This window comes from Pseudopipra pipra, chromosome 12, assembly GCF_036250125.1.
Source record: "Pseudopipra pipra isolate bDixPip1 chromosome 12, bDixPip1.hap1, whole genome shotgun sequence".
Classification (NCBI taxonomy): Eukaryota; Metazoa; Chordata; class Aves; order Passeriformes; family Pipridae; genus Pseudopipra; species Pseudopipra pipra.
In genome coordinates, this window is record NC_087560.1 from 11,466,331 (window position 1) to 11,588,226 (window position 121,896).

At 41.4% G+C, this 121,896-nt stretch overlaps 4 protein-coding genes across 13 annotated transcripts; 2 read left to right on the forward strand and 2 right to left on the reverse strand.

Annotated features, from left to right (window-relative positions):
- Nucleotides 1-2,959: 2,959 nt before the first annotated feature.
- RAMAC (RNA guanine-7 methyltransferase activating subunit) lies at nt 2,960-7,324 on the forward strand. Of its 8 annotated transcripts, none has more exons than XM_064668918.1 (4): nt 3,035-3,095; nt 3,814-3,931; nt 4,469-4,643; nt 6,233-7,324. In XM_064668918.1, exons 3-4 carry the CDS (start codon nt 4,477-4,479, stop codon nt 6,420-6,422), a joined length of 357 nt encoding a protein of 118 aa, XP_064524988.1. In that variant the 5' UTR covers nt 3,035-3,095; nt 3,814-3,931; nt 4,469-4,476; the 3' UTR covers nt 6,423-7,324. The 8 variants fall into 8 exon arrangements, with proteins under 8 accessions (XP_064524992.1, XP_064524988.1, XP_064524985.1 ...); XM_064668915.1 differs by having other exon boundaries at nt 3,036-3,095; nt 3,814-4,088; XM_064668919.1 differs by having other exon boundaries at nt 3,080-3,095; nt 3,814-3,887.
- Nucleotides 7,325-24,598: 17,274 nt separating this feature from the next.
- On the reverse strand, nt 24,599-41,162 carry BTBD1 (BTB domain containing 1). Its single transcript, XM_064668924.1, has 10 exons — nt 40,661-41,162; nt 35,512-35,668; nt 35,164-35,269; nt 33,586-33,783; nt 33,129-33,321; nt 32,499-32,586; nt 29,840-29,986; nt 28,866-28,962; nt 27,248-27,374; nt 24,599-25,445 (listed from the first exon to the last, which is right to left on the reverse strand). The coding sequence occupies exons 1-10, from the start codon at nt 41,056-41,058 to the stop codon at nt 25,418-25,420; spliced, it is 1,539 nt and encodes a 512-aa protein (XP_064524994.1). The 5' UTR covers nt 41,059-41,162; the 3' UTR covers nt 24,599-25,417.
- Nucleotides 41,163-48,427: 7,265 nt separating this feature from the next.
- On the forward strand, nt 48,428-67,706 carry TM6SF1 (transmembrane 6 superfamily member 1). 3 transcript variants are annotated; one of them, XM_064668911.1, is made up of 10 exons: nt 48,428-48,505; nt 51,179-51,282; nt 51,786-51,883; nt 52,863-52,966; nt 53,812-53,894; nt 55,079-55,200; nt 59,708-59,812; nt 60,660-60,752; nt 61,712-61,831; nt 67,328-67,706. In XM_064668911.1, the coding sequence occupies exons 3-10, from the start codon at nt 51,863-51,865 to the stop codon at nt 67,517-67,519; spliced, it is 840 nt and encodes a 279-aa protein (XP_064524981.1). In that variant the 5' UTR covers nt 48,428-48,505; nt 51,179-51,282; nt 51,786-51,862; the 3' UTR covers nt 67,520-67,706. The 3 variants fall into 3 exon arrangements, with proteins under 3 accessions (XP_064524981.1, XP_064524980.1, XP_064524982.1); XM_064668910.1 differs by lacking the exon at nt 48,428-48,505 and adding an exon at nt 49,000-49,254; XM_064668912.1 differs by lacking the exons at nt 48,428-48,505; nt 55,079-55,200; nt 59,708-59,812; nt 60,660-60,752; nt 67,328-67,706 and adding an exon at nt 49,088-49,254 and having other exon boundaries at nt 61,712-63,056.
- A 1,164-nt stretch (nt 67,707-68,870) lies between these two features.
- Nucleotides 68,871-106,762, reverse strand: HDGFL3 (HDGF like 3). Its single transcript, XM_064668914.1, has 6 exons — nt 106,317-106,762; nt 83,964-84,040; nt 80,669-80,807; nt 79,203-79,361; nt 77,543-77,689; nt 68,871-70,265 (listed from the first exon to the last, which is right to left on the reverse strand). The coding sequence occupies exons 1-6, from the start codon at nt 106,398-106,400 to the stop codon at nt 70,260-70,262; spliced, it is 612 nt and encodes a 203-aa protein (XP_064524984.1). The 5' UTR covers nt 106,401-106,762; the 3' UTR covers nt 68,871-70,259.
- Between the last annotated feature and the right edge of the window lie 15,134 nt (nt 106,763-121,896).

Genomic DNA, 121,896 nt, shown 5'->3' on the forward strand with positions numbered 1-121,896 from the left:
GAGCTCGACCTTTCAAGTATTTGGGCACTTATTCTGTAGGTATGTGCTATGTGATGCATTTATGGGGTGTTGAAAGTTCTACTCCATGACAATATTAATTTTTGAGTGTCTTTATTCCCTAAAAAAATCATCTGTCACTTTGGTTTTTTTACATGCAGTTTGAATTTCGGTACATCTACGAGAAAGCTTAGGATATTGGATCATGACCTCCTTCTTGATGTTATAACCCATATAAGGCATAAAGACACATAATGAAAAAAGAAACAAAGCACAAGCATCATGTATATGTATATTATTTAGATAATTATGTGCCATTCTGATTTAGCCATTCCCTGCAAGTGTTTTTCTATGTAGAATATGCTGATGAGAGCATCTCAGCAAAACTGCAATTTGTGAAATACACTGCTCACAGCATTACAGCAGGCCTGTGCCTTCAACAGAACTTATATATATGCTTAGATTATGTACATGATTAACTGTATGGATGACTTGAGTCTGTAATTAAAAGTTTAATATTAAGTTTGGTCTTTTAATGAAAAATGTCACCCATGAAATAGCAGACTAGAGCCTCAAAAACAAAAAAGTGTCTCCTTTTATTAAGGATCATCTCATTAATTTTATGCATGAAATCCTCAGTAGACACACCCAAAACTACAATATCCACTGATCAAAATGAAACATGTCTGGAGAAGAAATAAAATCCTACTTAATTCTGCCCATTTCAAAAGGGCAGTTGGTAGAACAGGGATTATACGGGGAAAACTTAAGCTAAAATATAATATTTCCCAGCCTCTATGACAATTGGTTTGGTTTAGAACTAGCTATCTAGGCTAAGATATTTGCATTAGGCTGTTTGGATTGAGGTCATCATATCTATTCTGCAAGTGACAATACACTCCTGCTGTAGGTCACACAGGAGAGCAGATTGTAATTATTGCTGTTTATATCAAACAAAGGGCAGTCATTTTGGTCTAATATTTTTTGAGAATTGGATGCCTTTATTGCTGTTGCTGGGGTATTTTGTTTCAAGTGATCTACTTGATTATCAGTTTCTATGCTTTGCTAGTGCCTGCAAGTGATAGAGTCTCTAGCAGAGCTTGTAAAAAACCATTGCTTTCTGAAAGGGTCCTATAAAAAATCCATTTCTCATATATAGCACAAGAGACCATTTAAAAATCATTGGCTTAAGTGTTGTGGAAATTAGCCAGCACTGAAGAGACATCAGCGCTGTGGAAACAAGGCAAACAAGCAACAGGGACACTGACACCATTTCTGCTACAGGAAGGTCTTGATGCCACCAGTTGTTCCGAGGGGGGGGTCACACGGCCCCCCAGTATCACAGATTCTTTAGGCTGTGAGCTGTTCTTAACCACTGTGGCACTTCACAGATGAGCAGTAACAGCCCGGGTGGCAGCAGTACAGGGGAAGGCACAGCTTGGTTGATGGCAAGTTGAATATGAGTCAGAAGTGGCCTGGCAGCCAGGAGGGCCAACTGTGTCCTGGGGAGCATCAGGCAAAGCATTGCCAGCTGGGCAAGGGAGGGGATTGTCCCACTCTGCTCTCCACCTGGAATATTGGGGCAGTTTTGGGCACTGCAATATATTAAGCCATTAGAGAATGTCCAAAGGAGGGCAACGAAGATGGTGAAGGGCTTTGAGGGGAAGCTGTTTGAGGAGCAGCTGAGGGCACTTGGTCTGTTCAGCCCAGAGAAGAGGAGGCTAAGGGGAGACTTCATTGCAGTTACAACTTCCTCAGGAGGAGAAGAGGGGCAGATACTGATCTCTTCCCTGTGGTGACCAGTGACAGGACCCGAAGGAATGTCCTGAAGTTGTGTCAGGGGAGGTTTAGGTCGGTTATTAGAAAGAGGTTCTTCACCCAGAGGGTGGTTGGAACAGGCTCCTCAGGGAAGTGGTCACAGTGCCAACCCTGACAGAGTTCAAGAAGCGATTGGACTATGCTCTCAGGCACATGGTGTGACTCTTGGGAATGGTCTCATGCAGGGCTGAGTTGGACTTGATGATCTTTGTGGGTCCCTTCCAACTCGGCATATTCTGTGATTCCCCACATTTTGCCATTCACCTGCACAGGGCCTTGCTTAGCAACCGAGTTTTGAGGCTCACACATAACTTCACCTGTATTAAAGGTGACAGGAATGACCACTATCTGCAGTACCAGGTGGGAGCGTAAACCTGTTGCTGAAGCAGTGCCAACACAGAATTATTTTGGTTTATGCGGAACTATCTGGCTGCCAAAAGGCTTCATGTCATCTTTCTTTCCCCTCGAAGCAGTCAACACATCCCTAAGGTGTTTTTTATACCAGAAACACACTTAAATCCCATTATTGACAGCCACAGGGTTACAGCTGCGGGTGCCATGCGACTCTTTTCAGTCGCACCTTTTGGTTAAAATCCAAACATTCAGGTGCTGGAGAGTTTCCAAAGAAAGGTGACAAGGCTGGTGAAAGGTCTGGAGCACAAGTCCTGTGAGGAGGGGCTGAGGGAGCTGGGGTTGTTCAGCCTGGAGAAATGGAGGCTCAGGGGAGACCTCATCACTCTACAACTCCCTGAAAGGACACTGTAGCCACTGCGGGTCGGGCTTTTCTCCCTGGCAACCCACACAGCAGGACGAGAGCACAGTGTTAAGCTACACCAGGGAAGGTTTAGGTTGGACGTTAGGAAGAACTTCTTTACAGAGAGAGTGATTGGGCATTGGAATGTGGAATGGGCTGCCCAGGGAGGTGGTGGAGCCGCCGTACCTGGAAGTGTTTAAGAAGAGACTGGATGTGGCACTTGGTGCCATGGTCTGGTAGACAAGGTGGTGTGGGGTCAAAGGTTGGACTCGATGATCTCAGAGGTCTTTTCCAAACCAGTTAATTTTGTGATTTCAAGTGTCGCGTCCTTAAAACGTTGCGTGGCAGCGAAGAGCAGTGCCGCAGAAACCTCAACACTATTTACGCCAACGCGCTTTGTATCAAACCCTCACTTGGCGGACTGGCCCGTCCCATCCCCGGGCACGGCGGGGCCCGGCCGGGGGAAGCGGCGGGGCCCGGCCCGGAAGAGGCGGGATCTGTGAGCGGCTCCGGCGGCTGAGGCGCGGTGAGGGGCGATGGCGGGGGCGGCCGTGGGGGACGAGGGAAGGAGGGGGCGGCAGCCGGCACTCACTGCCCCCCTCAGCTCTGCCCGGCCTGCCGTGAGGGGAAGGGGCTCCGGCGGGAGCCCCCCTGAGGGAGCCAGTCCGCTCCGTTGCTCGGTGCTTGGCCTGAGGGGGAGGAAGGTGACGGGTGTCCCCGTTAGCGGCCCCCGCGGGATGGGTGTGATGTCAACAGCACGAACCGTGCGGGGAGCAGCGCCCGCTGCTCGGGAGAAGCTGCAGCGGGGGGTCCCCAGGGCAGCGCTACCCCCGCACCCCGAGCCGGGATAGACTCGAGGAGCGAAATTCCTTGGAGATGACAAGTAATAAAAACTAACGAGGTTAGCTCATGGCAGAAGAGAGGATGAAGTCACTGGGCATCCTGCAGGAATAACTCCTACACCTGGTGCAGGGAGGGGTGCGCTGCGTCATTGGTGGAGGGGGGGCTGCAGATGGGTTTGGAGGCAGCAGCCCCTGCACTGTCCTGGCGAGAGGGCAGTTCGGTCCGCAGGACTACGGTGCTGATTCCCTGTAAACCCCTCACTTACCTTATACTCGAGCTGCTCGTGGGTACAGTGGAAAGAAGCCCAAAACGGGGCTTGGTCAGTGAGGGTACATATTTTACCTCTTGGGGTCTAGGAGAAAAGAGTTTCATCCTTCCTTCCTTCTTTCCTTTCCTTCCAGTTTGCAAAGTGAATAGCGGTCCTGTCAGCAAATCTTTGGGAGACAGCAGAAGAGCTTAATCAGGAAGTCTACAGGCAAAGGCTTTAAATACTCTAAATTACCTGGGGTCATTAAAACAGTGGGCGTAGAGCTCATTCTGTGTCTGCTATTAGGGCCAGATTTCTTCTGATGGCCAGTACCAGATAGCACCAATGTCCGAAGAGCAAATGCACATATATAAAAATAGGGAAACTAAGGCCTTAAACACAAATTGCATTAGAGAGGCATATTATGAGGTAATTTCACATCCTCTTAGGTGCTGTCCTTTCCCTGAATCAAGTTATTAACACATAAATTATTGCAAACCTAATTATTTTGCTTACCTTCTATGTGTATTTGTAGGCTTTCCAAGATACCTTACCTTAGCAAACTTTTCAAGCTGATCGTAGTAATGTTTTTCCTGTCAAAAGTGGATTAGGAGTAGTTGTGGAGTGTGTTCTGAAGAAATACTTTTTGCTATTAATCATATCTGGTGTTTGCCCAAAAATCAGCAGCTGCATTAATCTAAATGTAACTTTTCATTGTGCTTTGTTTTCATTAAGTGGATTTTGGTAGCTATTACAATGAGAGTCATCATACATTGCTAAAGCCACTTCTGTTGTGTTCACATTTAAAGTTTTCAGAATGACTTCCTTGGCTGACATGCCCCCGAATTATGAAACGATGTTTGCTCATCGATTCACATCAGAAGATAAAGAATACCAAGAATACCTGAAACGCCCTGCAGACCCCCCTCCCATAGTTGAAGAATGGAGAAACAGATCTGGTGGCAACCAGAGAAACAGAGATCGGTACTGATTTTTTTTTTTAAAATCTTGGTAGTTTCACGAGTATATAGTTAAATGATTATTTATTTCAGAAGAAATCTAGGAATCTGTCCTGTTAATAGAAGTATCTTGTTACTTCACGGGCAACTATGCTTAAGAGAAATAATCTTCTCTGAAAAGTGTGGAGGTATTATATTTTCTGTGTACTGATAGACAAAATTTTTGCATTGTGTATTAAAGTACTAAATAATTTGATTTTCAGTAAAAAATGAACTGGAACCACTGAACCCATTGCCCTGGGGTTTGTTACTGCTCAGCCAGGAACATTTTTCCAGGAAAGATGGGAGTTCTGCAAAACTAAGCAGACTATCTTCTCTTGGATGATAACTGGAAGTAAAATGTGCAAAGGAACAAGCTAATAGTGTGAATTCTGGACAGCTAGCAACAGATAAACATTTAATTTATAACCTAAATATTTGCTGTACTTTGTAAGATTAGCCTGTGGTTCTTTTATCTAGTAAAAACGACTGTAAAATCAATCATCCAATCTGTCTAGCAAGTACAATGTTACCTGCCAAAGCAAAATACTTTGAATTATTTATTCAGGATGTAGTCACAGCTTTTTATTGAATTTTGCACAGTTACATCTGACGTTTGAGCGACTGAAAAACAACAATTACAGCATATAGTACATGTGGTAATATTAACACCAGCCTTTAATATAAAGTAGTTAAACTCAGCCCATCTAACAATTGGGAAGACTTCTTAGCTCAATATCTAAAAAGGATTTGTGCCTTATCTGAAGAAAAGGAGGACAACATTTTAACTTTTTCTCACCTTAGAAGCTTCTAATTAAGTTAAACACAGAATCAGATTCTATTAAAAAGAAGGTGATTAGAAAAAGGTGATTGTTTCAGGAAATATTCTTAGAAAACTCTGTGGCTCTTTGAACTCTTACATCTACACTGTGGCCATAAAGTTGTCCTTATGCAAATGTTGTTTGTGTACATCACACCATTTGCAAACAAAACAACTGTGGGCCAGCTCAAGTGTTAATAGGAATTGAGATACAGTTGAAAAGCCAAAATTTAGACTGAACAATGGCTAAGTACCACTGAGAAGGTACAGTGTCTTGAGTATGGAAATCTGCAGGAGACTGTGCTGGTGGTATTTTAGCGGTCGCACGCATCTTAGGGAATGTGCAGATCTCTGTGCTTGTTGTACTTAAGCCTGCTTTGGTAAAGCTTTCAACCATGAAGGTACTGGATGGAACGTGGCTTTGATACATCTACAGATGGACCTCCTGGTTGAGTTTACATATATGGTCTGTTTGAGTCTCTGTTCAAACTTGCAGCAGTTCACCTAATGCCTGTGAGTACTTTGTATTAGGAAAGAGACTGTCCTTAGCAAACAGGGTATTAAGTAAGAAATTCATGACTGATCTCAGATGAATGTAGATGTGTTTTCATGAATTTGTCATAGATAAGTATTTGAGTGTATTACCATTTACATGACAGTTTCAATGAAAACTGTAAAATATAAGAGTTCATTATCATTCATCTCTTTAAAACTTCACAGTTTATGTCAGAACTCTATATTTCTTTTCATTGCAGGTTTCAAGATGGCAGATATTTCAGAGGGGACAGGTACAACTGGCACGGTGACTACAGATCTAATCAGAGGCCAGAAAGAGGTTGGGGTAATAACTACCAGCAGCACAGACAAGGACAATACGGCTCATCCCACTACGGACAATATGGCTACAACTCCTACAACCCAGGACCTCGCTACCATCCCTACTGATGGACCTGGGGATTGAAAGTCCAGTAATGCTATGTAATAAATTCAGTTAGCTTTCAGTTTTTTTATTTTTCCACAGTTTTACAGATAACTGAAGAATCAGTCCGTTGCTGTTTCTCTGTAGTGTGAAATGAAAAAGGGAATGCCTGTTACGAATAATAAAAGCGTATTATACAGAGTTTGTTTAGAGTCTGTAGATTTTAGATTAAATTTCTATCTTGTCCTTTTGTCTGAATATGTACTAGTACACACCTTTTGTTCCACCACTGAGATTTCTGTCAGATTTTAGAAAACAAAACAGGGGAGGATAGCTGTGGTTTGTGTGCAGCCTGTAGTAGTGGCACATTGCCTTAAGATAGTTCTTTTTGAAAATAACTTTTGTCTTTCTGTGGAGAGAAATTCTTAGTTTGGCTTTTGATGGTGAGAAAAGTTTAGTTTGGTTTCACATGCCTTAAAACTGAGAAGAGAGATCCTATTACAGATATATTTTCTGGGGTCAGCATAGTGTCTGTTTACTCAATGGCTTCAATTCATTTGCAGAATTCCTCTTAAATGTGGTCTGAAAGTTGGAATAAAAATAAGTAGTTAAATATGGATCTTCTTGTTGTAGCAGTTCAGTGATATATAAGTTTACCTCAGAAGTGGTATCAGATTAATCTGTGTGATCTTAAATAAGTTTGGTATGTACGTGACACATTTTGGAATTCCCATTTTAGTAAACCTGTAAAAATTGACAATATTGTAGTTTGTATAAAATACTTTGTGCATGTTATAGTACTGCTCTGTACTTTTACCTGCATGAGAAAATAGCATAAGCAGAGCAGAGTGTTATTCACTTCCTAGAATTTAAGATTTATGGGGGTTTTTTTAAGTATTCACACAATAAAGGTATAGTTCACATGTAAGGATGTTTCTGAATATTTCTGAAGCCTATTTTTCAACCATTGTCACCTTGGCCAACAGCTGCACAAGGCGCTGTACTGACAGATAAGTGTTAATACTGGGCAGCTGTGGGTTTAACGTAGAAGAATGGCCTACTCAGCTGCAATCAGGAGGATGAGACACACTGTGATTAATTAGAAGTCTGGAGTGTTAATCCACTATCTTACATGCTGCTATAATAGGGTCAGAGTTCTCTATTTCCCCATTTACGTGATAAGCTAATTTGTATCAGGAGAGCAGTGCATGTCTTTCTACTTGACATTTTCTTCAGCTGCTGTACAGAAACAGACTCATCCCTGCTGACTGCTGTAAAAGTCATGGCATTATGTGATAAGGAGCACAAATTAGTGCATCTTGATTTAAAGACAAAGTATAGAAGTCAAAAGCACAGTCCCCCAGCTCATCAGATGCTTTTAAGAGCTAAAGAGTGTTTACTCTTGATCTTAGAAACACTCACTGTATGTAGCTTCTACATGGTGTGTGATACAAAAGCTGACACAAGTGTCTTCACCTAAGTAGGTGCTTTTTGATATAACACTGTTTTAATATGCTACTCCCTGAAGTACTTGCCTCGAATTCAGTTAGAAATCTTTTCATGAGAGGTTTGTTTTTCCTTTAAGGAGTTCTACTGGATGAAATGCACTTTTTTTAACCCTCATTAATATAGCAGAGCCTTTACAAAGGGAGATACAAAATCATGCTAAGTTCTTACCTGTGCACTGTGGAGAACCTGCAAGTTGGTACAGTGGAATTCCCCTTTTAATGCAGAATCACACGAAGTGCCAAATCCTCCTGACTTCAAGAAGGGAGTGCATGTCTTTCTGCAAAGAGCCTGACACTGCCAGCTATGCCACGGAAGTCAGGCTGTGCCAGGATGTTCTTCCTTACCATCTGGAGTAGCATCTCAGGTTGAAATAAAACCTAGCAGAAGGAACACATTCTGTTTCATCTGTTGCCTTTCCTCAAGCCCAACAACTATTTTATATTATTTTTATTATTTTTCAGCTAGTGAATGAAGAGTCCTAGAATGGTTTGTGTTGGAAGGGACCTTAAAGATCAACTAGTTCCAGCCCTCTGCCATGGGCAGGGACACCTTCCACTATCCCAGGTTGCTCAAAGCCCCATCCAACCTGGCCTTGAACACTTCCAGGGATGGGGAACCCACAACTTCTCTGAGCAACTTGTGCCAGTGTCTCACCACCCTCACAGTAAAGAATTTCTTCCTAATACTGTCTAAAGCTGCCCTCTTTCAGTGTGAAGCCATTACTCCTTGTCCTGTCACTACATGTCATTGTTAAAGTCCCTCTCCAGCTCTCCTGTAGCCCCCTTAGGTACTGGAAGGTGCTATAAGGTCTCCCCTGCTTCTCGTCCTGGCTGAACATCCCCAGCTCAGCCCATGTTCATGATGGCATGGTGAAGCACTCCTCCAGGGATGTGCACCTAAGCATTCCAAAAAATGGAAGGTGGTGTAGTATTCCAGAAAATGGCAAATCCTATCTACAATGTTGTGGCTGAGCTGTAGAAGCAGATAGATCAGGATGGTCTAGGTGGAAGTTATGAATTACAATCACACATTTTACAGTCTCAGCCATCTTATTTTGAGTTTCTTGACTATGAGACTAGGAGAGAGACAGGCCAGTGCAGCTTCCCAGCTTGCATTTTTACATTCTTGACTCCATCTGCCTTACCAGTAGAGCTCTCAATTCAACTTTAAGGGCCTGTATTATTTACAAAACTTTTCCTTGGAACAATTATGGCAAGAGTCTAATTTCAGGGGATGTAGGGAGGGAAAAAGAGTACATTGCTAAATAAAGGCATGTCTTGCACCAGACAGAAAGGTAAACAGAATTCAAGATATATTACCTCGGTTTCCACTTCAATGAATTAGTATTTATGATGAAGTCCAAGCTAAATAAAACCAGTTAAGTGTTGCCTGCAGTTATGGTTTGTGCATCACAGTGTGTTACAGATGACAAAACTGCAGCTGAGTAACTTTAACATTTGCAATTTCGAACACTACAGAAACTGTTTGCTTTAACTATGCTGGAGATTGCAGGGTAAACATTAAATGTGGAATCTGACTTTAAGAGATCTCTTCCATCTGACATTTGCTCAGACATCATTATTATCATGAATAAAACAAAGATAAGGGTTATGTACTAAAAAATGACTGCCACATTACCAAGAGTGTTAACATAAAGTTATGAATAAGGCTTTGCAGCAGTTCTAAATCCATTCCTGAACACATATAGCAATTTTGCATGGATTGTTAATTGATACTGAAGAATAATCATGATAAATTACAGGTGCTGTGGCAAACAACTAAGAAAATTCAATACCTTCCATACAATTTCTTAACTAGCATTTGAAAAAATGCTAAAGGCTTTCAAATCACAGCTAAGCCTCTAGATACTTGAATGCAAAAGAAAGTGCACAGTAAAAAAAAAAAAAAAATCTTAGTGTGATTTGTGAGATCCAGTTTTACAGGTTTTCAATGCTATTCAATCTTTATTTTATCCAGTCTCTGCAGCTGGGAATAGAAATGTGCAGATGTGCTTCGAAAGATTAGTTAGAACTGAACTACTTTCAAGAAGCTCTCTAGTAGAGATTCCAGACTGGGAAGACAAACGATTCTGATCCACAGGCACTCAACCTTATCATTACTGACTTTAAGTTCTACAGTCAAGAGACTCTCTAACATATAGAGCCACCTCTCCTACCTTGCCTATCCCTTCTGAAGAGCTTGTAGCCATCCATGGCAGCACTCCATGTCATTACATGACAAATGTAATTTGCAATATAAATATAATCAACATTCAACTCCTAGAACAAGAAAGATATTTAATCTATGTTTAAATATATTTTAATATATTGCAGGAGTTATTTATTTGAATATATTTAAACTCATACAATTTGCTAATAAATATTCTGCTTAACCAAGAAACATGTCCACATTTGCTTCTTATACTGAGATGCAAGGAAAAAGCTTTTTGTATTAAATTAAATGGAAGATTTTACCTGCCACCAGCCCTATTCCTTAGGGAAAACAAAAATCTCTGAATTACGCAACTCTGGGGAATTTTGCTGGCTGGCCCAATTGTGCAGTCATATCTTCTCTAACTCTGAAAAACAAAAGGGTAGGTAGGAACATGAAGCACGAAGGAAGGGAAAACAGGACTGCTCCCTACAGCAGTTACTGACTGCCTTGGGAGCAATTTAACAAAACTGCATCTCCCTTGCCTTTCATTTGCCAATCAGGAGAAATTACTGTAATCTGTCCCCTTGTCCCTGTATGTTAGAAGAGAGCTGCATAACCCTGCTTGAATTATGCACAGTGCTGATACTCTAATGCCCAGGAGCTAAGCAAGATTATAGGGCAGATCAGGTTTCCCTGAAAGCACCTAGGAAAAATGCAGCTTGATTCGAGACACACGGAGGCAAATCAGGAGATCAAAACTGAATCCAGCGGCTCCAGCACTGCCAGGAGAGCTGATGGCAACCGTACTGTGGTGGTGCACAATGATTTTGCCTCTCAAGAGGCTTATTTTTTTATTAGGCCCTGCAGGCTGGAATGTATTTTTGTGTTTACCATGGCCTATATTTTTCTTCAGAAAGCCTGGATTGCACTTAGTGGTTGTCAGTCCTCATTTGCTTGTGTGAAACAGCAATGCCAAAGTTACTTCTACAGAGCTCACCCCTGACTTTCCAAGTACTGTGCCCTGTTAAAATGCAAATCTATTACAAAAGACGGTGGAAGTTGCTAATAACTATGTTTTACTCCAACTCTAATAAAACACACAACAGGGTAAATCATATCAATGCTTACCTTCTGTGTTATCTGTGACTAGCACAAAAGCAAATTACTGTTGTCTTTATCCTAACACAGAGACCTTTTTTTTTTTCAAATCATATTTCAACAGCTGGATGACTCCACCAGTATGGTCTGCCTTCTATTGTCTTTTTTTTTTGTTGTTGCATATTGTATAATTCAAACTTTGCTTCATTAATAAAAGATGTCTCAATAACAAGGATCAAAGCTGCTCCTGTTCATTGTTTGAAGAAAAAAACCTTATCTATTCAAGAGATGAGTTCAAGTCAGGAAAATAATGTAGTTATTTTTTATACAACTACAAAAATAATGAAGGCTCAACCTCATCCATGAAAAAAATATTCTTCAAGGATTTAAGCAGAATCTTCAAACTGAGACATGTTACATGTTAAAAAGTGATTAAGAGACTAAGCTTTTCCAATGCTCTTGTTCCATGTAAGGAAAGACAATTTGGTATTTATATATCCACATAAATTACTTAAGATTATAATCAGTACTGTCAAGATAAAGGTTAAAAGCCCAAGCACACTGTAAGATGTTTCATACAGCTTTTGGCCAGGTTTAGCATGATCAGAAAGTGGATGCTTTTTGTCCAAAGTCATGTCTGAAGTTTATTTCTGAACAAATGCTTGAAATGATACATTTTTCTATTGAAAATGTGCTCAAGAAAAATAAACAGTAATAACTGCCAAAAACAACCAGCCCCAAATAACTACATATTCTTTTTACACAACAAGAAAATTATTTTTCCATAACAAAGCCCTGGTTTTCAGTCATCATGTCCTCTTGATTTAAAAGTCCCACTGAGATCTAAACCAAAGTATGTTCCAGAATATTGCTTCAGTGGTTTTAATGGTATGAGCATTTAAATACAGCATAGCAAACCTCTGGAGCTTAGATCAGTTTAGTGCAAGAGCTCTGTGGGGACACACATTCTTCTCAGGTCAAGCTCATATTACTCAGTTACAAGCCACACACTTGGAACACCCACTCTGAAGGGAGCTGATGGAGCATCAAGGCTGGGGTACCCATCTGCTCCTCTAAACCCCAGCTACAGCTAAACTCCTGTAAGAATGTAAAGGAGCTTTACCTTAAATTGCCAACATAGGCAAATCCTATTTTTCCATCCCTGCAGCTCAGAGGATGCTTCCATCAGAAGAATTAATTTTATTTTTCTTACGTTCTAAGAGAAGATGGGAGTGGAAGGGTACATTGTACAGCCCAGGCAGTGAAGGGAAGGAGCATGGCTGAGCTAAAGGAGTGTTTCATGGCTACTTCCTCATGTATTCTGCTACTCCTCATGCAGAGGAGAGTGTTAAGATTTGACTGTTGGTCATCAATTGACTTTATGGCCACAGCACAGCCTGGGGGGAGGGAAACAAAACAAAAACAAAAAAATAAAAATAAAAAAGACAAATTCCTTCCTCCACAGACTCCAGGGACCTCCCATCACAGAACGAGCCTGCAGAATACAGAATCTGGAAGCAGTTAAGCAGCTGGCTCATTACACTGGCAGAGTTTAAGTCCTTAAGTAAGGTGGACAGATGCAAGGGACAATAAACAAATCGCTATTTATCACATATCCTGCAGTCTGGGTAAATCCAATTGAAGAACCTCTTTAGACCTCACCCGTAGGATTTTAGTTTCTAGAGACAAAATGGATTTAGTGCCAGGTAACAAAAGGTCAGCCTAATCTTACTTCACACCTGCATTAGACATATTCTTACTACTGACCTAAAAATTTTTTTTTAATCTGATACTGCTTTTACTCTCTCCTTCCTATCCAGGCACCAGGCTGCTTATGTCAGATATATCTGTTTTACTAGTTCGTCATAGTCTTGAGCACTTCTGAAGACAAGACCTTTTAAAGCTACTTTAAAATTCTAAAAAGACAATTTTGCCACGGTTCCAGTCATGCTTTCTGAACTAAAAAGAAAGTGAAAAGGATGTTTTCAAAAATAGAACCAGACATGTGTGTTACATGCTCAGCTACAAATCACATTTAATGCTTTTGTGTCTCAGTTTCCATCTGTAAAACTGTGGTTGTCTGCCCTGTTTTCCTCCTCTGTGCTCTGCATTTTGGCTACAAAACCTACCAGGCAGGGGCTACTCCATATAAAGCATAGGTATGGTTTATAAATCTCAGCTGGGGTCTGATGCCCCAGCACAATGCATTAGAAACATTCTGGTGAGCAAATTAAATTGTTTGCTGATTTTTAAATATTTTTTTTACTAAACCCAAAGATACCATGAAGGCAGTGACTTGATTTAAACACTGTCTTTACGTCACTCCATAGTTATATATAGCATATATGTATGGGATTCTGTGGCCTAGGAAGCTCTCAAAGCAAGACCTACACTAAAAAAGAAGTGATTCTAATGCTACAGGTGTAGTAGAAAAGACCTTAAAAAATTTAAGTGGCATAAAGACAGTCTCATCACAGCTAAGACGTATGTGTAATCCAATTTGATAGTTAACACTGAATTTTATAGAGGTGAATTAAAAATGAGAGGGCAATCTATGCAGACTGGATTCCACATCAATAAAACTTGTGACAGTTACTGTATTGAATGTGCTATTCATGTATATTTAATTGATTTTATAAACATTCTCGCACACACCATACAATCACTGCAAGGGTGAGCAAAATTCCAGTCTTGTAAGTATTACAGTGCTTGCTTTTTTAAAAAAAGAAAGAAGTTGATGCAAAAATGTTAATGCAAACAACTAGAATTACATAGCTAAACATCTGAGTTTCAAAAAACAAAAAAGGTAAAGTTGTTCTTTGCATCTACAGCAAAAGAAAAGAAAATACAGTGCTGAGGGGAGGAGTGGATGGGTCAGCTGTCATGGAAGATGGGATACAGGAAAAGGGAAGAGTGATAGAGCAGCCATTGCAACAAATATGCCTTATCAGGAATAAAAAATCTTGTTCTAGAGGAGTCTACTGAAAGTTCAGTGTCCTTAGTAGCTGAGAGGATGAAATCATCTGACTGAAGATAAAATACAAATCTATTTAAAAGCCATTTGTAATTGATGAGAACTGGAAGACAAAGATGGCATCACAGACCGTTGGCAAGAGAATTCCTCCATATGGCATCTATTTCTCATTAATGCTCTGGGGGAGGATCCTAGACATCCCAGTAGGTCCCGTTGTGACTTTGGATTCAAAGCTGTCCACATACTCAGCTGTTCTCTGGCTCAACTCCACTTTTGCTGCACATGCATAGGGCACACAGCAGTGCTACAGGACATGGGCTGGTCAATGGCTTCTGACTGTTACTTTCTGTCTCTTTAGATCACACCTCCCATACAATGGTTTAAAAGGCAGAAACACATCTGTAACCAAGACATGGCTCAGAAAACCTTCTCAGGCTCTTCACATTTTCTGCTACTGGTATAGCAACTTTAAGGATTGCTACAAAACACTAAGAATTGTAACAGACAGAAAAAGGAAAGGTAATCTTAACAAGTGAAGGTCAACAAATTTTTGATTATTCCCAAAGTGAGCATCAAGACAACCAAAATGTCAATCCTGAGGCAAAACCACATCAAATATCTGCATCTTGCTCAAAAATTGAGCATGGCTTTAAAAGAGTGTCTTATCAAAATGAAAAATTCTTTAGTCCCTGTCCATCACCATCCTCTTTCACTCTACCTGTTGGGATGCCTCCATACACAGAACATTTGTAGTTGGGCTTGTGGTCATTTGCCCAGTCCAATTTTAGGTGAATTGAGGGACAGATTTTCCACACTTCCCTCTGAAAGCTATTCTCTGAACCTCTAGAGCTCATTGCCAATTCCTTTTTTCTTAATGGGAAGCTTTTCTTCCTCTACACTGTTTAGCATCAGGTATGGATTGGTTATTTTGGGACAGCTTTATTGTGGAACAGCATGTGGCAGTGACCTTATAGTATTTTTGTCTGCACCACTTGGAATAAAAGCAGCCTATTCAGAGATCCCAGCTGAGCTCAGGAGAGTCCAGGATCCTTACAGCATCTACCAAAATCTCCACTGAACACTCCTACTGTCGTTTGCAGGAGGCAAGTGGAGTTTAATATGGCAGTCTCAGGGAACCACACAAGAGTGTCTCAGCTTCAACAGCTGAGAGGAGCTTATTAAAAATAGAAAATTACTGTAGGTATTAAAAATCATTGCCACCTCACTAGGCATTGTCTGGGTTAACATAGATGGGGTAGAGAACACTACAGACTTGAAAACCAGGAAAACAAAGCATAGAATTTACTTGAATTCCTATGGAATAAGCTGCTAAATAAACCACATTTTTTTCGTGAGCACAACAGATGTAAATATATAGGAGCAGTCAGTCCACTGCACGTGCTGAGAATCTAAACAAATGTTACAATGCATGAAGGATTTCGTGCATGTAACATCTGCATCACAACCGGGGTGGGGAAGGGCCACGCTGGGTCTGCTGCTGCCAAGGCTGGCAGTGCCCTGTGTGTCCCCGTGACATTGGCGGCCCGCAGGCAAAGCTGGAGAGTGCACAATTTGGGAACAGGGCTGATTATCTGCCAGCAGCTGATAAACTGCAGCTTCCCATGCAGTAACAGCAAGGCCTTCTGTTTTAGGTAGCAAAACGCTATAGAGGAATCACTGATCTGTAGTTATGATTTTATTTAATTCAGACAATTGTTTACTTTGTGTCCACATCTTACTCCATTTCCAAGTCAAATTAGCACATCACTTCAGGTTAAGATAAGCAATACATCCTGAATACTGATACAGGCCAGAATGTGATTATAGTAAACTCAGTTTATAAATCTTCTTCATTGGCTCTTTGTCAGGAAACTTCACTATACACAAAAGGAAACAAAGGAATAAACCAAAGACAGTATACTTAAGGAACAATTTAAATGGGTATTTTAATTCACATTTGTAGCCTTCTAAGAGCTTTCAAATTTATATGGCTTTAAATGATAATGATTTTGACAAAAACATTTTTTCCTCTGTGAAAGGTATTAACAGGAAATTGAGAAGCTGAAGGAAAATGAAATTGCATTTTTCACACTTGTGATGAGCCTATTCTAACAGCAGTGGGAGAGGTATTTATCATGCATAGCCTATCCTCCTCTTTGGATGCTGTCTTTCAATTTGGACTGCAAGCACTGCATGTTAGAGGATCATTAACCAGGGTCATGTATATCATCTCTCCCTCACAAATGAACACTGTAAACACTGCAACAGCCACAGAGACACTGTATAATCAGGGCCCAATGTAGACTTTGTGGCTCACATAAGACAAAGTAGACAGACTAAACTACACAAATGAAAACTATTTTTCCCTAAGACATACCCATCCCAAAGCAAGGGCAAGGCAAGGGTCTCACAGCTGCTGCAAGGCTCCTTGGAGCTGGTCTATCTCATGTGCAAAACACAGAACCTACAAAGACACCTCCGGCCCTGGGGAACCCTGCCACCAAGTCTTAGCACAACCAATACTATTACCTGGCTTCCAGATGGACAGTGTTCTTATCCCTTGGATTACACAAAGTTTCAAGCACATGACAGGAGCTTTACCCTGTGAACACATATGAAAGAAGACGGGAGGTAAATACCACCTTACACAAACCATGACGTAGGGACTGAGTATTGTTTCATGGAACAAAGGTCTGGGCCATAGAGCTGTATCACATACTGCTTTCTCATCTGCACACCACAAAAAAGTTTGAAATAGTGTCATAACACTGGTTGCATAGATTTATAAAGCAATCAGATCCCATGGTGAGAGGTATAGAGGTATACAGAAGCATTGCTTTCTTCAAAGTTATATTCCTGTCTCTGGGCACTAAATGCAGTATCTCTGACTACTAAATGCACTACTAAAATGACAAGGAAACTAATTTTTGAAACTGAATTAGTTCCTAGTTAGTTTCTCCCACATAAACCTGTCCTTCAAACGGTGCTCTTGACCCCTGGCATTTTGGAAAACACTTTAGGTTCCTCTTTTTGCCATAAAAGAGGGGAATGCAATGCCTGCAGCAGTGAAGAAAAGGGAGCAAGATTTTCGCTTCCTTCCAGGAGTCTCATGATCTACTTTTAAATCTTTTTCCATTACTATTTAATGGTATTATAATTACTGTTAGTCTCTAGTGTTCAGAATAATCACAAAACAAATACAACCTTGATTATGCTCTTATTATTATTTGTATTACAGTGACAACAAGAGACTTTGAGCTTTATCAGAGGAACAGAGGAATGTGCATCTCCAAGAAACCACATCTAATCTAGAATGAGAATTTGTAGGTTATTACAAACAGAAAAAAATGGGGGAAGGGATAAAACAAAGAGGTTGCTACACCTAGTTTATCTGCTCTTATTTGCTTACTTTAGAAGTCTGACATTTTTCTTTCAAAAAGGTTCTGTCCTTCAGAAAACTGGACACATACATAGATATAAGATAATATAAGATAACCAGCAGTCCTATTCTCTACAGTTGGCTCAAACCTTATTATTTAGGACAAGTTCTCTAAAATCCTTAAATGCAGCCATCTCCCTGCTGCCACTCCAACATTCACAACAGTCTTGGTAGCTTATTCTCTTGTGCCAACCCTCTCTCCAGTCACACTTTTTTGTTGCAAATAAGAAGTCACAGATTTATTTATCCTCTAAAACTGTGGGCTGTATTTATCCTCTAAAACTGAACAGGCATGTAGCAGTAGACCAAAGGCTCCTTTGTGAAGAAAGCATATAATTTGGAAGACAGATAGATGGTTGTCTCTTCTGCTCAATGCTGTTCACAGACAGCAAAGCAAAGGAAAATAAGTGCTTGATTTACTCTCTCACATACTACACTATCCAGTGAGGCAGCTAATCAGAAGACCTAATTTAAAGCATTTCCAAGTGATTTCATTTAAACCATGAAGTGTCACCCTCTTTTGGTATTTGTACTTTTGCAGCAGTGAAAATTCATATAGCAGAGGGGCTAGCTCTGAAATTCAGAGACGAAAGGTGCCAATGATGGGTATGAATTTCTCCAAGTTCAAATTTGTCTTTAATTAGAGTCTTAACGCTTTTTTTTCTGACACAGAAATAGAAGAACATGTCTCATATTTTGGCACAATTTTTAATACAGTCCACAGTTCTCTTCCCCTTCAGAGCCAACGCACCGTATCCACCAACCTGAATGAGCATTTCTGGCAGCAGCTCCTCCTGCTGCCAAAGGCTGGAGGTTGGGCTCCCAGGGCTGCCAATTCAGCATAATGGAAACCTGTGGGAGATCTCACAATACTTTGGACAAAGCTCTGCAGATAAGACAAGACCCTGGGAGCTGCAGTTGGCTGACTCTGGCGTTAAAGAGATGTGCCAGCCTCTCACAGCAATTACAAAGTGTTAGTCCTGCCCTGCTGTGAGAGGTAATAGTTCAGTCACCAAAACGAAAAAATACTGGCAAGATGTGGCTGCCTTTGTAGAATCAATTTACTTAAATGAGACAGGAAGGCAGAATAGATGAAATACTTAGAAGCGGCTCACCAACCATTCCATCTGAATTTGTATTTTAACCCAACACCAAGCACATCAATTGATGCTCTTTCCATATTATGCATTTATGACCCTCACATGAACCTATAATTTCAGAAGATCAATCTTTCCTTCCAGAAAATTTCAGATTGGCATTTAAGAGCTCAGGAGTCACACCAAGAGGGCCACAGGTAATATAATTTTCCCACCTAGATTCACAGATTGCAAGTAAAAAATAACTGTGAAAGTTATATTGCAAATTATTAGATTTACAGTCTGTGAAAACCTAACAGTTTTTTCCCCCATTCTGACTTGAGTGCTAAACAGCAGAGCAGGTGCCATAAAACATCTAGAGTCTATCACACCCTCTATTCTGTGCATCGTCCTTCCCAGCAGAGCTTAGAAGGACATGCAGCAAATACTTCCAAGAAGCCAAGCAAATCTGCTCCTAGTCCAATAAATTAACCTTTGATTAACAAAATTGTTCCCTTTCTCTCCCGTCCTGCTCCCCATGTTTTATTTTCTTTATTTTTGGATTTGAGTAGTTCCCTTATTATGCAAAACCAGGAATCAAACAAACGAGGTCTGTTTCTTCTGAGAATTTAATCAAGGTACCTCACACTGGATAACCATAGGGTAAAGCCTAAAACCCAGCCTGAAAACAGCTAAGGCCTGAAAATAAATTAACAGGAATTGCTTATTTAAGTTTATAAGTCCTAGTGTGTAAAACTTGGAGCACTTCACTAAATTCCTCTCCAGGTAAAAAGACCAAAAGACTGAAGTGAGTAGAAATTATACACAGCTCAGAAATCAAAGGTTTTCTATAGAAAAGGTTGTTAAACACCATTTTTCATAAAACATGCTCTAGTGGAACTTTTCTTCACAGCCTTGTGACATGAAGAGTGGCACAGAAAATCTTCTGTTTCTTGTGGAGGCCTCCCTTACAGCAAAATCAAGAGGAAAAAAAAAGTACATTCAGCTTTGCAATGGCAACCTCATTAAACTGGCAGAAAGGCTTGTGGCAAGCTCTGGTATTACACATTCGTTTTGTCTTTAAGTGTGTAATGTGCACCAACACCTCTTCTGACAGACTGTCATTACTTATTTTTGCATATTTAGGATTCATATATTTTTCAGACTACTGAAAGTTGTCTTTAATTAGATCTTACACCCTCTCTGCTTTTACATATACTGGTATTTGGCTTCTGAAAGACAGGCCTTGCCTTGCATCCACAATTTAACAACAGATATGGTCAAATTAGTGTTTTCACATGTTCTCTTTTCACATGTATCTTCTGCCAGAAATATTGCCTGGCATGGTATTAAATAAAGAAAAAATTTTATTCTAGCTGGTATGTGACATCAATCACAGCAAACAGAAGTCACACACTTTGAAAACATCATTATAAGCTGATCATCTTTTAAAAATATTTAACAAAAAGCTCCTGGGTCTGCTTTAGCAGCTGAATTTGAACTCAGCAAGAAAGCGACTGAGCAGAATCAGACATTCTCATTAAGTGAAATTAGCCAAGTGCAATTTGGCTGGCTGGTTCCCTCTATGTATTAGCATTTATATTCAGCCAGTGATGAGCTTAATCGAGTTTTTCGAACAAAAAGAAAAAATCTCCCCCAAACCCATAACCTATCAGGTTTATTAGTAACAGTTTGCACTTCCATTGTAAAAAGGCAGTTAAGAAACTGAAGAAAATTGTCTGTTCAGAAGTGTATCCCAGTAGCTAACAGCAATCTTTCCTCATAGCAGGAACATGACCTCACATATGTGCTGCCTGATTGCTATCAGATTTACTGAAGACAAAAGGAGACGTTCCATTAAAGGGCACATGGCAGGAGGCTACACAGAGCTGCTACAGGGCCTCACTGGAAGGGACAGGTTTGCCCTCTGATTGCAGAGATTGTATCACAAGGTCTTTGCCCTCCTTGCACAATGAATGCATCTCAAAGAGCTGTCAGGCCTGAAACACAGAAAAAGAAATGCAGTGGCATCTGAGGAGATAAGAGTCAGCATCAACGCTGACGTGACAAATAAAGAGTAGAAACAACCCCAGGGAGCCTGATCCTGCTGGAGGGCACTTCCCTGAAACAACAGCAGCAGAACTGAACATGAGAGGCAGCAAAAGGGCACAGGAACCCAGGACCCAAATGTGGCAGGAAGGTGTGTGCTGATATCACTATAAAATGTAACCCCACAGACCTGAACATCAGAAGAGAAGCAAAAAACTTTGTAGATTTTTTAAGACAAGATATGGAAAGTAGCACTGCTAAAAACCAAAAATGGTTCCATAGAAATAGCTTGTTTTATAAAATTCAACATAGCAATGCCCCTGTCAGACAGCTGGGCACCATGTATGTTCTCAGATGCATTGGGAGCTCTGAAATTTGTTATAAATTATGCCTCAATGCATCCTGGTTTGCAAAGCATTACAGCAACAAAACTTGGCCAAAGGAACAGCATGCTGCAGCCCCTCCCATGTGCACTGCACACCTACTACGTGTTAGAAAAAAGGCAACTTACTGACAATCACACCAGAATTACAGTTTGTAACTCCAGTTATTCTCTTAAGGGAAACAACTGCTTTATCTGAGCAGCATGACATGAGGCTTTGAGCCTCTGTTGTTTTTTTCCTTGGGTCTATAGTTAACTGCTCTCTTTACAGCACATTTCTGTACTAACCAACTGCTAAATTGATACTCAATATATTTTCCTTTCCACCTGCCATGCTTCATATTTGAAAACTCAAAATGTTATTTAAACAACATTTCAAAAACTTACCCTCAGGCTGTAGTAAGATGGTATGGTGGACTACTTTATCACTCCAACTTCCTCAGCTCTTGAAACAATGCAGGATCAAATAAATGCTGCATTTATAAATGAAAGTAAATTCTTCTGGCTCAGTAACAATTACTTGAAAAGCTTATAAAGGACCAGGAAGAAATTAATTCCCAGTACCTCAGAGAAGTATCACTCTCCTCCTTTCAGGCAAGTATTTAATTTCTTCAGCAGTTGTTTGACTGTTTATTGTGCCTCAGTTATATTAACAGCACCTTGCCCCAAGTGCAGCCCCTTCCTAGAGAATAATAACCAGGACAGGTTTTACATGTGGGTAAAGCACTGTGTTGCCCAAAGGAAACAGGGGAGCTTATTTTTATAATAGTCAATATGGCAATGAATCATCCTCCCTAGATAAAGACTAAACACATTAGGAGGAGAATACAGTAGGGTGAAGCAAAAAAAAAAAAAAAATTAAACTCAGCTGATTCAAGTTTTATACATGCAAATAAACATAGTGAGACAGGAAACAGTGAGATGTGAAGTGCTGAGCAGGAACATCAGGTGTATCTGTCTTCCTGGAAGCTGAAAGAAGGAAGATATTACAACTGTGCTTTCTGCTAAATTGCTGCTGCCAGTTATTGACAAAGTTGTCAATTATCCAGGATTATTTAGACAGATGATACCTGAAGAAATGGGGATTTAGAAACACTTGGGACTAAAAGGAGGGATAGGAACGTGCTGCAGATGGTAAATGGAGTGGATTGTAAGTAAAAGAGCAAAGAGGCCAGTTTCAGAGGGTATAATTAAATATCCTTAATTAGCATATTAAAGTACTGCAGTAAAGCCATATACTTTCAAAGCTGGATTTTAGAAAATAAATGTGATGTGGATGAAAGACTAAGAACCTTCTGCCATAAGACTGGCATGGAATTTATTCAGATAACTTCTATTTTGCTAATTTAAACAACTTAATTATATTTTAAAAAATCCACTGACTGCCTAGGTCTGCAAGCAGCAAGATATTAAATCACCATTAGATAGATTTTACTGAAATTGGTCAGACCATGCATTAGGGAAAGAGGACAGTGCTTGAGTCAATAGTAGAATTTCAAATAGTTGAGTAATCATGCAGCTTAATGCACATGGATAAAGCAGGGACCAAGAAGTAAAAGGAGGGTAGCAACTGGCACCACAATGTTTTTAAATTGGTCTAGGAATAAGAGTTTATTTTGAGCCAGGGTTTGAGAAGTGTTTTGAAATTCTTGGACAAAGCTTCTTACAATATCACATAGCTCTGCTCTCTTAAAAACATACTCTGCTGGAGTAAGGGATATTTGTTACCACAATTTTCTCAACAGAATGAAAGACATTTCACTGTGTTCATGAAGAGTCAGTTGACAGGGAAGGATTTCAAGGCAAGATTTGAAGGAGGCATAAATAACAGATTTGGCTTTGACCTGTTCACACAAGTTTCTTAACTCTTCTCTACCTCACTGTTGATATACCATGGACCAGCAGTTCCTGCCTCCCAGGCATTTCAACAGGATACATATATCCACAGTTAAGATACTAGGGATATAACTGGAAGACTGCATGAAACACATTGATAGAAGAGGCTCTCAGATATTATATATGGCAACACCCCAGTGTTATTTATACTACCCTTCTAAAATACTTTTGGTTACTCTTATTTAAAAAAATTCTCCGTTCCCAGCACGTAAAGGCTTTATTTGTCACACTACTACTTTTCAAGCTTTCACTTATTAGGAGACACAGACACAGAATTCCAGCTGAAGGTGTTTAGGAAAGGTGAAGCCTCCAAAGCAAAAGTTAGCAAAGGCTAGGCAGAACGTGTTGACAATACAGAGAGGGAACTGAAAGATTAAACTGGCTACTGTAGATAATCATAATTGAAGACTAAGGTACTTCAGAGACTGCACCTGCCCATCCAGCTCCTCCCTCAATCTGTGTCTAAAGCCATGGGCAACTGTAATACATTATTTCAATAGAGTATACAATACATGTAATGTAACACATGGTATTAACTTCCAAAGAAATCTGTATAATGGCTGTTGTAGCATCCAACTCCAAATATAATAAACACAGAATTCCTCAGTCTTTTTATTGCTGTTTTTTAAGTGAGGAAGTTAGAAAAAAACAACAGCAACAAACCAGGAACACTTCGTTTTGGTTTGCTTTGCCTTAATTTTTCTGCAAGACACGGTTCCCCTCTGCTGGACAAGAGCAGGTGTAACAGCAAAGAGCTGTGAACCAAAACTGATGGAACAGCAAAATGAAATCAGCAGATGGAAAAGATGAGTAAGGAAAGAGGACTGAGGCAATGTATGGCTGCCCAAATGCCTGAGAAAATAAGGAGCCCAGGTGCAAAACATTAAGCAAAAAACATTCAGAATTTAGACTCAGTTCTCCAAACAAGAAAGTAACATTTTTCATTACATCTCTAAAATAAGTCGCCTTGAAGGAGCTGTCATCTTGACAAACACCAGATCTCTAACTCCAAAAACAACTGTTGCCATATTTAGGATAACAGGAAGCAGAAAGAATTTCCTAAAGCAAAAGATTTTTGCCTGTGAAAAGCTAAATTACGAGCGATGAAGTCTGCACTGCGTGCAGCTGGTAAAGAAATTTAGTTGTAACTTGTGCATTGACAGCACAAGTTTTTCCAGGAGAAACCTTAAGCAGACCTTAAAAATTGTTTGTATTTTTTACTTTAGGCATTACATTTATATACATTTTTTTAATATGGCCACCACAGGATAAAGACAGGACAATTTCAGACATCAGCAATGATGCAGATGAAAAAGAAAACTCCTATCAGAGACATGTGTGATATCACATACATTTTGGAAAATACCAGTTAAATCTTACTCTGACTTCTGAAGCATGATAAAGAGAGAAGTCCAGCCTTCTTCTCACTAGCCTTGAGATTGAAGTATAGTTGCCCATTTTGTTTCAGGCTTCTTGTTCCACTCTACAGATGACTCCACTCAGTCCTCTAGGGGTTGGAATACTACTTGTTTTTAAACCAAGGAAAAATTCTAAAAAAGCCACATTTAAGAGTATGACTTCCAGGAAACAATTTTTTTTGTTAAAAATACAAACACAAAACAAAGTTTAATAATATTTTCCCTCCTTTTATTAAAAAGTCATTATACTTGACATACAACTGGCAAATATACATATATATATGATCGTATCTCTACTTTTAAGATAACTAATTACAGACTATTGCAAAGTGACACCAGGTGTGCCATTACTGGGTTCTGCATTGGTTTTTCATACTGAAAACTTCTAGGTTTGTTTCAGTTGTTCAGGTGATTCTGCTTTTAGCTTGCCTGTGTGATCAACAGCAGTGCATTGGCTTCAAATATATTTATTTTAGATGCCCATAAGTGCCCACAGTGCAAAGCTGCACACAGTACCCGCCACGAGATACCAAACAGGACATTCTTCTAAGGTCTTTACCATCCAGACTCATCCTTTTGTACCACTTTTCACATGGAAGCCTGTCACTCCAAGCCTTTCGCTTTGTTAACCAAAGTTTGTTTCACTAAGAAACAAGTTTTCTAAACCACTTGTTTAGAGACCAGGAAAGAGGACAAATCTTACCAACAGGAAACTCTCCAGAGCAGAAGAAAGTTTGTAGTGACAGAAGTGGATACTGAGCCTCAGGAAAGACAAGTTTTTCTAATCAAACCTACACAAAAAACTTCAACTATACAGGAGCTATATGTACAAAGGAGGAAGGGAGGAAGAAGTATTTTTCTGTAGTCATTACCCACACTCTCAACAGCACTACATTACGTAAGAAAGAGTATCAGTCCATTTACCAAGATGCATTGTCCCATTTCCTCCTCTTGTTTTAGGTCAACTGGAAGCTTCTTTTTTCAGTTTTTCTAAAATCTCATCTGGTGTCATTGATACCGAAATCTTCACCACTTTGTCACGTGATTTACCACCCTGGTTTAGACAAACACACAAAAAAACATCTTTCAGAGAACCACCCTTGAAGGTAGGAAAAGGGTGATATTTATAAAATGTTGATAAACAACTGAAGCAGTTTGCCCATGATTCAAGAAAAAGAAGACTCAAGTCTTTGCATCTCTACCTTCTGGCAACACAGTGCTCAATTCATTGATCACATTGCCATTTACCACTATCCATTAAAAGACTTCTACGACTGCCAACATTAAACTACCAGATAAAAAATGGTGTTTTTTATTTTTATTGTGCCCTTATGCTCATAAACGATAAATGAAAATGGCTGGAAAGACTGACTTTAAGTACAATGAATTAATAAAAGAAATTATTTATTCAGTGCAATAAATAAAACAAAATTTCCACTTGCCAAAGTCAAGACATGTAAATTCTAAAGAGACAAACTTTTGCGGCCCAGCTGTAACCCAAGTGCTTATATATGCTCTTGCTGACAGTTAAATGTCAGAAAATTTTAACTCAAATAACTTTCACAGAAGCTATTTTTTAAAAAAGAGTGAAAAGTTGTTAATAAAATCCAAATTCTCTCCGAAGCAGAAATTTTGTGAACTGCATTTCACATGAAAACAAGAGAATCTTTGAAGAATGCAGAAACAACTCTTTCTATGCTAGGTTTGTTCTCAATGAATCATGCCATTAAGTCAACTAAAAACCTTTATAAAGTGTCTTTCAGACTGAACTTGGAGACACTTTATAAAGTGTCTTTCAGACTGTACCTAAATGTGTAAGTTTCAAAATCCTGAATTTCAACTGCAGTAGGAAAAACTGAAACGAAGAAAAGGAAGTACCTTCTCTAAAACAACGTCACTCTTCTTCACTTCTAGCACCTTAGAGAGGTAGCGACACAGCTCTGCATTTGCCTCCCCTTCCGACGGGGGTGCAGCAATAGCTACACCTACTGCCTCAGCTGTCACATCTACAACAAATATTTCAAGCATTTTACGTGTGAGATATTCAAAACATCTTTTGTTTCCTAAAAATGAGCGGTTATGCCTTCCAACGCATTTTAATTCAAAACCAAATAAACGTATAGATTAGCAGGGAATGACATCTTCACACTGCATAAATTCCTTAAAGTGTTGGCCAGAACAATCAAAGATAAACTTCTGACACTAAAAGCAGTCAATCCTTCAGACCGTACCGCAGTGCAGCCATAAGTATTAAGTTTTCTCTCAATGGGGGCACCGTTCTGAGCTCCTCTCAGTCGCCCATCCTGATGCAGGTGTTGTTCCTGCTAGGCATCGCGTAATACAACAAAAAGCAGGTTACCCCACCAAAAACCGCGTGTTAAATCAGCCTGCTCAGAGAGCCGTGCTATCAGTAACTTCCCCGCGTTGCCACCCGAGCCTGGACACCGATACGGCCCCCGCCAGTCACACACAGAGTGTATGAAAGCGGTTCCAATGTGCGCACGGGCAATCCCGGGCAGTAGAGGGAGAACGCGCTTTATTAGACCTTTGCTTTCATGGTTCTAATAAACCCGCACAGACTCTCGCGACACTAAACCACAGATGCCAAAATGAAGGTCCGATCAACTGCGTTTGCCGTTACTCCTTTAATTAAAAAAAAAACCAAACCAAACAAACCAGAATTCACCCCGTGCTCACCGCGCCACCCAGCGCTGCCCACGGAGTCCGCGAACGAGCGACCCCGGGAGCGCGGAACTTCCCGCTTCAGTTTCCTCGTGGGCTTTTGCGTGTTCCCCCCAAGACCGTCTCATGGGACGGCGGCAAACCCCAGACCCTCGGCGGGGCTCCCAGACCCACCTGTGACGGCGCTGCAGCGGGCGCCGGGCTTGGCGCGCACCGCCACCCTCACGGAGCCGCCGCCCGCCGCCACCACCGGTCCCGCCGCGCCGTCCGCGCCCGCGGAGCCCTTGGCGGCTCCTTTGCCCTGAAACAGAGGAACAAGCGCGGTCACCACCCGCCCCTTCCCCTTCTCCTTCCCCTGCCCCTTCCCGCCCGCACCTTCCCGGGCATGGCCCCGCCGCTCCGCACCGGCGCCGCCAACACCCGGCGGAACCCGGCGAGGGCCGGCATAGCCCTTCCGGCAGCTCCGGCTGGGCCCGCCCCGCGGAGCCTGCGCGCTCCGGCACGGCCGCTCCGGGTGTCCGGATCCGGGTAACCGTGTGATCCACAGGGACCCGTGTCACCCACAGGGACCCGTGTCACCCACAGGGACCCGTGCCCGGCTCAGCCCAGCCCCGGCTGCCGGCCCCCCTCCCCGCGGTACCGCAGTGCTTCCAAGGAACAGCCCTTTGACGTTGTTCTACACACGGCCTTTTTGAGACACAAAACCTGCGTGACCTTCCCCATTTACACAGAGGAAAAAAAAGAAGGAAGTTTTCTTATTATTCTCCTGCATTCTCAAATTACTACTTTAGTATAATCTGGGGAAGGGTACACGAAGACATTCTAGTACTACACAGTACATACTGCAAGACACTGAGTACTATATACATAAAGCAATGGCAGCAAAGTATTGTGTGCAATCTGTAAAACTAGTTGCACACAAGTAATCCTTAGGTTTATACTAATTTTTTTTAGTGCTAGAATATCCGATGATAAAATAACATCATTACAAGTCTTGTATTCTCATTTTCACATTATACATTTTTTATAGGCACATATGTATATGCAGTGGCTATTTCCATAACCAGTTCTATATTCCAAAACAGCCCTTCTGAATTAAGAGAGATTCTGGAAAGATCTGTTTGTTGCTGAAGTTGACTTAGTGTTTCTTCACTGCAGCTGCAGATGCTCTCTGCAGTGCTAATGTCCATTAATTCTCAATGGCTCATCCAAAAAGTCAAGGTGATGGCAATATAAATCCAGCTTTGCTGATGTACTTCAAAAAAATATAGTAGCAATCCATGTCCATAGGGTCATTCCAAGGTCATTTTGGAAAGAAGTGCAAGATGGGACTACAACAGCAGCTTTATGGTCTTTTTAGAACAGATTGGGGAAAACGTACGCAAGTTGTTCATAACAAGTAAGGATTTTCCAGTTCAAAAAATGAATTTTACTACAAGAGAAACGAAGGGGTGAAAAGACAAAGCAATTAATCACATGATACTGTTTAAAACAAATAAAACAAACTTTTCAATATACAGAGTACTTTCTCCACTTGACATTTTGTTAAGAGGAAAAGCTAAATTACGTTCTGCCAATAATGATGCAGAAAAAAAAATAGTTTTTCTGGTACCCCTCAAACAAGATAGATTTGTTTTCACACAGTGATGTAATTTCAGAGAATTTTTTAACTGCCAATAGTGAGCTGAAGTCCACTGAGACACTGACACATTCCAGATCATCATGTGAAACTAAGTATAAAATATTATTTCTGGTATCTGTCCATCTTCTATTGATGTACCGTTGTTGTTACCTGGTGAACTATAAAAGACAAAGCATGTTTTGCTAGCAGTAGGAGATTCATGGATCACTTTCTTCAAACCTTTTGTTCCATAGTGGGAATCAGGACCCTGAAAAATATCACAAGAGATTAGCAACTGAGTGGAAGTAGGCAAGACCCATAAATTGCTAAGATTCAAACACTGCTGAGTTAGGTTATTTTAGTAGTATAAAATTTCTGTACCCACATCATATAAATTATATACAAAAGCACAGACAACAGAAGCAAGTGCTTGTAAGTCTAACTAGCAAAAAAACATTTCTCTGACAGCAGACTTAAACCAGCTGATTTTATCCAACTCGTAATGAATACTTTCTAGTATTTCTCCTTATCACACAGGTTGTCTATATTCTCACTTAGTTCCCTGCCTCAGCTTCTTTTAATGTGCAGTATTTTTCCCAACCCATTCAATTTTGATTTCTGTAACAGAGAATTATATTTAGAAGAATATTAAAAAAATCTTGAGAAATACATTTGTCCACAATATCAAGGAGAGACTTTCCCAGAACAAGTAATTCTTGTCTATTGTTTCAGCACTAGTATCTAAAAAGTGATGAAAAAAAATCTTTCTGTTTCCTTGACTCCAGCTAGAGCAGTCAAGAATCAAACTTCAATCAGTGAATCAAACTTCAATTTTGATAGACAGCTGCCAGATTAAATATTTTAGATAGTGCTTTTTCCCACACAGAACCAGTAACTTGCATTAGGACTCATTCTAACACCTACATCACACCACAAAGTGAGAAGGCACAAAGGATCCACTTACTAAGTCCATGCTGTGGCACAGAAGAGATATAGCAGTCTTACAAGTTACTGTGGAGTTTAACTACGTCCTTCTTTAGTCCTAAACCAAAAATCAAGATCTAGAAGACACTTTCCCATCAGAAGACTGATAAAAGAACAACTCTTGCATCAAAGTAACACTTTCTACTGTTAGACATTCTTACTTTTAACGTTGCACAAGCTGTGTAGCAAACCGTGGGCAGAATCTCGATGGGCTCTTTGAACATAACTCTGAAGGTACTGGCTGTTCCATCACAGCTAAACCCAGTATCGTTCTGTCCTAGTGTCTGATTCTTCTCATAATCAATTATCTGTGCAAAAACATGAAAACAGTATTCTTAGGGTTACAAGCATGAGAAAGATTCTCATTGTATGCATATGAGAAGATGACAAGCAAACACTTGCCTACTCCACCCAGTGTAATTGCTGATCTTTACACACCTACACAGCCCACATGAGGGAAGAGCATTCTCTGGCTGTGGCTGATATAGAAAAGTTTTTACAGATAATGTAAGCAGTCAATGATACATTCATAAAAGAAAAAAAAGAACTTGTCCTGCTATGCTTTATACAATTTATTTCTAATCTAGGTTCAGAATAAAAACTACACTCAGACTACACAATATTTATTGTGCCTTCAAGTTTAGTGGCGAATAGGAATGACCAGCTACAATGTAGTAATTGCAGATACTTCACTTCTTATTTTGGATTGCCAGACTGATCCATGCTGCCCAACACCTCTTGCAGGAGTTGGATATCAGAGCTTTAGAGTAGAACACTTCTCATGATTACTGCACTAAGAAGAATCCTATCAGTTTTAGTATTTTATTTTTAAATTGCCATATAATTTTTTGTATTACGTGAGATGAAGCTTTATTCTAGGCAAAATATGCTCTATTTTTTTTCCCAGCCACAATCAATAGAAATATTAACAATTATAATGCTGAAGTCATAAGCCCTTTTCATATAAAAGATTTATTTGCAATATACATTATCACTCATTTAAGACAAGTTTTAAATGTTTAACTCTCTAAAGCTTTGCTAGTACTGATGCAGATTCAAGAAGAAAGGTAGAGGCACAGAACTTAAATACATGTCTGAAAAGATTGGGACAAGGAAGTTAATTGCAGGATAAAGAGAACCCATATAAGATGGATGGTCTTAATCTGAACCATAAGGGTATATCTAGCCTTTCAGTTTGGATCGGAGGATCTTTTTCAAGTGAATCTTCTGATCATTCCCACTAAATATACATTGGTTTGCCTTGAAAAAAACCTAAATTCTTTTCAGATTAAATAAATCCAGCAAACATCCTGAGGGAACACACTAAATGCTTGCATCTGCTAACAGGAATTCAGCAGAAAGGTTAAAAATTAAGAGATAACATGAAGTAAAAATCCTCAAATATACACAGTATAGCTGATAGATTCTCAGGACCAACTCTTTTGTTCTAAAGATCCAACCCAGTGGCACTGTACTACTCATTCACATGGATGTAGAGTTTAAGAAAACCAAATTGATGGTACTTCAAGAAATTTGCAACTGAGCTTTTAAATTTAGGAATGTGGAAAAGCCAAATTCCTTCAAAACCTCATTCCAGAAACACTCTGTTTGAAACATCATAACAGGAAAGGCACAACATTTTTTTTTCTTAAGAGACAGACACAAAATCCATATCCTTAAGTACAAAATAGTCAGATAATAATAATCATCAAATAGGAAACAGAAGATAAACTGTCATTTAAATAGAATGCTCAGAAATTACCTGAAACAGCAGTTCCAGAACATGCTAGAAATCTACAAAATCAGGTAGGGACAACAGAATTTCTGCCTCTAAATGAAGTCACAGACTATTTCTTTCATGTACCTAATTTCCCATGCACCTAATAAATCAATGTGATGTGACAGTACCAGCTTATGAAATATACACCACAGGGTAAAATGGTGCCAGTCATGGAATGCTAATACCTCGTTAGAAAGCTTAGAACCAAAACTAACCTCACCAAGAAAAAGAATTCAAAAGGACTGAAATTCCACATTTAAAAAGGAAAATACAGTGCTGTATCAATACTACTAGAAGACAATCCTGACCACGATGTGCTAAAAGAGATCAAACAGGCTACAAGAGAAGGAAATACGATTTTAGTGGTGCCTTCAATTACCCACTCAGAGCAGGCAAGGTTCACCCCAGGACAAAGCAGGGGTGACATTTTTAGATGCTATCACTGGCCTTTCCCTGAGCTTGCTAACCAATTGCTCAGTAGGAAGAAACACAACCCTTGATTTGGTACTGAGCGATGAGCAGGATCAGATTCAAAATTTCATAATGGAAACACTATGTAACAGTGTCCATAATATTCTTAGTCAACACTCCCATGTGAACAACAAAAGCAAATCCTCCACAGCTGTGCTAAATTTCAAAAAGACAAAAATGAGGAAGCCTGTTCAAAAGAAACTAAAAAGCAGCAATTAGGAAAATCAAATCATTATAAGAAGCATGCAGACTACTGAAGGACATCACATGCCCAAATACAGTATCAGTACATACATCTCCTATTAGGAAAGGCTTGAGAAAATGGGGAAAAAGCTGGATGTTGGAAAACACCTGTACTGAAAATGATTAAGGACAGGAGAATACAGCAGAAAGGGAAGAAGAGTTTCATACTGTTCTTATTGTTGCCTAATCATCCACTTATGCCCACTGTTGAGGACAAAACACAGCTTTTAGATTCTTGGCCTATCAATTGCTCCCATCCAAATATAGACCAAACCTTTAGGAAGTGTAGTTCCTGCACAAGCCTATTTGAACATTATATACTGTACCTGTATATTAACTTGATAGTCTGTGGGTCCATGAATAGATCCATATAATCCAAATCCCACTATGGAAATTCTTCTGTTAACTGTGAACCTTGTAAGACACAAGCCAAGAAAGGAATTTAAACAGCTCTGGTGGATGTGTAACCTTACTCCCAGTCAAGCAGGAAAAAAACTCTCACTGAAGAGCAGTGAAGTAAACTGACAGTGGTGTTGCATTTTTTTTGATAACACTTTTTATATAGATTTCAATGCTAAGAAAAATGCTTTGTCAGCTTTATAGGTTAAAGCTTTGCTAATCCCCTGAGATATTCAGCATCACTAAACAAAACATAATAAGATTCATTTCAATATCTCTAAAATAAAAACAGATCAAGACTTGGTATTTCAGAAAGGAATATACAGACAATGCCCAATCATTCTAGAATGCACCCAATCCTCCCAAACCTCATTCTTTGCCCTTTGTATTTCATGTATGCAACAGCCTGTTATTTAAAAAAGAGAAAAAGATCAAACGTGCAACAGAACCTGCATGTTTGCCACTGTATCTTATGCCAAAAAGTCAAAGTTGAGTGATTTGTTCCCTTTCTACCCACACTTCTCTGTCTCTCCTTCAAATAATCTCAAAAGTCATACCTAATCCGATCACTTGTTCCACTGTAGCCCCAGCGACTCTCCACTTGCTGGAACCTGTTAATGCTGCATTCTTTTCCTCTAAGGCAACATCTTGGTCGGTCAATATAATCTACTTTAGGTTTAGGATTTACAGTAAAATGAAGAAAGAGATTTACTACTTCCCGATCTGACAAGATTCCAGATTGAGCAGGGCCTGTGGAAAAAAGAAAAAAATTCTAAGATGATTTGAAGGATTACTCCAGCTGTGGTATTTAAACCACACATATTCACAAACTGAAGACAACAACAGTATTTTCCAATGGCCAGAGTGTAATCTGCAGAATGTTTTGCTTTCATTTGTGCATCACAACCCTTATTAGTATAATATTAATAACAGAATCAAGTGTTAAGCATCTAAACACAGGTGAACAGCACAGAGATATGGTCTAACAGTAAGATAAAGAACTCCAAAACTCACCTGCTGCAAACTCTTCAATAGTCATTAATGGAAAACGGATCAAGGAAAGAGCTCTTCCAAGGACTTTTTGTTTGTTCCCGAATGTTGGAGGCAATTGTTGTCTTTGACATTCCGCTTCTGCCCAGCGAACAACAGCTCCAAAGAGCCGACTTTCTCGAATACTAAGGGTATCCCTTTCCAGAACTGCACATAACGTGTCTAAAGAATAAAAAGGTAGCAGATTTAGATCAGTTTTCATTCAAATCAATGTGTAGCTATAAAGCGCTACACATTATGTAACCTTAAAATACTAAGTACACATTAAGAACATTCACAATAAGACAAAGATTACTATCTTTGTCTTATTATCATACATTATATGTATATATATTATACATCATTTATCTTATGGAAAAAGAAATCTCTCAATGATGCACAGACTTCAAACTAAAAATTAATTTTCCTGCTATGAAGACAGCATATGATCTATCTTCTTGATTCCTAGAGAGTGTAACCTATACCTCTATATAACCTATGTTGTGATAACCAATATTCTGAAGAATTTCCATTGCTAGGGCAAGATCAAAACTGGAAGTGACCAAGTAGTGAGTGCATACTACTCAAAAATCAAGTTATTCATGATGACACTGTCATATTCTCATCTGCATAGCCATCTGCCCATCTGGATCAACCCTGGACACCAAAAGCAGTGCACACAAAACCAGTTGAAAGGTATATGAAAGTGATCTTAAGCATTGATGTATTTGCCATCCACAATGCTTGAACGTGAACACAGGATCTGAGGCAAGGTACTCTCACGTGTTTTACAGAAGCAACTTCTCCTGTGTGTATTACTCATTCTGGCCTTTTATGAATAACATGTATGCACAAGTTATCGTGGAACACAAGTCCAAAAAAAAAAGTGTTTTCATATCTGTCTTTGGGAATGTTTGTCTGCCTTAATTTAAGCAGGGCATGTTTGCAGTCATACAAAATATCATATTAGAAAGTCAAAACAGATAGAGAATTATCAAGAGTAGAGATGAACACTCACAGTTTAGGCACAAATTTTACTGAACATGAGTTAACAATGATTTTAAAATTTCTTTAAACAGCTGGAACACCTTCCTTCAGTCTGAATTTTTCCCACAATGTAGCTGAGTTGGAGTAAAATCTTAAGACACATATAGTAGCAATGAAATTAAGTAAGCAAATTTAACAACTGCTAGCTTTTCATAGGATATTAAACATAGAAATCAGCAGTTTATGTACTTATTTTTTAAAGCAGATTTCATCGATTGTACCTAATCTGTACAACTCTAAATAGAGAAATAAATGCAGGTGTGGATCCCTCAGGGATGAGGCACAACACTCAGCAAGTGAAAGCTTTGTCTGTAATGAAAAGTGTGGTGTTACCACTGTGGGAGCCTTGAGACACCAACACTAATCAAATGGATATCCAGTGCAGTGGAACCCTGCTCAGGAGTGAAGCTCAAAGGAAAGCACTGCAGGGGTGGATAGCCAAGAAGGGAAGAAGTGCCTGGGACTCTGCACACTCAGATGGGGGAGGGAACTGGGGTGCTGTAATTTCACACTTACCTATATCGATGTCAGTAAAGCCTTCTGCACTTATGGCATCCATAGTACTTTTGTCTATTGTGTCAAGACACAGACTAGCAAGCTGAGGTTCATCAAACAAACGAGCCTAAAACGGTAAAGAAATACATTTTAAGCATAAAGTTGACAAAGCACTCATCTTAAAAATCAGGCATTTTTACTCTAGTACAGACCTAAATCAAAATAGCTGGATTTGTCTAAGTACTCTTTGTGTTTATACCTTAAAGAGGACTTAAATTTTCTAGGGAGTACATACTTAAGGAGAATTAGTCATTTCCCTTCACAAACTGATTTTCCTAGCAAATCAAAACTAAGCTTAAATGTACCTACTTGAGTAAGCAGCATAAAGGCATTGTCTGCTCGGAGATGCTTTGTTAGAAAATCCACACAGTGTGCTTCCAGCGCTGGGACCGCATACTTTTTAGCAGTGTATAAAGTAGTCATGACTGTTTCTGGACCAATTTGAACTTCATCCGAATAAAGAAACCTACAAATCAATACACAAATACAGATCATAAAAACGTATCTTGAGAGGGGCTGTCAAAGACAAGTCTCTTTGCATTTACAAAACAGGCCAAAGATTTGCACTGTGAACATGCAAATGAACATGCACTGTGAACATACAAATGAAAAAGGTAAGTTAAAGGGTTGAAGGAAGAATATTAAGTTAACCTAATGGCATACATTTGTTTTAAATATGTATTACTCCCTGAGGCTGATCCGGCTGTACTAGTTATACATAGCTATCCAACTGTAAACAACAGCTGAGCTGCAGAATTACTTAACACACGAATGCAGCTCTCTGGATTCATCAGGAGGAGCTGTATTTCTAAATATCAATGCACAACCCTCTATGGCTGTATTACTGAACCTAATTTACTGACAGTGCACACTGGCTTCCCCCCGTGAGGGGAACAGTGTCAAGGGCTTATACTGTGAGAACATCCTATATTGAAGTTACTGCTCTGTCACATTCAGAGGAGAGCAGAGCAGATGACCTTGACTCTTCTATTCCTGCCACAGCAAAACTCTCTGGCTTGTCTCCACTGCTTGAGGCTAGAGGATTGGTTATGATTTTAGCATAAGCTGTCAACCAAAAGATAGAAGTCTCCACCAATATCAGGAAAAAAATGCTGTTTCCTGAGCAGTTGTTACTTGAGACTAGACAAGATAAGATTTATTTTTAGGTTCTGTATGGAAAATATGACTTTTTAAAAATAACTTTTCCTACAGGTGACATTTAAAGATAATTTTAGCAGTATTTCATCAGCTTTTCAGATAACAATCAAGAATAGTCTGCGATTTACAAAAATACATTTGTCCCCAACACATAGATGATTAAACATAATAAAGCAGAGCACATTAGCAAATGCAGGAATTCCAGAACAAAGACCAAGCCTTTCTTTAGTATTTCTTAGTATTTGTTGTTCAGAACCTCCCAGAAATGAAAGGCACACAGAGACAGAAGGTGTGTTTAGAAGAGGTTTTAAATGTAACAATAAGCAGTTTGTATTCAACAGAAACTTGTGAAAGTAAGACTCATTAAACTTGCTTGCAACATGGAGAGATCGAGATAATTGAAACCTGGAATTTAAGTTTAAACTGAAGTTCTTCACTGTTTATATTTCTTATATTCCAAGAAAACTAATTCTTGGTAGTTGCTAACACACAAGTAAATACGGTATTCAGCACTAAATTTTCTGCCACATACAGGTACACATCTAGCATTACAATACTCCAATCTACTTAAACAGCCAGCTTGCACATCATTTTGGAGATGTGAATGATGCTCTAGATTAACTTTTTAAACTGGATTTACATCAAACAGTTTTTAGGAAAAATGAATTTAATTAAATGCTAACTTTTTTTTTAAGCAAAAGTTTCATACAGTTCCTTTAGAATCAAATTATGAAAGCTATGAACTATTTATTACGTGTTGATGAAAATGATGGGCTGACTTGCTAGGCTTAATTGCTGACAAATTTACTTCTATGAAACTGAGATCTCATAGGTACAGTTTTGCATACCAAATTGACAAGTTGTGCATTAATGCACTGGAACAGTACATTTAGATTTTGGATTTAAGATTCTAAAAAATCAGTTTAAAATGCCCTAAGCTTCCTTGTATGACTTCATAGGAGCTTGGAGTCCAAAGCCCATACGAGTTGAATATTAACCGGCTGTAAAAACAAACAAACAAACAAAAACCAACCAAACAAAACAACAAACCAATATTGCCATGCAACCTACAGTATAACTTTTATCTAATTAAAAAAATATCCCAATTTGGTTTGGGAACATGATTTTGATTTTATTTCTTAAGTGAATCCAATCTGAAGCCAACGAAGTGACACATCAGAGGAGCTTTTCTGGCTTGTGTTTCACTTTCTGCTATAGCTTGCAGAGAATCAGGGTGCAGTTCTAGGTGTGTCTTCCCTCTCAAAATCCCCCTGCTCATGTGTGCCAAGAGCTCTGTCTCTGTGCTAACTCTCCCATTTGTGGCACGCCTGGACTAGCACACCTTTGTGTTTAGATCAGTGTTCCTCCTACACTTGACTCGGTGGGACCCAAGTTCACTTTTCTTCCCCCTTCCCTTCTCTCCTCTCCTTCCCTTCCAGAGAGTCACAGAAACAACCTGCTCTTTAGATACTAATCTTATTGTCATCCAGCATGGAGGGACGGGGAGGTGGGGGTTTGTATGTGCAGAGTGAAAGAATGTTTTTAGCGACAAGTAACCAGAACAAACAATTTCTCCAAGTGACAACCCAATCATTCCCTTCACAGCCTCTCATACATTTTATGGTACTTTCCTTTACTCTCAGGTTAGCACTTCCTTCTCCCCTAGTCTAAACATCCTCCCAACAGCTGAAATGTTTTCACCATTATAAAAGCACACAGGAATCTTTTTTTCCAGTTAGTCATGATTATCCCTCTATTTACTGATTGCCAAAGTCCTCTACAAAGACGTTTAGAAGACAGAGTGCTAATTTGTGCCATGTCATCACTTTCCTTTATACTGTGATGAAAGGACAAGTTAACTTACTGTAAAATGTGAATGAAATTTAAAAATAATCTTATTAAAAACAACAAAATGAAATCCTAAAGCAGAATCCTACTGAGACAACTCTAATTTTCTTGATCATTGCTATTCAATTTGTAGTTAGAAACATTAAAAAAAAAAGCTGTTTCATTGGGAAACAGATTCAAACTTCATGACTTTGATACTATTTCAGCTCCTAAGGATTCAGCTGTCAAACTACTGAAGTTTTTCCATCAAAAAAATATTTTCCTTTAATTTACAAGTAGCATTTGTCAGTAGATCTTTATGAAACACATCAGCTACAGACAAGACCTAACAAATTACATGAGTAAATAAAATAGAAATGAGCTGTGGAACATTAAATAATTAGTAAATTATCCCTAAGAAGTTTTGACTTATTTAAATGCTTCCTTTACCTGCTGTTCATTTGCTATGTGTATTCAAAGATCCTGACTTAATTTCTAGCCTCAAATTGGTCTTTGCAAACATTAAAGAAATGTCCTATAAAAGGTAACCATCATTATCTGACAAATTTACTAATGATAGATACAACAGGCCAACAGTCCAAGGTATCAATCTTGCCTCTTTCAGTCAACACCAGGGAAAAAAAATTCAGGTTGTCATATAGTTGGTACACTTCAGAAACAGTGTTTAGGAGCATGGAAAAAGTCCAGTCCTCGTGTGTATTGAAGTTCTCCTTAGGTATGTTTTTAACAAGGTATTGCAATGGGTATTTATGTTGATATAACCTCAAAAACTATACATAACTTGGAAGAACTTCCTAAAGAGCTGTCACAGACACTAAACCTGAGATGTTTCAACAGTTTATCAGTCTGGTGATATTTAGACAAGATACAAGCATAATCAGTTTACTGACGTAAATCCCCTGGCCATCACATACTAGCAGCTCTACCAACACAAGCTTTTGTTTGCTTCTAACAACATATCTTCATTCACTTCTACAGTTTTTAAATACCATCCTTCTTATCTTTACTTAGAAATCTCCCGTTTCTGTGTTTCTATTTATATCCAGATAAACTACTCTCATATTCGCTTTTCACTGTCCAGCATTTTTTTCTACATATATATAAAGGCTATGTGTGCTTTTCATGACACTTTGTGTGATTTACTTTTAACCTTTGAAACCAACTCGCTTGAAAGACACTTCCCACTACCTCTCACTCCTCTGCACAAACTCTCCACCTCGTCACCCTCCTAAAAATCCACAAAATACAGTTCATTTGCTAATGACAAAAGAGACACTGCTGCTGCAAGGGGGTTTGTTGGGTTTTATTTAAATCAGTTGCTTCAACTCCTATGCCCACAATTACCAAAAGGACTAGGTGACTCTTCTTCTCACTTTTCTTATCTGCTAGGCCTCAAAACAAAAGGAAAGTTGCCAAGACTTTGGAGTTTTTCCCATTACAGAAAGTTTTGAGACACTACATATTTATTTCCAGGCAATAACATTACTTGTTTCCCAGATGCTTATTCCGGAGAATTGTTTCATACATTTTAGAGGTTTTGCCTAGAAGAGTGGTTTCTTTGATAAAAACTTTCAGGTTAAGCAGTTCAGTCATACTACCATGCCACAGCCTAAGGTACAAAGAAACTATCAGTAATTCTATGAACACCATAAATTTTATTTACCACTACACTGAGTGAAAAGAAAGGGTAAGATAAACTCATCAGCTTTGTGAGCATGACAAGTAGCAGATCCTACTCTGCCCAAATTAGAAATCACTAACCCATTTTACATATTTTTTGCCATCACTGCACTCACAGTCTCACACTTGGGTGGTTTGTGGCTAAAAATCAGCTAGTTACTGCCTTCTGCTGCATGTTCCCTCTCCACTGAGGAGTAACTGAAATAAGTATGATTACAATGGGTGTTACTATGGTAAAAAGATATAACAATGTATTACCATCACAGACAAAGAAAAGTGAACAATAAGATGAGAAAGATTTCAAATAAGTATCAAATGAAATTAAATGCTTGTTACCTCAGCCTCTGTCCCTTATTACCTATTATTAGAAGATGGATGGATAGTTACAACATCAAGGGGACCCACTAATTCCCACCATTTTACTTTAAAAACCAAAACACGGAACCCAAAAGCCCAGCCAGACACCCACCAAACGTTTCCCTAAAGGGACAGCCAGCTGCCATAGAATTAGGGCACTTCTCTTGGGAAAAGGAGAAAGAGCAAGAAGGAACCAAAACACTTTGGTTTTGGTGGGGCGGTGTGACCTTGCGTGCCAGCCCACAAGGTGGTTCCGCGCCTTCCCAGCATCTCCCTCCACGGACGGGCACCGGGAAAAGGATGGGAACAGGATCCGGGAGAGGCCGCGGAGCGAGGAAATGACACCAGCGGCCGAGCGGGGCCGCCGGGCAGAGCCGGCCCGGAGCGCCCTCGGTGCCCGCCCGCCCCCGCTGACCTGAGCAGCGCCAGGAAGGCGGCGGGCTCCACGTCGGGCAGCTCGATCTCGGCCGAGGTGGTGGCCATGCCGCCGTTGAACATCGCGTCGAACACGGCGCTCCCGGCCGCCAGCACGAACCGGTGGGCGGGGATGCGCTGCTGGCCGGGCCCGGGGGGCGCCGCCCCGCCGCCGCCGCCGCGGGCGCTGCCCTTGCCCACCACGAAGTGCACGTCGCTGAGCAGCTCGTTGGAGAAGAGGAAGGCGAAGCGCTCCCGCAGCGAGCCCTTGGTGGCCTGCCAGTTGTAGAGCGGCTCCCGCTGCAGCACCGCGCCGGCCTCGGCGGCGGCGGCAACAGCGGCGGTGGTGGCGGGGGGCGTCTCCGCGGGCGCCCCGGGGCCGCCACCCGCGGCCGCCATCGCCGCCCTCGGGGCCGCGCCGCGCCGGGCCGGGCCGGGCGCTCCCTCCGCGCCCCGCCCCCGCGTCCCCGCCCCGCCCCGCGCACGCGCCGCGGGCCGCGCAGGCCCCCTGGGCCCGGGCCGGAGGGAGCAGGCGGTGTCCCGGGGGGTGTGTTAGCCGGGATGTGTCACCCGGGATGTGTCACCCGGGATGTGTCACCCGGGATGTGTCACCCGACGGGTCCGTCAGGGCGGCCGGTGCCGCGCGAATGCGCGTCCGGTGCGGCGGGGAGGGGACAGCGCGCAGGGCGCTGCGGCAGCCGCGGGGGTTGATAGCGTTACCTGGGGGAGCGGGTAAATGTTGCGGCGATTGCACGTGAAATGCAAATCCATTTCTTATAATGCCCTATTCCTTGCCGTAACGGAGTTAGCCTGTTGTAACTACTTCTGAAGCAATGCTGAAACAGCGGTTGGCACATACGCGTTACAGTCCTTACACAAGTACAGTGTGTCTCGACATTCAGTGTTTTGAACTTCTGAAGAGAAAAACCGAAGCAGAAGAGGCATCAGGGGGCCAGTGTGGGCTTGTGCCTCACGCAGCAGTCACCCCGTGTCACGTCCTTGGAACAGGCGATGTAGTGTGGTTAATTCGCTTGAATTACCGAGCGAAATGGGATTGGGTTTAGTGTGCTATCGTGGTGGCTTTTAGGAAAGAAAGGGGAAAGGAATAAAAAGTGTTGGAGTTTTCCCAGTCCTGTCAAACCGCTGTCAGTCGAGCACCGAGGCGGACCCTTTTGCCATCTGCTGGGGCTGTGCTGTAAGGACAGCGGCGATTTCCATCGCGGGGCTGAGGGCTGTTTGTCATAGCTCCTGAGTTGTCAGCATTTATGGAAGCGTGTGGCTAAAAGAGGAATAGAACATGTCACCGCTCTGCATTCAGGTTTATAATTAGGACAAAACTGAGACCAAGCAAATGCGGTCTGTTTCGCAGAACAAGTTTTAGAGAACCTTAAGCGAGGTGGAAGCAATTCCAGCAGGGTAAACTATAGTGGGAAAGGGCACAAGAAGATACAGTGTACCAACCAGAAAGCAGCAACTAGCTTTGCACAGAGGCTATATTTAAAAATAAAATCATGCTGCTGACTGAGAAGAATGAAGGTGTCATCTTTGCGCTTTTCTTGTCCCAAGGTGGGCAAAGAAGGGAAAGCAGGAGAGCCCCACATTGCCTTGATAGCTTAGGGACAGAGATTTGAAACAGTGATGTGATGCCATGGACGCAAATTGATAATTTTCTGAGGGCATTTTTTGCAGTCATGGGGTGATCTGGATAATAATGAGAATTTCTGTGATTGCTGTCTTTTTGCTTTTACCTTTCTGTGCTTGCTCACAAGTTAATCTGTCAGCTGAGAGCCAACAGCCATGACTGCTCCGCCTAGATTGAACCCCATTTGCAAAAAGTCAACCTATTGCCAGTAACACACTAGAGAAAGTTAACAAGAATTGTAAAGGATTAAGGAAAAAGGGAAATGTACACCAAAGAACTAAAAGGAGGATGCCTGGGGCAGACAAAGTATGTAGGACAGCGTCAGGGATGATAAGAAGGCAATGATAATAAGGGATCATAAGAAGGCAAAGCTATGCAAAATAGGGAAAAATGGAAAGGCCTGTGAGATGGGCTGAGACAGAAAGCTGAGAGAGAAAATGAGGGGAAAGAAGGAGAAATAAAATGAAAGAAACCAAAAGTCTAAAAAAAACCCCCAAAAAACCAAAAAAACAAGAAGGGAGACAAAGGAAAGGAGACAAAGGAGAAATGTGACCTGGATGCCCATCAGTGCTGTTCAGCTAAGTGCCAAATGCACAAATTTAAACAGTTTTGAAAGAGAACATACTTCCTTTTGAACATATTTCTTTTTGAAACTGGGTTTTTCTGTGTGTAGACAACAACCCTCAGACATCTGTTTCACCTTGTAATCTTTGTGCTAGCTTCCTTTAAAAAAAAAAAAATCAGCCAGCTTTTCTTTGGCATTCTCAGTGGGTGGATCATAGCCATTTTTAAATGTGATGTCATTGTATTTGCCAGTCCAGATCAGAAATAATATACAATGCTTTTCCCAAAAGGGCTACACATGAATGTCACTAAATTGCCATCCCCTGTGTGTTCAGGTTTTGTCCAGGAAATATAGCAGAAGTTAGTATAGAGAAAAATATTTATATAACATAAGCAGTTCAAGAAGAACTTTTTTTTTTATCTCATGTGTCACAATGGTTACAAATAAAGGGCTGTAGACAAAAGTTCAACAGTATTATATTATATAGCTGTGAAGGTTGTCCTGATCTCTAGCCAGCAAAACAGAAGGTTAGGGTGTGTCTGCAGTTTTGAGCAGCTAATTTTCAAGATCTGCATAAAGGCCTGAGCAAGCCTGTGCTGACCTGGTGCCTTTTTTTCTGTGGAAATCCATGAAGAAAGTACTCTCCAAGTTTTGAGGTTCCTTTACCTGTCAGCAGGGAGACAGAGGGTGGGTTTACATGTACTGAAGAAGAACTAGAGAATGCTGTAATCAAACTGCAGGGATTTCTGAGATACCTATGATGCCAGGGATGTCCCGGAGACACAGGAGTGCCTGCCCAGTGGCCCTGGCCTTCCCTGCCCCTGAAACGGGGCCAGTTCTGTCAGAGCCATCAGAAGGGTTTAGGTTACTAAGGGTATTGTTTTCAATCATTTGTTCCTGAAATGATTTGAATTCTCCTCCCTTTCCTTCTTTTCCCTGCATGAACTCAGCTTTGTGTATGTTCTAGGGAGCTGTTTGTTGTTATGATCAGAGGTTTTGAGTTGGCACATATTTTTACAGTGATTAGCAATTGTTCTCATAAGTGGTTAGCATCCTTTCTCTGCTTCAGGAGGGAAGAGAATAATTCAGAGTAAGTCACAGATTTGTTTCTGATTAAGCTTCCTGGTTGGGGCCATTTGATGACATCTTTTCCTTTCTATGCTGAATTAGATTCTTAAAATCTCCTACATCTGATCCATGCCATTGCTGTGAATGACAGACATGCATATTACTGTTCCCATCACTGAATTATAGTTGCCCAAATGTGTAATTTTTAATAACTATGGTTAATAACAACTACAATAACAATGTTATTTCTTTGGGATTTTTCTTGTGATTATTATTGTTTTCTTCTGTCTGGTTTGCATTTGCCTGTACTGTCGTGATGTGGGGTCTGCAGGTAACAGACCCAGTTTTGGAGCATTGAATCCATGTATACACAGAAAACAGTCTTAGATCTGAGGAACACTAAGGGCGGGGATTAAGTCTTATGTCTTGTAAAGTGATAATATAATTCTTAAAAAAAGCCATAATAAGAGCAATTGTTTTTTCTCTGTTATAAATTCACTTGTATTCTAAAACTGACTATAAGGAGCATGCAACTTTCTCCGAATTTTTTTTAATTCATAATTCTTTGCCCTATCATTTCTGCAAGTAATTCTTGTATCTGAGCATTTTATTGCTCATTTTCAGCTGTGCTGGTTAGTTGTCCTGGAGTATGAAGGTCATGTTTCTTGTGCCCTCAATTATATTGATATACTTTTCTGATTTTTAGCAATAATACTAATAATTTCAAATTTAATTTCTCCTAATACATTGTAATTATTTGTAGTTAACAGTTCAATTTCCACACAATTAACAAGATTCTTAATGGAAGTCACACTTACCATTTGCAGTTTAAGACAAATAGTATGATTGACATGCTCTCTTTCACTATCATGCCTGTTAATTTTACTCTGACACGTCTTTTTTCCTCCTAAGATTATTGGTTGGTGAATACAGGCTGTAGCACAAAAGTCAGCTCTGTTTTTAAAGTAGTGATATCCAATTTGTAAATGATATGAACACTAATCACTAAAATTCCCCTTTGAGTGCTTCTTTGGTGCTGTGACTGCTGCTGGCGAATCCCCCCAGATCCGCAGCAGATCATTAGTACGTGGCCTCCTGACCCCCAGTGCATACCACATGAGCTCCATTATGTTGCCTCTGGTGCACCAGGCAGTCTGAGATGTACAATACACCATCATTTATTACATCTTGTATCCTCGACTAACAAGAAATTCAGAAATAAAATGGATTGGCTTTAAAGCTGTTAGAGGATTGCAGTTATCTATGATCTAAGCTGCTCCCTCAGCAAATTAACACATTAACAGAAGTCTCAAATATGAAGCTTTTAATTCATTATTTAATTCACATTTTAATCCATCTTTGTCTGATCTATTGGTTTTACTGACTCCCCTTGCCTTAAGAAGTCACTTGCAGATACAGGAAGTACACTCTGCAGAATGTATCAGCTTAGTTCCATAAAAATTGAATGACACAAGTTGTTTTGTACCAGGATGGTATTTTGTAGCTGGCATCATAAAGCAATGAAAGCTTGCTGCTTGGCAGAGCCCTGTGTGAACACATGAGCAGTACTTCCAAGAGATATAAATAGTGTCTCTTAATCCTTGCATTGATCTTCATGTGCTTGCTTAAGGTTCAGCTCCCTACATTTGTTTAGATTAATGTAATTTTTGTTTAAAATAAAGTCAAGTGTGTCTTGATATAATGTTAAACCTTACAATTTGTCATGATTTAACAGGCAGTTATTAAAGATAAGAGCTGTTTCCCAAACTAAAAGTAGACACAAAGACCTAATGGCCAGTTAGTCTCCTACTTTGTAGCTGACCATTAATAAATAAGTATTTTTATATCCTCCACAATATTCTTTTGCTGGCACACTTACAAATGCCTTCTCAGTCCTGACATCAAAACTGAACTGCCACCATTTAGTACAGAGACTGGAGAGAAACATCTTCCATAATATAAATACTGATTAATGGTCTAATCGAGAAGCTGACAAACATCAGCCCAAGCGTATTGTCTGTGAGTTGAGCAGTGCCAGCTGAGGGGCCACACAAGTGGAACTGGCTGGTTTCTGTGGTCAGGATTCCCAGTGAGGAATCTGACATGTGGCATAAGGCTGATACTTGTGATTTGACAGAGAGTTGGGTTACCTATTCTAAAATGACCAATTAGACAGAAATGATGTAGCTTCTGACATAGGAATGTTACAGTGAGGTAAAGGATCACTGGTTTTGGCACTGTGCTGCTGAAGGGACTATTTTTCAGGTGAAATATAAGATCAGAACTCTAGGAATCTCATGTCAATAAATATGGTCCTCTGACAATTTCTGCGTGGGAAGGAGTCTTAATTTTCATGTTTCCATTACTCCATTTTGCTCTCCTAAACTTCATTGCAGTTTGTGTAGGATATACATTTGTTTCAATCTTATCCTGACATCTAATATTGCTAAATAGTTAAATAGTGTTTGATTTTCTACAAATGATGACATCCACATGTCTCATGATGATGTTACCATTTATAAAATTCGGGGGGAGAAAAAAAAAAAGAAAAAAAAAGACTTTACAACATCAAGAAATGAACATAATTATGTGACAGGAAGCTGAGAGGTTACACTTATTCTGGTGACAGCAGCTTATCAACACTGCTTTCATATAACACTTTGATTAGTAATTATGTTGTTAGAGACACCCTATTCCTACCTTCCTTTTTGTATCACTGTTCTGGTACTTGTGAATAGAGGGTGGTGTTACAAGCAGTTGAAGTTTAAGTTCTTCTTTCCCCTTCCTCCCCCACAAGAACACTTAAAGTTGTCAAGAAACGCATGTGTTAGTTTTTGAGGACTCGTGGTTTTCAAGTGTTTGATCACTAAGATTGTTTGCTGTTTTATTTAATTTCTGACTGAAGCCCAATTTTGAACTATGTGCCATTGGGGAAGTTGGTCAGTGGTTTCAGACTGTGCCAACCGAGCAAGTTTTCCTTTTTCTCTAGAATTGGTTTCAACTGTAAAAATAAAGTCAACAAGAATGCTGGGGAATTTTATTTTCTTCCTAAAGCCTGAAATAGAAGCCAGGATATTTTGGCACAGAGAAGAAAGGCCAGAGTTAAAAGGCTCTGTAGCTACTAGAAGAAAAATTCTTCTGATATGGAAAGTGTGGCATACCAGAGTCTACATGTTCAGCATTATCATGGGTGGACTTGGGGGCCTCCTCTGTCAGGACATGGAAAGGAATGATGGAGCTGGAAGGCTGACTAGTTCTTCTTTCACACAGTAAGAGATGAAAATGAAAGGGAAAAACATGCCCTTTTGGAAAAAAACACTTCAAACATCACATTTCATGGGTCTTTTCTGCTACTAGATGCTCATAATTATATTTCTAATCAAAAGTTGATAGATTTCAACACAAAAGACTCGAACAATGCACCTGTACAATTGAGTTGCTATGTGATTACCACAGGATGTGCCTTGGCATTTTCTACTCAGAAGTTGAAATAGGACTTGATGAACAAGCTGGGTGCAAATCAGAGCTGGAATATGCTGGCAGAGGGGTAAGAAAGAAAGTGTTTGACTTTACAGACACGGGAACTGAGAAGCAAAGCTTGAGACATGAATCTTGAGACCGCACTGTGGCAGCTGCATACAAATAAGCAGCCTATACATTTGAAAGCTTGAGAAGTAAACCGGCTGTGCATTGAAAGGTAGGCATTTGGAGGTGGTAAATTTAGCCCTGACTCATCCAATGGCAATTCTGACACTTGGGTGGACTAAATTACTTCTGGGAGTTGCATCATGTTTTTACTGGATAGTTGATTGGGCATGGTTTAACCCATTTGTATACCCATGACCAGATTCTAGACCTCTCTCACTTGAAAAACTTAACAAAAATTTGTTTGTATAATATACAGGCCATAGATATAATCTGGGTCATCAAGTTCCTTTCAGAAGGAGGTATTATATCAATTAGTCTATTGCTTAAACTTACCAAATTTAGGGTAAAACACTTGGAAGATCTTTTGTCGCTCATGGCTGTTTCTGAAAACTAGCCAAAGTTTCTTCACAGCTTCATCCTTCAAATTAAATAGTTTTTTCCTCTCACTGGTGTTAACTCCTCAAGTATTTACAGAGAGCACTTATATCCCAATCTCTTCAGCCTCTTCCTGACAGGCAGGTGCCCTATTTCCTCAGCCACCTTAGCAGTCCTCCATTGTCTCATTTCAACACGAGGGAATCAGAATTGTGCCCACTATTGCAGAGGGGTGCTTTTACAACAGCGTTAATTCTTCCAGAAAGAGCTTTCCTGGTGCGCTAGAAATGCATTTGCTGTTTTCTCCAAGCAACACTGGATGATCAATCTCACTTGCCAATGTCCTGGAATTAAATGCTCAGTAACTTCTAGGAACAGCGGTTTTCATTTCTGTTTGCCTTGTGCACAAGGCTCATTCCACCACTGACACTTTAGTGTTGATACCCATATATAAACAAAGTTTGAAGCCAGGAAAAAAAAAGCTGATGGACAAGGTCAGACATATGCTTAACTTCTGCTAGTTATTTTTGACATTTAAAACGGAAAAGGTGAGTTCGCAATTTTTTTCCCATCATTTTAAAAACGCTAATGCCCTTGTTCTTATTAACTGTTCATGTTCTTATTAACCCAGCTAAATACTGATGCAAAAGAGATGCATAATATTTTTACGGGTTTCTCAGGGAGACCAAGGGGACCCTCTCTCCATCTACCACCTCTCATGAGCCCAGATCGGTTCCGCGGACCCCGCGCTCCGGCTGCCTCCGCCCCGGTACCTCGCCGCGCCGTCACCCGCAGTTAACCCGTGACGCCTCTTTGACGGCGCTCAGCCCCTCGGCTCAGCCCGGCTGTCACGGCAGCCCCTCGGCCACTGCCGGGCCGCGGAGGAGCGCCCGTCCCCGCGGGGCTGGACCCGCGCCCCCGGTCCCGCAGCATCGCCCGTCGAGCAATCTCCGACCGCGGGGCAGGGGCGAGGGGAGCGGGGCGAGCCCCGGGGGCGGGCAGAGCTCCGCGGCGCTCTCCGGGCGGCTCCGGTTTCCGAGGCGGATTTAACCTTCCCCGCGCGGGGCGGGGGGGCGGCCGCCGGCGATGGGGCGGGCGGCGGGCCGGGGCCGCGGGGCGTGCGGGGCTGGGGCGAGGCGGTGCCTCGGGCCCGGCGCGGCGCTCGGCTGGGGCGAGCAGGGCGGCCGCCGCCTCCCGCCGCGGCGATGAGCGCCTCGGCGGCCACCGGCGTGTTCGTGCTCTCGCTCACCGCCATCCCCGTCACGTACCTCTTCAACTGCCTGGCGGCCACCGGCAGGTGAGCTGGGCGCGGCCGGGGAGCTGCGGGGCGGGGGGTCCCCGCGGCTGTTTTTGTCGGCGGCGCGGGGCTGAGCGGGACGGGGCGGGCGGCGGAGCCGGACAGCGGGGCGGACCTCGCCTCGCCGCTCCCGGGTCCTGCCCGCGTCCTCTGGGATGCAGAGGGGGAGCTCAGCCTGACCGCTCACCCTGGGACCCTCCACGCTGCCGGTGCCCATCACCTGGAGCGTGTCCCGGAGCTCCGGTCACCCCGGGCTGGCGGTACCGCCGAGGGGACGGAGCAGCCCGGACGGTACCGCCCGTGCCGGGACCGGGGGCAGCCTCCCTCCGGCTCCCTGTCCGGGCATTCACAAACAAAATCCAACGAGTAGAAGAACTCGCCAGCCTCGGAGAGCTCCCGCAGGCTTCCTGCAGGCACCCCCTGAGCCTGCGAGTTTAACTAATAATGACCGTATGCCCTCGCTCTGCCAAAACCCGCGGTCTCAGGATAAACGGCAGGTCTAGAAAAGAAAAGTCTTTCTTCACGGCAAGAAACGGTTCACTCAAAGGTCTGTGTGGTATTTTGTGATCCCAACAGCCTGGGGTGTTTTGCAACTACTGCACAAATATTTGCTTCATGTTTTAAAGGCTTTGCTACATCTGTTCCTTCCTCATTTTCCTCCTTCTGGCTGATAACAAAATTTTTGGTTTCTCACTACTGGAGTAATGTCGAATAACACATGCTGACTTACTTGATTCATTGCCAATATTTATTTCAAAATGATAGACTGCAGTGAAAAGTCACTGCAATATTAACAGCTGTAACAGTACCAAGAAATTCATCCCTGGGAAAACAGACTATCAGAAGATTCAAACCATGAAACAAATCAACAAGCTAGTACTGCTCATCCTGACTCAGAAAGTATGTGTATATATATTCTGAAATATTTGGTCTTGCAGATTTTTTGCAATAATTTTAAGTCAAGTTTCACTAAGGCTGAAATTGTCGTAATATAAATTGTTTGTACACAATTTGTTTTCTTGACACAGAGTGGTACTATGTATAAGTACCATATGTATAAAATGATGTATCAGATACTTTTAGCTTATGCACCTGTACTTTACCTAATTTTCCCCTTCATTTTTTTTCTTACACAAGCACAAAATTGAACACTGAGGAGGACAGTCTAGAGAGCTAAGTATAATTTACATACTTAGAGCTTTAAAACAATTTTAAACTGCTTTGTGCCAAAGATTTTTTGTGCTTTCCCCTGTCATCACTTTACATGCACTAACATTATGGCTCCATCTCCAAGGAAAAGATGTTTCCACTGAGCCTACCTGCATTGATTACTGAACCCCCTCAAATGGTCCTGCCTTGTAGGGCCAGAGAGACCCCTGGTAGCACTTCAAAACTGAACATTAAAGCTAGATCCATCATAGGTGCTCCACACTGCCACTCCTATGCCATGGAACTGATGTGTTTTAGTTTTGAATATGTCATTTCCTGGGTAGATAATTTATTGCTGAGGTTAGATAAAATGGCCCCAATGATCCTTTTTGGCCTTGAAATCTCTATGGGTTTGATCTTCACCTCTCATTGGCCTTTAATTTTCCCATGATTTTTGTTTATTTTTGTAGATACCAGTATGAAAACTGATTTTAGGCTGACAAATCTAGACTCCTGGATATGTTGTTTATCTAGCTATTTTTGTATTTTCTTTTTTTAGCTGATCACATGTGAAAATAGAGGCACATAAATTCTGCAGAATTATAAAATAAGTACTATGATGGACTATGAAAGGGACTTTAAAATCCGCCTTTTAAAGTATTAGAAGTTACTTTAAGAGTATGTGTGTTTGAGGATAGCTGGTAAGAAAAGCTGAAGAAGCAAAATTCTGTCTTTGTCTTTCTTTTAAACTTGTTTTTTTTAAATACTGTTGCAGTTCCTGGGTAATCGTTGCAGTTGGATTGCTGGTTCTGGTTCTTATTGCTCTGTTGGCTCGTGTTCTTGTCAAAAGAAAACCACCAAAAGACCCGCTGTTTTATGGTATGTCCTGGTTATGATGAAGCTAAATTTCCTGTCCTGAAGGAGGGACTGGCTAATTTGCCAGCAAGGTCTGCTACAGACTGCCATGGGTCATGTATTTGCCTTGCTCACCTGCAAAAATGACAACTCCCTCTCCACCTCCTTTTTGTTGTCCTTTCTCCTTTCCAAGTGATGACTACAGTCAAGGCTGTACACTTCGTGTATCCAAGATTTTTGAAAGGCTACACAGTCCTTTCTGCAGACACTGACTTTCCATGGAGGCTGTGCCTACAGCTTTACAGAATTTCTCATTCCTCAGAAAAGCTTCCTAAGAACTGTGTTGACTAACCACTAATTAAAAAATACTGAGCTATGTGGGAAAGTCATATTGTGTGTTAAGTATCTGTGACCTCAAAGTAGATGCAACTAGTTCAATAGATCTCTGTCTGACTGAATTTATCAGACTGTGAAGCAACTGTGTGATTCCAAGTCTTTATTAATTTCTTTTCCTTATCTTATTACAGTTTATGCTGTATTTGCCTTTACCAGTGTAGTGAACCTAATAATTGGGTTGGAACAGGATGGAATTATCGATGGATTCATGACTCATTACTTGAGAGAGGTAAATAATAGTTTGGCTTACAAATGTAAATAAAATCTTCACTGTAAATAACTTGGTGTAGTATTTGTCACAGAGAAATAGCCATTCATACAAATACACATTCAATGGGTCTTCTTGAATTTTGTCATTGACCCGCTTTGTTATTGTTATGGACAAAACCTTCTCTGGCTTGAAACCACTGACTCATTTGGGAAAAAGAATGTACCTTTCATACTCCAACATTATTTCACTTAGTTTAAGTAACACTGTTCTGTATTAACTTCTGGGAAATGGATGGACTGCACGTGTTTGCAGAAAGCCATAGACAGCACCCAGGAGTGGAGTCTGGCAGCACCTAAATGTGTTACCAAGAAGAAAACAAAATTGCTGTTTTATTTTTGCCTAATCACTTTACTAAAAGGAATTAAAGTAGAGTTAAAAAATGATGATGCCAGGTACCTAGTCAGCAGAATGTGTTGGCTCCTGAATATCAACATCCACCAAAAATAGCTCAGTAAGAGCTTGATATGAAAGTCACTGAAGTCATTGAAAAGATTCCATGAACCTAAGCGAGAAATGAGTTGGACCTTACAAGGTTATACATTGGCATCAATATATTCAATACTGTTGTAGATCTCTAGGTTGCTAAATATATCTGGATTTGTTCCATGCTATATGTATCTTTATTTTGTAGCTTTTATCACTAAAATATGGAAAAGTCATATTTCCATAATGTAGCAGAGTAATGCTGACAGTCACACATAGGAGTTTTCCCTCCCATCTTGCCCCCTGTTTTGCAACTCTAGGACTCATTTAATTATAGCTGATCCTGCATACATCAGGTCTGTGCTTGGAAATATGTATTGTCAGTCAAAAACTGTACCACTGGATTGCAAGAACACCAGTTACTTTTCTGAACTTATCTCTTGCTGTTCTTTATTAATTATTTGTTATTCTTCCTCTAATCACTGAATCTCTTCTAAAATACATGTTTCCCCAGGGTGAGCCATATCTGAACACTGCCTATGGCCATGTGATCTGCTACTGGGATGGCTCTGCTCACTATCTGATGTACCTGTTGATGGTGGCAGCTATTGCATGGGAGTAAGTCAGTTTGATTTGTGTACTGTTTGCTTTGCTCCCGTTCTCACATAACCCACAAAGGGCTTTCTTTTCTATGCAGTGTTCAGATTTTTCTTTCAGGGTGGTTCCATGTCTTAGGCCAAAGCAATGCTGTTAAAATTTCATTACATTCAGGAGTTGTACCCTCGCCAAGTTACCCTCTCTCTCAGCTGCCTAAGCCCAGCAAATGCATGGGGATGTATCTGTCTTCATTCTGTAGCAGAGAGCAGCACATCTGCACCCTTAGTGTTAGCTAAAAGCTTAAAGATGATGCACATTAAAAGCACGTGTGAGAAAAACAATTCGTTTTTCAAATAACAAATTTAGAATAGGAATAATGCATTGCTTAGCACAACATTCAGTCTCTCATCCATGTTAGAGAGTGTCATGAAGTTTAAGAGAAAATGGCTATTTCTAGAGATTCTTATGTTTCTTGCAGTTGAATAGCAAGTTTGAGAAAGTAAGTACTTCAGTTCCAGAGGCTAATGTACCTGCTGGTAATAGAAGCATTAACAGTATGGATTTAATTATTAATTCTTTTATAGTCTGGTACAACCTGTGATGTGCAGACTCAGCCTTGAGGAGTGAAACATGACAGTAAATAACTGAGTATGCCCAGAGCCTGTACGGTTCATGGGATAACCTTTAATCTCCTCACACGTGAATGTAGGATTTTTCCATATCAGAGGCAAGAATCCACTGTTGACTTGTGGTACAGATTTTTAAATCTTACATACTGAAATACAACCATGGCAATGAGTATAATATTTGGGGTAGGGGATTTTTAGAAAAGGTGCAATAATTATTCTGTTCTCTTTTTTAAACAGACAAAGCTATAGAACCATTGGTCTCTACTGGCTAGGTTCCATTATCATGAGCATCATTGTCTTTTTGCCTGGAAATATTGTGGGTAAGGAAGTAATTTATATGACTAACTTTTTCCTGTGAAGCATTTTCTAAATTCAGCATTAGGCTATCTATATTTTACTGCAGTCTTGGTTCATTTCTGTAACAATATGAAAGAGGAATTTTAGGAATATCAGTAGAGAGATACAAGATATTTTGAAATCTAAATATGAGGAAGGGAAGATGGAGACCAGGGGAGAAAAAAAAAAAAACAAACCCTTTCAACTTACATTACTCTCAAGGGGAAAAAAAAATATTGTATTTTGTTATACCTGTAAGGCTTTCATCTAAACTAGGTTTAAATAATTAGGCAAAAAGTGTGTCTTAGTATCATAACAATATAAATCTTATTTTACATAAAATTTCCAATTTACTTAAAAGTCTGACTTCCCAGCAGCTTAAACTGATGCAAAGTTGACAAATGTTCAACTGAGAAAAATGTTCATATGTCCAAATAATTTGTAAGTTTTAGGAAAACTCACTTTGGCCCTGCTTTTTATGACAGAGGAGGAATATTCACGGTGCAGGCTGGGGCCAGCCCAGTGCTCTCCTTTGTAGATCCACCACAGAGAAAAAGAGCAGATTTAGTGCAACAGTATCCCTTTCTCCTCCCTCTAGGGAAGGCCAAGAAACTTGCTCCCAGGAGCATTCCTCCTGCCTTCCTTTCTGACACAGAGAGTGGCCCGTGTGAAAGACACAGATTTTCCTGGTTTACCTGGGCTGAGGATAGCTCTTGGAATGTTTTGTCCTCAGTACAGGCCTGTAGAAGGAATCAGGACTTTGGAAAGCAAGTGCAATATCAGATCTTGCAAAATGGATACACTTTTTTATTTCCATTTTTTAAAGAACAAGCTCTCTCTTTGAATCAGGTTCCATTGAGAGATTTCAAAGCTGTCCCATCCTGCAGGATTACCTGGTGCAGAGTGACAGGTGGTTTCCCATCTCCCTAAAAAATCCCTGATTTCTGAAATGGCTTCCTGTAAAATAGGCCCTCCGTTACCTGTGACTCTACCAGTAATGAGCATGTGATTTTCAACAAGACTCGTGTGTTTCTTTAACAGTGATTTCTAATGTTTTATCTTTACATTACTATAGCTGCTTCAGATTTGATATTACATAGGATATTTTTAAATTCTTCTGTAACACAGCTTACAAATTCTCATAAATCTTATAATAATTCTTTAACAGGCAAATATGGAACAAAAGTGTTTCCTGCTTTTTTCCTAAGTGTACCATATATCTGCCTCCCCATATGGGCTGGATTCAGAATTTATAACCAACCTTCAGTGACTCAAGACACTCCAGTCAAGGTAATTTTATTGTGTTTCAGTGCTGGCTACTGTTAGGAAAGCTGAAATATGCTGGCTGCTTCTGGTGGGTTTTATAGGTCCCTCAGAGAACACGGGATGTACTGTGACTGTTATGACAATTGCTGTTGTGACAATTGCTGTTGGGCTGAGTAGACACTGCAAAAATGTCTGTACTGGAGGACTATTTCATCATGGTGGAATAAAGAAAAATAATCTTATGTTTAGAGTAAAGAACCCATTTGTAGGTGTAATTGTGTTTCTATCTATTCAGTTTCTGACCGGTTTAGTTTTTTTAGCTGATGAAAATACTGACCTATACCAGCTTCATAAAGCACCACAGGATCCCACAGAAACACTACAGGAAAGTATTCTTCTGAAGATGACCTACAGATTTCATGCATTTAATAATTATTTGTATATGCTTTCTTCAATATTAGATTTTACAGGTGAGATGTACGTAAGCAGATAAGAAGATTATTTACACACTTATTAAAAAAAAATCTGTAAAAACATTTTACTTAAAACTCCTTAGACTCTTGCCTTTGAATTTACTAGTTGGATTGTAAGATCAACTGAGCAATCAAAACAATGCATTAATAGTTCATGCACTGTTTTATTAAAAAAAAAAATAAAAATCCCTGCAGTACAAAGCACAGAACAGATCTTTTAACTGTTGATTGCTATAAGCAAGTTTATTGCCACAGCACTCTGTATCAGTTGTAAGCAACAGAATCGACTAATATTTTTGCATCACAAGGGCTCCTGAGTCTCAATCAGGTTCATTCTGTAGCTGGAAACATAGACAGAGGTGAAGGATTAGTTCCCATTCCAGAGCCAGGGGGCTGTCAGTGTGCACAGGCAGAGCCAATGGCAAAGAGTAACAGCAGGTGATGCACGGACAGATTTTCCCAGAGATGTATGAAAAATAACATCCATCCATCCAACCATGATTCTTCAGTAGGAAAGGCAGGCACAGACAGATTTTCATAACTCCTGAAGTTTGAAGAACCACTACAGAAACACAACTTTTAGGGCAAATCCCCATGAAAGGCAAATTAGGGGAGTCTTCAGGTGCCAAAACTTCTTCCACTCTCCTGCACAGGCTTACAGGAAACCATATGCCCCATCCCAAAGCAACCTGAGCTGATTGATTTAAAGGAATCAATAATTCTGGCCAGAAACACATTCTTTAGGGTCATCAAGGTAGAGAAGTGTAGTTAAAGGTAGCGATGGCAATTTTTGCTGTATGTATTAGTGAGAACAGCCTTTGCACAGAGGATGGACAAAGGTTTCAGTTTGTTTTGCTAGTACTGAGAACACCCCAGAAATGGACATTATAGGAATTGCTGCTTATTTGCTGAAATACACCTATGTCTCCTGTGCTTATCAGGAGCTAAACTGCTTACCTAGGTTTCATATCTTAATTTGGTATATACTGCAGAGAAACTTAGTTTTAAAATTCTCTATAAAAAAAAAAATAAAAGTGCATGAAATGCTGGTGATCTGAAAACTTAATATTATGCTTCTTTGTGAATCCTTTGTTGTAAACATAAACTTCCTTGCTCAGAAGGTCATAGAAAAAGCCTTGATTCCTGTCACTGGGACTTCCTACCCTTCCCAAGTTATTTGTTTTTCAGAAGTTGAGTTTTATCTTCACTGGTAACTTGTGCTCCATATCCGAGCATGCCTGTAAATCTTAACATGACTACTCATGAATTTTTCATAAAAGTCTCTCAGTCCTAAATTAAGTATTGTTGCCAGGAAATAATTGTGTTTAATGCTATTAATCAGTGAGCTAATAATTGTGAGTCCTGAACATACTTAATTCTCTTTCAGCAGATCATTGACAATTAGCTGTAAAACTTTTTGAAGCTATCGTTATTCAGAGTTGGTATCAAAAGATTTAGGAAGAAAATGTAGCAATGGTTTTAAACATGATAGTGTTAGTACATAGAAAAATGCTTCCATGAAAGCAGTAGAAGCAAGGCATATTCTATTGGCCAGGGTATACATCGCTATAATATTATTACAAATCAGTTAGTTAAAAAAAAATAATCAATGTGGGAACAGAGAGAGGTAATCAAGTTTTGGGAGTTTCCTAGTAGAGGTGGATGCATGGGAGCAGAATGGAGTTATGCCCTCATCTGCAACCAAACCAAGCTGTGCCGCAGTATTTACAAAGCCCAACAGATTTATCTACAAGCATATTAGCTCAGAAAAGTTTAATATAATTTAAAATTCACTAACAATTAAAACAGAAATTCAGATTCGCACATGAATTCTGAAGGGACTTTTGCAGACAGCACACAAAATTATTCTGATGCCTTAAAACTGATCACGTGAGAACCCCCTCAGAAGTTATGGAAATAGCTTTTTCCTGGACGTGAGAGAAATTACAAAGCATGCCTACCCACTTCCTTGCTACACAAAAGAAACTCTGCATGAGATCTGTGCAGAGTTCAATGTCGTTTGCCATAAATGGGAAACCCGTGGCCAGCCTGCTTTGCTTGGCCAGTGTACTTAACATGTAATTCATTTTAGCATTTATTGATATGGCTTTGCTGTGTAAAAGAAAGGCAAGGAAAAATTACCTTGTAGCTGAATTCTGCCAGCAAAGTGCATTCTGTCTTTCGAATTCTTGCTTCTGCTTTTATTTTTTTTTTAAGCTTTGTATTTTTATTTTGTTTGCACACATGCACAGAGGAAAAAAAGGTGTGAGTTTCCTGTACCCTGGCAATTTCACAAACTCAAACTACACCAAAGGTTGTCTCCACTTATATTGGCTTTGTCTCCAAATTCTATAAGTACAAGGTTCTATTGTAGCTTTTTAATTAGAGTAAATATGCATATTCATTTAATATTAATTTTGAAAGGAGGAGTGATACATATCTGTCTATATTGATATAGATAGATAGATAAGCCTCATACTTAGTCAAAAATAGAAAGAAAATATATCAGCTTTCTATTATCCTAGGTAGTTACATTTGAAAATTATTTGTAACTCAGCAGCCTTGGGAGACCTTTGCCTTTCATAGGAATAAATATTAGAATATAGACATCCTTTCCAGTAATATTAAAAGCATTCCTACACTGATACTGTGAAGTGACACCATACTGCCAAAACAAACCTGTTATTTGTGTTTGAAAGGAAAACAAAGGTGTCACTTTTTTTTTTCTTGAAAAAGATCCTTTGAAAGAAAAACAGAAAAAGTATTATGATGGCCTGTGTGTTTACAGTAGCCTTGTTTTTGTTAGCCTAGAATTCAGAGCTAGTAGATTTTACTCAGGAATTGTGCTTGCAAGATTGTTTCTCCTGTTTCAATAACTTCATTGTGAATATCTTGATCCCGAGTGCTTTTAACTGTGCCCTTGCATCCTAATTATTGTTTTGCGCTTTGGAGACAATTCCACAAGTGTATAACAGGAAGGAAATCAGGTTTTTCTTTAGCTGTCTGCATGCCAACACAGAGCTAATAAAAAGGAAGAGGAAATGAGTAACACATATACATGGGGAAGTTTTCCCTCTGAACTACAGAAAGATACACTGATGTGCTTACAACTTTGTGACTGCACAGTGCAGAAAGTGCACCTCGAATTATTTCCACGGGTTTTGTAGTTTTTACCATGTAGGCAAAGGGATGACTTTGGTTTCTCCAAGCCACCTTGTTAGATATGGATATGGCCTTTATTACCATGGGGTGTGAACCCCTCACATCTGCCCCTGCAGAGCACTGGGGGGATTCCTGTCCTGAGCTGAGGAAAGGAGGCACAGATCAGACCCAGAAAGAAGTGTTTTCAGTGCCTGCCAGAGGAATCCACAGCACAAAGTGATGAAAGAATGAAAGGAAGGTTTTTCCACATACTCCACACACACACATACATACAAGCACATTTCATTCTCTAGTTAGGCATTACATATTAATATGTAATATTTGCTTACTGAACTCAGCAGGGGACCCAACCAGCCACAGAAAAGCTTTTATTTTATGCCAGTGATAGTCCATTGATTTCAATAGTGTCACAAGCTGCTGAAAACCAGCATTCACTGTCAGTAATGAGATGGACCCAGTCTTTTTACAAAGCATATCAGATTCAACGTCAGATGTTTGAGACAAACTTATGTTTCCAAGGCTTTTCTACATGGGGACATTCAGGAAAATTAATGAATTCCAATTAACAAAACACACAATTTTGAAAAAGTTAGTTTTAAAGCTGTTTTAAAGCCTTAGGTGATTGCAGAGTTAGTGTTCATTTGATTTAGGTTGCTCTGAAATGGCACTAATCTGTATTGAAATGGCTTTAGTTGGATCCATCCATTTCTAGAGTTTATTCAGATTAATCTTCCTCACTACATTGTATCAAGCCTGAAGTCACCTTTTTAGGTGTGGAAATATTTCTGTCTCTGAAATCAGTGGATAGAAATGATGTTTCACCACTTCACCCTCCTTGTAGTTAAAAAAGCCACATGGAACTGGGATGTACTTACTAAACATGTTCTGTGTTGCAGGTGGTTCAGGAAGTCCAGAAGAAAGGGCTCTTAAGACGACCAATAGATTTAATGTTAGCTGCATACCTCATCCTAGCAACGGGGTTTTGCATATTTAGGGGCATGGTAAGTTGAATATGTTTTAATACTCTGGCCTCTAATGTTCAGTCCAACTTTTAAATTTGAGTCTGTATGAAAAACCATGTACATTGTGGTCAAGGGAAATCCTGTAATGTTTAGGGTTCAAATATGCCTTAGATAAAAAAGGACAAATTATTCATGCTAACTCTTGGTGCTTTTGCTTCTCATAAACACACAGTGACAGCTGCTGATCCAGATTGCTAACTCATTTCAGAACAGTATCTTTTGTAGTAGTTTTAAGGGCTACTATGAAAAGGAACTACTTTTGCAACTGCATCTCTCCATGTTTATTTGGAACTTGTTTCTATAGGAATGTAAAATCCAATAATCTTTCCTTTGCTACTCTCTTAAAAACTATTATTACTGTAAGTAACACCTGTCTCACTGCATTGCTCTCTGTTGCTACCTTGCCCCAGTGCAGCTCTTCTTAGACTACATTAATAGTTTACTATCCTAAAACTGGGTGCCTAACCTGAAGTTTCCACTCTTAGAGCAATTTTCCATTGGAAAGTACATTTGCTGGGATCAAAGGTTGTTTATCAGAGCAAATCAATAGCAATTATACTTTTACTACAGCATAGCCAACTGACCAAATTCTCTCCAGTCAAAGTCTTTAAAGCAGGCTGCCAGCATTTCCTCCCAGCCCCCCTGAGCAGGAGCCGAGAGGGGGCTGCATTTCACCTTTTAATTGGTGATCCCATGGATCACCTTTGCAAGCCTCCAGGGTGGCAGTGCTGCAGACCACTAGTGCATCTTTAGGGCTGGTAATGGATGTCAGGTTGGCTGGTTTTAGAACAAATTGTTCACAGGAAGTTTTGAAAATTCTCCTCAGATTGCCCTGGACTGCCCTGCTGAACTCTGCCGGCTGTATATTCAACTGCATGAGCCCTACATAAAAGATCCTGCTGCCTACCCTAAGCTTCAGGTAAAGCATTGACCATGGAGCAGAGTGTGTTAAGGAGTGATTTGTAAACTGGTGCAAAGATGAAGCCATGGGTTTCACAGATGAAGTTCATGGCAAGTTAAGCAGTATTTCCTATTTTCTAGTATAGCCATTACAGGGCATCAACTCATCATTGTGATAAACTTAGATTCAAATTAGTTACCTAGAGTAACACATCCTGATTACTCAAGGTTCTTGTAATACAGTCCATGAAACAGATCTGCATACTTCTTATAAAATGTTCATTCTCCTTCCTTAGAAGGGCAAAGCAGACTTTCAGTCTGGAATAACACAGTAAGAAGGGGTGTAGTAGATAAGATTCCTTAAGCTGACATTCACTTCTGTCTCCAGTGACACACTCCTTGAAACAGGACACTATACAAAAAGCATTGCAGATGAGGGAATGTTGTGCTTTACTTTTGTAATATTGGAGGTTGCCATTCTCCTGCAAGCCTGGCTGCTGCATGTGGACAGGGCCTGAAGCAGTCAGAGGATGCAGGGGTGTGGCAATGAGCAGAAACCAAGTAACTGCTGGACCAGTTCTGTCTGGGAAAGGGGAGGTGTGGGTGTATCTCCTACCTCCCAACTGAGAGTGCAATGGAGCCTGAAAAATGGACACCCATGTTATGTTGGACAAGGAGTTAGGTCAAGCCATGCTTACTGGCACGGTCTCAAGATGGCAAGGGGTAGGGAAACATGTCCTGGGCAAGGAGAAAACAGCCATCAATATTAGAGGAGGCCTTAGGGTAGCTGGATCCAGTCAATAGTATCCAGGTATGAAATTCTTTCTTAAAGAAGTTAGAGCTGCAAAAAGGCCTCGGAATAACTGCTGCCAGGAGTGTAGTTTTGAGTAGTCTCAATCCCTCAGTAAGCAGCTGGCTGATTTTCAAATGCATCTCCCTCACACTGCAAAGCAACTAATATTTGTGTTTACAATGCAGATGCTGGCATACATGTTCTACTCTGTGCCATACTATGTGATTGCTCTGTATGGCCTCCTGGTGCCTGGCTGTTCCTGGATGCCTGATTTAACCCTCATACATGCTGGAGGACTAGCTCAGGTATTTCTTTGCAAAATGTTCACTTTTGAATTACAAGTTAATAAGCAGACACCTATGGAGTAAATAAGGGGCCCAGGGCTTGATCTTCCCATGCAGGTTTTATGCTAATGTAACTCAGATCAGATCAGTTTTTGTATGTGTAAAAAAACCGTTAATTTAAGGGAGTGGAGAATCAAATCCATTACATGTCTCTAATGACCACACTCTTGCTTTAGCAGACTTCTCTCCTTCTGCACAATGTTTTTATTGTGCTCATTTAAACCTTATTAAGCACCATGCACTCTTTAGCTGGGACCATGAAGGAAGCCTGTCTTAAAGCTGTGACAGTCAACCATGTAAAAAAATCCCAAACACAACAAAGCAGCACAATACATTGTTTCCATAATATGTGTTGGCTAACTAGGTAGTTTGAAACATATAAATGGAAAAAAGTATCTACTGGTCACACAAAATATACAGTATCAGTTGATGACATGGATACAACACTGGGAACCTCCTGGGCCACAAACCACAGTAACACCCCGACATGCTTGTGCTGCCAAAGGCAGACCAATGATCATACTTCCTTAACTCATTCCCTTCTGATTCTCCCAAATAAACAACAGTGGCTAATTACTAGATGGTGCTGATGCTTATGAGGAGACTGACCAAAACAAAACAATCCAACAGGAAGTGATAAATGACTTCTCATAACGTCCAGATGACCATTAAACAGTTGAGACACAGGGACAATTGATTTGTACTGTATGTAGGAAATTAAATGTGCTCTGAGCATCCAGATAATGCAGAAAATGTGCACGTAATCCTGCCACAACAGTGAGAACACAGGGACATAGCAATAAGTGTAATTCAAATACCACTACTAGACAAACACAGACCAACACTTCGTTCCTCAGGCCTGAGATAACAATCATGGATACAAACTACAGTCCACTTTAACTGCCCAGTAAGGATGGTGGAATGGCATTTTCTATTTGTGAGCAATTATCAGAGAGAATAGACTTCTTTTCTTTTTTCTCTCCAAACAGTTTACAGAGAATCTTGAATTATTAAGTGATATCAAAACAGAATCTGGCAAACATTAACGAGGAGGTTTAGATGCTTAAAAGGCATTATAAATATTATAAATCTGTGTTTAGCCTAAATGTAATTTAGGAAAAAAAAAAAAGGCAAAAACTAGCTAAAGTAGGTAAAGTCATACTGGGAACTTTTCTTTACCAACAGATTACTCAGGTCTCATAAATTCCCCAGACAATCAGGAAAGAAACTACCCCTTCAAAGATTTTTTTACCACAAGGAAAAGTAAAACAGAAGTCAAAGTGTGCTGACTATCACAACCTTGCAAACTTACCAGAAAACTCAGCCTCCCCACCTGGAGGTGATTTTTGTTTGTTGGTTTTTTTGTTTGTTTGTTTTTTAATGTTTCCTGTAACAAACACTTGCCTTTTTTTTTTTTAATGATGTTTTATCCTTTTAGATGTGTGATGCAACATTTTGTTGCTGAAGTCTAAAACCCCTCTGTTGTTCTTTGTGGTTTGGCCGCAGGATGTCAATTTGCAGATTAGATTAACACTCAAAATTTCCCATTTCACTCTTTAAAGCTTGTCCTGGCAGCAGCAAACACTGTGGGCTGAGAAAAACTGTTTAAGAGAGCTGTATGTTGCTGTGTACTCCCTATATTTTATCTTGCTTCAAAAAAACCATTCCTTGACATTTAGGAGGGTTTTGGGGTTTTTTTTTTGGTAGTTTTTACCTTAATGCACTGCAGGATGAACTTCAGTCATCCTACAACTGACTATGATTGAATTGATTTGACTCGGTGAACTGTGAGCAGGCTGGGATGTAAAATGCATGTGACAATGAATTGAGGACTCTTTCTATATTATTTTGGGGTTTTGCTATTTTGAGGCAAAAAACCCACATTTCCAGGTTCATCTGCTGTTTTCTCAAGTTAAAACACTGTAATTTATCATTAAAACATATGTAGTTACTGGAACACAACTTGCTTCCTATTATGCACAAAGGTCCAATAAAGGTAAATATCCATTGGTGGAAGGAGTGGGCACTGCTCCCTGGGAATGAACACTGCTCCTACAGATGGGGAACGTAGAGACTTCAATTTTTATTTCTATCATTATGATGTACTTTTTACAAAAACAAGTCACAAAATACCATATGATGCATCTAAACTAAGAATCTCTAAAAGTGCCTACTAGCCTTTCACACACAGAGACATACTTACTGTTTTTCAGAATTACATGTAACTGTTACTAACATTTAGACTCCAAATCCAGTTATGACCCAGTAATTATCAGACTTTCTGAAGCTCCAGGAGGAGCTCTTTAAATTTCACGTAAGTAAAGTACCATGAGCTCTGATTATACAAAAAGGTTGGAACAGTCTATGACTTTGATGAAATTGGTATTTCTGTATATAAGTGAGCCATGGGAGAAGGGATGAACAGCCACAGCCTTGCTATCCAAAAGCATTCTGTCTCACCAGCTCTCTGTAGCCAATTTCTCTGTTTTCTGAAACATAGAAAGTTTTCCTCTACTTCCTCTCATAGTGGTTTAATTCTGCAGTTTTTGGTGGCTAGTTTCTGCAGTGCCTACTTATCTACCTTTGGGACCCAAAACCCAAGGAATATATTTCTCTAAGTTACTCTCTCCCCACTCTATTGGATGGCTTTCCTTAGGCTCAGGAGAACTGGTCCAAACCCTTGAAAGCTACAGTCTGCCTGATTTTAGTCAGTCTTAAAGAGAAGGCACAGAGTAAAGAAGGACTCCTAACCTTTTTCCAGGCCCTTCTCTGTCCCCAGCTGGAGGGCTTTCTTGGCTGCAGGGTAAGAAATAGTTGAACTATTGCCTATGATTAGGCAACAAAGCAAAAAATACTGTAAAATAATGCAAATCCAAACTACTTCCTATGGACAGGAAGCTTAATGAGTAGGAGGCATACACGAATTGCAGTTGTCAAGCTGAGCAGTGCCATATCCAGCACCCAGCAGCTTCCAACTGCTGTGGGAAGGTGGGATCAGCAGATTGGCCGAGGCTCCAAGGGTAACAAAGGCTGGATGTTAGACATGTAAGGCTGCCTTAGAAAGTTACCTGCAGCATCTCATTTGGTTGATTTCTCAGCCAAGGTTTAGGGATTGGTTTGAGCCTCAAAATTCCCTGCTTGGAGAGGGTTCAATAACAGAAAGCACCAAGGAATGGCTTGTTCGCCGAGAGGCCCCGATCACAGCGAGGTAACACAACAGACATGTGGTTTCTCTCACTTAGCACAGCACCAGCCTGTTGCACACAGAGCTCTGTCTTACAGCTCTTGTCTTGCTGTTCAAAATTATTGACTTGGTGTAAGTCTGCCTGGTACTTGAAGGAAGAGCAGGACTGGGCTATTGGTGAGTGAGAGATCTGCTTTTAAGACACAGAACAGTCATGGAAATGAAACACACAAGATTAAAGACATAACACAATTTCTACAGAGGCAAATCAAATAAATTAAGGAAAAAAAGTGACTTTAACAGATCTAAATATCCTCCCTGGTAATGAAAGGAAGAAGCAATGTGTTACATTGAAAAACAAGTCTAATAAACAATAACTTCATTATATATGGTGCATCATTAGCTAGTAAAAATCTTCATGGGCTACAGACAGGACACGTTACTGCTTTTTGGTTTTACTATGCTCAAAGCTCACTAATGTGCCACAACTCTTGCAAGAGACAAGACCACACAATAAGGCTTAGATACTCAAAGGCATCTTGGAGTCTCTGAGTGTTCTGGGTCTCTCAGAAGCATCCCCTTACAGTTCTTTCTGACAAGGTTTACTATGAATTATTAGGAATTTACTGTCAACTTACTGCGATGCATGGCTGGCCACCCTCAGAGACAGGCGGACCTCACAGTCCTCCACAGCAAGTAGGTAGCTTAGCATCTTGTTCACCCCAGAAGAGGCTCTAAAATGCTTTCAGGAGGTTGTCAGTGTCTAGATAAACACCAGACAGACCAAACTTCCTCTGCAGCCTGATGGTGGCTGGTTCTCTGCCTGGGAACCTGCTGCTTCATGTAACAAGTGGGCTTTGGTGCTGAGAATTAGTGCTCTGGCTGCCTGGGCCAGGAGAGGTAGCAGGGATCTGAGCCCACCCAGGAGCCAAAGGCAAGTCCTGCCTGAGACAGGTGAGAACAAACGGGCTGCAAGAGGCAGACTGAATTACAAGGCCGATGTAAACAGGCTGCTGACAGTGTGCCCCTGAACATCTGTTTGCTGTGTAATAGCTATTTACAGAAAGATGCTAAGTGGCACTCTGCTGAAGTGTGTTTGTATTTGATTTCGTTGATTATTTTGTTTCCTGGCTCAGGTTTGCTTGATAAGCTCTCCCCATTCAGTGGAGGTGGTTGGAATCACCTGAAAACCAATTTCCTGTTCTGTTTTGATGGATGGTCTCAGCCTAACCTTTTGCTGGGATGGTGTATTGAAACACCTGCACTGTATTTTCCCTTCTACTTTGCTGTGACCAGAACTGTGTTCTTTGTGAGTTTAAAATGACTCCTGCTGAAGCCAGAACAGAGGAAGTGATTTGGCCTTAGTGTACTCCTCTGTGTTCCTAAAATTCTGGTGTCTCAGTGTTTTGCTTATGTTTATCTTCTCATATCTCCTCCACTGCTAACTAAATAATAATAAAAAACCTCGACACATAATAGTTAATGTGAATGAGCTGCAGCTTGAAATAGCAGGTAACAGATGGAAACAAAAGACAGCGACTATCCTGACACTTCTATCTTTAAATGTTTGTTTATGCTAAAAATATGCTTCAGGCCAGCAAGCTTGTCTGTGCCTATAACCTTCACTGCACGCTCAACCCATACTTCAGAACCACCCCAACCCAAAAGCCGAATATTGCAGACATTTTCTGAAATCATCAGGAGTTCTGGGATCAGAATCTGGAACACTCTGGGTTTAAGATTAAAAAACAAAACCTAAATTCAAACCAGAACTAACACAGCTTCCAAGATTTTACTCTCTAACTTTATTCAGACTGTCTGCTCCTACTGAAGCCTAATGCAACATTCCCAGGCAGGTGGGTGCCAGTCCTACTCCCTGACTGGGCTGAGCAGGAGCACAGGGCTCTGCGGGGATGCCACTTCCGTGGCCATTTGCCTGGGGAAGGATCGTGGAATCTCTAGCACAAAGTATGATGCAGAAGCCAAGGGTGCAATCCTATACCTGATGTATCAGTGCCACCATGTGCATAAAACAAACCTCCAACCATGCCATTCATGGCTCCAGTTATGCCTCTTATACCAAGATATTAATGATTTTAGTTTAAACTGCATTTTTATACCAGTGAGCAAAAGGATGATGGATAATTCTGGAATAAAAGGGCTGGCTTGGAAAATGTCACTGGAGATGCAGTCTTGCATGCAGATTATGCCATCTTTCCAAAATATACATCAACTTCACCTTTTTTAATATAAACGTTATATACACACCACAGGCTCAATTTTCCCATATTGGTGCTTCTCTTCATGCTCGAACTCCTTACATCTACAGAGTCCCTGAAGAAGCAAAAGAGTTTTTCCTGATATTGAACGTAATGTATGGGATTCTTCCTCAGCTGTTCGCTTACAGGTGTGTCAACAAGCCAGAGTTTTTTATGAAACCAAAACAAGAAGATAAAACAGAATAGCACGACTGTTTTCAGCTCCTCTCCTTGGCTATGTATATAATTGGGTTGGGATGTAACTGAACTGCTCAGATGGAACCCAAACGAAGCGTGTAAGATGTGTAAAATTGCACAACTGTGTAAAGTTGCACGGTCTGTTTTGTTTATCCTACTCAAAAAGGGAAAATAAAGACGACTGCCTTTAGCACCATTTCTCAACATTGTGACTTTGCGTGGCAGTGGATTGCCAGTTCCCACAGCTATTTTTAAGTAAGCTGCTTTGACAGTTTTAGAAATACTGCATGAAGTTAAATAATAATAATGATGTCAGTGTTTAGCCTCCGCACGCAGAAGAACAGCAGTGCCAGCAGTCCCTGCACAGCTACTGTGGAACATGAAGGTCAGCATTGTGAAGCGTGAAAAATTAACATACATAACTCTGTCACATGCACACGTTTTATTTGTCAAAAAGTATGTCTTGTGGGTCAGCCTTGTTAAAAATCCCAAGAAATCTTTTAAGAAGCAATCAACTGTTATGGTAGGACTCCATATATGATAAGCAAATCATATGGTTTTGTTAATTCTCTTAAGGATTCACCTCTGCAAGGACTGCTCACCAGCACCTGTGGGCTGGGCATGGAGGGCTCAGGCCCGTGAACCCCTGGGCTCACACAGTATGTGCATTTTCAGAGAGGAGGGGTTTTGGCTGTGTTCTCTGCAGCTACTTTTGCTACTGCTGCTGGGTCATAAACAAGCAGCAGCAAACACAGTGACCTTGGCTTGGGCAGCTTATGTTTCTGTTTGCAATTACCAGCTATTTCTATGCCTCCTATGTGTGTTTATATTAAAAGCAGTACACCTAGTGCCTTTCTCAGAGATGAAATTAGCTGACCCACTTTAACTGGAAACACTTTATTTTAGGATGTTGACTTCTGGGTTTTTTGACTGAAAGAATTTTAGTTTTCTTTCTAAACCTAATCAGTAACAAGAAAGCATCAGTTCATGTGCCTGTGTGCTGCCCCCTGCAAGAGGGGACCTTCAGAGCACTGAGAAATCCAGGCTGTGACAGCCTCCTGCTGAAGGCTGTGATGCAGTTCCCAGCAGTGCTCAGAGGAGAGGCTTTACAGGTTTTACACCTCCAGCCAAAGGGACAGGTCCAAAACAACCACAGCACATCTCAGGCAAGGCTTGTAGGCACCCAGCATCCCTGCTGCGGGCTCCTTCCATGTGCACTAGACTTTGGGATGGCTCCATCCCAGTCCATCCTCCCAGGGAAACAAACCCAGAGCTGTCAGGCTGTCACAGGACATGCTGCCTCACGAACAGGTATTTGAACCTCCGATGTTACTTCTGATGATTTTAAAGAAACTTTGAATACATTCAAGGTGAATTTAATGACCTCCCGTTATCCAGAAAAGGCAAAGTACAGAAAAAATAAAAGATCTCACCTGCACTTGTATCTATTATGGTCAACTCATGTTAACAGAATGTTTTGCTTTAATACTTGACTTACATTAATACCTCACATTATTACACGTATGAAGCCAAATATGACGCTAACTTAGTTGCTTACAACCTCAAACCTTACTCCCAATACACATTCCAATAAATTTATTCTGTAAAAACAATACATTTTTTTGTTTCCTTTTTGTTTTGTGTTTTTTTTTTGTTGTTTTTTTTTCCCCTGTGGTTTTTTTTTTTTTTTTTTTTTTTTAGTTTTTTACAGTAAACTCATCAACTACAAACCTTGAATACGCAAAAGATGTTCCAAGGACAAGCATAACAAGGATTGATAAAACCAGACTAAATATGTTTTCACAATAAAAGCTGGCATAAAAATAAATAAAAATCTCTATTATCACAATAGCAACAATAATGTACACAGAGTAATGGATTTGGAATGCTTACTTACTAGTCTAGTTCTATTTCCAAAAGGAAAAAAAAAGCCAGAATGACAGCATCCTTTTTTAAGCCTTTCGTTATTTAAAATTGATGTTTTGTTTTGGTTTCCCATAGGGTTCTATATCACAGTAAGCTTAAAAATGGAAAGCATCCAAATGAATGATTTCAAATTGTGTTGGCATTGGAAAAAATCCTTGTATTAATCTAAAGAAACACAAAAAGACTTTCACTAACTCCACATATAGGAACTAAGTCAGATAGTGTACATTACATCATGGTTTGGAGAAGTATTAAGAGTATAACTAGCTAGGTACTTCTAATAAGGAAAGGTATTTTATTACATTATTGAACTTGGCGGTGACCTCAACTGAAGAATTTTTCTTTTATGTTGTAAACTGATCAGAACTCAAGAAAGAATGGATATAGGGGAATCTAAAATTATGTTTGTACGTGGAAGATATTGTAGCATCGTATGGAGGGGACTAATTTCTAAGATTTAGTCGTGTTTAAAAAACACCGATTTAGAATGATATAATTTGGAATTACGCCTTTTCTGTCTAGAAAAGGAATGTAAAATGTGTTCAAGTATGCGATATCTTCATAAACCTCAGCCACTGGTAAAGGGCAACTTCATGCAACCAAATAATATGAAAATCAAAAAGTAACCCTTAGAAAAAAGGGTAAAAATGTCATTTCTGCAAACACAACAGATAGGAATGTGAATAATGTGCATACAAACTGGGATGCTGTTGATGGTACTAATGAACAAATGTGGTGACTCATATCAAATCCAAGAATATTAGACAACCAAACATGTAACCTTCTTGTGTTTTCCCTTAATATTCAGCAGTCATTATGTTGGTTAAGTCTGAAAGAGAGAGAGAGGAAAAAAAAATCACATTTAATGTAAGAAATAACATGCTGCAACAAACTTGATACAATTCACATCTTATTCACACACTTGAAAGTCACAGGTACAAGTAACCACCTGGTCTGTTCATACAGATTTTTTCCTAGAAAGCTGCTTATGCTACATCAACTACCACTACAAAATATTAAAGAACACAGTTTAAAAGTAAACATTTAGGGCTTTACTCAAATAAGCAGCTCCAGTGATGTATGTGGGCGGGTTTTTGTTTCCCCAATGACTCCATTACAAATCTTGTAGCACACTTCAGGCACAACCAAATTTTGCTTTTTTCCACTGCACTAAATCACCGATGGACTTCGTGCAGCAGCTCAGGCACTGCTGCATTCCTGGATGCCCAGCCATGAGAACACCCTCTTGTTCCAATACATGAAAACTTAGCAAGCATGAGGAAAGGTAAAAGGTTTTGATCGCTAAGGGATCCAAATGTTGCTTCTGAAAAGGAAATAGTTTGGCTTGAGTTCACTGCAAGGTGATGACAGAAAAGGAAGAAACTCCCACTTCCATGGTTGAGTCAAGGTCAGCTCTTGCTTTCCCTGACATTAATGGGATCAGGATCAGAATGTCCTCATGTGATCATGGCAAGTGTCTACAAGTCTTGGCTTCCTCATATTAAACAGAGAGGGCAAAGCTCACCTGCTGGCACTGGGATACACTACTTTAGCCCAGCAACATGACACCATGCAGTGTGCCATGACTACCCAGCCCTGGCCAAAGCATCCCTTCTCCTTTGTAAAGAATTCAGAGCGTGAATGCTCGTCCACCCACACTCTGATGCATGGAAAGAAACACCACACATGAGCAGCATGAAGGGATTGGTACTGTATTTGGTGTGATCAACCAAGGAAAAAAATCAGCATCAAGGAATAAGTGTGTGTGTGGGAGTACAGGTTAAATCCACTGGGGATGATGGAATTTTCATTTTGCACAGGATCCCGAGGAGGATATGAAAATAAGGCATTTTAACATCCCTCCACTAGCTGTTTGCTGCCTAAGCTCTCTCCTGCTCTAGTCCATCATACCTGCTGTGTGTGATGCCACGGTGATAGCAGACTTGTCTATCTTGCTTCTCTTGTCTAAGAGGATGAGAACATTCAAGTGCCATGTTGGCACTCTGGGATCCTGATCTGGTTGCTGTACCTCTGAGCTCAGGGCTGTGTTTGCTCAGTCCAGTCCTTCCCTCCCATAAGTTGTTTGTGAACAGTAAGTAGTGGAAATCTGCCCTTTCCGTGTGGGAGGTCCCGGTACATCCTGACTAATGACACATGATCAGGGGTTATTATAAAATGCTCAGGCATGGAGTGATGATTTACAGGAACTGCCTGAGACCTGCCTCCCCCAAAAGGTGTAATCACATGCTGCTCATCCAGTGCACTGCACTCCACTAACCTCTCTCCTGTTTCACAGTCAGTGAGATCATACTTACAGGTGCTTTGGAGATGTGGCTTGGAGGGGTTCATTGCAGCTTCTTTGCCTTCAGATGTGGACACCCATTAAAACAGCTACACATGAGTTGTCAATCAAACCCTGCCTTCTGCTAAAGTTCTCAATGACAGCTGCTGCCCAGCACTGACAAGCAGGATGGGTGGTATAACAGTCCATCCCTACAGTATCACTCTCAGATCCAGAACAGAATGCCATCCTTTTGGAGTATGAAACCTTTGCACTTATTAACAACAATTCCCCTCTCGGCTAAGGCCAGAAGTTTGGGTAGGCATCACTCTAACGCGGGGTTGCTGGGAATATGAATACTTCCCCTCCACACTGTCTCACAGATGTGGCTGTTGGGGCACAGGAGGGACAACAAAGAGCCAGGTATGTAAATCACTTTCTACAAAAGCTTTCACAGTTTCCAGTGCCATCTTCCAGCATAACACACATTTTGTGTCCCAGGCACACTGGCAGGTGCCCCAGAAGTCAGCAGGTCTCCCGTCCCCAGATGCAGAGCCCCCAGGGCAGTGCTCAGGCCCTCGCTCCTTCCCCTCCCCTGCAGCACTGCCGGGCTCTGCCGCAGCCGCTGAGCGAGGATGCGGCAGAGCTGAGCAGTTTCCATGGTCTCCATGGTTTCACTTCTCTTCAGAAACAGATCAGCTCTCATCATCTTTGTTTGAACAAGTCTCTCAGCTTAACTCTGAGCTACGGTACAACGTGTGCCGTGCTGACCAGTGCTACTGCACACAAAGGAAACAGCACAGGGAAGGACTGAGTGGAGTGAGAAATTTCTGTCATCAATAAAATGGTAGGACAGAGAACACAGTGCAGGGAATAAAAGAAAATCCACAAACTGCCGTGTTTTTTTTCTGGCACTGAAAATTCCTTCCTCAACAGTGACTGGCAACTAATTCAGCCATCCTGTACTTTAAAACACTCTCATTGGATGGGCAGAAGGATAATTATTTACTTGCTCTGTACAATTGTCATTATTCTATGTTGTTTTGAGGTTAAAATGGTTACAAAATTCAGTGTATGCAGAGCTGCAAATATTTCATCTATACTGGCTACTTTAATCTCAACTTGCATTCAGACATTTATGTTTCTCCTGAGTTATGTCCCATGGCCTTACCCAGCAGTGTTGTTATCCTGACCTACTGGAAGGCAACAGTTGACATAACTCTTTACACAAGAGACTATGCCACTATTTGATTTTTACATAGATATTTTACCGTACTATAGTCAGACATTTTTACAAATGTTATCTTTTTTGGAGGGGTAGATTTTAAATGGCCTCATCTTGCAGAAAAAAAAAAAAGACAGAAATACATACTCTGTTTCCATGTCTTAAAAAAATGCCCACAGAAATGCTTTTACATTGAATGGAGCCCTAAATCCTATGCTTTCAATGCTGATGAACCCCCCAACCTGTTATGCAGCCTGACCAATGTTATTTTTGACAAGTAAGGAGAAGAGTGAAGGAACCAAACATCTCAAAACCACATCAGAAGGACACAGTGAACCTGTGCTTCTCTGGCCTGTTTGACCATTACACTTGTCCTTCACAGCAGTAACTGGGACTGTTGCTGCCCCACAAGAACATCACAACAAAAAAGCCTGGACACAGGCTGTTTTAAATGTGTTCTCCCAATTGCAATAGTATCAGATGGTAGTAATTTTGGACCAGATTTTGATCCCCTTATTCATGCTGGCAGTCACCTCCACAAATAGATCCACTGACTCAGTAATGATTGTCAGTGTGAGTAAAAGGATCACAGTCCTTTACCCCACTTTAATATTTAGGTTGTACCAGGAGCAAAAAAACGTATTTAATTTTGCACAAATCTATTATTTCTCAAAGACTCAGCAAAAGCATTCACCTCCTGACAGACAACCACATGCATCTGTACGCCATGAGAACTCCCCCTTTACCAACACGCTGTCCGGGCTGTAACTAAAATAGTGAATACCACAAGGAAAACGTGCCACATGCCCTGTGTGCTGACTCCAGCGTTCAAACACTCTCTAATAAGGCCAGAACCACAGCCAGCTTTCAAACATCAGTGTGTGGGCATCCAGAGAGTAAAAGTAAAAAGGAACTTAGGTGTTCATTTGGAAAGATTCAGAGCTATGCCAGCCAAAAACCAAAGACACAAGTCACCAGAGATTTAAATGTGGAATGTAAGTCTACTGCCATGAATTCACTCATTTATGAGCAATTTTATGCCACAGAAAGTAAACAACACAGAGCCATGAACAGCTTTCCACCAGAAAATTCTGTTTATGTGGTATCCTGAAAAAGCCAAACCAATTTATATTTAACAGCAGAGGATGGCTATGGGGAGATTCTGGGACTCAAGACTTCAGCAAACTCTGAGGTGGGCTGTCTTAGCTAATATACTATCAGTTAATTAATATTTGATGATTAGCCCTGTGGTTCAGGCTCTGCATCTTTCTCAGGAAGGAGTCAGCCAAAGAGCAGAAGTGAGGGAAAGAGCTCCAGGGAATGAGCTTGAGAAACAGGTAGTGAAAGGACCAAGGAAAGTAATGTCTCTTTTTAGAGGGTACCTGTAGCACTAAAGAATAGTTGGGAAACTAAAGGATGGAGATAAGAAAGCACCTTTGTCAACCCAAGGGAGAAAAAACCCCACAAGTCGAGCCCTTGAACAGTATGAAATTGGCTGAAAAAATATAATAGCTTTGAAAGTACTTTTATTTGCTCTGGGTTTGAGTCTTTAGGAAGCCATCACTTCACATTTTCAAGCTCACCTCTACCACCTGGAGGTCAGAAATTTCATTAAAAAATATAGGTGAAGATGCTTCTGCAATCATTTGACTTCAGCCGTTAGCCCTTCAAGAAGATCCCTATAATGCTGAGGGTAAGAGTGTGATTAAAAGGCAAGATTCTGTCTGATCTAAGGAGAGATGTGTCTTCAGCCTGCAGTCCAGGCACAAAAAAAGATAATTACTACCTCATTATTAGTAGTATTATTAAGAGAAAAGCTGCTTGTCTCCTTGCAGCAATTCTTGCATGGTCTGAGGGCTGGGAGCCAAAGGCAGTCACAGCTCAGGGGCAGCACTTCAGGGCCCCGAACTCTTGCTTTGCTTGTCTCTTTGCCTTCATGGTGCCTTTCTACAATTTACTTTGAACAGGCTCTTAGTGTGTTGGGCAGCCCCCAGCCCCTTCCCGGGGGGAGCAGGTTTGCACCCCTGTGCCCATTCCAGCAGGTTCCTGGCGCCATCTCATGGCCACAGACACGTCCCTGGCATGGCTGGATTTGGGAAGAGCAGAGTGGTGGGTACACAGCTCCTGTGCTGATCACTGCAGGGGAGGAGGTCCATCTTCCTCACACTGTGTGCTCTTGGTCCAGCTTTATAACAAGCTAAATGGTTCTAAAGAGACCATTATCTTGTCTATGATGGTGCCTTTTAGCAGGCCAGACATTCTTCAGAATTCATATGTGTGAACAAAAGCACCAAATGCCAACTCTGCAGGCACGTGTTTGTCTCTTTCAACCTTCCTTTCTACAGAAGAGAAGTGCAAGTGTGGTGGGCTGGAGGAGCTCAATGCCCTGCAGAGCCCTAGTCTGGGTGTCCCTCAGGCTGTGGCTGCAGGACAGCTGGCCCTGTACCCCACCAATCCAGACACACTGTTCAACACTGTCTGTTTAACACCAATTGAAAAATAAATCTGATTACTCTTTCCCTGAGTGCCTCGTGTCCTATAAAAGCACACCTCCTAAAAGATACCTGGTCTGGCTCTGAGGAGCAGGAGGAGATGGAGTGTCCCCTCCTGGTCCTGAAAGAGAACTGCACTACTGACAAAAGCTCAATGAAATGCTGAAGATTCTCGTGTGAAATGCTGATTCTGCAGCAGAAATGCCCAAGGTAAAATATATGGATCAGGATGTGAATCCTTTGCAACTTAGTGCTTTTATCTCAAGCTGCCCTTAAAACCATCTCCCCATGTCTCTTTAATCCATACTACTGAAACTCCCCCTTTCCCATAATGTTAAAAGCACCCAACCCCTAGTTACAGACTGATTGTTCAAGGGTGAGGTCAAGGCCGAGTGCTGGGGTTGCAGAAGTCAGAGCAGAGCCCTTCCCCACATGGGTATGACAATGGTGACTGGGAGTATTTCTGCGGGTTGGTGCTGGCAGGAAGGACACAGACTGTTGATGATTTTCAGCACAGAGGCCAAAATATCTGCAATCCTGAAAACCCTGAGAAGCACCACGATGTTCTAGCAGGCTGGACTCAACCTCCCCATGGTTAAAAACATGTCACATACGGAAAGAAGAGCTATATGAATGTCACCAGCCACAAAGCCAACATCCTATGTGACTTTTTAGCCACTTAGTCTGTGACTGACCTAACTCAGTAAGGATTTTATCCTTGCATGGAGAACATGCCTGAAGTTCACTGCTGTCACTGCTACAGATACAGGAAACACAGCAGGCCCTCCCAAACCTCTTGTAACCTCAGACAGATTTTACTAACAGTTTTCTCACCCAAATGAGTGCGACATGAAGTGTCAGAGTTCACAGAATGTGGGCTACACATGCACTATGTGCTCACCACACTCCCCAGCCCCAGCCTCTGACAGTCTGTGGGTGAGGGGCTGAGAGGGCACAGCCGGGCAGTGTCTCCTTGTGCCACTCTCTGGCTCAAGCCAGTGGCTTCTTCATAGGGAATGGGACAGGCTCAGGGAACACTATCCTCCTGATCCCCTGAGCCACCTATCAAAGTCTTTATAAAGCAAAGAGCCACAAAACACATACACTGCACTGCAGAGAGACATGGGGAAAGGAAGCTCTGGGAGGAGTCTTTTAGTGGGAGACAACAGCAACTCCCCAGAGGCTGTGCTTTGTGAGAAAGGGCTGAGGCTGAGCACGCAGCTGGGTGCTGAGGCACCTCAGCAGTGTCAGAGGAGAGCCTGTGCTGGCTGGCCTCCTCTCACACCTGGGGATTCATGTCACTCAGCTCCTGTGACAGCCCAGCCTGGCTGCTCGGCCACGTGGCAGAGCCTTGGCATGGGAACTGCACAAGGACTGGTTCTGAGCTGGAGCTGTGAGTGCTGGAGCAGGGAGGCTTGTGCTGCTTCAAAGGCTCAGAAATAGCAGGGGTTGTTAAAGGTGGCTGACAATTAACCACTCACCATACCAATCCCCCTGCTCAGCAGCCTTCCTTTCTGTTGTTGTGGTCACAGCAAAATAATATTGATAAGAACACACAACTGATACAAACACACAAGGAGATTGTATGAAGCTGCTCTGGAACAGACTGTATATCCTCTCCTTGGAAGGTCAGAGCTCGGGGCAGGATCTGCCCTGAAACTTGCAGTGTGCAGAGCCTGTAATGTGCACATGAACCCTCCTGAATTCCGAAGAACACAGTGGGACTGCACAAATTTTAAACAACTGGGAAAGGGTAAGCAGGTTCCCCCTGCTAGTGAGCCAACATGCATTATGCAAACAGTTTGATTCTGCTCTCACATCAATTTTACATCATTCCAGATCATGTTTTTCAGTAGCTCCTCTCAGCTGACATCAGTGCAAATGTTGGAACAAAAATAATGCTTATAGTACCTTTTCTCATTCAGTCATATCTCTAGAGAAAAATTTGTACCAGGGCAGGGACCAGGCCCATGTTTCTGTTCTGGACACATTCTGAGCACTGAAATGCAACCCAAGAAGGTGGTACATGGTATGCACAGGTCAGCCTGGCTCCAAAGCCCCCCGGGAGCAAACTGCATGGGAAGTGAATGACATTAACAGAAGATTACCCCTTCACTGGTTTTCTGCAAATCTGAAGAAGTGTTTCTTGTGTCATTGCCTGCATCCCCAGCATCAGAGCTGCTCTTATTTTCTTCCTCTTTGCAGTCCTTATCATCTTCATCTCCAGGAGATTTCCGTGACTGCTTGGAGGATTTCTAAAATGATCAACAAGAAAGTTAAAATTAAAAACTTACCTTCAGACATAGAAAGACACTTCTGAACTGTATGTGAAATGCTGTCTGATCATGCAGTTCCCTGTTCAAGGTGAATACTGGGGAAGATAAGCAGGGTGAAAAGCATTTTTCAGGTGAAGTAGCTGGAGTTACTGCCGTCAATAAAGTAAAAGGAGAAATTCAGCACAGGTTGGCAGCTCAACTGACTGAAAGACAGACACAGTAATAGGAGCTGGGTATTAGTGTTGGGTCACCTGTAGGTTTTATTAGTTAATGAAACAGATGGTGCCAGCCTGACAAAAGTTTTGATTAAACACAGAGATGTAAAATGAGAATAACATTAGCAGAGCTGCTTTCCATACTTTTTTTAGTGCTGTCAGCTTTAATATATTAACATTAAAGCCATGTGGAGCCAATACATCTTTTCTGCTCCCTTTATGTTATGCAATTCTACAGTACAAAAGGATAAATTGTGGCATTAAGCCACCATTTTCCTAATCCTCTGTTTGCCCAGAGTCTTCTGGAAAGAAGATGGTAGACCAGACCTGAATTTCTAATGTAAAACATACAAAGGGGGTGAAATTACTTAATACATTTTGTTCAGTGGATGAACCACAAAAATTCACGCTCTCCCCCAAATTGAGCCTGGATCAGATTGTTTGCTTGATTCTTCTCATTTTAATTAGTTTTCACTTTCAGAAAAGAATAACACGAGCCACACTTCCCACAATTTTTTAAGTCAAGTACAGACCTGGAGGCACACATAGAACCAGAGGAAGTAACTATAATGTTGCTCCCTTTCACCCAGGTGACATGTAAGAAGTCTGTCTGAACCCAAAGGTGTCACTACTCAGGTGAATACCTTCACTACACTCGTAGCTTCCTGATCTGCGTTGCTATTTGGACACTAACTGTGCTGGCAGGTACTACAATGCATGTCTTTTACCTACAAATTGAGCACCTTACTCCCTGCTCCCTCCTTCCCATTCTGTATCCTGTACTGATGTATTTTACACTCAGCTACAAGAGGATCAGTTTAGCACATCTGACCCTACCAGATCTTTCAGCAGCTGGGGAGCTCACACTGGAGATGGGAGAAAGAAGCTTGAATTTTCCTAGACAGGAACTAGACCTGAACTCATGACTCCCAGAGGGCACACTCCTAAGGCTTTTTTTTTTCTTCGTGGGGAAAGACCTATCTAAGATGTCTAAACCTACCAATCCATCTTTGCATGGGCTTTCTTTCCAGCCCTTCTGAACTCCTTTCCATACTTTCACCTCCTCAGAGTGTGGGCATTAGAACAGGGCAGAGTATTTAAACTGCTCTCTCACCAAGGTTGTCTACAAAAGCAAGAGCATTTTGCCCATTGGAACACCACTGTTATGGTACTGGAATCAAAAGGCTGAAGTAGAACAAATTGCCATGAGGTGGACAGTAGTACAACTCTATGTATATATGTTACATGGGTAACAATAGGAAAACTCAGAAGATAACCTTTGAAGTGTAGGATTTTTTCCGTTTTGAGCCGGCTTTTTCATTCTTTCTTTTTCCTTTTCCATCCTCTTCTACCCGATCACCTTCCTCCTCACTGCTGGCATCTGCTGTATTTCCACCTTCTCCTTCAGTTTCTGATGAGCTCTGTTGCTGAATTGCCTTTAAAATAACAATAACAATTACAATAATAACATAAACAACAAAAATATTGCTAAAATCTATTACTTAATTTTTGTTCTGTATGGAAGACAGAAATACCGGAAATGGACAGTTTAAACTTCAATCAGTATAGTCTGGAAGAGCTCAGGTTATTCTTGCAATTATCAAGAAAATGGGCTGCAAAGGCAATTTTCTCAGCCACCACTTGAACACAGTTATCAGATGCAGATTCTGGGATAGCATGTTCTGAAGGGTTTACACGGAAACACAAGATCCGATAACAAAAATGTGTTTGCTGGAGAACTAAGGGCTGCTCAGAGGAGAGACCTGGCATGTTTAACTTTGGGCAAAACTATGGAAACTTTTAGACTTTGTCTGCAATAGGAGAGACTTACTCAGGAGAGAAGATGTTTGTTACATCCCCTAAAGGGCAAGATCTTTGTACTTTGAAAAAGCAAACACTGACCAGAAAGCTGAGCACTCTCTGACAGTCCATCTTCCACAGACTATTCACTAGATTTTTTTTCAAATACCCAAGTGTATGCAAAACATCTGTAGGGCTGAAAATATGAAACAGGAACTGAGAGGGGCAGCAGCTTTTCTGCAGGTGGTCTGTATCTCTGGCTTGTAAGGTTTTGTGATAATAATGTAATAGGTGTTTGCCTTCTTTTGGAGGTGATTTCTGCCTTCAAAGTACCACATTTTTTTAATGAGAAAAGTTCTTTGGTTTTATACAGCCCACTAACTACTCTTCTCCCCCTCCAGCTTCACTGGCTTTCTGCTCTGGACACCCAACAGGGAGAGCTGTTGTACAGCAGCAACTGTCTCCTAACAGCAGCTTAACCCTCCACCTCCTCACTCCTCAGCTTTGGCAGCTGTGTCCTACGTGTTATACATTACCAATGTAAAAATCAAAAGTGCAGTGACCTTAAGGGCTGTGTAAAATACACCAAGCCTGATACAAAAATAAACAACAGAAAGAAGAAGTCAGAAATTATTCATGTTTATACTGGAGTAAATAAAACCTCTTGTTTTTAATTCAACTAAATCTTCTGCAGAATTTTCCACTTCACCAGCCCAGAATATCACATAAAGCAAAGGGCTCTGCAGTATGATTAAAGTTCCATTTGTCACAGCATGTGAGACCGTAGTTGTCCTTACATTACATGATTACCAAAGCTGTAAAACTTTCTTGCTCCACCAAAACCAGGACCTTCCACATCACTCATACAATGTTCACGCTGACAAGAAGTCTTCAAAGAGGAAAACAAGAAAGATAAGGAGGAGCAGATGTGAAAGTCATTTACCTGATATCCAGTAAACTTTACTCCAGGGTTGTTTTCTATTTCCCACAGGCCTTCATTAAATCCTTTTCGCTTGTTCGACTTCCCAAACTTATCTTTATATTCTTTGTATGGGAAAAGGTCTTTGGGGCCCAGGAACGCACTGCATTTTAACAAAGGTAACATTCAGAAAAGGATTGAAAACCCTCCTCCTCAAAAAAAATCAAAATATTAACAGTGCAAATGTTTTCTCCATTCTTCTGCTCATTCCATAATTACTTTTCCAGTTTTATGTATTTGTTTGTTTGTTTAATTATTTATTTATTTATCACACTGGCTTTGAGCTACTGCTGTGAGTCTGATTTAATGGATTGGCTCACCATCCTGATGTTTGCTGTAGCAAAATCATCTCTAGAAACAACTAAAACATGTCTCCTTTATTATACTAACTACTGCTGGGAACTGGCACTTGAACAGTTTATGAAAGGGATTATATGACGTAATTGCCTGCGATAGCAATGGACCAAACTTCCAATCTTAGTGTTACAAATCCACAAAGGCCTAAAAATGCCATGTGAGCAGTTAAAGCATGTAAGGTGTGCCTAGGATCCATGGACCAAAATTTATCCCTGGTACTCCAAAACAGAAAAAGCAGTGGCATTTATTATTATCTATACTGCCAGTAAGCCTGGGATCTTCTTTTTTGGAATAAGCCCCCCACATACTAAATCCTGTGAAAACACAATAAAAATGTTCTTTTCCAAAAATCTTATGATTTCCTATAAGACAAAAAACAATGGATGAATATAGACAGATGAGTAATAGAAGGAAACAATGAGACACACAGGGTGCTTGTGGCCAAATAGTTTTTTAGACAGCACAGCAAAGGAGGGATTTTGTGCTCTGCTGCTGCCTAAGTCAGCTATGCACTGGGCCAACTAATTTCAGGCAAAGGCACCACAATGCAGGGAAAAATAATTACCAAGGAAAAAAAAAAAGCAGCAAAGTGATGACTTATCCTGCTTTTTCTACATATGTTACAGTAAAATTCTAACTTCTATAAAACTGAAGAAAGCATGACTTTCTTTTTGATGGATATCTGCATCTACTGTATTCTGTATCACGGTATTGAGGTGGGTAATCACAAGTTAAATTAAAACAGTGATGGCAAAAAGACCCCTTTATTCCCACGTGGAAGATTCTGTGTCATCAATGACTGGAGCTGAGCAAGTCCCAGTGTCCTTCACTATAATCACTGTCCTACTTTCCTGATGATCTTTGCAATTAACATTAACTCTCTGGTCTCCATTACCACGGGATTGCAGAGCTCCACCACGTACAACACATTTATTGTTGTAGCCTCACCACAAAGTTGGGAAGTTGCCCTTTTTTGCAGATGGACTTCTGAGGTACAGGGATTTGCCCAAGGTCAAACTCAAACTGAGATCAGAGTACAGAAGAAAAACCAGCTATCTTTAGTCTCAGTCTAATATCTTATTCACAGGGTCATATTTCTCCTTGCTGTAAACATTATTTCTGATTAATGCCTGATTTATGCCCAGCATTTATGAATGTGTAAAGTTCCACTCACTTAAATCATCCCACTGGCCAAGAAGTTTGCCAGTGCAGAGACAACTGGTTGCTAAAGGCATCAGATGATAAGTCCCTGAGGAAAGAACTTTCTTCTAACTCCACATGAGCATGGGATCCACACTTATTTGGCTCATTGAGAAATATCTCAATTTTATAACTACAAAGCCAAGAATACATTTCTACCTGAAAGCCAAACAGTGATTTCCAAACTACAGTAGAGCAAGGGATCTGAATAAATTATCTATGTTTTTTCTAATACTAGGAGATGTCTCCTTGTCATCAAAAATACATACAAACTGTTCTAACACAAATAACAAAGGAAAACTGTATGAAACTTACCATGAGCTACCTTAATTTAGCTCAAAAGTAATGTATGGAAATGTTTCCACTGCCTTTTATGTACAGTAAACACTGAAAAACTGTCTACATCTTTGTTTGAAATACATTCATTGCCACTGGGAGAGTATAAGTTTCCACTGCTCTGCTATAAAACTAAGGAGCTGCAATCTACAGTTCATTTTTAACAGTTAGGCTTTTTAAATTATTAAGGTAGTAACTGCAAACTGCTTTTCTGCTTCAGAACAAAAGTGGTCAGAATTTTTCTCTTAAAATGTTTCTCAAGAATGATGTTTCCATTCAAAAAATAATTACATTTTGGTTTCTGATTTGAAAGCATCATAAGTTTATTTGAACTGCATTCTTTTCAGATTATTTTGTGACAGTAGTAGTAGACCACAATATATCAAAATATCAATTTGTTTCATTTCAGCAATAGGAAGAAATATTTTAAGTAAAGAGAGGCTAATATGAGCTTTATTAAGCAGAAACGGTCTTTAAAGATCTTTTTAAATAAAATGTGATCTATGAGATATGGGGCTTATCATGTTCTGGAAATATTAAAATTCAAAAATAAACAATGAATTTTTAACACAGCTTCAAGCCTCTCAAACTAAAATATCAGAACTTCATTTTTTCCAGTTTTAAAGGAATTCTAGAAAAAATGTTCCCTGCAGATGGGGAAGGAAAAGTTTTAAAATTAAAGTATTCCATGCAAAATGGAAACTGTGATAATTTTTTTACCTACCTCAGATATAGTGTAGAGACATGTACATTATAATCTTGAAACTCTGTACTTCATAGCAATTACTACAAGACCTAACTTACCTCCTGTGTTCTGATTCCTTTTGTTCCCTATGAGCTCAGCCAGCTCAGTTCTTCTATCACTCCTGTGAGCTCCATCCTACAATATCCCCAGCACAAGCCTCCCAGGAATGCACATATTTTAAAGCTCTGGGAGGACTGCGTAAGACTCCAGGGTCTGCTTCCTTTCATATCACAAACCACCAAGCGAGTTCTCACACAGGACACGAACTCAAACATGTCCAAATACAACAGCTTGATTTCTGCTATCATGGACATCCAAGTAAAAAACTTTTGCCCCTGGCTCTGAGCTCAGATGACCCTTTAATAAATTCATGCCACTACATTTCTTTACAGGCAATACAGGCTTTTATGCCTACACCATGGTACACCACACAGGCAGCAGCATTCCCATCTACTTTCAGGTTTCACTTCCATTTAACACAAATGTGTTGGGCTCAGAGGACCTATCTCTAGGCTCCCAATGGCTTCTGTCAGGATTTGTTCCAATAAAATCAGTAGAGATGATGTTATCTGCAGCGGAAGAAGACATTTTCAAAGGAAAAGATCATGTTCATTCACTTACGTTTCATGAGTCCCAAAAAAGAAGATGGGGTATTTATTTGCTGGAGGTTTCACAGCTCCTTCAGGGAGTTCATCAATCTGTAAGACAGGAAGCAGTGGAAAAAGGATTATTCCCAAAAGTGATGTCCTTCATCCAAGAATCCCTACCAAGCCATGGAAGTGCTGGCCCAGGTATCCTGCAGCCCTGGGAGGTCCCACTGCGTGCTGGGGTGAGGAAGGGGAGACAGCTGCTGGTTTTTCAGGCAGACAGGTCAGACAAAGTCAGCATATGACTGAAACACTACAGGGAGACAACAGAAGACCCAGGAGAAGGCACAAAGTTTTAAAGATTTCATGGGCATTATAATACACGAGGGCAATAAAACCAAGTCTGCTTAATTTCAGTGTTAACTTCAGATGCTGCCTCATCAAAGGCACTGAAGCTCAGAGGATAATCCTGCCTGTCTCACACAGCCACCTCAATAACTTCTGCAACAAATGGAGAACAGATGGTATCTCTGAGACTCTGCAGCTGGAAAACTGGACAATCTCTCAGTGTTCTTCCCTGTGATGATGGTGGCAGAGAGTGTAAAATGCATAATGCATGCCAGGGAGTTGGGCCAGGGACTCTTCTTGCCTTGCAGCATCCTGATAACTGTTTTTGGTCACCGTGCCCCTCTGTACTCTATCTCTTCTTTCACATTTTATCCCTGGCCTCATATTTCTCAAGATACAGCTGCAGAGAAGTGAAGAGAGGGATGGTGAGGGTGTTCTCCTGAGATATAGCTGGTATTAGGACAAACTCCTCAGGCTGAGCAGTGCCCTGACACCTTCTCCTGATGTCTGAGTGAGAGTGTCGGTTGTGAGGCAGGAGGTGAGGCCCAAGACTTATTCTTGTCCAGATCTAATTCTGCAGTCCTCTGAAATAGAAATAAGAGAGTCCAGGTGCCTACCCACATAAACCAGAAACACAGCACAGCTTTAAGTAAGATCTAAGAACCTGCCTCCTCAGAAATGGCACTTCTGAGCATATGTGGGTGTATGAAATTAAGTGTCCCGAGAACTCCCTGGCTAAAAGAGATTCTAATGAATCTAGATATCCATAGGGCAGCGCCAATGAGCAGGTGAATGGTTTGCTGCCTGGTATAAGGCAACTCAGTCTCAAAATAAGCATATCAAATCCTGCCAAATGTCACTGCAACTGAGAGCAAAGTACTGACATAACAATGCTATACAAAATCTGCTCCTCAGCAGCACACAGGGATGGAACCTGCATGTTTTCACTCAAGAGGCCAGGCCCACATGTGCTTTCCTTCTCTTTTGTTGCTGAAGGACCCCAAACACTGATGTCTTGTTGATTAATAAGCAACAGATTGTTTTCAAAGGATGTTCTCTTTCACTGTAAAGCATCTGCTGGCTACGTAGCTCTCAAAGGAGTATGAGCTTTCGCAAGAATTCAAATCCTTTTGGTCTTTCTGCAAGGACACTCCTTGGGGATGGAGAAACGAGAGCCACATGTGGAACTGGACTCCTTTCTGCAAAAGAGATTGATGCCTATCTTTTAGGTCTATGTGTGACATTCTCTGAAGCCTCATCAAAATCAGAGGATCTAAGAGCACTTCCAAACCATTCCCCGTCTCTTTCCTGTGGCACAACTCAGGGGTGTGGATGGTGGAGCTCTGGCACACTGGGTAATGTGTCACCAAGCACTCACTGCCTGGCACAGCCTGCAGGAGACAGCCTGTGATGGTCAGAGGTGTCACATGCCTTGTGGGCACAGCAGTTACCCAACTTCTTCTACCTAGCAAAGCTAATCAATTGATAAATAAAAAGAGAATCTATTATTTAAATGCACATTGAAGGAAGATACCTGTTGGTGGAAGATGAATGCATGCATTTACTTTTAGCTCAGCTGTGTTTAAGAAGGAACTGAAACAACATGACAGGCTTTTTGGTGTCCTCTTCATCATCCGGACTACATGGAGGAAAGACTGTCAAAGATACTATTTTAGAGCTCAACATTTTCTGACATTAGCTAGTTGTCTTTTAAGTAAGTGCCCATAATGCTGCTATTTGCTCACTATTTCATGATTTACATACAGGTATTAGACTATAAGAGTGATAAAAAGACCGCAGGGGAAAAACACCAACATGTCCCACTCTGCAAAACATTTCATGCCTCCTGAAAGATGGAAGTATCTACGTGTCAGACCAAAAAAGGCTGTGCTGGCATTTTACCAAGTAGAGGGGTAACACACCTCTAGTGTCTGGATGCTATAACCATCCTCCTCTATATTACAACAAGAAGATCTCCAGATACCAGATCCCAGAAAAATGTGGACTCCTTTGACTGAGATGAACAGTGTCTGCTGGGACTTGAGTGCAAATCTCATTTGGCCACGTGAAACATGGTGCCAGTTCTGGGCTGAATTACAGAGCAGCACAGTCCAGTTACTGCCTCAGCCCTTTCAGAATTTCTCATGAAATAAAGTGAACAGCTGTAAATGATCAGTAAAGAGGAGGAATGAAGACATGCTTAGTAGGGAATGCTGATCAGAAGGGAATGGGGATCTTACATCACACAACGTGCTATGCTCCAGAGCAGTGAGGATCTTCTCCTAAGTGATATCCCAAGTGGAGTTAAGCCTCCTGTCTTATTCCCAGCACTTAATACTAAGGAGCAGCACCAAATCAACAAAGGACAGCACACACATCTGTCACGTAGCTCACCTTCTCGGCATATTTCTTTATTCATCCAAGTATCCCCCCTGACTACGTCTCATCACAGGAAACCATAAAAAAGCTTTCCATAGCTTTTGAGAGTTGGCATACACATACAAATACATGCAGTATAAATCTGCACTAAACAGCTCAAGGATAAACTGTTACTGCTCCCACTCTAACATTTCACTTTCCAGCTGAGGTCAAGATTTTTCCTGCCTTCACTGATGCTGTTGTGAGCTGCCCAGCTCTCAAGCTTAAGTCCCTAGTACTGTGACAAGGTTGGATATGGAACGATGGTGTTATCTTAGGACCATTTAGCTCTGTGGCAAAAACTCCAGGGAATTTAGTGAAGGATGAGACCCTCTCTGCCATTAGGAAATATCTCTTTCCTTTTTACCTGTTTCAGGCAAATCCCTGCATTAGAGACTGAGAGGAGAGCTTTGTACAGTCCACCCATTCCCAGAGAAGCCACCTTAGCCCTCTGTGAATGTGAAGTCCCTAAGTGCTTGTTTAGCTGCAGAACAACCCCAGCACTCCAAGATGATTGCTGCTGCTTTGTTGTAGCAGAAAGCAAGCGGTACAAGCAACCATACTGCAGCCTCTTGGTGCTGCACTCAGTCACAATTTATTCCCATTCTACAAGATGTTTTGGTTAAATATGCTGCAGATTTGGATCCAATATTTTCCCCCATATCAGCAAGATCAAAGACAGACAGAGAGAAGGAGGAGGGAGAGAGAAAGAGAGCGAGCGCATGAGCACAAGAGCAAGGAAAGCATCGCTGCTTCAAACCAGGAACAAAAGACAGAAGTGCACCCATACTAGGACACAGCGTTGCAGTCACAGAAACCTCACTAATGACTACAGCATCTGTCTATCAGAGATCAGACTGCGACTGCATTTTGCTCCTGGAAGGAAACAAACAGATTCTAAAGTACCCGTTATAACCTGCAATCAAACAGGAGCTCCCTCCCCTCCTGAACCAGAGCAGACAGTGGGCTGGAGCTGCCACAGAAATCAGCGAGAGCAGCGCATGGCGTGCAAATCTGATACGTGCATCAGCCACACCACGGGCAGCCGCTTCAATTATGGCTAAAATTAAAGCAGGTGGTTTCAGATTTCGAGTTTTATCCCCTTAGCTCCCGTTGCTGTCATCTGCTTAATGAATAACAATTGCTTTTTTTTTGCACAACCTCAGCAGAGCTGCACTGCCCAGCATTTGTTTGCCAACCAAGCAGCAGCTTTAAAGATGTAACTGTGGTTTTGTGGTTTTTTTTTGGTGTTTTTTTTTTTTTTTTTTTTTTTTTCCAGTAAACAAATGCCAGGCTTCTAGGGTCAAGAACACAGAACAGAAAATTCACTGGACCTCTCAAGTCAGAGCAGGGCTTTATCAAACGGTGTTGCTAGGGTCTACCAGCATGCAAGCAAGAAATCCTTCAGGATCCTTACATCACAGCTTACAGGCTAGGATGTATATGCAGCCCGAATATTTTGCTCTCGGTGGTGCTGAGTAATTGCTGACTTCTCAGGGAGTATTTCCCGCTGGCTGTCACGGGCTGGGTTTGGCAGCACTCACATTGCACCGCTCCCTTCTCGGTTGCCATGAGGTTAAGGACCCTGGGGAGAGAGGCGCTGGCTGGGTGGGCTGGACTGGCGCTGCAGAGCCATAGCCCAGCGAGAAGGACGACAACAGTGACTCCCAGAAGCACAAATCATCCCCCTGCCTGCCTGTGGGATAACGTGGCATATTCCTGACAGGCGGAGGAGCTCCCTGGGAGGGCTGGTGCAGAAACAGAGGAAGCTGCACCCCCTCCCGGGTGTTCTGCTCTGCAGAGCTCTACATTCCCTGCAAAATGGGAAACATGTCTCTCTGAGACACGGAGAAACCGGCAGGGCTTTGTCTCTGCTGTTCTGGGCACAGCAGCTTTCTGGGGAGGTTGATGTTACTGCAGCAGCGGAGGAAGGGGCAGCTCTGCCCACCAAGCCAGAAGGGCATTCCAGATGTGTCTCCTTCCACTTGAAGGGGCAGCAGGTGTCATGTTGAATGGCATCACAAAATCTCTGTGCTGTGGATAAGCTGCTGTTCAGGAGCAGGAATGCCAGGCTGTAAGGGTGGCTTTCAGACCAGACTCTGTTCTGTTACATTCCAACAGAATTTTACACTGAAATAAAAAGGGTATTATGCAGAAATACTGATCAGGTCCCCATGTACAGAAAAGAAAAACTTTACATCAGCATGCAGAGATGCTTATGTGGGCACAGAAACCGCAAGAACAAGTCCTTTTATTTTGCAAAAAGAGGGAATTAAAGCTGCAGAGCAGTAATCACTGATGGTTTTGACATACTGTAAATGCCTTTGATTGGCAAAAGCACACAGAGGCATTGCCGAGATCAGTATCTCCCACTGAAATCCCTGGAGTCACTGCACAGCAGTTGAGCAAAGGCCTATAGTATTTTTGCTGGAAAGAGGTTCAAGTTGCTTATTATTGCCCAACACATGCAAGCAGCTTGATCTTTTGCAGTTAGCTTATTAGCAGAACTCTAGATGGATAAAAGCAATACTCTTCAAAATCCATTATTAAAATAGGATATTTTGCTTTTCTGCAACGCTTTTATTCCAATGGATTTAATACACTTTTTAATAGCTAATGCTACTGGAAGTCAGCAGTATGGCAGTATTTTCTCTAAACCATTATTTAAAAAACTGTTCTGCAAAATGTAAAATATTAATTTTTTTTCCCCCAAGAGGATCCTAAAATGTAAAAAAAAAAAAAAAAAAAAAAAAATTCCAACCTGCTTCAAGCTAAAAACTGTGACTCAGATTCTGTAGCACTTAAATTGAAGAGCAATCCAACTAAAGCTGATTGGAGACTGCTGACTTTTTCTCATTTATCAGGGCTGATATTTGAAGCAGAGCACAACTCCCCAATGTACATCACATACCTGAACTCCTAGTGTGGAATGCTGGCATATGCACTTTTTCACCCATTAAAAAAGATAACCCTGTGAACGGTGAGACTAGAAGCAGAATCCAACTTAATAAGGTGGAATTGCACAGCTACAAAAGTAAAAATTAAAAAAGTCTTTGGGCATGGAAGAGTGCCACCAGCAAAAACAAAAAGCAAAACAAGATTAAAAACAGCAGAGCATGCTTCTGAGCACTGCTGAAAATGGCTGAAGGGTATCCTACAAACAGCCAGAAATGACAATATAAAGACATCAATCCTCCTTTTTTTTTTTTTTTTTTTCTGTGCATGCTCAGGACCTCAACGAGATAGAAGACAATGAAGGGTTAGTTGGAGTCCAAACAATGCTGGCAGCAGTGTCTCAGTAGCAAAGATCAGCAGTCTTGCAGCTGAGTTCAGCCCCTTTACATCCCTAATTAGCAGCATATTTTTAAGACAGAAAGTTGAAATACACTTTCAGCAGAGCTGCTTTAATCTCCCATATGAAAATGGGGCCAAAGCTTAGTTCTGCGTGACTGGTATCTATATGCATGACTTTGTAGATAACTGATCTGTTCACGTGATTCAAGTCCTCTGTGCACTTTTGGGGCTGGTGGACAGAAGACTGTCAGAGGAGGAGACTCAGGGAACACAAAGACTAGTCCTATCTCTGCCACTGGCCTCTGGGATGACCTTGCCCTCATCACTGCATCCCCTTCAGTCTCATTCTTATGAACAGTCCCATAGTCTCCCAGACTATGGGACTGTTCTCCCTATAAAGCACTTGAGGTCCACTGCTAAAATGAGAGGTATTACTAGCAACACATATTTCAAGCTCTGTTTCAAGTTGCATTTCAGGTTACCAAACTGTAATCCTCCCAGGGAGCACACCCCAAAGTCAGACTGCTGCAAAAAATGCTCCATGTTCTCCAAACGAAGTGTTTCCCTGCCACTGTGAGTGAAGCAATGGTGCTACCACTGGGATTCTTTTTTTCCTGGTCTGTTCCCTAAGGAAAGAAAAGGATGTGATCACACTATTCTCAGTCTGACTTTTACCTGCAATAACTCAGGGACACATCAGACAATTTTGCCAAACCAGAGAAAAGGAGAAAGGCCAAAGAGATATTAAGTTTCCTCATGTTTTGTGATAAATAGGCTGTCCAACAGAAGATGGGCAGACTAGTCCATATGCTGAGAGACAGCTTGCAGTGCAGGCTCAACCAAAACATCAGACACTAGGAAATCCACATAAAGGCAAGCCAGAGAAAAATAAACTTCTTAAGTTTCATGGCTTGCAGAATTACTTTTTATTTGTGTATGGGTGGGGAGATGTTGTTTATTTTAAACAAATATTGCCAGTTCTGAGGCATTTAGCATTTACTTTTCTTCCCTTTAAGCACAGTGAAGCTTGATTCTCCTTTGTCTGAATTATTTCTCAGATATCAAAATACTGTTTGCAATATTTGTCCACTCAAGCAAACCAGAGTGAGCTCACTAACACCAAACGAAAGCAGTTTCTGATGACAAAATTTGGTTATCCTTTAGCATCTTAGCACAAATATTTTTGTCTTGAAATATACAAGTGTGCAAGAAATGCACATAAAAATGTGTTTGGAAGATATACAGCAAATAAAAATTAATTAACCATTAAAGACATCAATAAATGAGAAATTTTAGGGACTGGACATTCACAAACATGTATTTCTGTCCTGCCACTCTCTTCTTATAAGCCAAAGGGACATGAAAGGTCATATCATCTTCCTCCCCAAAGTGCTGAGATAAACCCTGCCACCTTCTGCATCTCATCTGCTAGAAGAAGTGGATGGATGGTATAAGAACTCTTTAGATTGCAGAATATTTTTTGGCCTTCCAATATTTACACTAGAATTTTACTATTTCATTGATTTTGTTTGTTTTTAAGAATGTTATATTCATGAGGCAGGATTTTTTGGCCAGTTAACTTGATCAAAACCTTTTCAATTAGATGCAGCTGGCCTAGACTGTTGACGTTTGGTCAACTACACACAGGCAAATTTATACTTGAGGCTCATTTGTTCCACATATCGAACGCTCCATATTCCACTATCCAAGCTTTTATTAAAAGAAGTGTTGCTAGTCCTTGTACTCATATTGGCACACTTAAAGCCAAAAGGTAAGCAAATTTCTGGAAGGTTGCAGTCTCTTAGACTTGGCTGGCTTAATTTACCATTTCTTTTCCAATGTAATTCACTTCCCCAAAAAGTCAGTTAAAAAAATAGGATCGACACAATATTTCCAGGCTGAAGAATGCACAGCCTCCCTGTGCAGTATTTGGTCCAGCTTCCCACAAAATACACAAACCCCTGTTGACACTACAGCTTGTGGCTAAAATTGTTTTGGGTAAGGAAACGTGATCGATGGAGATGGCAGGTCCCAGAACACGCTCTCCAGTTTGGACAGGGTGGACACACACACGCACTAGGGACAAAGAAGGGAACAGTGTTCACAAGTGCTTCACCTGCTGCAGCCCACGGGCTCCTGCTAGGGAGGATTCAAGCTGGAGACTCTGGAGGTTCCACTATTATCTGGGCCTTTGGGTACAGAAAACCTTCCTGCTTGTCTCCTCTGTGACCTGCTCTCTCACTGTCAGTTGCAGCTGAGGGATATATCAGGGGACTGAAACACTCCTGGCCACTGAACAAGTGCCTGCATATGGAAAATGCTTACTGTTACCTGGGAAAAGTACACAAAATTTTTGTCCCCTGAAAATATATTTTTAGTGTCCTGCAACCCTCTGAGTTTGGGTGCAGCAGAAGAGATGAGAGTACAAGTGTCCTACCAGTCCTCTAGAGGGAATGGAGACACAGCCAAGCATGTATTTCTCTTCATTATGCTGCTCTCTGTGGACCCACAGAATATAAAGACTCATGGTCTTAATATGTTCACACCAGAACATCTATTTGCAGGATTTAAGCAACTACTTCAAACATAAACTTCTGTCTCACAGGATCATGAACTAATTTACCCTATTACCTACCCACCTGTGTGCAGGCTCAGGCATCTGCACCAGCTGAGCTGTGTACACAGCACAGCAGCCACACAAACAGGATCTTCTGCAGGCACCAACTCTGGTGGAGGTGACACTCCAGCCTGATGCTGGGGACTGCAGAAGCACAGGCAGGCCCAGAGCACCAAATCACAGCACTTAGGGTGCTCAAGTGAAGGTGGTGGACTGGGACTCTTGAGCAGGGCAGAGGCCTCAGTCTCTGCTTTGGGGCTGTGGGATAAGTCTAATCATGGAGCATCACCCACACACAGGCCAATTATTTTGTTGTGATGCAAATAACACGTACAACAACACCACGGTTTCAATCTGGGGGGAACAAGAAGCAATGAAATCTAATTGCAAAGGCAATGAAATGGAGTGATTTGCAATCATTTTGCAAAGGCAGGCTTTCCTGTTCCCTCTGCTGACAAACCACGAACTTGTACCTGCAGAAAGGCTCAGTGTCTTATGGGCACAAAAAACCTAACAACTATCTGTAAATAATTGCTTCCATTGCTCCACACCCTTAGCTACAGCACAAACCATCAATTAAATACAAAGACTTTTGCTAAGATGAAACTTTTGCCTTTGTCAACTGGGCCACTAAAACTGTGCAATGAAAAGAGATTCATGGAGTCACAGTGGTCTCTGTGCAGCACTTGGACCCAACTCTGATATTTTTACTGGGTTTCCTTTCAATCTCTGCTCAGATTTCCAGGAGCTGTCATTACAGTGTCAAATACCTTCTTTGCAAAGTCCCTCAGTCTACGTTAAACTCTTAGGAATTTTAATCTGTCTGCCTAAAGAGACTCAGGAACAAGTTTTTCCAAGCCAAGTCATACCCCTCCCCACCTGCCTGTTTTTCTGCTTCCAAACGCTCGGAATGAGAGTTTTCATTTAGTTTTGACCCCAAATGTAATGTTCCTGAAATTTACTTAGATAGTCCCCAAAAGATTAACAACCTTATTTATTAAAATGAACATTTTCCTAAAAAAAAAAAAATAAATCTCAAGCAGGGATGAAAGTCTTTATGTTAAAATATACAAAGCACCCCATTATGTACATGCAGACCTATGAACTTAAACCCTAATTACTAAACCATGTTAGGAAAAAAATAACTTAAATGAAAACATGAAAGACAAAAAGATGTATTTTTAGAGATGTAAGTGGCATTAATGTCAGAGACAAGATGAATAAATCAATATGGTAGTGACCAGATTTGCTAGGGTGGCAGCCCATTATTATTAAGAATGTATTTTACATCAAAACCTCTAAATATGAGTTTCAGGCATGTGAGTACTCTCATTTAATTCACATGGATTAATCATGGGCTTGAAGTTGCCTACGTCTTTGTATACTGGTAGAATGAAGAGTTACTTTTTAACATCCTTTCTTCCCACCCAGTATGTTAAGTTGAAGAGATATATGGCATATATGTAAGTGGTTTTTATTGCTCTCAAATAACCTCTCAGAATATTGAGTTGCCACGATCACAAGTGACCTACAAAACCTAGTAACTGAGCTGCAGTTACATTACAGATGTCACAAAGTTTACTCCAGAATCTTCTTTCTTCCTCTGATTTTCTCTAACTTTCCTTCTCTATACAAGACCAAAGACTTCTGGCCATCACTGTTTCTCATTTCTATACCAGACCTGAAGAGGCAACCAGAAGATTAATTTTAAGGATACAGACTGTCAAGGAACAAATTACACATGTGGAACTGTACTAGCTATTTTCCCACATACATTAATATTAAATCTTTAAAACACTTCACCTATGAATCAGGAATGGCCTCCATACTGAGCATGTTTTAAAAGGTTACCATTTTGTTTTAAAAAGCAACTGTAAAGAAACAGCATATTATTCTAACCCAGATTGTGCAAATCAATGGGAAAAGACAATTAGAAATAAAAGAGGACTTGGTTAGTGATACACATATTTGGAGCTAGAAAGAACATCAGGGAACACTGCACATATACATTTACCTTGGTATCCAGACTGAGTGTTTATATACACCTCACAAACCCAACCGAAAGCCTTTCAGTCAGTATTCAAAATTTTAATTCTGTCACTTGCTTTTACTTTTTAATGCATTGGTGATGACACATGATGTGTCCAATCCATGCTCCACAACCAAAGAGTTTTAGCTCACACTGCTTTTACCTGTCAAGATCCTCAATTCAGCCTCACATGTGGCACTCACAATGTCATCCATTTCAATAAATCTGCCTTGGCACCCACCCTGACACCCCTCTCATTATACCAGGTTGCTGCATTGCTGACATTTGACAAACAAGTAAACTAACACCATCATCCAGCAGCAAATGTTTCAGAAAAAGTATAAGCTTCTCAGTAAAAAATTGTTCTTTTTGCTCCCACATCTGCTAAAGAAGCTGGCATTTCTTCTGAACATATTGCCACTAAAATCTTTATTATTATGGGCTTCTAGAAAGTTAACAGCTAGAGGCTTGATCATGCAAGCACAGCTGGGCATACAGTTTGGCAGCATAAACAAAGCCATTGTCTTTGTATGATCAGATCCCAGCCAGCACAATAACATGGCAATTATATACACAGGTGAATCCATTCATTTGTAAGGCAGGAGATGGCATAAAGCATCTTCTAAAAGATAAGGAGAAAACATTCACAGCATTTTAATGCTGAAAAGCCCCGTCTGACAAACATATCTTCTCTAATCTGTTTTCATCTTTTAACAAGGAGTTCTTGTCATTTTACCAGAAGTACCAATTCAAAAATTCTGTTCACAAAACTGACCCACTACCTTAAAAACAATAAAAAGCTCCCTAGCAGAGTCTCTCAAATAAATGCAAATAAAACAAAATATTAACAAATAGAACAAGCTTATTACTGGTGATATATCTTTGCATAAATTAAAATTCTAACCTCAAGGCTTAATAACTTTACTAACTCAATACTACCTTCTTCTACAAGCTGTGATAGAAATACTGACTGTGACAAAGAAAAACAAAATTTTCACAAGAGCAAGATTTTGAAAAAGAACTCCTGATAAAAAGCAGCAAAAGGGGTACCTGAAAATGTGCACATATGCAAGTCACCTGATGCAGAAACCATATGAAAAGAATTATCTTTTGAGTTTGCTGCACCACTAGTGTCTTTCAAAAGCCCTGGTATTTGGAGAGGCACTGCAGTAAGGAATGTCATCTTTTATTTTTTTCTTTTCTAAGATGAATGTCTGCCTTCTCCCTTAGGCTCTGGTCCTACTTTATGTTTCTACAGGCACGGCAGCACACATGTAAGCAGTTTTATTGAAATCAAGGAATCTTTATGCAGTTGAACTCATCCGTTGCCTTTGGGACATGGTCTTTAGAGAGCAAACTAATGGGATAGGTATCATCTTCCTTCTGCTATTCCATAACAACCAGGACAGAAAGCCTCCAGCCATGCAGAGGATCTGTGCAGGGTTACTCCTAGAACACATGAAATGTCCAAGCCTGTGCCTCCTGGGGGATCATGAAACACAGCAGTAATGCTGCATTGCTAAGAATACAGGAACCTCAGTTCTGCAAACACTTCCATATGTGATTAATCCTGAATGAACACTACTTAATTGGATTCCAGATAATAGTGTCTGAAGAAATCCTTACAGAAATACAAATTTACACTGGCTCAGATGGAAACTGTGACATCTGGGCTGAAAACCAACTAGCAACTAATTAGTTTAAGAAAAAGATGATAAAAAAATGCCAGTGCAGTAGGACACAATGCCTAGCATGAGATGCCTTGCTTAGGTGTATTCCCCGCTAGGATCTGCCTCCCTTAACACCTTTTCCCATGGTCTGGAAGAGGCATTTGGGACAGCAAGATGGGAACCTTTGCAGATATTCAGGCAAAGACAGTCTTTTATGCTTGTAGGTGTGTATGCAGAAACAGGCAGTCACTTCCCCACACCCAGTGATTGTAAACCCAATGACAACTGACTCACAGTCCTGGGTCTGTGAGAAATACGAGCTGCAAGTAAACTGACACTCAGTCTGTAAAAGGAAAAGGCTAACACATCTGGGAAAAAAGACTGGCAATGTAAGAGAGAGAAAGCTGGAAGAGGCAATAGTACGGGAAGCCAGCAGTGGACCACAAGATACATTTGAACAACCAACGTGCTGCAAAGGTCAAGGCAATCTGCAGCAATCCCCACATACAAACACAGGTCCTGCCAGGGAGAGAGCAGAGAACCACACATGGTACAACTGCATCCAGGAGGGTGACCCAGGCTCTGTGCAGGACATGGCCATACAGGCTGGGGAACATGTTGTAGGAAGCTAAAGAAAAATACAGATATTTAGGGCAATGCACACACCAAAAGCAATCAGTGGGACTGGCGGGACTGATTTACATACAGGGTTGAGTAACAAATTCTATCCCAAGGAATGAAGGCAGGCCATGCATGGACAGCTTCACTTTTGCAGTGGGGTGCAAAACACACCCTTCCATGTCTGCTGGCTCTGGAGCCCCCCCATAGCCCCATCATGCTTGGGTGGTCTCTGTACAAAGAGCAGGAAAGAGAAAGGCCAAACTCAAGAGAGGGAAGGATACAAACCTCCTTTCAACACAACTGCTTTCTGGCATCACCTGACATTGCTTTGTCAGGACAGCCAACCCATGGCCCATGATAATCCAAACACTCCTCCATCAGTGCCTCCCTCCCTTGTTCCCACCCACAGCTGCTGCAAGGGAAGATACTGATAGTGCCATAGAAAAAGGGACCCATAAGTGCCCTACATCTAAACTTTTCCCAAAGGGTAAGTGGTGGAGAAGCTGGAGGAACTGCCTCCTAGTTACCAAACAATAGGTTAGAAACTAGGGTTAACAGCCAGGAATAGAGACCTGGATTCTTGTTTTCTTCATGTGGAAGAGATTCCAGATGAGGAAAATGGCCCATCCTTCAGGAATTAAAAGAAGGGGTTCAGAGTATCTCTTTCACACTGTAAAATATAAGATCTGTAGAGCTGAAATAAAACTAGCAAAAAAAAGCTGCTTTAATTTAATGACTTTGGGTGCAAAACACATCAACATATCAAGGGAGTAACAGCAGCTACAGAATTGTTCTTTGCAATGATAGCATTTGCTCCTCTAGCTGTACTTTTCTACTTCTCCCACCTGGATTGCATCTCCAGACTGATGCCACACATCTCTGTAAGGTCACTCCCTATGTTATTATTAAGTTTCAATATGTACTTATATTTAGTACATTTAGTAATCCAGTCTGATACGGGATTGATTCCCAGAAATGGTTTGCATTATTGTGCAATTGTGTCTTGAGCTCTCCCAGACTTAAAAGTTTCTTCTACTCGTTGCCTCAGTGTGGTTTTATTCTCTGTGTTTTAAGTGGCTTTACAGGTAGGTGCCTTCCAAGCCCAAGGAGAACAAAGTTACTGACTTTAAAGGCTGACACAGTTTCCTAGTGGACATCGGTGATACCACAGTGATACTTGTAAGGTCCCTACAGTCTGGAATTTTTTCCTTCCTCCCTGGCCCTATTTACTCTCCTGAAGGTAGGATGTTTTGTTAACTGATGGTCTTAAAGAAATTCTTTGGTGTATGATATTCCTTGCCCTGTTTCCCCCCCTTTGTTACATTATGTCTTCTATTCAAGCAGCCAAACCAGAGCTGGCAAACAGCCTCTCTCTAGGTTTTTCACATGTTGCTGCAAGGCAAAATAAACAGTTGTTTCCAGTTTGCATTGTGGGGGCTACAGATGTATGCTAATTAACCTTTCAGTCTGCTAATGGAAAGCTGAGAGATTTAAATGTACTTTTCTAAGGTAGAGACCAAAGTCTATGTACACCTGTCCTTTTTATTGTTGGGCTCTGTGATGCCTGGAGCACAGTACAACCTCATCTCCTCCCTTTATGTTGACTCTGAAGGCATTTTCAGATTTCAGCAGGGCTTTACAAAAGGCCAGGAGGCAGAGATAACATCCTTCTGAAATTCAAGGACATTATGTGTCTTTTTGGAGCAGCAATGATGCCAAGGATAATATTTGGGTTGACCTGAAACCATTTGAAGGATGGGGAACTTCAGAGCGTGGCAACAGGAACTACATCATAACATGGGAACTTCACTGTTTTGTTAAGATGCTGCAGTATTTACTCAAATGTCTTACCTTCCTTTTGTTTTCTAGAGCAAAAAATTAATATAAACAAGCAAACAAAACCAACCCCCAAGGCCAGGTCTCATATACCCTTCAGGCAAAAGTATTATCAAGCCTGTCATATCAAACAGTTTGAGTAGAAGAAAGGAAAACTGGAAATGAATCTGCAGTTTATATCCAGTTTTGGTATCAGGTTTAGAACTGGCTGCTACACAAATGAATGAAACAATCTCAGATGTGCAAAGCCAGTACTGCAGAGACCTTCCCAAGAGGAGGAAGCAAGGATCTGTTTCCTTCTTTAAGTTTTAGAAGCTTTACCTCATGATACTCTCGTTTGCCAAATACTTCTTGGAATCTTTCAAATAACTGTTCATTCTTGTTGCTCCTGTTGTGCTTCAGCCGAAATACTGGGCCTTTCTCTGGTGATGCTGCCCCTGTTGGAGTCCAGAGACAACTGATGTCCTACCATGGCAATGTGCTACTCCTGTTTGAAGCATCTAATCTTCTCCATGGCAGTGTGTGTACCTGTGCACAGAACAGGGATGTGTACACACACACGTACCTATCAGAGATACAGATGACACAGGGGCAGACTTGTACCAAGGTACCTAAAGAAACAGGAAAGTACTGGTGTTCACCTAATTCCTAACACCTTTAAAAAGCTAGCTCCAGGACCTCTTCCTGCCTGCTCCACACAAACTACTTTCCAGTGTTTGTTGCTATATTTATCACTCAAATTACAGTATTACTGAGAGGCCTCAGGCAGGCTCGTTCTCCCTTCTGTCTCTCAAGTACGCAGTGGAAAGGTCTCTACTGCTCAGACATCACCATTTCAAACAGTTAAAATGTCCAACCTCTCCACATTGTCATCACTTCTCCAGCATCATCAGGAAATCCTTTCATCTATCCTCAAATGACAATTATATATACTTACTGTCAGCAACCACTTGCTTATAAGATTTTTATTACCCTAAATGCAGGAGGACTTGCTAATGCATTATTATGATGGGAAAAATCAGGAAACGAAGAGTCAAGACTGAAAACTCAGTCCTCATTTTCCTATCTACAAAAAATTCATTCCAGTTGGAGGTCCTAAAAGTATTCTTTACACAATAATAAAAGGAAGAGATCTGTCAACTAATGAAGGGGAAACTAGTATTTCTCCTATCTTTTTGTAGCAGGAATATACAGAGTGACTTGACAGGCTACAGACTTCATTGAAGGGGGTGCCCTTCCTCCAGCCAAAACATGTATCCAATGATTTCCATGAGATCAGCTGATGAAAATTATTCAGTGGCTTCAAAATAACAAGGAAAATTTTTTTTTAAAAGTCTGTACAGTAAGGGTATGAAAAACTTCAGCTGCTTATTGCCTCAAAACTTGTGAGACAACTGTCTTCATTCTGGGTTAGCTTCATTTGGACTTAAAATCGTGACACTGCAGGAGAAAATGTATTCATCTATTGTCATTTACACAAAAAGATTGGACTTGCACATTTGGGGCTAATTATTTAAACTTAATTAAGAGGGAAAAAAAAACAACAGAGAGATTTAAAGAACTCAATTTTAAAGATGTTTTCCCATATACCCCTGCCGTGCTAACAACAAACATAGAACATCTTGGCCCCAAAATGATTCATTTGCCAAACAAGAGCAACTGGAAAGGTTTTACCATAAGCTATGGTTCAACTTTATTGTATAAAAATTATGACATTTTATGCTACAATCCTCAGATGAAATCTTTTTTTAATTCACACTTAAGACTGAATGCAGGGGGACAGAGAAGGACCATCAGCTGCTGAAGTTCCCTACTTTCCAAACACTGGGAGAATTCATGCTTCACTTTTGCTATTTTTGTTTTAGGAAATGAAGGAATTAGGACTCAATGAGCTGATGAAACCATTGAAAAGGCACTCACACTTACTCTAGAATATGACCAGGTATCTGCAAATAACAGTTTAAATGCTGTCTAGGCAACATGTGTCAACCTGGTGCAGAAGGTTTAGAAAGCAAAAATAATTCTGTAAAGGACTCACTGCCTTCAATGTGCTCTTTTCTGATGCACCACAGCAGAAGCCATGGGAGGGCTCCCTGAAGAAGCCACGACCTCACCATCAGTTCCCAGGATAAGACAGACCTTTGCAGTAATCAGCAAATCATGTCTCATCTCAGAAAGGAACAAACAGAGACTGCCACGAAAAATTGCTTGCAGATCTCTGAGGACTGATGTATGAGTGAGGTACATAATTAAAAAGGGAGAGAGACTGAAGAAGTCCTGAGTTGGTAAAGCAGAAGTCACAGGAGACTCATATTTAGTAACACGGCAAAAGTGAGGTCATAAACCGGAGCAACCGAACGGGAAAAAGGAGAAAAGCACATGGTGAAGGACTGGACAGGTCCCAAATGGCCAAAGAGAAAAGCTCAAAAGACTGCAGACTGAGTTTTGGCAGAAAAACACAGAGAAAAATCTGTTGTCTATTCCTGATGGACCCTTTGAAGTTTTCTGGATCTAATATGATTTTTGTCTGTCATTCTTTGCCAAAAAAGATAAACCCTGCCAGGGAAAGACCCACCTTACCATATCCTTATACTAATACAAAAACAAATGGTCTGTTTTAAATATCAAACACTTAAAATGCCAAATCTTTCTCTACGATGTGTTTGAGATTTTGATATTTTCAAGCTGCCATACTTGCAATTATAACAGACCAAAGCTGTACCTGGTTATATACCTTGTACTTTGCCAAATTATGTCCAAAGATAGGCCTTGGTCCTACACCTACAGCTTCACCACAATCAAGCCACTAGCTCCAGCCATACTTCACTGAACAGGATGAGCCAACCTTTAAACCCTTCCCTGGAATTATTTTAGTTCATACTTTCAAGTGCCTTACTTCCATGCCTTGTAGATGGAGGACATAGTCAACAATACTGAAAATAGGCACTCAGCTAAAAACTATCATGTAATCATTACATTTATGATGCTCAGCCCACCACAGACACTAGTTCCCATTAAAATGACAGCTTTTACTATGTATTACTCTAAGCAATATACTGAGAATTTCACATCCATTTGCAACTCTAATACATTGAAGTGCCCCAAATACTGTTCTGCCATTGCTATTGGCAGATGCTTTTTAGTAGTGACATTCATATGAGGATTGTTAGCTAATTAGCAAATCTGGAACTCAAGTATGTGTTAATTCAGAGTAGCGAGAAAAGAGTGAGACAAGACAAACAGGAGTCCAGAAAATAGAAAATTACCCCTCAAAGACAGTAAATGCACCTTCATAATAGTTAGTGTGAAACCAACACTTTAAAGGCTATGCTGTCCTCCCAACACAGAATGTTCTAAACAGCTTTAAACATCCACATGTTTGACACTAAAATATGTTGTTTTACCTGCTTGGATCTCTTGTATTGTCCTAAACCAACTTTACCATCCCTCCACAAACTACTTGTGTTTATCCAAATGCAGTTCTTGTCTCCCCAGCTGTACAATCCTAGATTTCTGTATAATAATGGTGTTGGCCACTTATTTGGGCATGTTCTTATTTTATTGAGGTCATTACAGACTTTTTCTCTGCTCTCTACAGTTGCATTAGCAGCTTCCTTCCTATTTTTAAATCAGCAGCTAATTTCAGCAACTAAGTGCCTATTGTTTCTTCAGGGTCACTCATAAAACAAACACCATTATTGATCTTTCTGAATCTACCACTAGTTTTTCCCTTTTATCTCATCTGAGTGACTATTCAAGGGGCAATTTCTCAATAAACCAGGACATCTATCCTAGATAAACTAGGGTATCTGAAGAGAGAGATTTTTCTGTCTGTGTGTGCTAATACAGCTCCTATCACAGCAGTAGCCAAGCAACTCATAAACATTTTGCCTCCACTCTACAACACCTTTTTAAAGGGAAAAGTGTTGTTAACTGTCTTTTATAAACAAGGAAGTAAGACACAGGGATTTAGTGCTTCGAAGGCAAAGACCACTGCAAAATGTACAATGAACTGAATTCTTATTTTCTACATTTTAACCACGATGGCATCTTCCCTCTATTTTTGCAGGCACTCTGGATACACAGTTGCTTATTTGCTGGACTACAGCAACCGATGACCTGGCCAGTTGGTATTTATTCTGCATTTCTGATGAGCATCTGAAGACAACAGACATCACAGACATAGAAAAATCATGTTAAACTGAACTGTTGCCTTTATTTCACCTACCGTTATTATTAAACTTCAATGCAATTCTTGAGGCCTAAACCCTAAACCTATTTGCTGTCCTCCAGTCACGCCAAAGGAAATTTTGGCTTTGCAAAGGAAAATGTGATACCAAAATGCAAAGCAGCCCTTAAACGTAATAAGACCTAAGTGACATGTTTCAGACATCAAGTATCTGCCATTACCGCTTTGGCCAAGCGTGGCAAATTTGGTCCCTTTAAAATTAATTCAAGACCAATCCCCAAAGAAACTTTAAATGCAGTTTGACTGCTATAACACACCATCAGTTATCAGAAAAAAATTTTCAATGGTCCCCTGACATATCATCACTATCTAGGCAGTTTCTGCCCGGTTTCTCTCTCTTTACTCACATGGATAGAAGTTGGGCTTGCTGATCTTGCTCTTGCTGAACACTAGATCAACATACCTCTAAAGAGAGGCGGTGGGAAGCTAACGGTGTAGGACTAGAGACTGCTGCCTGTGCTGGATTTGCCTGCTGTGCTGGGCCACGTGGAGCTGGATGAGCCCATGAGTGAGAGCCCACCTAGTGAGGGACAGGAGTCACTGAGCTGGGTCCAGCTCTGCACTGCTGCTGCTGGAGCTTCTGGGATCCTTCTCTGTATGACACTACCCATGCACACAAAAATATACTGCGGGTTCTGTGCCAGGTCAATTATGTCTGTGTGCTTCATTACAGGGCAGGCAGAGCACTTCTGTCCTGCTGTAACACTTCTCAGGTTTATTAAACACAGTTAAAGAAGTTTGTCCCCAGACAGGAAATTCATGCCAAAGGTCTCAGGGATGGCAAACACCATTTGGTAGGGGCAATAACACTGCCATTTAAATGTATTGTTACTCTTATTATTAAGCTACTATATTAGCATGAAATATATAAGTTTTTATGAGAATACAAAGATCAAACACGCTAATTGCATAATGAATAAAGAAGTAGCTAGAAACCACTCAAGGATCTGGAAACAAGTGAATCCCCTGGATAAAAGGCATTCACTTAATCAGGGTATCTGAGTTGCATTCTCAACTCAAATATTTATTTTCTCCTTACTTTTATGCAATAACGTTTTTTGAGAAACAAAATACAGACTGATGCCCTCAGTAGGTTTTTCCTTCACTTAAGAAAGCATGCATCAGGCAAACCTTGGCAACCAAGATGAAGAAAAGTCTTAGTAAAGATATCATGATGGTATTAGGTCAGGCAGACATCAGCCTGATCTACCACGAAGTTGTATGCAAACCCATCACAAGTTACAGGAGCACGTTCTGTGCCTCTTGACACTCTGGTGAACTAACACCCAGTACCAATCATCCCCTGGCCTGACAGCTCTCTTCCTACCCAGTGGTAGACTCTGGGCTCTCTACAGTTTCTGCCTCTACTTGCTAAGTCATGTTAAAACTAGAGACTGCTTTGTCTTCACTTGAACTTTACATCCTGTTAGTCTGCACAAAGGAAGTGAGCAATGTGAACAGCACACCTGTTTTTTCAAAGTGAAGATGCACTTTGTTGGATATTATTGCCATTCAGATATCTATTTAGCAACCCAGTCAAAGGCCATGACCAGCTGCACAGCATATAATGATTTTTTGAAAGGAAAGAAAATGCCACTAAAACAAAAGGCCCCGTTCTGCTTCTGAGTAAACAAATGGGAGTTTTACAAAGGCTCAAAAAGGAAAGGGATTAACATGCTTCAACGTGGTAATGGTCTCAACTGTTCACATTAAAATTTTCACAGTAAATTAAACCATGACAGAGGTAGGAAAGAAGTCAATTTTCAGTGCCTCATGCTGTTCTGCTGACATAAATTGCCATTTTTTAGGTAGTATATCCACCAACTGGTACAATGATAGAATTATAAAACCACAACCCGTTGTTGATTATGTTCGGCCTTTTGCATGCTAATTTTAGTCTGCTCTGCCAAAATAATTGAAAGTACCACCTTATTTACAGGCTTCTAGATATTTAGCATCCTCTCGCTATTCTTTTTTCACCAACCTTCGCTTAAGCCTGCAGTGTTGGCCTTCCCTCCCTGTATAGTGTCTGCTGTTCAACACCACTTCTGCCTCCTCAATTCTGCTCAGGACACCTTTCCAGCACTTACACCCATCCTTTCCAGGGCTCTCTTGTCAAGGAAAATGTTAAATGTCAGTCCATCTTTACCCTGCTCCTCTATGTTTCCCTGCATACAACACTTCACTATCTTCTTTACAGTCTATAAAGACCAGCAACTTTCCTTGACTAGAGAATGATGGCATGAAGCACTACCCAGTCATCCCAGTAAGACTGAAGAGCACAAGTAAATACAGACTCACTGGTTGATGCCTGCCAAGAGTTCCCACAACACGTGTTACTCAGTGAGTTTACACAACAGTGACCAAAAGGGAGGGAAGGGACCGGCAGTGTAAGTGTGCCACGGTAACAGATCCCCCGGAGAAAGCTCTGCCCTGCGTTATTGTAGCAGCACCAGAAGTGGCTGTTTAAACACAATCCAGCCCTTATCTGACCGCCAAATGCCCACGATGCCTTTGCACCTCAGTTGTATCATGGCAGCGTAAAACAAAAAATGACAAAGGCCTATGAAAGAAAGTCAACCCACTAAAGGACAAGGTGCGGCGGGAGGCCCGGCACCCAAAAAGTGCGGGTGCGGAGGGGTGGCAGGTGGGCCGGGGGGCTGCCACAGAGCCAGACCCCGCTTCCCTCACCAAGCCGAGCTGAGCCTCCCGCGCCCACCGGCCCCGGGGACACCCGCAGCCTGACTCCGGCCCTCGCCCTCTGCACACCTGTCCCTGCCCCAGCCCGTGCCCCCTTCCCCGCAAGTCCCGGGCCCGCAGCGCTGTCCCCGCCGGTTCCTGGGCCGTGCCGGGCCGGGGGCGGCGGCCGCGCTGCCCCTGCCCTGCCCCGGGCCGCGGGGGCCCCTCTGCCCCCCGGGGGAGCCGGGGGCCGGGGCGAGGGAGGGCGTATAATAAACAGCATCGTTGTCATGCGGGCAGGGCTGCCGGCTCCCCAAGCCTCCTCCCCGCGATAACAACCCAGGTACAGCCCGCGCTCGCCCCCCTCCCTCCCTCCTCTCCCTCCTCTCCCTCCTCCTCCTCCTCCTCCTCCTCCTCCTCCTCCCGGGGGGCCGGGGAGAAATCTGCAGATCAAAGAAAAGATGCACAATAATAGCGGGGTGGGCGCGCACCGCGGCCCCCCGTCCGGCGGGGCCGGGGCCGGGCCCTCCGGCGGCTCCGTGGCCGCGGCCCGGCCGTGCCCGCCCGGCGGTGCGGGGCGAGGGGGGCGGCGGCGCAGGGCCGGGCGCCCCCTCCGCGGTACTCACCCGGGCCGGCCAGTGCGGGTACCCCTTCATTTTGGCGAACACCAGGTCTCCAGCCTTGTATTCTCGGGGCCGCGGACGAGCCATCGGGAGCCGCCGTGGGAGCCGCCGTGTGTCCCCCCGCCCTCCCGCACCCCCCGCCCCGCGCACGCCGCCCCGGGGGCAGCCGGGCGAGCCCCCGCGGGGTGCGATGCGCCCGGGCACGGGGCGCAGCCGGGAGCGGGGCCGGGCCGCGGGCGATCCCCGATCTCTCCGGCGGCGGCGGCGGCGGCGGCGGCGGCAGGAGGAGATGGGGTGTGTGTGTGTGTGAGTGTGAGTGTGTGTGTGCGTGTGTCTGTGTGTGTGAGTGTGTACGCGGGGGAGGGGGAGGCCTTGGACACAACCCCAGCAGCCCCCGGTACCAGGGAGCGGGGCTGGCCGGGCGGGGGCGGCCGGGGAGCCCTCGCCCCGCGGCGGCGGCGGGCGCGGCGCTGCCCGCGGCCCCCCCGTGCGCGCTGGGCTACGCCGCCCGCGCCGCCCGCTCCATCCCCGCCGCAGCCGCCGCGGCCCCGGGAATATGGAGCCGGCTCCGCCGAATTACTCCTCGGGCAGCGACCGAAAACAGGATCTTCTTATCCCCCCCTCCCTCCCCAGCCCGCCCGCGCCTCCCCCCCGCGCTTTCCCTTCCTGTTATTTTCTAGGTACACAGATCGGTTTCTATGAAAATAGGAGAGCAGAGAGCGCTCCAGTCCCGCCCGGCCCTCCCTTCCTCGCCGAAGCATGACATGGTTCTTTATGCGCGCCCGACATGGAGGCTGGGCGGCGAGGAGAAGCCGGCCGGTGTTTGCAGCAGGGCGTCCGCTTCTCCCGGCCGAAGGCTCCCGGCCTTTGGGCCTGGGAATGCCCTGTCCCCCCTTGTCCTGGAGGCCCAGGCCCCTGGTGCCTGCAGACCCCTCTTGAGCCCTCCCCGTGCCACCGGGACCTGCCCCTGAGCAAACCCTAGGCAAAGGCCTGGCTCCCAGGCATGGGGTTCTCCCAGTTTCTGTACCCAACCTGTTCCCCACTGCCAGCCCCTCCACCTGCCTTCTCAGCCTAAAACTAAAACCCACAGCCACCAAACCATGGACCTTGGAGCTGCACAATGGGGGCTTCCCCTCACAGGGTGTTTGGGATCTGGCACTTGCCAGATGATGCTGGTTTCTACACATGTCCACCCCTGTGGAAGGGAAGCACTAGGAACTCACAAATCCTAAAGTGCTGCTTTTACCATAATGTTACCAGTTCAGTTGTAATGTGCAGACATCAATTATTACTGACATTTGTTACACTGAAGTATTGTCTAGTGGAGCAAAACTAGAAAGGCACCTGCAAGGTGGGCTACAAGTGGAAAAGCTTAGGACAGGTTTTTCTGCAGGTCTGGTTGAGACTGTAGCAGTGGATTCCCCTACCACTCCCACATTCAAGATGGCAACTGTCCTCTTTGGGTTTAGGGAGGCAGCTCTGGCTGAGTGCTTCTCTGAGTCCCAAGGAAAGCACCTGGCCACAGGCAGTTCCTGGTGATGAAGAAGGAAATAGATGGCTGAAGACTGTAGGGTCACATTTTGGGGAGGGGGTAGATGGACCATAGAGAGCACTTCCAGTCTGCAAGGGCTGGTAATGGCAGAGAAATAAGACAAATAAATCCTTCTTCTAGCACCTGTTCCTGGGCTGGAATGGGACCAAGAAGACTCTTGCTGTTTATGGTATCCCCAGATGTGGCTCTGGTACTCAAATGCCACTGTTGCTAGTATGTAAGTCAATAAAGTTTGTCACTCTGGGTCGTAAAGAAGGATAAGCACTTCCCTGCTGGTGAAAGCATTGCTGTAAAATCATTAACTCAGGTATCAGTAGCAGACTAATAATGAAAAAAAAATTCCAAAAAGCCAGATAAACATTTAGATGATTAGCCTGCACTGTGCTCAGTGCTGTTATCTGTTCCTGAAGTACTGCAATCATTGACAGGGTTGCCAGTGCAGCCACCTTCAGTATAGACATGTGGCCAAATAGCTCACTTTCACTTTCATCAAATAGGATTTTGTATCCTTTTAAATTGATACCTAATTTCAGTTTAAATTCCCTTCAGAAAAATGTAATATAAAATCTCTGAGTATAGGAGCTGTGGACTCTGATCTGAGTCTGTCCAGAATAATCCTATGTGCTGTCTTACCTCCCATACCTCTATCAGCTCCCCAAACCAGCCTTACTTCCAGAATATTTACTCGAGAGGTGGAGCTGCACCTTTTTTTTTTTTTTTAATGCATTATTTGCTTTTCATTTCAGGTACGAATAGCTCTTTCTAGTACCTTGTTTAGTGACCTTAAATCAGAAAGGAGCAGGATGTGTGCCAATTTCTTCCAAAAGGAAACTCTACACTTCATATACACACCCATGCAACAATGTATTGCTTATGTCAAAATAGCAACACTCAAGTAACTCAATACAGCACTGAAATGTCTTATTGCAATGTACACATTTTTACTTCCTTTTGTCCCAACACAGTGAACAAATAATGTTTCTAGTCTGCAGTGAAGATAATCACATATTAGAGCTCCAAAGAAAACTCATCCCAGGGACATGCAAGGAGGCAGCTCTCTTTTCCTCTTGTGTATAGACTGCAAAGGATGAATGAGTTGCTAAGGTAAGAACTCTGCTCAGGTTTGGCCAGCTGAAAATTCTTAAACATTCTGCTGACAGTTCCTCCATCAAGCCATGGTAAAGATGCTTGGAAAGCATGGAGAAGAAAAAGCAGATTTTCCTGCCGATAAATGAAAAACCAAATCAATGTTCCACACATTAACAGTACAGAAAAGCACCTTGGCACAAACAGCAAAGGAGTTTGGTAGGGTACATAACCCCCTCAGCCACTCATCACAGCATACAAAGCCCGAGATGTCCTGCTATGTCACCTGTATTCTGTTCCTTTCTCTTCTGTTACAAAGGGGAGTTCATCTACTCCTTCTACACAGAAGTGTGAAAGGGGAGTGAAGAGAGTTTCTTCCAAACACTTCAAGAGCAGTTTCAGACCATACCAGTGAATGGAGGGGTGCAGAGGCTTGCTAATAAATGCACTGTATGTGCATAGGCTGGGTCCTAAGCCTACAGAAGCCAACAGCTGTGTCTGCTCTGGGCACAAAGGTCAGCAGGTCACAGATGCAGCAATAGCATGTCCTTACAGAGCAAGGGAGACCAGCAGCAGGGATGGGTCTCCTTCCCCCTAAGCTCCCCCCAATGATAATACCAAGTTCTCTCTCACCTCGCAGCCTGCCAGACAGGTGTTATATTTCCAGAGCAGGGCAGTGTACACAGGTATGAGCAGGGAGAGGGGGTGAAGGCAGAGGCCCAGCAGGACCATGCAGGGAGGTGGCAGGGCCAGGAGTGTGGTCAGTACTGAAACCCTGAGTCACCCAGGAGAGATGGAGTCTAAGGTAACTATTTTGAAGTCATTACCACACTACTGAATTTTGCTTTCCCAATAAATCCCAGGAAACGCTGTTCTTAAGTTATTGAGAATCTTCAAGCTAGTTCTGATCACTTCCCCCCTGTTCATATGAGGAGAAAAAAAACCTCTACACATTCCTGGTTGAAAACTTTCACAGTGAAAGAATTTCATTGATTCAAAAGTATGGATCAATCTTTAAGAAGAGAGTATGTGGACATAAAAGGCCTAATTTCAAAGGAATCCTCCAAAGTCATGAATAAATTTTTAAACACACCTAAGTTTTGCATTAAATGCTTGATGACCATGATCACCTACTTGTATGCAAACTATTCATGGTGCTATCTCGCACTTGCCATTTTGTGAGAAGCTGCCTACATTGTGTCTGTTGAAGCCACACAGATTATTGTATTTGCCTCTAAGATTCTGTCCCTGGCCACCTTACAATTTTTGCTTTCCCTGCTCAAATCTCTTTTAGATCTCTGCAGCATGGCCACTTGTACCATCAACTTTACTGTTAGACACTAAAATAAAATTATTTATTTTTACTTATCTATCTATAGATGGTATAATTTTCTTTCCTTCTGCATTTCCTTTTCCTGTATGTAAAAATGTGTCAGTGATGATTACAATGATCAGTGTTTTGTCTATGTCCACAGTAAGCTAGAGCTTCTCTGTTAAATATTTTAATAGGAAATTGTTCTGGATTACAACTGAGCCATTCCCCTGTGCAAGATGTGTCTGAGAGCACTGTCTGAAATCACAGAGCTACTTCATGTCAGGCAGAAAGAGGCCATGATGTTTTATGTCCATCCCAACATGCACAGAAAGGCACTTACCATGCCCATTAGGATATTCTTAATTACTGGAGATAAGAAGCTCACCAGGGGATCTCAAGCCTTCTCTGTAATAGGCTTAGAAGGGAGAAGGGTGTGTATCATAGCTGGAGCAAGTTATCTATACTCAGTTTCATGAATCTTCTTATGTTATACACTCCTAATCATATTAAATTAGACAATCTTTACCGTGATTGCTTTACATGTTGCAGAGGTGTGAAGGCACATCCTAGAGGCAGAAGAGATTGAAGCACTTCATTTAAAATTAACTTTCTCTCTGGTTGGTAGCTTTCCACTGTAAGCTGGAAAGGTTTGTATGGGATGGAAATGTTATTAGCAAGTATGCATTGCTGCCATTCCTTGTTCTCTACAGGCATTTCAGCTAAAGCTACAGCAGGCAAAAGGTGCCTACAGTCAGTGCTGCTTAACAGGTTCCAGTTCAAACCTCTGGGTTTAGTTGCTTACACGTTTTTCATAATTTAACCATTAGAACTGAAATTTTCCATGATGAATCAAAACTCTTCTGACAACGACTGTAGAAGAAATAACTGCAAAATTACCAAAATTTCCAGGTACCATATGAATGTAGCTCAGTTGCAAGAGTCTGAAAAGCATTCATAGACACTCAATAGGGATTGATAAACAAGTCTCATGTTCTGTCTGGACTAACCATGCTCTAGGCTAAAGTGAATGTGATTCAGCTCATGACTGGAGATGACTGCAGAAGCAAATTTGGCTCGTGAGAGGGAAAAATGGCTGTTCCCCTACGAATACCTCAACAGCACCAGTGACCCAATCGACATGCAGAGAGAGAACTGGGAAAAGCTGGAAGGGGAGCAGGACCTAAAGCCTGGGAAGGATGGGAGAAAAGCAGAAAGGGATTAAGAGATAGAGGCAAAAGCAGTCATGAGTGTAAGAACACAAAGATTTCAGAGTATCTTAGTCTACATCAAGAAAACCCACACATTATCTACCAAAATTCTGTGACCCAGTACATCTCATTCTCTGCTGGCAAGCTCTCCATACAAAGACTAATGACCTGTTACTGTGCTGCCAGTTGGCTCATCAGTTTATGTGGAAATCCTGACACTGCATTCAAACTCTCTGACCTACCAGAGCCTCTAAATAGTAACCAGCCTGAGGTTTTCTATGGGGAAAAAAAAAACAAATCAGAGGGAGATTATTAAAGATTGTATCACAAACCTTTCAAGCAATTGGAGTATTTCCTAACATTTGACTACCTGACTTTGCAACTTCAATGTTTGAATTTTCTCTTGTGGCATGTGAGATGCCTTAGCAGCCATTTATTGAGAAACACTTGACAAAATCTAGTATTTCCATAAACATTTCACATGATAGGAAGATTATCCTGATGGACAGAAGTTGCAAAATATACTTTGCTGTTCCCATAGTTTTAAATGTTTTTTATAGATGTCATTTATTGCAATGAAACTAGTGACTTTTCATTTCTATTTGATATACTAATCTATAAAATGCCTCTTCAAATGGCCAGGTGAGAGACTCCATCTCTAAAGCTATAAAGCAATAATACCTAAGAAAGAAAACCTGCAACAGACATTTCTCCTATGAGGAAATATTTTAGATGTGTCATCTAAAGCCTCAGAGATTTATTGAGTGAGAAGTATGTTGAGAGTTGACAGGAACAATAAATTTAGTACCAGATTCATGACACTTACCCCATTGCAGTTTCCCCTCATAAATACTGGAGAAAAGGATTTCTCTCATATGCCCTCTGGTGCATTCATCAAAATGCCTTTTGAAATGTGACTTAATGAATAATTACATCCCAACATGGACAACAGAACAATATTTATTTAAGGAGATTTGTAACTTCACTTTTGTGTTACCTGAATGACTGTCAGAAGCCAGGAAAGAAATAATGAGGCTAGCATGAAACTTCTGGGCATTGTTGCTGCTTTGTACCATAAAGCCCTTCTCAGGAGCAGCAGTTTGATGTTGGGATATACCTATTGCTCTAGAATTCACACTTCCAAAACCCAAGCCCTGAATCTCATCTGCTGTACTGCAGTCTGATGCGTCAGTGCTACCACAGGAAAAAAAAAGAATTAATAATTCAGTCAGGAGTTTCTTCCTGGATAGCTTGGCATCAGCAAGAGTTTAATGGAATCCAAACTGACTGTAAGGAATGTCATCCCAACTCTCTTGAAATCAGTAGAAAAACACTCAGCATGTCACCTCTGAAACTTTCTTCAGATCATCCTTCTCTATTCCAAGGTCAACATCACCAAACTCTCAGTGACTCAAATCAGTACACTGGGGTGATGACTATGATGGGTACCAGGATGAAAACTGGCATGAAGAAGGGCTTGGGAAAGTGGATATGGATGGTATAACATCTGATGGGTTTCAGGGGAAGGAAGTCATTGCTGGTCGGGCAGAAATGGGGTAAGTTATTTTCTCTCCCTCCCTCATTCCTAACAAATAAGCTACTCAGCTCTCTGGGCAGCCACTCCTTTTGCCTGCAGGGCATAAAGGGAGGCTGGAAGGGAGGGACCAAAGCAGCTGAATCCACCACCACCACACTTAGTCTGAAATGCTGTCACTTCACCCTCCTGGTGTACTCTGAAAGATCAGCACATCACCATGTGCAGTGCAAGAACTGGTTCCAGTTGGCTCCTGTGAGAACTTCTTAAAAGCACATTTCTTCACACATTCCACATACCCACTACCTCCAGATCATGTTTCTTGTGATGGCCTGCAAGGCTGCCCCTTCCCTTCCCGCTTACATCTTGTCATGTGGCAGCCACATGTTGATTGTTTCCCCATTAACCACAGCAAACCAAATATCCTGCTCACCTATTTGTCTCTCAGAGATCTCCTCCCTGTGCTCCCTGCTCATGACATGTCCTTCTCATGAATCACAACTCATTTCTTTCGAATTCCTTCCTCAAAACTTCATCTCTCCCAGAAAACCCAGGACAGCCAATTAGGTCTGCCATGACTCTAATTAGAGTAAGGGTTAATGTAGGAGCCTGGAATTAAAGTGGTATAAAGGATGAAAAGAAAAGGTCATGAGTAGAATGTGGAGGAGGAAAGGAAATTAGCATGTTTAATAGCAATTAAGATTATAACTTAATATTACCTTGCCAGGCATTTCAGTGATCTCTTTGTTGTATAATGTATCCCTTTCCCCACAGTCTGACTTTGTTTTTCTCAACACTGCCCTCTTCAAAGAAGGCATAGTTTTCTTATTCTGAGTTTGGAAAGTTATATATTTATAAATAATAAATATAATAATAAAAAATCAAGGCTACTGCACTTGCTAGCAAACAGCCAACATGCACTAGGTCTCTTAGAAGTCAGAGGTCTGTTTCTGCTACTATTTGTGCCACTTTATCTACTTAGGATGCAGTGAAGTTGCTCCTGATTCATATCACTGAGAAAGTGAGTTGCTAAAATGTAAAATCTCAATAAGATACAAAGACAATATAAATATTACAAAAAGATTTTCAGAGACAGTAATATAAGCCAGGAAAAGAACATATTTCTAAAGAAGTGACAACATTACTATGTAATTAGAACATAATAGCTTGGTAAGTAAATGACTTGTTTCTGGCCACTTGTTTATTTTCTTCTTTAGCTGTCACTTATGTTTAAGTGGATGCTATCTTATTGAACATGAAAAGAAAACTACAATGCTTCAGAAAAAAAATGTTTTCAGAAGAAAAATGATACCTATCTTCACTGAGTAGCAGCAAGGGGCCTAGTATATTGCTGGAAGACAAGCATAAAATATTTAGGCTGGTTAGTATTAGGAAAGTCAAAGAGAATATTATGAGATGAAGCAGCCAAACAGAATTGGCAATGATAGTCTTATAATGGACAAGTATTAATAGACTGTTTCTCCCACTGGACATGCATGATGCTCCTGTCTCACTCAGGCAAACCTCCCACTGAAACTTTCAAAGGGCATATTGCCAGCCTAGAGCTGAGCAGGGACCTTGGGACCAAAAGTGATATCCAAATCTTCTGTCCATTCATGTAATGCCCGTGTTAATTGCTTGTACTGCATCCTCCCTCTGCAGCTGCACAGGGCCTGACAGCTTCCTGTACTGGGCAGATACTGGTCCTCCGCAGGTAAGAGTCAGTCTTTGTTGCCATGTGGCCCATGGTGCCCAAAGAGGAGAAATAGCTTTAATATTCAAGGCTGCTTTTTGTTCATGCAGTGACCAACAGTGAATTTCTGGAGCATGGCTAGCAGAGGAGTAGTAGAAAGGCAAGAACTGGTACATCTGGTTAGGCACCACAGACCTTTAGTTAAATTGTGCTGTCTCACAAGCCTTGGTTTAAACAGAACTCTGGACCTACATGACATTTTGGACCCTGCCAACAGGAAAAGATCTACTTTTCCATACAGCTCTCAGGCAGCAATAGCATGAATTGAAATGAGCTGCAGTTTGCTTTCCCATGCAGTGTCATCCTCTGCTCACTACCAGCCTTCCAGGATAGTTTGTACCTTAAATGCTAGCACAGGGAATTCATAGGATGTAGACTTTAGCAGCCAATATAGAAGCATTCAAACCAATATAAACTATATGTCAGTAATGCCCACGTAACATAAAATTAACATTGTTAACAAGGGATAAGAAGAATTGGGATTCAGGGCAGTAATATAACCAAGTAACAGCAGGCTGTTCTATAACCACAACCCATAAGATGTTTTACATCAGTGCTGGCCATTGTATAAACTTTGTGCAATTTGTTTGTCTGTTTGTTTCAGCAATAGGACTTTAAATGAACAGGCAAAAGATGGTTCCATTTTGTGTCCATTTCCCGAAGTTAATAAAGTGACAAATTAAAGTGAGGTATACAAATTAAAGTGAGAAATTAATTTCTCAGCAAATATGTAGTTTACAGTAGTTGTAGTTGTAAGAAAGGTCAACAGGCCAAATGCTCTTGGTGCAACTTTGCTGACAGCAACACAAGAAATAATTTAGTCACTGTGTATCTGGTGTACCCAGTACTCTGCTGCACAAGGCAATGAAAGGAAGCACACTCACACAAGCCTGCTGGGTGTAAAACTCCCATTAATGCTGATTGCCCTCTTGCATGACCAGCAAGATCTTGCATTTGAGTTCTCCAGACAATTTCAGTCTTACCAATACTATGTAGTTCTGCGCATTTATAGGCTACTAATGAAAAACTGGTAGATTAAATTTATACTAAATGTTACTTAAACTGTTATCATGTGAAATTTTATGCAGCAAAGTACACACAAAACTGATGTAAACCCTCAGACATTCCTTTATTTCACTGAATATGAGCCCATTTTCTTTCTCACACACGTTCTCACACAACCCCCCCCCCCCCCCCCCATCCCATAACGAACCTACTGGTTCTGACTGATCCCGACATCCCTGAAGGGCTGGGCGCAGGTCCAAGGAGCCGTCTCAGAGTAGATCACTCTGCCATATGTTTGCCTTTCTACACAAACATTTGCCAGGAAATCTATCACCGTCAATGCAGCACCATCATGTGACATGATAATAAAAATGTTTATGTGCAGTCTCCGCGTTTTGCAGACAGGGAAGTATCTGTAGGAATGAGGATACTGCTGTACCCTCTCTTTTAACTATCACATTTGTTTTTTTGGCAATAGCTTTGATCCTCTCAGTGTCCTTCTTCTGTCAGTAACCACTCTGGTTTAGATTAAGGACAAATGCTCCATTTCTCTCATTTTTCTTAGTGAAGTGCTCCTGCAAGCTCCTTTGTTTGAAGCTTGTGCTTCAAACACTTAAAAACTAGGGCTTTGAGTCCCTGAGTGTTTGCCTCCAGATCCATGCCATCTAGTTCATTGCCAGGTGTGTCAAAGGCTGCTGCCCCACAACAGAGCATGCTCAGCTCCAGTCTGCCACTGAATGGGCAGTGGCATTTGGAGATGCTGCTACAGGAACGAGCAGAAGCCAAGTCAGAACATGTACAGTTGTTATTACTGCAATTGATGGGAATCTGGGTTATGCTGTGATGCTCCTAAGGCCTGGAGCTGAATTGTTACTGCCTGTCCATTTACTGAGTGAATCACTCAGATGTCCTACAGAAAACTCCAAGAATAAATGACTTGAGTAGAATGAATGTTATAGTACAGACACCTCATACAAAAAATCCCATGGAGGCAACCTAGAGATTCTTACTTTGAAAGACTGAATATGTCACTTTGTGTCACCATGCATTGGGATATGCCTGTGCAGTGTCAACAGCTGAATCTCTGCTGGATTCTGTGGAGCCTTCCCTTTCCTGGCTAACAAAACTGCTGGGGGTGGATTTTAAAATGTTAATTTATTCCATCTTTAAGGCTTAGTCCCAGTGCTGGGCTTTTGTTTTCTGGATGGTCTGAATTCGTCGACTGGGAGAAAGTGTCAATATGGTGGCAAAAGTGGTTTCATTTCTAACACAAATCACCCAACTCCATTCTGTATTACAGCATACACACATGCACCCTGACACATGGCTCTTGCTATTTAGAGGGAAAGCTTTTTTCTACATTTTGGTGGGTTTTGCACTAGAAGTCAGGGAGGCCCAGCTGGGGGCTCCTGCACTATTTAAAAGGATACTGCAGGGCCGTTTTAGTGTAAAAGTAAAAACAGATGACACTACGTGAAAAAGGCTTCTCACTGGCTTGCCAAAATCTCTACAATTTCAAAATTCAGCTATGTATTTCTTAATATTCATTTCTGTGATCATTTATAACATAAAAGTGCTTTTAAAGTGGACTCCAAAACAGACTTTCTAAATGTTCTTGCTTTCTGTTGTACTTCTTATCATCTTATTTGTAGTGTGAAAGGAAGATAATGCTGGCTTTCTCTAAAGCTGGCTTACTTTGAGAAGTATATGTACTATAAATCTTGCTTTCCTTACAATGCTAATGATGTGCAGAACAGGTAAAAATACTAATAAAAACAATGGACATTTTCAAGGATTTGATGGGCTATGTGTTCCTTCCAGCTGTAATCTCAATTATTTCATCAGGGTTGAGCAGTTCATCAGTGTAGGGAAACTTCTGCCTAGTGTTTGATCCTCTGTGAAATCATGGAGTCAATTTGCAGCTTTGTACTGACTATCCTAAGCTGGCCACATATTTCTTTATGAATATTGCTTGTAGTGCCAATTTCTATCAGAAAATGTTCAAATTATTTTCAGTTTGGATTACTAGACCTTTTAGAATAATTTTGAGGATGACATGGAAACTAAGCACTCAGAACATCTTATTTATATTTGTTTCTCCTTCAACACTAAAATGGCCACTAGAGTGCTTAAGTTACCTAAAATATCAGTGCAGACTGGCAGGTTCACAGGGATAAGCAATACAAAACCCAATTCAGCCACAGTTATGGGGGAGTGTATAAAAAAAATAAGAAACTTTGCTTGCTTTGCACATGTCTAGCACATAGCCCAGTAGAGCCTATGCCTGTAACAAATGTTTGTCACGAAAAACACGTACAGACAGGTTATAAAATCTGCCTGCATCTGGAGAAAGGAACAACATTCAGGCTCAATATCATAGCAAGGGTTATCACAGTGTAAATTTTATTTGTGATCGGTAGAAAATAATGTAAAATATATTTGAGTGATTTGTTCTGGCATGTCAGGGAAACTAAACTCTTAGGGAATACATTCTGTATATTTTAAGTATTCCAAGGTTGCATATTCTATTTACCACAGAAAAATGATGTTATTAGTGTAGATCCAAGAAGAGTCACACAGTGTGTTAGGAAGGAGGTATCAGATCCTCTGCCTCTTAAACATCAGTGAATAGGCCAATGGGCTCTTTGTGTAAGACAAAGGTTGTAAGACACATGGTTTCCTCTAAAAATTGAAAGCCAAGCAGCCCAGGAATTCCTAAGATATATCTAGAATTGGTGTGAGGAACTGCTTGTCAAATAAGAAGAGGCAGAACATGAAAACTGACTGAGAAGGAATTTTGAACAATTAGTTACTTATAGAGGCTGGACTTCAGGGTGGGCTGCTGGATGAAAGAGCTTTAGGCTTAGATTATCTGATTTCTTCCTTAATCAAAAAGTCTGTGACTCTGGATATTCTTTCAAATGAAGAGATATGTGTGAACTGAGCTAGTCCACAAGTATTCAGTATTGGCTGTTTGGGTCAATAGGAGCAGGAATGTGTTAGTATGAAAACTAACTGAAAGAAACATTAGTCAACAGAACTATAAAACACTACAAAGCTGGGATTTCTAAACTGGGCTTTGGTCTGAGGATAAGCCAAGAAAGTTTGGCGCTTTTTTCCCCCTTTTTTTCTTTTTTTAAAGACAAATAGAAATTCCACCGGGAGGCTTAAGTTTAGAAATTAATATCTGAACCCCTCCAAGAAGTCTGTCAGACTGTCACTCACACCAAAAAGTTCACTACCATTCCTTGTACATGTGGCCACCAGCTACACTCTGCTGAGTTTAAAGCAGAGAAAACTGCAGTTGTAAATGTCCAGGGAAACTGCTGAAATGTAATCTATGATGTATTTGTACTATGCAGCTGGTGGAGATGCTCTGTTTGAGCACAATCAAAAACCTGAAGTCAGTAGGAATCTTTCCATTAACTAATAAACTTTGCATGAGAGCCATTTTGTGGCATAATTAGCTCCAAATTGCAATTGCTTGTAACTGTACCATAGCAGACTGACTGATCAGCTATACTTCTAGACATTTTATGGTGTCTTTTTATGAATTTGGGGAGAAAATAATAGCACATACTTATGAGTTGCAATTTCCATGAGAAGTATTCTTTTATTTTTGAGTTTGAATCCTATTGTCAGGAGACAAACTTGGGACTCTTCCGAATGATGCCTGGTGAACACTCATTCAACCTCGGGGCCTTTGCTGGTTTGCTGTTTCTGGTGCTGTTCCAGAGCAAAACCAGTTTCCTTTTCAGAAATGGGAAGCCAATGCTTCTGACAGCTACCAAATTTTGCAACATAACAGAAAAAACTATTGGGTCAAGTCCTGCTTTAGCTTTATTCAACCTGCCCTGTGCTGAGGAACTGGCAGTGTACTGAGAGCTGTACCACTGTGTCCAAAAGCACTGCAACTATTGATAAAAGACAATACCAATCAGGAAGCTTCTGTAGAACAGACCAGCATGGGGATTGTGGCTTCAACATTTTGCTGATCATTTGCTGATGCAGTTAACAGCTCTCTCTGAAGCTACTTAGCACATGCTGGTGCTACTGCCATAGTGCACTTGCCAGAAGGATTTGTCCACCTGGACTTTCTCCTCTCCCTGCATTCCCCTGCATCAGCTAAAGGTGCATCTCCAGCACGGCTGTCTGCCAAGACACTGCTGGGTCAAATGGACTGCTGCTTCCCAGGGATAGCTTGAAAGTGTTGCCATTGTTATACTTGTGTACAGATCCAAGTCAGATAGTTTATTTTCTCTAAAGAGAGTCATTCAGCTCTCACAGAAAGGACAGAGAGAAAAGCCACATGAAAAATATCTATGCTGCTGTTAATGTAGTCCTTCCAAGGCCTCTGACCTTTCTCATCAGGAGGGTTTTCCAAGCTTCGTTCCAAAACAGAGATCTGTGTTTCCCTGAAGTACTGAATAATTTCCAGCAGAGGTCTCTGCCTACTAATAATTCCAGTCTGGTTGGACTGCTTATGCACCACAGGGTTCAAAAGTCGGTGTTAGGCTTTGTCTCTTCACAGGAGTAAGAAACAAAACCAAGACTTCACGAATCTGAGTGCCTGGGAAATCATCATCTACTTTGCAGGGCAGTAATGCCCATCTGTTACATACACAGAGATGATCTCAAGGAAGGTTTCCTTATGTAAGTTATTTTAAATAATTCTCTTGAGATTTGCACAGCACGTGTAGCCTACCTACAAAACCCACATTTCAAAGGATTTAAGAATTAAGAACCCTTCATTGTCAAGTACATAAGAGAATTATTAAACTGTAAATATCACACTTCTGCATGCAAAACAGACAAGTTCATTTCAAGCAAGGAAAAGAAACTTCTCCTGTCTTCAGAGGTAACTCTGATCCCTAAGCTGAGATCTAACCATGCTTAGGGGGAATTGCTCCAAGAGACACTTAGCTTTCAGGCTAAAATCTCTTTGCATTTCATCTGGCTCTAACACAAATGTACCATCTGCTTATGAGAAAATTATTTATTTTTATGCTTACACTTCCTTGTCTTTAATTTTATTTACCAGTCTACTTCACTGCATGGGATGCACTCAAAAAAAGCAAGGTGCTAAAAATAAGCATTAAACATTTCTACTTTTAGGTCTGGTCTCTAATTGCTCTGTGCAGCATCTCAATTAACTAAGAAACATTAAGAAGTCTCAAACAGAGGCTCTTTTGAAGCTGAAACAATAGCATCAGGGTAGGGCAAGTTCCCTTCCCTCACCTCAAGAAAGAACCTTACCATGTGCCAAGCTGTTTGCTGGTGTGTACATTTTGTTACAGCAGAAATGCAAGACATGAGAGTTTTGCAGCAGAACCACCACAATTTCCCCAGTTCTTAGTACAACCACAACACCTGCTTGTGTGCCACATGACGCTAAATGTGGTACAACAACAAAAGCTAATGGCTGTTCACCCTGAAATCTTCTTGATAAACATACATCCTGGTGCAGAAACATATATCCTGGTGCAGTCTCTCCACTGTGATGTGAAAGGTGCACATTCCCTTTGTCTCTGGCTGTTCAAAAGCCACAGTTCCATATTTCAGATTGAAGCAAGGCCAGTGACCAGCCCAGCACAGCTGTGTCACCACCACCAGCCTCTTTAAAGAGAAGTCCACTGGGCAAATACCACTGGAGCATGGGCAAGGTCTGATCCTACCCATTGCAGTGGGGTGACTCACAGCAGTAGTTTTTGTGAGGAATGCCTGAAGAATCCCAAGCCATTTTCTTAATAGCTCTAATTCATGTCATAAAATCTAGCATTATTGGATGGTAAGTCTACATACATACATGCTGTCACCCCCTTCATTTCCACAAAATATTACAAGCTGAGGCTTTGAGGCAAGACTGGAAGCTGCACATATAGCACTGAGAAAAACACTGAAAACAAATTCAGCCTTAGAACACAACAAACAACAATTGCAAAATGAGAAAAGGTATTAATGCTCTTTGCAACACCTGGCACAAGGCCTCCAACTCACCTTAGCACAGGAGCAAAATTTACTCCAACCTACACCAACTAATCATACTGGAACCATTAAGGTGGCATTATATGGATGTGATTGCCAAATTCCAAGATCACTGTAATTCATTGTCCAGCTCTGACTCACTCGC

What these genes read in the sequence shown, in the direction of transcription:
- RAMAC (XM_064668922.1), top strand. Translation starts at nt 4,477, where the DNA reads ATGACTTCCTTGGCTGACATGCCCCCGAATTATGAAACGATGTTTGCT. An exon ending in AACCAGAGAAACAGAGATCG is followed by an intron (nt 4,644 to 6,232) that starts GTACTGATTTTT and finishes TTTTCATTGCAG; the next exon opens with GTTTCAAGATGGCAGATATT.
- BTBD1 (XM_064668924.1), bottom strand. Translation starts at nt 41,058, where the DNA reads ATGGCGGCCGCGGGTGGCGGCCCCGGGGCGCCCGCGGAGACGCCCCCC. An exon ending in TATTGAAGAGTTTGCAGCAG is followed by an intron (nt 33,322 to 33,585) that starts GTGAGTTTTGGA and finishes TTTTTTCCACAG; the next exon opens with GCCCTGCTCAATCTGGAATC. An exon ending in ACTATCAAGTTAATATACAG is followed by an intron (nt 29,987 to 32,498) that starts GTACAGTATATA and finishes GTTTTTGCACAG; the next exon opens with ATAATTGATTATGAGAAGAA.
- TM6SF1 (XM_064668910.1), top strand. Translation starts at nt 49,163, where the DNA reads ATGAGCGCCTCGGCGGCCACCGGCGTGTTCGTGCTCTCGCTCACCGCC. An exon ending in GTGGCAGCTATTGCATGGGA is followed by an intron (nt 52,967 to 53,811) that starts GTAAGTCAGTTT and finishes TTTTTTAAACAG; the next exon opens with ACAAAGCTATAGAACCATTG. An exon ending in CTCAAGACACTCCAGTCAAG is followed by an intron (nt 55,201 to 59,707) that starts GTAATTTTATTG and finishes TCTGTGTTGCAG; the next exon opens with GTGGTTCAGGAAGTCCAGAA.
- HDGFL3 (XM_064668914.1), bottom strand. Translation starts at nt 106,400, where the DNA reads ATGGCTCGTCCGCGGCCCCGAGAATACAAGGCTGGAGACCTGGTGTTC. An exon ending in ACCCGCACTGGCCGGCCCGG is followed by an intron (nt 84,041 to 106,316) that starts GTGAGTACCGCG and finishes CCTGTCTTACAG; the next exon opens with ATTGATGAACTCCCTGAAGG. An exon ending in TAAAGTTTACTGGATATCAG is followed by an intron (nt 79,362 to 80,668) that starts GTAAATGACTTT and finishes GTTATTTTAAAG; the next exon opens with GCAATTCAGCAACAGAGCTC.